Source organism: Microcaecilia unicolor, chromosome 8 (assembly GCF_901765095.1).
Source record: "Microcaecilia unicolor chromosome 8, aMicUni1.1, whole genome shotgun sequence".
NCBI classification, from domain to species: domain Eukaryota; kingdom Metazoa; phylum Chordata; class Amphibia; order Gymnophiona; family Siphonopidae; genus Microcaecilia; species Microcaecilia unicolor.
In genome coordinates this window covers 161,980,811-162,124,989 of record NC_044038.1, presented here as the reverse complement: position 1 = coordinate 162,124,989, position 144,179 = coordinate 161,980,811, and the positions used below count along the sequence as shown (strand labels likewise).

Genomic DNA, 144,179 nt, shown 5'->3' with positions numbered 1-144,179 from the left:
TCGGTGGGGGGGGGGGGGGTGACACACCGGGGGAGCGCAATGGCAACCCTCCCTAAGTGGCGAACAGGCTAGAAATGCCACTAAGTATGCATGAAAGAGCTTTGCATATAATGGAGGCAGCATATGCAAATCAAGTTCATCCGTATTCATTGTGGATATCCTGAAAACCGGATTGGCAAGGGGTACTCTAGGACTGGACTTGGGAAACACTGACATAGATCGCCCAAATTTGGGCACCCAGGGCAGATACATGCGCAAATTAATTAATTAACAAGGCATCTCGACTTAGGAAACACTGATCTATATGTTACTGTTCATGGGAAAAAGTGACTAAAAAGTAGTGGATCCAAAATTTTGAGAATAGCCAATATTTCAAAAGTTACATGTTTGAACTTCTCTAACTTTTGTATTTTTTCACATAAAAGGACAGGGATTGGACCGTTGTATTACAAATTGTTTGCTCTAATAGAATTCATTAAAATCTCTTTTTTTTTTTTTGTATCTGGTGACTTTAGCCACCTTTTCCCAGAGATGAATGCATAGAAACCAGGAGTTAACCCTCCATTGCCTCAGGCATGGACTCAGATTCTGAGCCCTCCAGAGACAGAAAAGTACCTCCTGATCCTGAATCTATACCATGAATAGTCTAATTTCACTATTGGGCTCATTTTCGAAAGAGAAGGACCCCCTTCTTTCAATATAAATTGGAAGATGGACGTCCTTCTCCCAGGGTCGTCCAAATCGGTATAATCAAAAGCCGATTTTGGACGTCCCCAACTGCACTCCGTCGCAGGGCCGGCCAAAGTTCAAGGGGGCGTATTGGAGGCGTAGCGAAGGTGGGACTTGGGCGTGCCTAACGCTAGGACATCCTTGACCCATAATCGAAAAAAAGAAGGACGTAACTGACGAACACTTGGATGTTTTCTCCCGGACCTGTTTTTCTTACGACTAAGGCACAAAAAGGTGCCCGAACTGACCAGATGACCACCGGAGAGAATCGGGGATGCCCTCCCGTTACTCCCCCAGTGGTCACTAACCCCCTTCCACCCTCAAAAAACATCTTTCAAAATATTTCGTGCCAGCCTCAGATGTCATACTAAGACAGCAGAATGAAGGTCCCTGGAGCAGTTTTAGTGGGTGCAGTGCACTTCAGACAGGCGGACCCAGGCCCATCCCCCCCACCTGTTATGTTTGTGGAGGAAACAGTGAACCCTCCAAAACCCACCAGAAACCCACTGTACCCACATGTAGGTGCCCCCCTCACCCATAAGGGCTATGATAGTGGTGTACAGTTGTAGGTAGTGGGTTTGGAGGGGGTTGGGGGGCTCAGCACACAAGGTAAGGGAGCTATATACCTGGGAGCAATTTATGAAGTCCACTGCAGTGCCCCCTAGGGTGCCCGGTTGGTGTCCTGGCATGTCAGGGGGACCAGTGCACTATAAATGCTGGCTCCTCCCACAACCATATGGCTTGCATTTGGTCGTTTCTGAGATGGACGACCTTGGTTTCGAAAATCGCTGAAAATCAGAAACGACCATGTCTAGGGACGTCCATCTTGTTTCGAAAATACGGGTTTCCCCGTCCCTGGATTGGGACATTTTGCAAGGACGTCCAAATCGAAACGTGGACGTCCCTTTCAAAAATGCCCCTCCATATATGTGACTGAATAGATAGGGATGGACTGGAGTGTAAATTTTAAGGGGCTTCGATGTTAGCTTCAGAACAGTGCTGGGCAGACTTCTATGGTCTGTGCCCTGAGAATGGCAAGGACAAATCAAACTTGGGTATAAAGTATCACATACCATGTAAAATGAGTTTATCTTGTTGGGCAGACTGGATGGACCGTACAGGTCTTTATCTGCCGCCATTTACTATGTTACTATGTAAATAAAGCTGGTACTGCTGCTTCCTTGGCACTACAAAGATAGGCTGAGTCAATATGATCTACTTTTTGGGAACTGGCAGGTACTTGTGACCCGGACTGGCCCCCATCAGAGACAGGATGCTGGGCTTGATTTATCTGACTCAGCATAGCTTTTCTTATATTATTAAGAGCATTGCTTGCTGATATATCAAGGTATGTGGCTCAGGGTGATCTTCCCAATTCACTCTACCTTCCACATATTAAGGAAGGGTAGGGTGTTAAAATCTTTAGCTTTTCTCTTCTCCTAGTTACATTGTACACTTTGCTTATTTTCTACATATGCTTTATTTTATAGAACTCATGTCTTTCTACATTCTGCATATGTCAAGCATTTAAATGTCAATGCTGCAGCGCCCTCCTGTGACTGAAAGGACAGATGCAAGCTTTCCATTTCTCAGGATGCAGTTCTTCCCAGCGCTGCTTGCAGTGCTCCTGTTTTGCTAGCCACTCTGTCCAGCACTTGGATCCCCCACACCTCAGGGGCTTCTGCAGCACTTCCCAGGCTAGTGAAATGTGCAGGAGCCTGACCTAGGAGCCAAACCTGGACCCGACACTTGGAAGCATGGCATAAAAACTGCCAGACCATTTTCAACCCCAAGGTAGCTGGAAACAACAAAAAATTCTAAAATGCAGAAAGTGAAATCCATCCCACCGAGGCCTTTTAATTAGATATCTTTCAATGCCGAGTCACAGAGGATAATGGAGCAATGCTGTTGTGCCCAGATGAATTTCCCATGACATCTGATACTGGCTCATCAGCCCTGGTGATGACTGGATTCCAGTCTTGTTCCATAAAGCCTGTTGGAGCAGTACATCGCCCTTTTGTGCTTATACCATTTGCTTCCAATTTTGTGAATGTGGTTATTTCCGTAAGCTCTGTTATGAAAGCAAAATGGCATTCTTTACTCTTCATGTTGCAAACCTAATTATAAATCATTACCACAGTGCTGCCCACAACAAAGTTCTCAGACTCTAAGAACGAATCGTTTGTAATTTTTACATTCCCGCCCCCTCTCTGACTCTCACTCTTATTTTCTCTTTTTAGAAAGGGGGGAAGAAGAACTGTAAGGGGGTCACATTTTATTTAAAGATGTTTTTATTGGCTTTGAAAAGGAAAATGTCAGTTCCAAGGCCTTTCTTTCCCAGAGTAAGATAAACTCCTGTGTGCCATACATCAATGCTTGAATATCTCCCCGACAAGACCCCACATTTATTTTAAAGGCCTTTCCAGGACTGTATCTGATCAGACTGTAATGGAAGGGGTAAAGGAGGAATTTCAGGAGGGATAAATCTCTCTGTACAGGACCCTTCAAAACAGGAATCTAGGACCAGGGTTTGAAAATTGTAAGATTTTTTTTTTTTTAATAGCAACCATCATACTTGAAGTTTGCTCTCAGAGTTCATTTGCAGGCAAAGAACTTCGGGGTCCTTTTACTAAGCTGCGCTGAAAAATGGCCTGCGGTAGTGTAGATGCGTGTTTTGGGAGTGCGCAGAATTATTTTTTAGTGCACCTACAAAAAAATGCCTTTTTTTGCTGAAAACAGATGTGCGGCAAAATGAAAATTGCTATGCATCCATTTTGGATCTGAGAGCTTACCGCAAGACATTGACCTAGCAGTAAGGTCTCACGCGGTAACCGGGCGGTAATGGTCTACGCGCATCAAATGCCACTTGACACGCATAGCTGCCGCGCACCAGAAAATAAAAATATATTTTGCGGACGTGTGCCAAAATTGAAATGACCGCATGGGCCATGTGGTAACCAGGCGGTAACTCCAATTTGACGCACGTTGGACGCACATAGGCGCCTATGCAGCTTAGTAAAAGGACACCTTCATGAGTTCTTTTCTTATAACTTCTAAAGGGAGCAGACCGATCAGCACACTATTCAAGTCGGAGTGATCCAGTTCAGGTCCAATAAGACAGAACAATGCAAACGAATAGAAGGAAAGATCCTATGTGGTCTGCAAATCAAGAAAGGCAGAAATTTAATGGGAACCTGAATTCAGTTGATCTTTTGAGTCACCCAGATTTGGCAATAAAATGGACAATTCCTCAGAAAAGATGGATCATATGCTACAAAATTATAGGAAAGGATATCAATATATTTTTTAAAAACATAGAAAAAAGAAGTCAGAAAAACAATGTACTCCTTAAATTGTGAGCCCGCTAGGGACAGTCCCAGTACCTGAAACAGTAAACCACTTAGGTCTATGTAGTATATAAATATCTAAATGAAATGAAAATGAAAATTTTAGGTGACATCTTTTCATTGGAATAACTTGTATGTGGTCAAAGGCTATGTTTTATATCGGAACAGAAAATATGAGCTTGATATATCCATTAGAATCACAATGGAGATCTAATCTTGGTCGAAACTAGGAATGAAAAGCAGAGTCAGGAATAAACCCCAAACCAGAGGATGTGTGTCCTAATCTAATGGCAGTGTAGATTTGTTTCACAGGATCCAGGGCACCCTGTGGGTATAGGGTCTGTTCTTTTACCTCTAGGGCCATGTGGGAATTGGGAACCATGACCCCTCTTTGCCAAAGGACTGTATTCCAGGGAGTTCAGCAGCTCATTGTACAAGTTCTGGCCACTCTCTTGGAAGGGGTAAAAAGGACAAAACATCTCTTTTTCCTGTGCCTATGACCTGTTTAATCCTTATGGCTCAATATTCAAAAAGGTTTAACTGAGCAGGAGAAGCTTGACTGGGTAGTATCACTGAATACTGGATCTAATTGGTCATTCCTTAACTGGCCAGGGTTAGGAACGATATGGGGCAGACTTTGGACAGAGCTGCAACTTAGCTGGTTAACTCCCGGATGAAAAAGTCACAGAAGCGGAAGAATGTGGTCCACTACATATAAAGGTCCTCGTAAAATGAGTAATGTGACCAGCATAGCTCTTTCAAGAACAACAGAAGGACGAAAAGCCAGATGAAAAGGCTTTATTCTTAAAATACCCGACACAGCACAGTGTTTCGGCCAAGTGCATGCCTCAGGGGTCTTGGTACTGGTTGCCAATGTCTATGGGCTTGTATGTTTAAAACACACGCTGTCTTGAAAAAGATGCTAAATTAAAAGGCAAAGAAGATAAACTGGAAAAATGAGTGATCCCTGCAAACAGGGTTCGCAAATACCCGGATATTCAATGCTGAAAGCTGGATATGCCCCAGCATTGAGGATCAGGGGTTATTTCAGCCCACTGCAGTGAGCAGATTAGAAGCCACAGCTGAATATTGGGCCTTTAGTACCCAAATCCCAGAAGTTAAAATACTCTCCACTACAGCACCTGACACTGCAAGAAAAGACAAAGATAGAATCTCGCTCCCAACTGGGGCTTTTATAGACTTTAACTGAGCTTACCTTTTTTTCTGTTGTTAAACAGAAAAAAAGGTAAAATAAAAGATGTTCATTTTATCCTACTCTGTGATTGGCAGACTCAGATCACAGATTATATATCATGGACAACAGAGTTCTAAAGGATTGTGACATCATTAGGGCAGAATGACATCACTCATAGGACAGAACAATATGAAGTTTAAAAAATGAAAATAAAACAGTTCAGGTACCATTCACAGCTGTTACGTGATTAGAGGATCTTCCTTTGAATGGGAAGAACAGAATGCTGAGGATGCAGTCAATGCATCTTCTTGGTTGCGTGTTAACAATACACATAGGAAAAATCATAGATCTCACAATCTGGAATTAGAAATCCATTTCCACTGGCAGTAACTTGGAGCTTTAGGAGGGGAAGGTAAGCAGAGTCAGTCCCTGGTGTTCCACAGAGCTCATTTCTGCCTGCTATTTTAAGGATTTTTTTTTCTTTTAATATAATAAGTGAAATAGCAGATGTGATTGTCTTATTCCAACATGGGGATGAGGGAGATTATACTGTCTAGGAGCTTGTGTGTCCCCACTGTCTGTCACAATGGTTTAATTAATTTTCAAGTCAAAATATGTTTTAAGTACCCAATTTGGAAGTGCTTTAGCTTTTGTAGAAGCAGTGGCACAGGACAATGAATAAGAAACCCCTTGTAAATTTGAGAAAATATAGAGACAAAATCTCCTTTCCTTGTCACCTTCTTCTCTGCTCCATATGTAACATCCTGCTTCCTCTGTTCTAGATTTTTCCTCCCTTACTAACTTCCTTCCCTTCTCTCTATTCCTCTCATCTCCTCCATTTTGCTATCTTCTGTTCTCTTTGTTCTCCTTCCTTTCTACTCTTTTCCATTTTTTATCTCCCTCCCTTTCCCTCCTTTCTGTTCTCTCTCCTTCTTTACTGATTATGCAATTGACCTACTTGTCTCCCTTAGTTTTTTTTCTCCCCTATTCCTTTTAAGTCTTTCCGCTCTTCTCTTCTCTCCTCTCCTTTGTGCTGTCTTGACTGCCTGTAGTTTCCCCTCTCTCCTCTTCTCTCCTTGCACTTGTCCTCCTTCTTTCTTTACACTCTCTTCTCCTTTCTTGCTTTGCTCTGCTCCCCTTCTCTCTTTTTCTCTGTATTTTGTGTGAGTGAGCAATTGGGAGGCCCCAGGAGGCCGGGAAGACAACCAGATAATTCCTAATTGTGTAGGGTTACCATGTTCACAGAGACAAAACAGAGGACAAAAAAAATGGTTGCAACCTTTGCTAAAGAAATATTTAATCATAGCAAATGTGTAAATGACTTATAGACAGTTAATGAACACACATCAAACAGTGACTGATTTACAGTACAGCAGTAGATAATCTACTTTTCAAAATTTTCCAAATTTGAGTTTGACTGAGTCTGAGCCCAAATGTACTTAACAGAAGAGCAGATATCCCTCAATAACTTTAGATGACGTCTGATATAAATGTGAAAGTCTTTGCATGACATATTCTTAAAGTTGTGCTGCATGAATAAAATTCCTTTGACAGATTCAACCAGCAGGGAAACAGGGATGAGATGAGCAATGCCTTTCTTTCTCTCTCTCTAACACCCCCATGTGTCCAGACTGACTAATAGGCCAGAGATCGTTTTTCTTGTTATATGGGTAGGTGTGTTGTTCATGGGCACATAAAAAAAGAGGACATTTTCCTAAAATTTAAAAAACCCAGATGACCTATCTGAAGAAGTCCAAAAGGAGGACATATGCTCTTAAAAAGAGGATATATGGAGGGGCATTTTCGAAAGGGAACGTCCAAGTTTGAATGAGGACGTCCTCGCAAAACATCCCATCCAGGGCATTTTCAAAACAAGATGGACGTCCATCTTTCATTTCGATAATACTCTCAGGGACGCCTAAATCCTGAAATTTGGTCGTCCTTAGAAATGGTCATCCCTAGACTTGGTCGTTTCTGATTTTCGGCATTAATGGAAACCAAGGACGTCCATCTCAGAAACAACCAAATGCAAGCCATTTGGTCATGGGAGAGCCAGCATTTATAGTGCACTGGTCCCCTTGAAATGCCAGGACACCAACCGGGCACCCTAGGGGACACTGCAATGGACTTCATAAATTGCTCCCAGGTACATAGCTCCCTCACTTTGTGTGCTGAGCCCCCCAAACCCCCCCTAAAACCCACTACCCACAACTGTACACCACTACCTTAAGGGTGAAGGGGGGCACATGCATGTGGGTACAGTGGGTTTCTGGTGGGTTTTGGAGGGCTCACTGTTTCCTCCACAAACATAACAGGTAGGGGGGGAGAGGGGCCTGGGTTCGCCTGCCTAAATTGCACTGCACCCACTAAAACTGCTCCAGGGGCCTGCATACTGCTGTGATGGAGCTGAGCATGACATCTGAGGCTGGCAATCAATATTTTTAAAGATTTTTTTTGAGGCTGGGAGGGGGTTAGTGACCACTGGGGGAGTAAGGGGAGGTCATCCCCGATTCTATCCGGTAGTCATCTGGTCATTTCAGGCACCTTTTTATGCCTTGGTCGTAAGAAAAACACGACCAAGTAAAGTCGTCCAAGTGTTCGTCAGGGATGTCCTTGTTTCTTTTGATTATGGGTCATAGTAACATAGTAGATGACGGCAGAAAAAGACCTGCACGGTCCATCCAGTCTGCCCAACAAGATAAACTCATATGTGCTACTTTTTGTGTATACCTTGATTTGTACCTGTCCTCTTCAGGGCACAGACTGTATAAGTCTGCCCAGCACTATCCCCGCCTCCCAACCACCAGCCCCGCCTCCCACCACCGGCTCTGGCACAGACCGTTTAAGTCTGCCCAGCACTATCCCCGCCTCCCAACCACCAGCCCCACCTCCCACCACCGGCTCTGGCACAGACCGTATAAGTCTGCCCAGCACTATCCCCGCCTCCAAACCACCAGTCCCGCCTCCCACCACCGGCTCTGGCACAGACCGTATAAGTCTGCCCAGCACTATCCCCGCCTCCAAACCACCAGTCCCGCCTCCCATCACCGGCTCTGGCACAGACCGTATAAGTCTGCCCAGCACTATCCCCGCCTCCCAACCACCAGCCCCGCCTCCCACCACCCATCCAATCTCGAGGACGTCCTAGTGTTAGGCACGCCCAAGTCCCACCTTCGCTAGGCCTTCGATACGCCCCTTGAACTTTGGCCATCCCTGCGACGGAAAGCAGTTGGGGACGTCCTCACTCAGATTTCGTTTATACCGATTTGGACGACCCTGTGAGAAGGACGCCCATCTTTCGATTTATGTCGAAAGATGGGCGTCCTTCTCTTTCGAAAATGAGCCCAACGGTAACCCTATAATTGTGCCCATGTTCCTTCTAGATCCTGGGTCTTATTCTGCCAGGCCTCCCATGTAGTCATGGACTTCTTGAACTGCAGGAGCTGTGATAGATGTCTAGACATGATCATGTCTAGAAGTTAAAATAATGTGATTTTTTTAACAGCAATAAAAACTAGCTATTTCCACGTATGTTTTGAAAGTAAAATTCAAGACTCCCAGATGAGATTAACACTATCGAATCTATTCATTGCACAGCTTCCTGGGCTTATTCCACCAGAGGGCAGAATACAGAGCTAATCACATTTCATCTAGTTTCCCAATCGCGGACAGACTTTACTATATGAGCGTGCATGGATACACACAAGAAGCAGACGAATGCACCCACATTTCCAAACTGCAGACCACTGTCACAGTTGCTCTCACATTAAGGTTCACCCACAGCTCTCCCAGTGCACAGGAATCATGGCCCACACAGACCACGACTGTAGAAATCTGACAAATTGGGCTCTTGCTCTTGAACACTCATGCCTCAATAAATTGATCAGTCTGCAAGGTGCAACTAGTCTCTTTCTCATTTTTACTGCTGCAGACTAACATGGCTACCCCCTCTGGAAGCGTACTGATTGTGTTTGCCCCTTAACCCTGACCTATAAAAAGCTCTTACTTTTTCAATAGTGAGTTCCTAGATTTCTCCTCCAATATTGTTCTCTGACCTTTAACCCCTATAACCCTCTATGCCCAGAACCTTCCACCACCCATTCCAGGACCAAACCACACTATTAAAATAAAGTAAAATAATCATTCTTTTTCAGAAAGACAGCGATGACAGTAAGCATGCAATTGCCCTTCTGTGTCCAGATTTCTAAATTGTGTAAGTCTGAGAAAAGAGGTTATTGCTTTTTTTTCCTATACTGCCTGTTTTTATCAAAAATGGAAGTGTTTCAGAAGCCAGGAGATGTTATTTATAGTCTGTAATTATTACTGCTAATGATGAAACCTTTTGGAAAGTTGTTGGTAATCTCACGTACGATTCTCAGGGCAGGCACTCCAAGGTATAAATGAATTAATAACCACTGGACCCAAGAGAAATGATTAAATTAGATTTCTAGATGCAACTCTAACACATTTTCACATTATTCTCATTTTGGTTTTACCATATTTATCAATGTAGACACAAACCCCATAATTCTATATACTTAGGCGCCATTTAGGTACCAAACTTTAGGCGTGCAAACAGAAGTTAGTCATCTAACTGCACTTAGGTGCTATTATATTAATTAGAGCCTGGGGTGTACATCGAGGTAACATAGAGGCATATTTTCAAAGCACTTTTGGAGGCTAAGTTCCATAGGTTTCTATGGAACTTTGGGAGGCTAAGTGCTTTGAAAATGAGCCTGATAGTAAGTGATGGCAGATAAAGACCTGAATGGTTCATCCAGTCTGCCCAACAGTCACATTCATTATCAACAACGAATGTGATATTATAGATTTGATAATGGTCTTTCTTTGGTGTTTCTGGGACACAGACCATGGAAGTCCACCCAGCTCTGTCCTCATGTTCCAACTAATGGAGTTGCCGTCAAAGCCCAGTCCAACCTATCCGAATCCATTTTATGGGACAAAGACTGTAAAAGTCTGCCCGATGCTGGCCTCACATTCCAAATTACTGGAGTTTCCTTTGAAGCTCTCTCCAGCCCATCCTAAAGCAGCTTGCTATATGCGGGACTCAGACCGTACAAGTCAGCCCAGCCCAACACCAGCCTTAGTTGATGCAGCCAGAGTCACCATCTAAGCACCACTTGACATGCAAACACATATGCAACATATGACCTGTCCTGAAATGCTGCAGATATAACTGAAGACCAGAAAGAACAAAGCCCAGGCAGAGTTAGTAATAGGACAGACCATCCTGATCCAAAATCAGTATAAAAATTAGCCACGTGCTGTCATTTGAAACAAAAGGAAGAAGAAAAAGTGATGGTGGGTATTGAGGCAGGAAAAAGAGAGTTAAAGATAATAAGTAGAGAAATGAAATGGATCACCATTTTTTTATATTTATTCCATTTTATTATACTGCCTTTTAGCTCATGACATCAAAGCGATGGACAACCAACTCATCAAAGCAAGAAATAGAACTGTATCACACTGGATAGAAAAGAGATAACAATTACATAAAATTGGATAGGAAAGAGCAGACGCCATTTTTTAAAGTTAGGTGGATGAAACTGATCCATGCCCTTCCTGGTTAGTGAAGGCAGGGGGCTATACTTGCATTAAAGTTGAATCAATCTATAGCATGTATAGACCCTTATTAAAGAAGCAACAACTGAAAGTCACAGCCTTAAACTCTGACAAAACACAGAACAACAAACCTCCGCAAGTCTAAGGAACCACAGCAAACACAGCGAAGGTGACGAACAAAAGCAAAAGGCGCTCTCATGTGCTATAAAAATCTTTATTCTCAATACAATCAGATTCAACACTGGCCGTGTTTTAGCCACTAAGCCTGCATCAGGAGTCTAGAAGACATAACATATACATATCGAACAATTAAAAAAACACATATTAAAGTAACTTCCAAAAAAAGAAGAAAAGAAATGAGTACTATCCCCCAGATTCTATACAGTGCGACTTGTTGCGCTTGCAAATCAAGTTGTATTCTGATTAGCGCACATAACTTAATTATCTTAAGAAGACAATCAGCGCCGATAGTTGCCACTTAAGCAATTATTGACACTAATTGGCATTAATTAGAATTTAAGTGCACAACATTCTAAGCGTATTCTGTAAAGTGATGTGTGTAAATTCTAAGATGCAGATTAGAAAAGGGACATGGCCGTGGGAATGGAATGGGTGGGTAATAGGTGTTTCTAAACACTATGCGTGCTGTTACCGAATACATTTGCTCTGCGTCTAACTCAAGCATAGGTATTCACGCCACGTTTTACTGGCGTAAATGCCCGTGACTAAATTTAATTGCATGGATGGGCACTAGGCGTATTCTATAAACCGCACCTAACTCTAGGTGTGGTTTATAGAATACACCGAGGTGTATTTTTTTCGGTGCTCATTTTTAAGGTGTCATATATGGAATATAGCTCTATATGCATAAAAGCCAAAAGATAGCTAATAATAATTAAAATTGTAAGTAAAACCTATAACATGACTAAAGATGGTGCACAAATCAATAATGTGTTTATTATCAATGTCGCAACAATGGGAATATAAAATGTAAAACAAAAAAAATGGGATAAAGATCCAACAACTGCAAATAACAGAGAATAAAAAAAGGGGATCCTTATAAAATCATACACAACTAGGGCAATATATAGCACTATTCTCAAAAAATGGAGGAAAAAGCCTCAAGAAGCCAAAAAGGGTTTTAAACAGCTATGGGTTTAAAAACCAAAAAGTGCTTTTTGTGCTTCATCATGGGCAAAAAAAAAACCCTCCATAAGAAAACAGTGCTTCTATGCGCTGCTAGTCAAAATAGTTATGAGAAACTTTGAAACACGTTTAGCGCTTTAACTTAACTGGCCAGACTTCAGTGAGAAAGAGGAACAAAGAAACTGGTGGGGGAGGGAGTGGAGATACCCCTCTTCCCCCCTCCCCCCACATCCTGATGTGCCCCTCCCCTTTTCACAATTCGCCTCTGTAGTCACAGGCCAGGGCCTGGATAACTAAGGGTCCGATATTCAGCCGCAGCAATCAGTGTTTTGCTGACAGCAGCAAGAATTATATCTGGAAATTCAATGCCAGGTCATGTCTGGGCTCCAGCATTGAATTTCCAACTTTACAGAGCCAACAAAACTATAGCTGGTTAAGTGCAATATTCAGCAGGAGCAGACTGACCATTCAGGCAGTGCCTGAGAACTCAGAGGCTCTAGGGGGCCCAGAGGATCTGCCCGAATGACCAGCGTGCTGCTGGTGAATCTAGTGGCCTCAGCGGGGGGGGGGGGGGGGGGGGGAGAGAACATGTTCTTTCCTGCCCCTCTTCCACATCGTTTGCTCACCCCCCCTCCACACACACACATCCCTCAAACTAGGTTTCAACCTAATTCAGCCCCTCAAAATGACACACTGATTATGATTTATAACAAATTACTACTCTACCTATAAAAAGTTATTCCGTTACTATGTGTCCTCTGTGTACATCCGTATGCTGCTCTAATCGCCTTGCTTTAGACGCCGTAAAAACAAAAAGGCACCACCAGGAAGCTACAGGTAGGGAGGGTGGGAAATGTCCGGGGGGGGGGGGGGGTCCTTGGTGGGAACTGTCCGGTGGGAACTGTCCGGATGGGAACTCTCCTGATACCCCTGTACCACCCCAGCAGTAACCAGATAGTGCCACAGTGCTTGGAGCTGATATACAGCTGCACTGTCCAGATAACTATCTGACAATCAGTGGGAGAGCCAGCCAAAGTAATTCATCCAGGCAGGAGCCTCTGCTGTCCATGGAAATGATTTTGAGTAGAAAAACAGCCTGCAGAAGGGATACCAGCTGCAGACAGCATAGCTCTGTGGGGCTGATGTGCTACCGCCCCCAGACAATTCCATGATTCGCAGGAGTGGCAACCTCAGAGAAAACAAAACAAGCTGCAGAGGAGTGCTCATGGTTACTTCTTTTTTTTTTTTAACCGTCCTTAATTGCAACTTTAGTTGCTGTCTGCGTTTCACACAAGTCTCACCCCATAAAAAATTACAACATTAAGATAATGGTACTACTTTAGGGTTTTTTGTTTTGGTACATTTCAGAGTCCTAAACATATCTTCCACACGACATTAACTCATGTTATAAAAATATTATGCTTCTAGGAATATCTTTAACGGGTCCCAAGACTATTCTTACATCCACAGTGTCATCGTTTACTGATTTCTATTACTGGCTACTGGGATGCTCTTTCCCATAGTAAATTTACCATAAATACAGGCAGTATAGTGAAATTACCAGAGTTAACAATTCTAGAGCATTATCAGGATATCAGCACAGCTGGTACTGCAAGCTGCTCTGCTGACTGGCAGATACAGGCACTGCCACCGGTAACAGCAACACAGGGGACCAAAAAGGTGAGGCAGGAGGTAAGAGTGTGTCTGGGTGTGTGAGAGAAGGAGGGAAGGAATGAGTGAGAAGGAAGGTCAGAGAGTGAGTATGTGTCAGGGGGAGGGGGAGGCTGTGCGTGAGAGGGAGGGAGAGAAGCTGTTAGGTTAGAAAACTGTATAGGAAAGAGGAACGAGACAGCGTGCATATATGTGAGGGAACGTGCCTGTGTATATCTGAGAAAGGAAGGCTTTATGCCTGTGTGTGAGAAAGAGAGAGGGATGGTAAGCAGTATATGTGTGTATGTGAGATAAAGAGCGATGTAGAACGAGTAGAAGTGAATCGATTTTTTACTCTTTCAAAAAGTACAAAGACTAGGGGACACTCAATGAAGTTACATGGTAATACTTTCAAAACAAATAGGAGGAAATAATTTTTTCACTGAACAAATAGTTAAGCTCTGGAACTCTTTGCCGGAGGATATGGTAACAGCAGTTAGTGTATCTGTGTTTTAAAAAGGTTTGGACAAGTTCCTGGAGGACAAGTCCATAATCTGCAATTGAGACAGACATGAAGAAGCCACTGCTTGACCTGGGATTGGTAGCATTAAATATTGCTACTATTTGGGTTTCTGCCAGGTACTTGTGACCTGGGTTGGCCACTGTTGGAAACAGGATACTGGGCTAGATGGACCATTGGTCTGACCCAGTATGGCTATTCTTATGTACTGACTGGATGCATGTGACAAAGAGAGTCTATGGCTCAGTTTCTATGAGCAGGGCTGGCACTAGGACCCCACGTTAAAGGGGCCCTTCAACCCCATACTGTGCCAGCAATACCAAAAGCTGCTGCATATTGCACTGTGGCCTTGCACGTGGTGGCAACAACTAGGAACAGGGAGCCAGGAGTAGCCTACGGTTGCATTTAAAGTGCTCCAGTTTTGGCCCTATGAACTGTAATACATTCTTTTTTTGTTTTCACTGATACACCAGTGCCAACTGTGCCTGAGAGACACTGTGACTGGGAATGCATGTGTTTGTTGTTTCGAGTGTATGCAAGGGAGAGGGAATGTGTATATTCTTCTATCCACTGGGGAGGCTGGGGCTGTATGAGTCTGAGCCTTTTAAGTGAGGCTGTGGCTTCATATGTATGCAAACTATGCTGTAACTATCAAATGAGAAATATGTCAAAACAAAGAAAGAAAGAAATATGTGTCTGAGGTCATCTGGGGAAGTCTGTGAATCTATGACTAAGGTTTGCACATGTGAGTTTGTGTTGGCATGAAGCAGTGAAAAATTAAAATACTGAACCAGTTCTTTGATGGCTCAATGTCAAGTGCAGTCCACTTTCTTGATGGAGAACCTGGGTTGATTCTGTGTCTGTGGAGCAAGCAGCAAAAATCTATACATGAAGACCTAAAAATGTTTCATGCTTATAACGAAAATACAGTCTTCATCCAGTTTTTATCCTGGATCAAGGGAGAAGGCTATTATCAAGTTGTTTGAGAAGAAATTACAGAACTTTCCAAAACATTTGTCAACTCCAAACTGTCGGCAGATAACAACTCTCTGGCCCTCTTTCACCTCAAGCCTGCCAGAACTTAGCAATGCAAAAAGCACAAACTGAAGGAGGAATGGCTTCCCTTGGAAGCTGAAGAACCTCCATAAATTGTTTCTTCACCACTTCACTAATGGTACTACGGAGATTTGGACAAGTTCACAAGCCATAGATTTAAACATCAAGTATGACTGCTTAACATTTCCAGCTTATGGGTAGCATCCTTGTCTTTATTAGCATAATATGGCAAACCTTAAGTTCAGCCAATTGATTTCTATGACACCAAGCCATTCCTCTTGGCATCCTATACCCTCCTTTTCTGAAGTAAATTGGGTCTGTAGCAAACTAGAAGACTCTACAACTCTATCCCAATGGGCAGACATTAACATCGCAAACAAATAATGGCTTTCCCAACCTCTGATACTGCTACAGTCTGAAGGCCCTTACGATGGCAAATAGTCCCCTCACTTCACTGAGTTGCTGCTCCAATTAAATCCCAAAGCAGGCGCACACCTTCTACCCCTCCCCAACACCTATCCATCTTGTCACAAAGTTCCTGCTGCTGCAGTGGTGCAGTTCTTATTCCCTGCCCCACTCACCCACCACCCTTGGCACAGCATCCCCCTTATCCAATCGAATCCCCCTGCCCCAAACAGCTCCCTCCCATGATCACCCCCCCCCCCCCGAGTAGACCCCCTCCTCCAAGATCAAGCCTACCCCCCAAAGATCTGTGCACTTCTCAAGATCCCCCCCCAATCAAGTTTCCCCAAAATAAATCCCCCCCTCCAAACTCCTCCTCTTATCTCAGACATCCCTGGTCATCTAATAGAATGGAATGGAAGTGGTCACCCTCCGCTCCTGGCCTGTCCAGAGCTCAAAACAGCAGCTATAACCCCTAGTCGCACTCTTGCAGTACTACTGCTATGTTGTTATCTTTCTATATAAGAGAATATTGCTCCTTATATGAATGGGGCAGAAATCATAGATGATGATAATGATGGATTCTTACCGCCTGCTTCTATCCCTACATTTAGGTTCAGAGCGGGATAACTACAAAAAAGGATGCCAGTCCAGAACTACAACAATTAATAATTATAACTGAAACAAAATTACTATACTTTCATAACAAACATTTCGAAAACAAATAATCTAACTTCTACTGGTAGTATATTCTGAAGTTTTGCAATTCGAAATTTAATAGACTTGTCCTGAAAACTTTTCAATTTAACACCTCTAAAGGAGGTAATTTTAACCTGCGTTACGAACAAGTTCATTGATCACTAAAGTCACCCAACAAAGTAATTAATAATGTCAGATCAGTTGGACAGTGACCCTCTAAAATTCTGAAAGCAAGTCAACATATTTTGAAGACTATTTATGCTTTCACCAGGAGCCACTGCAGATCAAAAAACAATGGAGACACATGATCAAATCTGGCTTTACAAAAAATAAGCCTAGCTGCCGTGTTTTGAATCAACTGCAATCTCTGTAATTGCATTTGATTAATTCCAATATACAAGGGAAAAAACCCAAAAAACAATAATCCTCTTCTCATGAATACTACTCCCAACAAACTTAAACCACTTTATAAAGACATTATCAGTTTTTTAATTTTATACTATAAAAATAGGGAGGGAAAGCCTCAACAGACTCCTTCACAGTTGAACTCCTTCTGAGCACAATAGCCGTTAACTCTTAACTCTTAGGAGTGCTTGCTGTCATCATAGGCAGAAAAAACAACACAATTATTTTAATTTCAAAGTCCAAACAAAATATCAAAAATTTATCTCATGAAGATGCACAGACTCCTCCCGCTGTCCACGGCTGACAATGGCCAAAGTTTCGGTAACTTCGTCAGGGTCCATGGTGCATCAACTCACTTCACTCTACGACTGTCTGGTTCAGCTCAACTTTAGGCACTGTCATTTGCACCAACTGAAAATGTACATGCCTAAATTAGGCTTGTATCCCCCTCATTCTATAACAATGCACATAAATGTTAGGAACACCCCCATTCTACCCATGACCCTCCCATTTCCACATCCCCTTTTTGAACTCACACGTAAAATTTAGGTGCAGATCCCACGACTAGGAGTGGTTAGGGTGGTGGACTTTGGTCCTGGGGAACTGAGGAACTGAGTTTGATTCCGACTTCAGGCACAGGCAGCTCCTTGTGACTCTGGGCAAGTCACTTAACCCTCCATTGCCCCATGTAAGCCGCATTGAGCCTGCCATGCGTGGGAAAGCGCGGGGTACAAATGTAACAAAAAAAAAAAAATAACACAAGTATATTTCAATTAAATCTAATTAATGCCAATTAAGCTAACTGGTTATTCAATTAAATTGTATGCACAAAAAGGGTGCATGCCCCAATTTTTAGTGACTTTTATAGAATTCAGCAGTTAGCACCAATTCTATAATGGTGTAGAGACGTGCCTTACCTGTTACAGAATACAAGCACAAAGTGGTTTTGGTATGCCAAAGCTTAGATGCTACCACTTATGCCAGGCCAATTGCTAGAATACCCCGTTTACTAAGCTGTGCTTTATAAACAGGGGGCATTCTAGCAATTGCCTCTAGAATGGCTTTGTAAACAGGGGGGATAAACTGCCACACCTAGGTACCCATGATATGCCCACTTTTGGTTACGTGCTATGCAAGTTTTGCGTACCAATTTTTTAGAATACTGCCAATCCATTACACGCATTTATTTTATTTGGATTTTGCCTACACCTTTCAGTAGCATATGTGCCAATCACTGGCTCTACTCAATGTAATTGCCACTATTCTGTAAACTTTAATGTGCACCTTATAGAATTACCTTTTACAATTCTTGTAACCCTGAGTTGGGGTATATCTTGGCACAGGTAGTAACATAGTAGATGATGTCAGATAAAGACCTGTACGGTCCATCAAAGTCTACCCAACAAGATAAACTCATTACATAAGGTATGATGTGATACTTTATTTTGTTACATTTGTATCCCACATTTTCCCACCTATTTGCAGGCTCAATGTGGCTTACATAGTACCGTTGAGGCGATCGCCAATACTGGTATGAACAAATACAGAGTGAGGTTGTGGTAAAGTAAAGGTCATGTGTGATAGACACATTGGGGAATTATAAGGAGGAACAGTTAAGCTATGTCCAATATTTATTTGTTATATTTGTATCCCACACTTTCCCACCTATTTGCAGGCTCAATGTGGCTTACACAGTATCGGAAAGGCGTTTGCAATTTCTGGTGTGATCAAATACAATGTGATGTTGTGATAAGATGTAATTTAAATGGCAAAGTCACAGTAATATATGAGTTTTGGTTTTGTTATGTTGCAGGGTTAAAGCATTTAAGTTGGATCATTAAGGTATGCCTTTTTGAACAGGTTGGTTTTTAGTAGTTTCCGGAAGTTAAGGTGGTCATGTTGTTTTCACGGCGCTTGGTAATGCATTCCATAGTTGCGTGCTTATATAGGAGAAGCTGGATGAGTAGGTTGATTTGTATTTGAGCCCTTTTTGGGTGGAGGAGATTTAGGTATGTTCGTGATGATCTTGATGTGTTTCTGGTTGGTAGGTCTGTCACTTATCCCGGGGCTTCACTGTAGATGATTTTATGAACCAGGGTGCAGATTTTGAACGCAATATGTTCTTTGATTGGGAGTCAGTGTAGTTTTTCTTGTAGAGGTTTTGCGCTTTTGAATCTCATTTTTCCAAATATGAGCTTGGCTGCTATGTTTTGAGCAGTTTGGAGTTTCTTTATTTGTTCTTTGCATCATGCATAGATTCCAATGCAGTAGTCAAGATGGCTTAGTACCATAGATTGTACCAAGTTGCGAAATATTTCCCTCACTCAGGAAAAAATGTTTCACTCGTTTCAGCTTCCACATTGTAGCTTTTTCTTGGCTCTTTAGTGTGAGGTTTCGGTTGATTGTATACCTGATCTTGATTTGTCCTTGCCATTTTCATGGCATAGACCATAGAAGTCTGCCCAGCACTGGCTTTGCTTCCCAATTACAGGTGTTGTCACCTAATCTCTGCTAAGCTTCTTTGAATCCATTCCTTCTAAACAGGATTCATTTGTGTTTATCCCATGCATTTTTGAATTCCATTACCATTTTCATCTCCACCACCTCCCCATGGGAGGACATTCCAGGTATCTACCACCCTCTCAGTGAAAAAATACTTCTTGACATTATTCCTGAGTCGGCCCCCCATCAACCTCAATTCATGTCCTCTAGTTCTACCACCTTCCCATCTCTGGAAAAGGTTTGTTTGCGGATTAATACCTTTAAAATATTTGAACATCTGTATCATATCATCCCTGTTTCTCCTTTTCTACATGTTCAGGTCATCAAGCCTCTCCTTGTACGTCTTGCTACACAAACCCCCATACCACTTTTGTCGCTTTTCTTTGAACTGCTTCAAGTCTTTTTACATCCTTAGCAAGATATGGCCTTCAAAACTGAACACAATACTCCAAGCATTTGATCAGGTATTGTAGTAGGCCAGAGGGTGAATAATCTACTACTTTAAGGCTGACCAGACCTTTCAAAGATGTTGTTTCTGAGATGGTCCAAATTGATGACAAACATCTAGAAATCACTTAATGCAAGCCCACTGGTGGGCACATCATTAGACAGCTACCTATCCCTGAAGGAGTTAAAGCATCACAGATCTGGCTCCATGGGCTCTGCCTTTGGTCTCTAATGAGATATTTCCCCGCTAGGCAGGAATGTCATTGCCTCTAGCAAGGATGTACTCACTCCTGTTGCATCTGCAGACTCCTCTGTATTTGTCACTAGGTATTCCAGAACTCACTGAATCTAACTGCACAGTCTGCTAGTTCTGACTAGCAATTTACATATCTAAAAAGTCATCTCCCTTTCACCACTCAAGCAAAGAACAGATCAGGACTTCAAAAAGAGGTGCATTGTACTTACCATATCAACAGAAGAATGGAAGTTAAACTAGGCTTTTTTGGTTTGGGAGGATTTTCAAACTAGAACTCATGGATAGTTAAACAGTTCTTTCCTTTGGATCTGAATCAAATGATAGATATCAGACTTTTTTTGCAATAAGATGATGATGTTTGTCAGATACGAGATTCAGCCTGAATACAGACTGTGATGTGGTGTGATATTTAACTGGATGTGCTGTGTAAACATATTTATTATTTTGTTTTACATATTAGTAACTTCAGGCCCGAAATTCAAAAAATGCTGAACTCCTAAATTTATGCTCTTAAATTTGTCCCTATTTTCAGACAAATTTAGGAGCCTAAGGGGCTCATTTTCAAAGCACTTAGACTTACAAAGTTCCATAGATTACTACGGAACTTTGTAAGTCTAAGGGTCCCTTTTACAGAGCAGTGGTAAGTCAAACGCAGGCTTATGGCTCACTCTTCCAGGACTACCGACAGCCCAATGTGGCCGCTGGTGGTAGTCCTGCCCTGAGCACGTGCCATTTCCGGAGGAAAAAGAAAACCCCCGGAAATGGCTTGCATGGCGGTAACCCGGCGGTAATCGGGCATTGTCGCGCGCTGCCCAGTTACCGCCGGGTTGGCATGGGAACCCTTATTGCCACCTCAATGGTAGCGCTAAGAGTTCTCTTACCGAATGGCCATGTGTGCCTGGGGTCTTTTTACCCGGTGGTAAAAAGGGTCCTGGCACACAGGAAAAGGAGCCCCCGTCGCTAGAGTAGGGCCCTATTCCACACAGCTTGGTAAAAGGACCCCTAAGTACTTTGAAAATATACGTTTTCAGCTGAAAATCCATCTTAATTTATGCTTATAAAGTTAGGCCTACCATTCATTTTTCTACATTTATGAGCCTAGTGCTAAAAATCAGTGCTAAGTTTCTAACTTTTTTCCCTGCCCTAAATCTGCCCCTGTTGCCACCCACTTTTATGCTTCTAAATTTAGAAGTTTAATGAAATTTTGAGTGTAGATTTCGGCATTCAGCCTTAGGAAATTTTCAACGAGGCCATTTTAGGAAAATAACTCTCAAAAATGTACTTTTACTAAGGCACACTAACAATTAATGTGAGCTAAATGCCACGCAGCCCATAGGAGTATAATGGGCTGCATGACATTTAGTGTGCAATAATCGTTAATGCGCACTGAATCTGTTAGCGAGCTTTAGTAAATGGACCCCAAAATTAGGAGCAAAAATCCTTTGAATATTGAGCACTTTGCAGTATTGTGAACTCTGTGCAGAGAAATGGGCTCCCCCAGGGAACCATTCTGAAGACTTGATCAGAAATAAAAGGGACTGTTTTAATTATGCTTCCACATTAGAAGCAGACTCACCTATAAAACATCAACCAAACTGGTTTGCAAAAAGGGCTTCCAATTGATACGAACTGGCAGGCAGGCGTACTTATGACGAGGCATTTTGCACAGATGAAGGGCCTTGGAAATGGTTAAAAATATCTGGAAAAGACGAAGGTGCAGTTTTGCAGGTTTTACAGCATTCCTGATTTCTCTGTCTCAGATGCACACTAAATAGTTAAGAAAGAAAATCCCACGGAATCTGCTAAAAAATGGCTTTTAGTGAGCTGCCTCATGTTGCTTCACTGAGCAGCTACTATGGACATAAAACACTATCAAGCAGGAGGTAATATCACTGATTTATTAATTAGGGGCATGAAAGAATGGTATTCACATACCTGAAGAGTGTCTCCATACATGAAAAGATATATTAAAATATGCTGGTGTAGAGAGCTTGGGAATCCCACAGTAGAAATGTCTGCAGAGTATTCCACAAAAGCTGTGATTTCACTTAGATTTTACAGTGACATCACTAGTTGCTAGGGAAGATCCTTACTCTTTTGACCTTTCCAGACTCTAGAAGGTAGGAATGGCCCTTGTGCCCAGTATTTTAATTATAGTGGTGGAAGGAACTGCTCAGGCGTATAAAACCTGTATAGAATTCAAATCTATGCCTTTGGTTCTGTCTCCTGGCCACTGACCACACATGTGAACAGCCCTCCAGTCTAATGCCCTAGCCCATAGAAGCTAGCTTGAGCACCCCCAATATTGAACAAACTCCTTGACTATGTCCAGGGAGATGTAATATCTTTGGATTTAGTACCCCCAATACATTTGGAAAAGTTGGCTCATGTGACCTAGCCAATTAAGTCCAGACAGTTTTATTTATTTATTGCATTTGTATCCCACATTTTCCCACCTTTTTGCAGGCTCAATGTGGCTTACAATACATCATGAATGGTGGAAATATATTAGGAAATAGACATTTAGTGTTACAGAAGAATCTTGGGTAACATAATGATAAAACATGATAGAAATATAACAAGCAGATATTATAAGACACTTCTGAATATATGTGGGGGAGTGGTGTATGTTCACATTTGTTGATCTCTGTGGTATGCCTTATTAAAGAGAGTGATAGAGACACCTGATTACCCTAATCAGGATAGTCTATAAGGAAAAGGTCTAGGAGTAGATACAGTAATCAAACTGGGCACCCAGGCTCTTCCAAATCGCACATAAGCTCCTGGAACAAGGGCCAGTCTTAGTAATTGCGAGGTCCTGTGCAGACCAGTTCAGTGGACCCCCCCCCTGCCTGCGCCCACCCGCGCCCTATGCCCACCCACGCTTGCCACCATTAGCCATAATTTATCAGTTTAAAAGGAGGTTTAGAGATCTCTGAACCCCACCTCACCCCATACCTTGATATGCATCCACCACATTTCAGCAGAGAGCGGCAGATAGTGGCAGCAATTTTCATATCTCATCAGCTGTCGAGCCCAGAGCTTCCTTGGGAGAGGAAATCCACTTAAGAGAAGCATGTTGGGGTTTTCATACAAGTCCATAACAAGTGGTTCAAGGGGACAGAAGGAGAAGCAGATCATGGGTGTGCTTGCTATAGACCAGGTCAGAAGTTTGTGAGTCTACTGAATCCCTGAAGTGACTGCCACTGGTCACTGATGAGTGGATGTGTAAACAGAGAAAGAAGGAAGAAACACTGAAGTATCCCAGGACTTATTGTTGCAGTTGTCCGGGTCTTTCCACATCTGAGTAAGTGGAACCGACGTTACAGCCATCATATGAACAAAACTACAGCATTGTGGCTGAAACGTCGGTTCCACTTACTCAGGTGCAGCAAGACCCGGATAACTGCAGCAATCGTGATGTCAGCATGGATGCCTAACAGAATATAGATCCCAGATTGAATTCTTTATCAGAAGCTCTAGTTAGGACTATGTTTGGAAATCATATATTGTAATGACTTGTTTATGACTATCGCTTTTGAATCAGAGATACAAGAGTTCATCAGCAAAATCTATGTTTATTTTTAAACAGCCAAACCTGATTGGATATTTGCTTTCTTGGGGTGCCTGCAATTGCATCTGGTGTTATGAGTTCCTCAGAGGATGGACCTGGAAGACATCCCCCCCTCATCTGAGCTCCCAGCATGGTCCCAGGCACATGGGATGTGCGATGACTGTCTCTGCTCCTTTCAAATGTTGTGTCCAGAAGACAAAGAACCTCATATTTTGAATTTAGACTGACCTTAACACATTTTGAAATTTCTCTTTGTGCATCTCCAGGTAGAGATCTGAACTATGAAAGGCCCAAGGAATGCACTTAAATTTCTTCAGATTTGGTTATTCAGTATACAAATCTGAACTGAAGCTAGATATGAGTTGCTGTACATTTATAATATCCAACAAATGTAACAAGTAACCAGACAGCTATTGAGTACACAGACATCCAAAATTAAATATTAGGGATGGGAGCAACTGAAGACCAAAAGAAGAAATGAAGACCAAAAGGCCAAAACTGAAAATGTGTGAGGCACAATCCCCTTCTTCACCCTATATCACCTTCCTGAAATCACAGAGAAATAGGCTATTCTCCATACAATATTCATACAAATCGCATTGGCCCATGTCAGCTTTCTTCTGCAGTCTTTCAGGGCTTAATGATAACCACGGCTAAAAGTGGTGCTTGCGGCCTATAAGCCCTCTACCCGTCTTAGCAGTTTTTAAGTTTTGGTTAAGGACTGGAGTAATTTTGCAGAGAAGTGCAGATTATCAATTATAGCAAGGCCTCATCAATCATGAAATTGTTTTTGAAAGATCTTGTTGCCATGTGATTGCCCTTTACTGACTGTTTTTTTTCTTCTTCGTGGATGGCTTCAGGGCTATGTAACTGTAAGTGAGGTCTGTTCCATGGGCTGGAGCCCATTTGGTGACTTAAGTGCTGGCTCTAGTCAGGATGTATTTTTCCACAAATGTATGATTTTTCAGGTTTGCCTACCTTTTTGCCAATCTCTCGGCTCTCTAAGGGACATCGTGTCAGTTTCCCACACTCTTTCATTTGACTGCTGCTGAAAATCCATCTGCTCCAATCCTCTGAAGCCTTTTTGATGGAAAAGACATGCTGACAGCTCGCACCTCTCTGAAGTTGGAACCTTGATGTCCTTCTTCATACTCACATTTTTTTTTCTTTCCAATCACCAGCGCCTCATTCATGTTGGCAGCATTTACATTTCCAAGCCTTTAATAGGAAAACTGCAGAATCAGAGACTTCACAGTAGTTCCCTACCTCGCCTGACCTTTTGCTTCTCAGTATCTTATCAGAAAATACAGCCTCTAGTGCTTACTTGGAGGCTAAAGGAGCCTCAATGCCCCTCTGCTCCAATGTACAGCATGTTGCAATTTACATATCTGATGATAAACGATACAGTGAGATGACAGTGACAGATAGACAGGGTAACGGTTTTACTTAGATCTATTCAATCAGATTGTTTGCTTTCCACAAATATTTGTAATTAAAGGTAATGAGAGGCAGCGCAGCCATTTCGAGGGGAGCCTTTACCGCCACCCACATTAACCCAGCAGTAACTGCCCAATTACCGCCAATAAATATATTTTTGTAGCACTGGATATGACGGTGCAGTGGGGGTGGGAAGTACCGTCAGGCTGCTGCTGTAGCCCAGCGGTACTTCCTTTTCAGCGAGCGGTAAGACCATGTTGGGCTTACTGCCGCTTTGTAAAAGGCGCCCTGTGTCTTTTACAGAAATTTTTGTTTTGTTTGGGTTTTTTCCCCATTTCGGAAGTAATCTCATCAATAATGCACATTCTTCCCAAAAGCGTATGCCATTTATGACACCGGAACCCCCCCCCCCCCCCAAATAAAAAGGAACAAAAAATAACATAGCATAACATAATATACTGCTATAACCAAAAGGTTCTAAGCAGTTCAAAAATCAAAGAAGAAACTGGGACAAACTCCTGCGAATTACAAAATCAGATTAATTTAAAAAAAAAAATCAGAAATCACAATAAAATTCAACCAATAGCATATTTCTAAAAGAGCCAGGTTTTGAGATTTCTTCTAAACAAAGTATAAAAATGAGATTGATTAAAACATACTGAAATTTCTTGCCAGAATTCAGGAGCTTGGTAAGCTAAGCTAACAGCATTTCATGAATTTTCAGTCTTTTACAACCTTTAACAGAAAGGAAACTAAAAGGGGTATTGTTACCGTGTTTCCCCGAAAATAAGACACTGTCTTATATTAATTTTTGCCCCCAAAAATGCGCTAGGTCTTATTTTCAGGGGCTGTCTTATTTTTCGTGGAAACATCGGGGTTGCATCAGGGTTGGCCCGCCCGCCCTCCGTCACTCCCGGAACGAACCTTAAATGCCTCCTTTCACCTTCGCAGCAAGCAGCAGCAGGGCAGGCCATTCCTTCCTTCCGTGTCCAGCCCTCGCCTGACGTAACATACGCGAGGGCGGGGCACGGAAGGAAGGAGAGGTCTGCCCTGCTGCTGCTTGCTGCGAAGGTGAAAGGAGGCGTTTAAGGTTAGTTCCGGGAGCGACGGAGGGTGGGTGGAGGGGGGCCCGGCAATCTCGGGTGGGGGGGGGGGGGGCCCGGGGACGGCCTTGTCCGGCTCTCGGTGGCCCTGCTTTCAAACAAAAATTTGCTAGGTCTTACTTTCAGGGGAGGCCTTATATCTACCAATTCAGGAAAACATCTACTAGGTCTTATTTTCTGGGGATGTCTTACTTTCGGGGAAACAGGGTAGTAATTCTCCTATTCCCAGACAAAGCAGTAAACTGAAAATGATCTAATAAATCCTCAACACAACCCACATCTATGATCTTAAATTTTAAAAAACAAGCAAAGAAATAAAATCCTAGCTTCTGGTGGGAGCTAATGCAATTTTACAAAACAACCTGATTGTTCTAGCCCATTATAAACCATAAAATTGTACTGCTTTGTCACCCTCCTGTCTCCATGCATATCTCCCTTCCCCTCATCCACCCGACTCTTCCTGTCTCTCACCTATCCACCCCCATCCTGTTAGACTGTCACTGAAATGCTTTGATGTTTCACCTATATATACTGTCATCTACCAACATTTGCTTATTTCCGATCTGATGAAGAAGGGCAACCTTCAAAAGCTAATCAAGAAATGTATTAAGTTATGTCCAATAAAAAAGGTATCATCTTATTTTCTTTTCCATGTTTTATTTCTATTGATTACCTTTAAAAGTGGACTAACACGGCTACCATACCTCTCTACTCAAGAACAACATGGGAAATGTCGTTGATGTTACCCAGAGCATTTCAGATGGATGCACATAACTACAGTTGGTTTCTCTAGTCACTTACCCCCGGATTCTATATAGTGTGCTTAGATTTAGGCACCAAAATCAGCGTGGATTCTATTACACTGCGCGTAACTTAATCGGCTTAACAAGCTAGTGAGCTCTGATAACAGCACTTAATAAGCAATAATGAGAACTAATTGGCACTGATTAGAATTTAGGCGCACAACTCGCTACGAATATTCTGTAACGACATGCGCCCAACTTCTAATGCGCAGAAGCAAAAAAGGGGGCGTGGTTGTGGGCGTGGGAACAGGCGTTTCATGGCTGTTCCAAAATTTAGGCACCTAGTTATAGAATATGACCCAATGCGCCTAAATCTACATGCCGAGATTTACATCAGGTTTTCATTGGCATAAATGGATGCATGCATATATCAGCGCTGAACTAACAACTACTCATATTCTATAATCGGCGCCTAAATCTAGGCGCCGATTATAGAATACGCTTAGTTGATACCGATTTCAACATCGATTTTCTAGGCGTCATATATAGAATCTCCTCCTTAGGGGGCTCTTTTACTAAGGTGTTCTAGGAAATAGACTTATTGCGTGGTAATGCAAAGCTTTACCGTGCACTAAGCCCATTTATACCATGGCCTTAAAATAGCTAAGGGATCCCATGTTAGGCCCACATAAACTAGTTACTGAGGGGTAATAGCGCTAACTGGTTTACACTTCCATGCCCATTCGATGCCTATGACATACCCCTGGCCATAAATTATATATTTTTTTACATAAATAGCGATTACATTGTACTAATGGAAAACTAATGCAGACACTTTAATGCGTCTTGCATTAGGCCATTTTTGAACCTCAAATTAATAATTTCACAAGGAAGGTTTTCTTTAATCGTACGCAACCGAGATTGATGCGTTCTTATTTTTTTGAAGATCATTTTGCTTTATTTGTCCATCTGTTAATATTATCTGACCTAGATTACTTTAATTCTATTTGTGTTGGTATTTCGGAAAAACTATTAAGTAAACTTCAGCTGCTACAAAATACACCTGCTAGACTAACTGTTAGACCTGAGTGGTATGATAGGGCTTCCCCTTTTTTAGACAAACTTCATTGGTTTTCAGATTGAGCATGCATAATTCATAAAAATACATGTATTATTTTTAAAACATTATATTGTCAAACATCTGAATATGTGATTGCCTTATTGTATGGACCAATTCCATCTTGTACATTTCACTCTCAAGGTCTGAACTTACTTAACTTTCTATCTATTAAGGGGATTCTTTATAAAGTGCAGTTAAATAGTTCTTGCTTCTTTCAGTCTTCACATCTCTGGAATAACCTTCCCTTGATTATTAAGAAAGAAAGATCTTATGATCAACTTCACAAGTTGCTAAAAACTTTTCTTTAAATTTCTGATTAAACCTGTTTACTGTATTTTATATGCGTTGTCTTATCCCAGTGTTGTATTGGTGTAGTTCTTGCTGTGTACCATTCAAAACCGTTTGAGAATAAGTGGTGTATAAAACTCCAGATTAGATTATTAATGCAGCATTATTTTGGGGAGTTGCTGTGCTTTAAAATCCTGCATTATAGCACATTAACTAATTGTTTTATCTACTCTTGATTGACGATGTTAGGATGTATTATTGTAAGCCACATTGAGTCTGCAAATAGGTGGGAAAATGTGGGCTACAAATGCAACAAATTAATTAATTGAACCCAAAACATAATACAGTTTGGCAGCAGAGTCCTTTAGGCATTTTACTAAACCATGGTAATGTTTCTGGCGAACACTAAAAATAAGTGTGCACTAAAAGCTAGAGACACCCATATATTCCTATGGGCACCTGTAGCATTTAGCGCTAAAAACGCTACTGCAGCTTAGTAAAACACCCCCTTGGATAGGAATTTCGGAGCCCTTTTACAAAGGCGCACCAAAAGGTGTCCAGTGGTAGTGTGGGCGCATGTATTGGATGTGTGCTGGCCCATTTCTCCACTGCTTCTGGAAAAAAGGGTGTTTTTTGGGTCGGAAAATGGGCATGTGGCAAAATCAAAACCAGCGCACTTCTATTTACAGCCTGACCCCTTAATGCCACCCATTGACTTGGCGGTAAGGGCTCACGCTGTAACCATTCCAGCGTGCGCCAACTGCCGATTACCACCGGGAATGCCCCCGTGGTAGAAAATAGAGTTTCCAGCGCACGCCAAACTCGGAATTACTGCCAGGTGCACGTAGTAGCCTGGCAGTAATGCCGATATAAGGCTCTTACGCGCCTTTATAAAAGGGCACCTTATACTCTTACGACCAGAGAACTAAGGCAGAGCTGCCAACTCAGTTTCACCACACCTGTTCCCTTCCCATCTTTCGTCACTCTTCTTAATACTGACCTCATTATGCTCTAATAACCATGTCTATAACTCTCATTTGTGAATCACAAAATCGCTCTACTGTGTTGTGTTGACTCAGCAGGGTGGTAAGTTTTAGTATGACAGTCACTTCCGAGTGCTCCGATCCACCCACTTTCAGGGGAAGTTCGCCTGAAGTACAAAGCCTGATATACAAAGAGTACGAGAAAGAAAAGTACGGGAAAACCTCCTCCCCCTGAGTTCACGCAGCCTTTACGGGAACTAAACTAAAAAAAAAAAACAGGAAGCAGAGTCCTCGCTCTTATCCCCCGCGAACTACACTTCCCAGGGTAGAGCACCCTGGGAGAACGTGCCTTTTTCCACGCACAGCGCCACAACGTGCGTGGCGTGCGTGCCACGGCTCTCCGGCTGAGAGCGATTGAGTTGAGAGACGGGAGAGTTGCTGCCGTGGCTCGGGGAGGCAGAGGCGCGCGCGTCCGCGGCTGCTCTTTCGGGGGTCCCGGAAGTCGGAGAGGAAGTCCGTGGCGGGCCGCCTCCTCTCCACCTTCTCGTCCGATTCCAGAGGCCGTGTTGGGACCAGCCGAGGCCGGTCAGCCCCACCGGGAGCCGCCGACATGCTAAATATGTGGAAAGTGCGGGAGCTGGTGGATAAAGCGTGAGTATGACTTCCTCCGGCTAGGGAAGAACTACTCGTGGGTACCCCCCCCCCCCCCCCCCACATCCTCCCGCTGTCAAGGACCTGTGGACACGTACCCAGCCGCTGACGTCACGGCCCACTCAGCTGCTGAGGACCCGTCATGGCGGCGCCGGACTCAATTTGAAGGAGGCCGCAGGCAGGGGAGGCAGCAGTCTTGGAAGTTTTGGGGGTGAAGGCACCAGATAATAAGGATTCAGGCATTTTTCCCTGGCGATGTCCAGCCTCCCTGTGGTCTGACAAACTCAGTAAAACTCAGGAGGAGATCACTCTTGATAACTTGAGTTGCCTTCTGCAATTCCAAACTTTCAGGTTATGCTAGGTCTTACTCCCTGTGTTTTGGTGTCCATTTTCTTCATAGTTGCATAGCCTGCATTCCTTAACTAAAATATATATATATATATATATATATATATATATAGCAAAACCGTAGGAGTGATGCTTCCTGTGTTTTGGTGTCCACTTTCTGCATAGTCATGTAGCCTGCATTCCTTAACTAAAAAAAGTTATAGCAAAACCATAGGAGTGAACTTTTAAGTCCATTAGGGTGGTAAATTCAACGTAAATGACCCTTTTCAGCCTACAGTGAAGTAGCTTAACCATCTACTACAACACCAACAGTGCTGGCTCCTGTAGGTCAGTACTGCTCTGAGACTCAAAGAAGAGCTTTCTTAGGTTGAAAAAAGTTTTATAATCTTTATTACTACGTATTTAATTTGTTATGGTTTTTCTAAGCATAATCAACTTACAACCATATTTGTTATGTTGTCATGATCATTGCAGATGTCTGGGTTGTGCCATATTCAGGTAAGTGAGACTGACTTTTCAGCCATCCTGTTGTGACTTTCTTCAGGTGCAAAAAGACATGCACCTTCCTCCAGAAAGCTGTCACAGCATGATGGCTGAAATTTAGGTTTCACTTACCAGAGTATAGCAGAAAGCAAACAGTGCAGTGATCATATTTGTATTTTTGTGAGATATGGCAATTGATTTTAGTTTTATGGACTTTTCTCTTGGTATCCTAATGAAAATGACCTTTAGGAATATCAGTTCAGAAAGAAATTGAATGAATATTATTTTGGCGTTTTACTTGTTTTTACAGGTTCACAGTTATTTATACAGGTAAACTGTGAACCACTGCACTGTCGGATCTTCCTGCAGATGAAAGTACATGTGCTGTTTAGCAGTGAGCATTCTTTATCCTTTTGTGACACTTGCATATGGTTTGTGCATGGTGACGAAATGATTTGGAAGTACATATGCCATGTACAGGAGTTTTATGCCTGCTGTCAGCGTGAGATTAATCATGTCAATACTGCTTTTCTCTGTTATTTTGACAGGCATTTCCCCTAGTTTTTATTTAACCTCCTTAGCTTTGGTCCTGTTGAAACTAGCTAGCTAATAGCCTGGTAGCAATTGTGAATACAAAAACTTACCAGTGATTGACTGGTAACAATTTCTTTTTAAAGATCTTCTACTTCTGTTTATTCTGGCTTATAGAACACATGTACTTGAAGTGTTAAGTTGCTTTTCATCATATTTTACAAAAGAAAGAGTAGCTGTAGTGAGCTTGGAGCACTCAAGCAGTTTTCTTTGTTGGGTTTGTCCAAAGCATACAGTGTCAGTTTACATATGCCAGTGCTTCTCGGTCTTTGTGGCCATGACCCCATTTCAATAAGGAAAGACAAGCACACAGTCCCCAGCCCTACCTTGCTATGTGCTGCTGCTCCAGGCCCTAACGCACAGTTGGCTATGATGCTGCTATAATCCCATGCCTCCTGTTGTGCACAAACAGACCTAGTTAGTGCTCTTGCATAGGCCAATTACTTGGGATTTTCCTTCTGTGACAGCCATAACACCAAATGTTCTAAATGAGATTGCAACACACAAGGAAGCACAGGCATATGCAATACATAATGGGGTTCAGTCCTGTGCCTCATATCTTTGGAAGTTATAGAGGTTTGTATATTAAATTATAGTGCTCTAGATATGTTAAGAAATTTTCCTGTGTAATCCTAGTAGAAACGTTTTTAGGTTGTGTAATCTCTGGTTAGTGATATTAGATGGGTGGAGCTACATGTGTGTTGTGATTGACTGAGAGAACACAACTTATTTATCCTCTGAATTATGAGTTCTGCTCATGCAGCCTTGAATTCATTCATATGCTGTGGGTCATGAGGGAACTGAAAAGTTGGTTGGAGTATTTAGATATATAAAATGTTTCTCACCTACTACCTACATCCCCAGATATTTAATTCTTTCCAGCACGCTAATATGGGTCCAAAGGGCAGCATTTTCAAACCAGTTCTCAGGCACAAGACAAAAATGTTTCCTAGAAAAAATACCATAAGAAACTTATTATCCTGGTGTACACATATGTGACATATTACATTAACACTGTAATACAAAAAGTACTCCACTATGAAATTAAATTACATGTATACTTTTATTATTGCCCATTAGTTAATTACTCCAACAGCAAGCTTCCATGCAACTCACTTTCAAACATCATACACACCTTCAACCACTCAGTCAAAGCATAGTAATGTATTATACAACAGTATAAATCTTAGCTCTTAAAATTAAATACAGACTCAATCACTGCTTATACTTGAGTCTAAAACAGTGTCATCTGTTCACATGGAAAAACCGTTGTGTTGAATCTCATCACGCTATATAAGATGACCCCAGTCAGTCACTAGCCATAAGCATTAATGTTAAAATTACATTAACAATCAGAAATTCCAAGGTCACAAAATATTGTTTAATGTTCAAATATTCCTAATGTTTCACAATAAAAGCTGCCAATAAATTTCAAGATTTAAGCCTGCTGGAGTCCTCAAATTGGCGCCGGTGTGCTATGATGCACTTATGCTCTCTGTCAGTGTGGTAATTTTTATCAGCCTGACCTCTGATGCAGGTGCTTGTCGCGGAAACACAGCCTGTGTCAGGTCTAATAAAGGATTCTTGACTGTCTCATTCTTGAAAGTTCTTTGGCGCTTTTTTATGTTCTTATTGTTTATTTATTAATGCATGCATGCATGTATTCTTTTTTTTATTTTTTTTTTATTTGTTTATTTATACTTTCAAAAACTTTACAATACAAGACAAACTTGCTGAGTAAATCAGACAGAACATATTGTAGAATTATCACATTCATCTTAAGAAGATACATTAATGCCTTTTTTATATCACAAAATAAAAGCAAAAACAAGGCATTACTAAGAATAAATGGGGAAAATATAGGTAAATATAACTAAAGGACAGACTTCGCACATATCATTCTTCCTTAATTTCTTACAACTTAAACATTAGTTAGAATGTAGGAAAATCATAACTTCCTAGAGTCAATGAATACTCTTAACTGGTCTGGCTGGAAAAATATGTATTTTAAACCTTGATATTTCACCACACATTTGCTTGGATAATTCAAGAAGAAAGAGGCTCCCAATTCCTGGGTCTCTTTCCTCCTGCTCAAAAAAGATTTCCTAATATCCTGCGTTTGTTTCGTTACATCCTGACATATACGTACTGTTTTACCGTAGAGCAAGTCATTTATTCGGTGAAAATACAATCTTTTTATAGCTTCAACGTCTTGCAAGAAAACAAATTGAACTATTCAAGTCATTCTTTCTGATTGATCCGAAATAGTGGCTTCCAACAGTTCAGATATATTTAAGTTTGTTTGTTCCACTAAACTTGCAGGTTTATCAATTAAGGATCCTGCTTCCAAGGAGGTCTTATTCATTATGTAGTAAATTTTGTTAACTGGAGGTAAAGTTTCTGGGGTATATTTCAAGATTTCAATTAAGTATTTTTTAAAAGCATCTAACCGTGTTACTCCTTTCTCTCTTGGGAAATTCAGAATCCTCAAGTTTAGTCTTCGATTGTAGTTTTCAATTTGATCAATCTTTCTTGTTGTTATAATTTTATCTTTTATCATTTCTGAAGATAAATCTTGTAGTTTTTTTAACATCTTGATTGAGCTTTATGGTTTGAGCAGTAAACTCCTTTTTTATACCAGTCAGAGATTCAGAAAAGGCATTCATTGTACTTACTAAAGAAGATAGCTCTTTCGTAGACTTATCCACATTCACCACTAATTGTTGGAGAACACTCCATATGTTCTCCAACAACACCGACCCAGGAGCAGATTTTAGAAGCTTCCCTTCTACGCTCAGGCCCTTAGGCCTTTGCGACCCGTCTGGTTCCGCTGCTCCAGCCCCTTCGATTAGGGGTTCACCATCATCACCCTCTTCGGATTTGAGGGAACCTCTCTGGATCCAGCGTCCTTCTGGGTGGGGCGGTGGTTTAAGTGCCGGAGGAAAAAGTGTGACATCAAGTCCCAAGTCCTTCAAAGCTCCCCTGCTCTGGGGGACAGCGGGAACACTCACGGCGTCTTGGGAAGAAGTTTGCGAGATAAACTGGTCGATCAAGAGATGTTGCGGGAATGAGGTCGGGGGTGTCGAAGCTTCGCCCCGGACTGTGCCCTTCCTTTGGTGTGCGGCATAGGTGAGAAGAATTCATTTTAAAACGCAGTCGAATCGAGGAGATCAGAGCTCACTCAGCTACGTGCCACCCGCATGCATGTATTCTTGTATCCCACTATTATCCAAAAACAAATTCCAGTTCAAAGTGGCTAACAATTTATATTTTGGTGCACTTATGATAGTGTTGTGCAGTGTGGAGAGGGCATCTGTAATTCGTGTGGTTATTCGTAGAGTTTTTGAAGAATAGGTTTGAAGAGGAAAAGATAGTGGTGTCTTTTGTGTTCAGTTTTAGAGTTTTGGTGATCATATAGTTTTTGAACAGGTAGATTTGAAAGGAAGACGATGATATCTTTGTGATTAGTTGTAGAATTCTTTGACGAGGTAGGTTTTCATTTCTTTTCTGAATTGAAGGAGATTTGTGATGCTTCTTATGGTTTTTGGTATTGCTTTCCACCATTTGGAACCCTGGTAGCTAAATCCTGCTGTGTAGATAGTTTTGTAGATGGTGCTTTTACAGTTGGGTAGATGTAGGAGTAGGTAGTTTCTGTTTATTGGGCTGGCATTTCTTGAGGATCGTTCAATTATGTTAAGCAAATATTTGGGTGCCTTTCCAAATAGTATCTTGAGGATTAGGGTGCTTACTTTAAAAAATAGTCTTGCCTTCACTGGTAGCCAATGTAGTGTTTCAAGCAGTGGGGTTGCTCTTTTGTATTTCGATTTCTTGAAAATCAGTCTTGCTGCTGTTTTTTGGACTGTTTGCAGAGATTTTAGTGTGTTCTCCTTGCACCCTACGTATGCTACATTGCAGTAGTCTAGTTGTGGTAGTATCATTAGTTGGACCAGTATCCTGAAAGATTGTCTAGGGAAATAGTTTCTTATTTTTCTCAGTTTCCATAGTGTTCTGAAGCATTTTGATGTTACTGCTGATATTTGATTGTCCAGCGTTAGGTGTTTGTCGAGAATGATTCCTAGTATTTTAAGCTGTGTTTCAATGTGGTAAGTTTGTTGGTTGATTGTACATTTTTGGGGTTGTGTGGGCTGGATAGTACTAGGAATTTGGTTTTGTCTCTTTTCAGTTTGAGTTGAAAGTTGTTGCCCATTCTTCCATGAAGTCCAATCCTTTTTTTTTCTTATTATTTTGACCTGTATGTTTGTGATATTGTTTTTTAAAGGTATGATGATGGTGACATCATCTGCATATATAAATGGGTCAAAACTAGGGCTGTACATTTAACACAGTTAATGTGCTAAATGCTTAACTAACATTAAAAATTTTAACACAGCATTCCTCTGTCTCCCCATCCCCCAAATCCAGCTTTGCCCCATCTTGTCTCTCTGTCCTGTCACTGGCTTACTCATTTTAGATGGTCTGGAGCTCATGCACCGATCCCTTGCTTCTCTCTTCACCATGGCTATAGTGGCAGCAAGCAAAAGACAGGAGCAGGGACATTCCCCTCTGCATGCTGCTGCTGGCTGTTCTGGAGGGAAAGGGAAAGAGTTGAAAACTAGATAAACATGAAAAGAATGCATAAAAATGGAAGAAAGTTGGAATTTGAAAGATGGCTAGGTAGGGAATGAAGAAGAAAGGAGGAGAGAAAAGATATAGTGAATGGACAGAAAATCTTGGAAACAGAGACAGGGAACAAGACAATTAGAAAAATAAAATCACCAGACCACAAAGGTAAGAATTTTTAGTTTAGTAATTGAAACATGTCAGTTCTGAAAATGTACTTCTTGCTGTCTATATTTTGTACCGAACAGGAGGAAATGCGAGTGGGGATGCTTTACATGATTAATCACATGCTCAAAAATTTTAATTGCGATTAATTGTGTGATTAAAAGTTTTGATCGGTGGGTAGTCCTAGTCGAAACCCATTAATTACAGTTTTTTTCTGAGTGGTGCCATCATTGCATTGAACTGTATTGGTGATCTTGGCGATCCTTGTGGTACCCCGTACTCAGAGATAGATGCATGAGGCTGATGTTTGGTTGGACATCTTTACAATGTAGGATCTGGTCTTTAGGATGTCATTGAACTATTGTACTTTGACCCTGTCTTCTGGTCTTGCATTGCAACAAATTTCATTCTCAATGTTGGTTCTCTTCTGCACCCATATATGCAATACACTCCAGTTTTTTTCAGCAGGGTCTGTACTTTTGTTTCTTCCCACTCCAGTCCATATTTTTGGTTCGCTGCTTTGCCCTTCTGTCAGTTTTTTCCTTTCATTCTCTGCCAGCCACTGTGGCTGTCATTGAGCTGAGCTAAAGGCCTCATGGTGAAATCATGGTTTTCCTTGAGACTGGCAATAGCTCTTGCTGAGCAGGCATCTGTGTTACAAGCCGGCTTTCTTCACTTTGACAGTGTGCATGAATGCAAACTCTAGAAGCTAACACTTACGTTGTTGAATTTTATTTTATTTCATCAATCTTACTTCTCCGGTCCAAAAAAAAAATTGTCCACTGATTCACTTAAATGTGTTGCTGTGTTGGTATTTACTGCCTGACCTTTGTTCTTACCAATGTCAACTGATTTAGTATGAGGAAATCAGCAAAATATACAGAGTTCATGGACTTAAGATGAGGAAGAAGATTGAAATTAGATAAACCTTAACAGGTAGAATCATTTACTTATTTTACAGAGCTCTAAATCTTCTATATAAAAGAAATCATGTGACTGAAAGTACTCTAGCCCAAATTAAATTTACACAGTAAATAAGTGGTTTGCCCAGAATTAGTAAATAGTTTCAGAGGGAAGATAATCTGCTTACTCAGTTTTCACAGTTGTATTGTGCTAATTAAGCCAGTCAACCGCACTGTTCTTTTAATTCAAAAATCCCTGGCCTTATAAGTAATTAGTAGTCAGTATCCCCAAATGGTAATTTGGATTTATTTGCATCTCAGTCTTGCACTTCAGGCTGGTCGACTGCTTCTGAAGTGGCCCTCATAAATTCTGGTGGTAGAAAGGTTTAGATTTGGATTTTAGACTTGAGCTCATATTTGTAAAAGCATGTAATTAAGGTAAGTTACAGTTGGGTATAGCAAGTAATAACTGTGCCAGACAAAATGGTATAAGCTATTATAAAGAACAAAATTACTGAACACTTAGACATGATTTAATGGGACAGAGTCAAGATGAGGGAACAATTTCTCACTAGTTTGCCATACTTTTTGAAGACTTGAATAAATATGAGCCAGTTGAGATAGGGACTTATTTTCAAAGCATTTAGAATAAATTCTCTAGGTCACTATGGGGCTCCTTTTTAAAGCACTTAGATTTAAAAAGTTACATAGTAACCTGTGGAACTTTGTAAGTCTAAGTGCTTTGAAAATATGCCTCAATGTAACTTTGTAAGTCTCTGTGCTTTGAAAATACACCTCATAGTGTATCTGGGTTTTCAGAAAGCTTTTGACAGAGTCCCTCATGAGAGACTCCTGTGGAAATTAAAAAGCCATGGGATAAGAGGCAGTATTTTGTTGTGGACTGAGAGCTGAATAAAGGAGAGAAAACAGAGTAGGGTTAATAGCTAATTTTCTCATTGGATGAAGAATAGTGGATTACCCCAGGACCTTGGAAGACTGGGCAGCCAAATGGCAGAGGAAATTTAATGTGGATGAGAGCAGGTGATGAACAGGGAAAAATAGCCTAAATTATAGCTACATGGTACTGGGTTCCACAATAGGGGTTGCCACCCAGTTAACGGATTTAGGTGTCACTGTGTACAGTATGTTGAAATCTGTTTAGTATTCAGCAGCAACCAAAAATGAAAATGAATGTTAGGAATTATTAGGAAAGGAACGGAGGGGAAAAAAAACTTAAGGATATCATAATGCCTCTCTGTAGTGTAACTACACCCAAAGTGTTATGGTGCAGAGGAATGCAATCAAAATGATAAAGGGGATGGAAGTTTCCAACTTTATTTTTACTTGATATACTGCCTTAAGGAGGTCCGTCAAGGTGGTTTACAAACACAATCAATAATGGAGAGCAGAAATGAACTACAATATGAATAGAAAGTCAAGGGGAGGGAGGCTACTAAGTCCAGAGAAGGAACAGAGGGGGAGGCTATCATTGGGCCCCAGTTATCTCGGTGGCTGTCGGCACATGGCTAGAATCGAAAGCTACAGCAAACAAATGTTCTTTGAGTTGGGCCTTAAAAGTTGATAAAAGGTGTTCAGTATGGAGTAATAGAGGGAGGGTGTTCCAGAATGTAGGGCCTGCTCCGCTGAAAATCCAGTGCGTAGTGAGGGAACCCTGCAGTGCAGATGAAATTTGATGTGCACGAGGAGCGAAGGGGCCGAGAGGGCTGGTAGGAGGCTAAATACTGAAGTAGGTAGGTTGGCCAGACTGGAGAGTTTTACAGACAAGAAGTATTTTGGTAAGGAGGCGAATGGCAGCGTTTTGTACCAACTGTAGGTGCTGAACGTCTTTCTTAGGGAGGCCGTGTAACAGTGCTTTGCAGTAGTCGAGCCCCGAAAGTACCAAAGAGTGGATGAGAACTCGAAGGGCAGAAATGGTAAATAGGTGACGGACATAATTAAGGATTTTTAGTTTGTAGAAGCATGAGTGTATGATTTGTGAGATGTAAGGGCAAAAAGATAAAGCTTCATCTAAGGTAACGCCCAGTACCTTTGCAGGAGACACTAAAGAAAGTGGGTGGCCCGCTATAGCTACGGGATGAACAGGAGGGAATGCACGTTGATGAGCGAAGATGCCTTTATACTTACTGTAATTTAAGATTCGTTTGTGTGTGCAACCAGTAAGCAGTTGGGTCTAATTTATTGTTGAGAGCTTGGATGGAGGAACCGCTAGACAGGTCTATAGGTGCTAGAAAGATATTGAGTAACACAGAGGCTAGGACTGAGCCCTTAGCAATACCATATGGAGAGGGAAAATTGAGGTAGGTGCTGCCATGGTATTAGACTTGATTCAGTCTGTTGACTAAAAATGATTGCAGCCACACCAAGGCGCAGTACCTTGGATACCAATGGTAGAGAGGTGATTGAGAAGAAGGGAATGGTCTATTGTGTCAAATTCCATAGAGGGGTCCAAGGAGACAAGTAGGACCAGTTGGTTATTATAGTGTTTGTAGATGCAAGTAGGAAGCCCTGTCAGGGCTGTTTCAGTGCTCTGCAATTTTCTGAAGCCCGTCTGCCTGGAGTGCAGAATGGAATGGAACACTAAATGGTGTTCAACTGGGGGTAGATAGCTAATTCTGCCAATGTAGAAACAAATAGTAGTTGGGCAATCAATCACTAGTTGGCCACAGGGGATGGGCCAAGATATTTATTTTTCAGTTTTGGTATTATAAGTATTCTTCCAGAGCAATGGTACCTTTCCTAGAGTCAGAGAAGAAGTGAGTAGTAAATGAAGAAAAGTGTAAGATATCGCTGAACCATTTAATGAAAGCAGATGGAATTGGGTCATGGGGAGCTGTGGTAGAATAAAAAGATGTAAGGACCTCTGTTAACTTGGCCGGAGATGGTGGTGTGAAGTCTGAAAGTACAGAGGTATCCACAGGAGGGGTGGTGGAAGTGCTAGAGTCTGGCAAAGGAGGGACAGACTGAATAAGGAAAAGGGGAAGGGCAGATGTGAGCTTATCATGGAAATGGGAAACCAATGCATCAGCTGAAGGGAGAGCTGCTGCAGAGGCTGGAACTGGAGGGGCTGCAGTTAGGGAGTAAAGGTATACTGTAGAGCTTGCAAGAAGTTGAGGCTTTAATGATTTGGTAGCATAATAGGTTTGTTTCTTCTGGGCAATGAGAGCCTTATATTACAGGGCCTTTTCTTTGTAGCGGGTTAAGTCGCTGTCGTGTCGGTTCTTTTGCTAATGGTGTTCTAGTTGACGACGTTGACGGTGATGGTCTTGAAGAGTTCCTTCGAACCAGGGCTCTCTTTTATGGTGTGTAACCTGGAGAGGAGCTGCCCGAGGTTGCAGGAGAGCTAAGATTTCATAGGTGGAACCTAAGACCTTGTTCAAGGACTCTGCTTGGTTGTCAAACAAAAAGGCGGTGAATAAGGGCAGACAAAGAGGAAGTATTCCTGAAAAAGAAGAGGCAGTAAGACGATGAAGTGGGCACATCAACAGGGGGCTGTTCAGAGAGGGAGGGGAAGTTAAAAGTGGAGTGAAGAGATAAAAGCGAATCAATTATTTACTCTTTCAAAAAGTACAAAGTTCTGAGAGAATATTTTTTTATTCAAAGCATAGTTAAGCTCTGGACTTTATTGCTGAAAAGTGTGGTTAAAACAATTAGTGTATCTGGGTTTACCAAAGGTTTGGACAAATTTCTGGAGGAAAAATCCATAAACTGTTATTAAGGTAGACCTGCTTATTCCTGGAGTTCAGTAGCCGGAAATCTTGCTACTTTTTGGGATCCTGCCAGGTACTTGTAACCTGGATTGTCCACGGTTGGAAATAGGATACTGGGCTAGATGGACATTTTGCTGTGTTCTAGTATGACAGTTCTTTTATGTTCGTAAGCATTTTCCTTCCCCCGAGGGCATACCATAAAACTTGTGTCTAAGATGGTGAAGGGTGAAGTAATTTGCTCAGGGTCATAAGGAGTGTCTTTAGGAGAAGCATGATTTGAATGTTTGCTTCTTGCTTCCCTGATTCTCAGGCTGCTTTTCTAACCACTTGGCCACTGTTCTAGTCTCCTTGCCAGTACTGCTGTTATCTTTGTTATTAAAAAAAAAAAAAAAGAAAAACAAACAAACCAGAAGCTTTGTAGGTGATAGTTGAATGACATTTTACAGTTTACCAGGCCTGTAAATGGTAACAGTACCAGGCCTGTAAATGAGAAGGGGAGAGCTGTGTGATAGCTTCTTCATGAGGCAAGTGTGGTGGGGGAAAAAATGAGATTCATTTCATATATACTACCCATCCAGCTAAATAAAACTGCTCTGGGGAGGTTTAGAAAGAGGTTTAAAAAATATCACTATCCACTATCACCCTTTCTTTCTCTCTCTTACTCAGACCATTTTCGAGGCACTCCTCCTCACACACACTCTGACCATCAGTTTCCCTTCCTACATGCCAGATCCTGCCAGATCCTAGCATCTCATAATCTATAAAGTGGTTCTGACCATAAAGTGAATTACCCCTAAAATATTTTTCTGTACACTGAGAGCCTCAATTTATGTAAACGTGTATATGCTTTTACGGACAGATTCTATAATATGTTTGGAATCGCTGACTACCATAGGGGGCAAGTAGGTTGGGCCCGGAGATTGGGCTGCAGCAGACTGCTGGCTTGTTTGGTGGTTTTTGTTTTGATTTTTAATGTCGCCATTCTTGTCAACGCCTGAGCTAGTCTCCATTCAGGGATTGACAAAAAGTGTGACATTTTGCAGTGAGCTGCGCATTACTGCCACATTTTTAATTTGCATGCTGGCAGAAGTTTTTCACATTAAATTGTGTGGTAGAAATGGTGCGCTGAGCCAGTTCTGTGCGTCAACCCCTGGTAGTAAGGGCTGATTGAGAGATGGCTGACTGCCTTGCTGGGTGGTGAGGGCTAACTTGGCTGGGGTGGGGGGGAGGGTAGCTGATGTAAGGGAGGAGATAGCTGGTGAGGAGGAATGGGACATACAGGAGAGAGACCTGATAAGGAGGGGGCTGCTGGCTCTGTATTTCTGCCAGTTGCCTATGGTGACACTAGACAGCCACCTCTCCCTCGACAATCACGCCACATCCACCACAAAGAAAATGTTCACAATGATGTGGATATTGAAACGCGTAAAACCGTATCTACCCCAGAAAACATTCCAGAATTTAGTGCAATCCACGGTACTTACCCATGCTGATTACTGCAACAGTATTTTCTTAGGCTGCAAAGCCTATATCCTAAAAAAACTTCAGACCGCCCAAAATACAGCAGCAAGACTCATCTTTGGCAGATCACATTTTGAGAATGCAACTCCTCTCCATGCAAGACTGCACTGGCTCCCAATCAAAGAACGTATCAATTTCAAAGCCCAGACTTTAATCCACAAGATAATACATGGAGAATCTCCAAACTATATGATAAATCAGGTCGACCTTCCAACAAGAAACTTGTTAGTATCCTCACGAAAGTACCTCAACCTGCACTACCCCAGCTGTAAAGGTCTCAAGTACAAAACTTATTATGGATCCAATTTCTCCTTCCTGGACAGCCATCTATGAAACGCTCTCCCTAGACCTACCCAAGCAATCCATGACCACCTACCATTCAGAAAAGCACTAAAAACCCATCTATTCAAGCAAGCCTACCCAAAAGACCCAGATTAATCTCATGAACCCATCTACCTTACATATACTGAAGAGAAAACGACATTGACCCAGAATCTATCTCCCACCTTACCCTCCTCTCTCTATCAACTGTCTCTACCTACCTACCCATCCATTTACTACCCATCCATCCTTCTATATTATGTTATACTTAATTTCCTACTTTACATAACAAAATTCTGTTACCTATTACTATGTAAGCCACATTGAGCCTGCTTTTAGTGGGAAAGTGCGGGATACAAATATAATAAATAAAGGGCCTGGTGTACAAAGCTTTCTTTTCCCTTAGACATAGAACAGGAAAAATAGCTTATGGTAAATCAGGCCCTAAAGGAACTTCAGTAGATTTCAGAGGAGATAGGGAGGGAGGGAGGGGAGAGCAAGGTCTCAACCTCTGTCTACTAACTTTTTTGCCTGCCTCCCAAATCGAAATAAAACTTTTCAAGGTCTGACATATATGATTTGTTTTTCTTAATTACAATGTTACAGTTTCCTAATATTGAGCTTCCCATTTGTTTAAATGGAATACCTAAGTGATCATCGCTTCTTTATTGTCTGTAATTCTGTTATGGTCTTGATCCCAGTGTTTTTCTGATATAGCAGTGTTTACAGTGGATGTGCCTTGCTTCTACCTTATTATGCCTTTCTTTATACATGTCTTCTGACATCAGCATATCAGATAAGTATAACCGTTTCCTATTCTGTTCCACAGAATCTGTATTTGTTTTGACATTTTTTTCTATGCTTTCTGTGTACCATTGTCCACAATTCTTTACTGTAATTATCCATCTCTCCGTTTTTGGCCCGATGTAATAAAGTGTGTTAGGCTTTGTGCACTACCATGAGCGCTCAGTGTTAAAACAAGTTTTGTGCACGAGCTAACTTCAGAAAGACGTCAGTAGACACTGGTAAAGAGCTCATTTAAATCCCATGGTAATGAAGATCTTGTCCGCATCTCCATTGAATAATTTATATTTTGTCCTTTTTTTTTTTCTCATGGGAGGATGTTCAACCCTTGAATCTTGTCACAAATTTTCGTATTATTGATTGGTGTACTGATAATGGACAAGATGTGAATTAACAACAAAAAACTGGAGTGATAATTTCTATAGACCCAGCTTATATCCCTTCAGAATGTATTTGTGCTTTGAGGAGGTTAGTTAGGGAATTATGATAGATAGAAAATTGACTTTTAAAGTCCAGGTAATGTCTCTTTTAAATTGCACTTAGTTCAAAGACTGTGTTGTCCTTGATCTTAATGATTTCTGACTAGTAGCATAGCGTTTAGCTCTTTTTTCACCCTTATTACTGTAACACAATCTAAGCTGAGCTCCCTGATCAGACATTACAGCCTTTACAATTGGCTCAGAATACGGTTGCCTGGAATATGGGATCATATCATCCTGACTTTATTAGATTTGCACTGGCTTCCTATTAAATTTCAGGTGCAATCCAAGATACTCTTTGATTTTTAATTTTTACACGTTTGGAATTCTTATTGTTATAGTTTCCAAGGAGGTATATAGATCATAATGGGACTTAGTTTACTCAGCAAGATTTTATTGTGCGTTCCTCCTTTGGACCGTGCTAGGTAAAAGGTCACTTGGTCCCATTGGAGGTGTAGCCTAATAGCTAGGTTCAGTGGTCTGAGAACCAGAAAAACTGAGTTCAAGTCCTACTTAACCCTCCATTGCCCCAGGTATCAAATAAGTACCTGTACATAATATGTAAACCGCTTTGATTGTAACCACAGAAAGGTGTATTATCAAATCCCTTCCCCTTCCCATGTATTTTCTTTAGTGTCTGATAATTTGGAATTTTCTTTCACCACCCTTATGAACAGAAAATTTATTTTATTTTTTCCTCTTCGTAAATGTCTTAAGCAGGGTTTAACCAATATAATTTATGCCTGTGTGAGCTTCACGAAAAATGGGGGGGGGGGGGGGGGCCTATAACAGCAATGGCTGCAATTCAGTAGGAGGGCATGGATGGAAAGGTAGGCCTCCGGGGTCATGTGCATTCTGTGGGGTCATAGCCAGAGAAAGTTTGATAAGCACCAGTCTTAAGGCTATTTTAATTTCAGAGGCTTTTGTATAATATGATTTGTTTAGACCCTGTTGGGTACTGATATGTTTTGATATCACTCTATGGGTTTTATTTGTGTTGTCTTTTATATTTTGTTATGTATATTTGATTATAAGTTCCTAGTAGATTGCAATAGGCAGATTTAAAAAATTTTCATTTTATTAAATGTGCAGAGTACACAACCACTAAGTCAGTATTTTCCACTGTGCCCCTTAGGCATCCTTGTCATGTATGCAAAACTTTTTATTTTATTTTTTATATATTTGTTTTTTATATATTTGTGTATGTGGGAAGCTGAGACAAATTTTTAATATTGCAAATATTGGACTCAAGTACTGATGACATAATCTCATAAAAATGTTTTGAATTATACACCCTTCATAACTTTGTAAATTGAAACTGGCATGTTGAAACCTACATCGACACCGTGAAGCTGCAGTATTTCTTTTTTAAATGAATTTGAGTCACAGGAAGGCTGTTGCATACATCTATTACCCTTTCCATAAAGAAATTTTTCTTAGATTTCTCCTGAACCTTTTCCCTGTTGTCTTCATCCTGTGACCCCTTGTTTCAGAGTTTTCTTTTCATTGAAAGAGGCATATCACTACTCATTCATAGCTTGGAAGTAATTAATTCTTACAGGTCTAAATATGTATACTCTGGAGGAAAGATGGGATGGTGGAGAAATGAAAGTCAGACCCCATGTAGTTTTAAGAAGACTGTTGATCATTTTAATAGCCACAATCTGGTCTTAATCAGTCCACTTTTGTATCCTTTTGAAGGTGTGATCTCCAGAACTATATGCAGTACTCCAAATGAGGTTGTACTAGAAATTTATGCAAAGGCACTGTTGCCTCCTTTTTACTGCTGGTCACTCCTTTCTCTATGCACTCAAGCATCCTTCTGGCATTTGTCATCAGTTTACCTATTTGGCCACCTTAAGATCATCAGATAACTACACTACCTGAATGTAACTTACTTTGAACTAAGAGGAAGGGAAATGGGATTTGATATATAAACCGCTTTGATGGTAACCACAGAAAGGCAGTGTTTTATATGTAGGTACTTATTTTGTACCTGAGGCCCTGGAAGGTTAAGTGATTACTACTGAAAAAGTGTAAAGTAAAACAAAGAAATGGGTAAAGGGCATTAGGATTTGACAAACTGCCTTTGTGTGGTTACAGTCAAAGCTGTTTACACTTATTATATGCAGGTACATTCTCTGTCCCTAGTGGGGTTGCAATCTGAGTGTTTGTACCTGGGGCAGTAGAGGGTTAAGTGACTTGCCCAGGGTCATTATAACCCCTAGATCCTGCCCTTAATTTTTGCACACGAGAACTTCACCCTTTAGACTGTACTGTTCCCTTGGTTTTACCTGCCAAATTTATGGCCCTGCATTCTTCAGCATTTCATTATAGCTACCAAACTCAAGCTTTGTTAGATTCCTCCTCTTGTTCACATCTTCCAGGGCGAGTACTTTATTGAAGATTTTGGAATCCTTTGCAAAAAGGCCAACCTTTCCTGATGGCCCTTCCACAATATCTTTTATGAAAATGTTGAAATAAAAAAAAAAGACACCATTGGTAACACCCCTTTCCTTGGCATGAACTCTGTTTACCACTACCCTTTGTCACCTCTCATTCAACCAGTTTCTAACCCAGTCAGTTACTTTATGGCCCACACTAAGGGTGTATAGTTTATTTATAAGTTGCTTATGTGGAATCCCATTGAAGGCCTTTGCTAAAATCCAAGTACTGGTCTCTCCTAATTCAGCCCTGTGGCAACCTATGAGATCAGTTGATCCATCTGACAAGATCTGCCTCTGGTAAAAAAAAAAAAAAATCATGGTGCCTCAGATCCTGTAAACCACTGGATTCCCTAACTTCATTATCCTTCATTTAAAAAAATGGTTCCATTAATTTGTTCACTGCAGAGATCAAATTAAGCAGCCTATGGTTCCCAATCTCCTCCTTACTGTCACTTAAACAAAATGGTACCAATCTACCCATCTCCAGTTCTCTGGAATCATTCCTGGCTCTAAAAAAAGTTTTGAAAAGAGTAGAAAGCAGAGCTGCCAGAATTTCCTCCGTACCCTCAGCTATATCCCATCTGGCCCTATATCTTGTCTACCTTTAGCTAGCTCCTCATAAACACAGTTTTTGGAAGTTTGCTTGAAATCTACCTCAGTTTTCTATTACTATTTGTGTCCATTTTCTGCAGTCCTGCTCTCTCAGTGAGCACTGAACACAAGTATTTAAGCAGTTCTGTATTTTCCTTATCAGCCTGTGCATATTTTTAGCTTTCACATCCAAGTCTCACGGTGCCTTATTTGCACTCCCCCCTGTCACTAATACATTAAAAAAAAAGTCTGTTTTACCATTGTAACTATTTTTTTTTTTAAATCTTTCATTGGCATCTTTGCTCACTGGACTACTTTCCCAGCGTCTCTTAGCTTTTCCTTTCCAGATATTGTTGGTCTTCTCCTTATGTAATATTTTCTGGTTTATGAACACAAATCTCTTTCCATTATCTTTTCAGCTATTTCTTTAAAGACAGTGACCTCTTTTTTTTCTCTTTCATTTACTTTCCTAACAAATGCTTTGTTGTCCTTATGATATCTCCTTTCAATTTTGCCCATTGCTGTTCTACAGCCTTTAAATTTTTCTATCCAGCTAATGACTGCTGAGATCCACATTTTAGCAGTCATTAGCTGGAAAGAGAAAAACAAACATCATTTGGAGTACCTCAAGTAAAGTTAGTTTTCTCTTCTAGACCCTTGCCTTTTGAATAAACCCTTACATCCTGGGCTCTAATACTGATCTATGTACCCTCTGGCAATCAGTTGATCCAGTATAATCACCCATTGCAACCTCAGACATGTTGTTCATAAATATTTGGTTCAGTGTCATATCCTTCTATGTGGGAGCCATACCAGTTGTCAGAGCAATTCTCTCTGCAGAGAATTCAGGATCCCTCTTCTAGACCAGGGGTTCTCAACCCAGTCCTTGGGACACACTTAGCTTTTAAAGATACCTAGAAATAACATTTTCCCTTTCACAGCAATTCCATTACATTTCCATCTATTTCTACTGCCTCTGAACGAGGTTTATACATCACACCACACCACTATAAAGAGAAATTTCCCTTTCTTGTTCCTAGATTACCCATACTGAATCTTGCCTTACCTTATAAGCCCTAGAGGCTTATTTTCAAAGCACTTAGCCTCCCAAAGTTCCATAGAAACATATGGAACTTAGCCTCCCAAAGTGCTTTGAAAATATGCCTCCTAGAGTTCTGTTATATTGATGTTGTGTTTTCTATGTAATGGTACTGCTCCTACTTCTCCTCCTCCTCCTCCTCCTCTTCCTCTTGAATATTTTCTATAACTATATCCTAGCCATAATTCTCTGTGAATCACTATTAAATCAAGTCATCCTCTAGATCCTACACCATGTACATTTGTATATATAACTTTCCAGATGGTCCGGTCCTCTCTCCTCCCCATTTTAGAGAGTCTATCAGCATGAGCTATACTGTTTATGTGCATTATTTGCTGCAGGGCCCATTGGATAAAATGTGCTAATACTGTCTGATTGTTACTAAATGACCTCATTAGTATTTTGTAGACTATTCTCAGAGCACAAGTAAGTGATAGGGTAATTCCAAGAATGTAAAATCTACAAAGGTCAGAACTCTAAAATGTATGAATTATTATTATTATTAACATTTGTATAGCACTACCAGACGCGCACAGCACTGAACACCTGACACAGAGAGACAGTCCCTGCTCGATAGAGCTTACAATCTAAAAATACAGACAGACAAGACAATTAAGGGCGAGGAAAGTACTGTGTACTTTTGATGAAAAATCTATAAAATTCACCTCCATTCTAAGTAGCAAATAATTGTAGACTGCAAGATGTGGAAGCATTCAGATGTTGGGATTATTATAACAGGAGGTGAATTTGTAGAACTAAAATGTCATTTGGTTAGCAAATGTATCCAGATGGAATTTTTACTCAGTACATTATGTTAAGTGTAAATATTCTTCATGACTTGCTGTGTCCTGTATGTGTGTTGGGCACACCTAGATGGAATTAAAACTCAGTATGTGCATAGGTGACTGTAAAATTGCCTTTGGTATTAAATTACAATCTTGGATTTAATATTGGTCTCTAGAATTTAAAATTGTGGTTCATTAGCACATTTTGAAGGAGTAAATTTGTTTTAAAATTGTTTTCAGTGGTAATGTTGATTCTTTTCTTGATGCTAGTCTTTACCTGATTAAATCTGGGTCTCTTCATAGTAATACGTTGTACAGTCTTAATACTACTACTGCTACTAATCATTTCTGTAGTGCTACTAGATGTATGCAGCACTGTACTCTTTATATGCAGGTGCTTTCTGTTTCCCTAGAGGGCCCACAATCTGTTTTTGTACCTGGGGCAATGGAAGGTTAAGTGACTTGCCCAGAGTCACAGATAGCTGCAGTGGGAATTGAACCGTTTCACTGATCTACAAACTACTCTACACTTTCCACATGAATATTTAAGTTTTATTTTTTTCCTAAGGTTGAGATCAAGACTTTTTGATTTCAGAAGTCATTGCCCCCCTTGACTGTGAACCCCTTTTGTAGCAATAACAGCCTTGAGTCATGAGATGGTGCATCCTGTGCCCATTTTTCATACCAGAATAGACGATGTTCTTTCAAGCTGATGCCTCTGCCTACAGTCTTTATATCTTGCCTCAGATTTAACGGAGGGATACGAGACCTATTAACCGCCTTTTCCTCTGATATAATTATAGCATACAATTAACTGTAATACCAATACATCAATGATTGAGACCAACAACTTTCTTTGGGTAAAAACAGGCCGCAGCTTTATTTATTGGTGACATATAGAACCCGAGCTAATAGGAATAGATACCATTATTTATTCAGAAGCAACATTCGACTATCTGCCATTTCCTTGTCATCAAGCAGATGAAGCCATTACCTATGGGTTGTGTCCATCAACCAGCAGGGGGAGATAGAGAGCACTCAACTTTTCACAGTGCCTCATGGCCAGCCAGCTCCACTGCCTCTTCAGTATTTTCTATCTCCCCAAGCAGGGTGGCTGCAGCTTCTTCGAGCTCCATCAAAAATCTGCCTGGGGGTGGCTCCTGGCTTGCCAGTTGTTAGCCGGGGTGTTAGAGGCTATAGCAGCTTCACTTTGAAGGCACATAGGTTAGCCCTTTCCCTGCCTTACCCATACCCCCGTGGATGTGGACATATTAGCTTGCTTTTCCCTGTCCTTTCCCACTCAGTGGATGCAGGCACATTGGTTCGCCTTTCCCTGCCTTTCCCATTCATCTGAGCCTCCGGAGTTCTTATTACCTCTGCTTTCCTCACAGCGTTAAAAAAAAAAAAAATGGAACAGAGGTTTTCCTTTGATTCTTTTATGGGACCGGAGCTGTGATACTCGGTCCGGTGAGGTAAGAGTGTTTTCTAACTCCTCTGGGGTGGGATTTTCCACTGTGATGAGCTGCCAGCGCTTATTTCAGATGCCCTACAAGTCCTTTCTGTTGAAGAGCCTGACAGTGGCACGGCCTCCTCTGTGAATCCTAGGGTGGCTAGTACCAAAAAGCCTGCTCGAGCCATTCCTTTGAATGACTCCATCCAAGAGCTTATTTCCGCTCAGTGGGCTGACCCCGAGGGACCTTTGAAAGTTTCCAGGGCTATGGGGCAATTATACCCTCTGTGTGAGGAGCATTTGGCTCGCTTTGCAATGCCTAAAGTAGATGCCCTAGTCACAGCGGTGACAAAGAGAACTACCCTCCCTGTGGAAGGAGGAGTTGCCCTGAAGGATATACAAGACCGTAGGCTGGAAGCAGCACTTAAACGGTCCTTTGAAATTGCAGGTCTTACTGTTCGGGCGTCTGCATGCAGTTGTTATGCTGCTAGAGCCTACCTGGCGTGGTTGCAACAGGCAGTGGAACAGCCCGGAGATGGAGCGGAGCCCTTCTCGGATGTGGCTCCGCGGCTGGAGTCGGCCTTGTCCTTTTTGGCTGATGCCCTTTATGATATTGTCAGAGCTTCGGCTAAACAAATGGCAGTAGCAGTGGCGGCTCACCGTCTTATTTGGCTTCGACATTGGGCAGCGGACATGGCCTCTAAGCAAAGGTCGGTGAAGTTGCCCAAGGCATTCTCCTATTTGGTGAGGAGTTGGGGGGAAAAAAATTGTTAAAGGCCTGGGAGATCCTAAACCCCAGCGCTTGCCCAAAGATAGGCCGAGGCCTTCCTTCAAGGGCCAGGCGGTCCACTCCTCTTATAGACCTCGCTTCCGTGAAGCTAGAAGGTACCGCCCGGGGCGTTCTGCAGGGTTCACTTCTCGTGCCCGTTTTTCAGCAGAGGAACTCCTTTCGCTCGGACAAGCGTTCCGCAGCCACCGGCTCTAGGCCTGGAGTTCAGGGGCGACCCTCTCAATGATGGTGCGCCGGCCCCCTCCTCGCTTCCTGTCATCGGAGGACGTCTTTCCCTCTTTGCCGAGGAGTGGGCCAATATTTCCTCAGATCAGTGGGTTCTGGACCTGATCAGAGATGGCTACAGAATAGAATTCAACGCCCCAGTAAGAGACGTGTTTGTGGAGTCCCGATGCGGTTCTGCCGCCAAACGGGCGGTGGTAGAGGAGACTTTGCAAGGTCTGATTCAGTTAGGGGCCGTGTCCCCGGTACCTCCCGCCGAACACGGCTACGGCCGATACTCCATGTACTTTGTGGTGCCACGAAAAGGTGGGTCTTTTCGCCCTATTCTGGACTTAAAAGAATTAAACAAGTCCCTGAGAGTGCGGCATTTCCACATGGAAATCCTGTGCTCCGTCATTGCTGCGGTACAGCCAGGAGAGTTTCTCACGTCTCTAGACCTGAAAGAAGCTTACTTGCACATACCAATTTGGCCCCCGCACCAGAACTTTCTGAGATTTGCGGTGTTGGGAAAACATTTCCAGTTTCGGGCCTTGCCTTTTGGCCTCACCAGAGCTCCCCGAACCTTTTCGAAGGTAATGGTGGTAGTAGCTGCTTTGCTCAGGCGAGAAGGTATCAGGGTTCACCCGTACCTAGACGACTGGCTCATCAGAGCAGACTCTGTAACAGAGTCTACAGCCAGAGTGGTCTCAGTACTTCAATCTCTAGGCTGGGTCGTCAATATGGCCAACAGTCACCTGACCCCCTCGCAATCTCTAGAATATTTGGGGGCCAGGTTCGATACAGACTCTGGCTTTGTATACCTACCCAAGCTAAGGCGGTGTAAGCTTCAGAATCAGGTCCGTCTGCTCCTGAGGATGCCCGGCCCACGAGCTTTGGACATTGTCCAGCTGCTGGGATCGATGACAGCCACATTGGAAGTGTGGTGCCCTGGGCGAGAGCGCACCTGAGACCTCTACAGTATTTCCTACTTCAAAGATGGTCTCCAGTTTCTCAAGATTATCAATGCAGACTTTCTTGGCTCCCTGCGGCCCGACTCAGCATGGAGTGGTGGCTCTCAGACAGCATGCTGCGGCGAGGAATGCCGCTGGCGCTCCCCGATTGGTGTCTAGTAGTGACAGATGCCAGCCTGAAGGGCTGGGGCGCACATTGCAAGGGGAAGCATGCCCAGGGTCTATGGACACCCGAGGAGTCTGAGTGGTCCATCAACCGCCTGGAGTTGCAAGCGGTGTTTCAGGTGCTTCTGGCCTTTCAAGTGACCCTGGAAGGATTGGCTGTCAGAGTGATGTCGGACAACACGACAGCAGTGGCCTACATAAATCGACAAGGCGGCACTCAGTGCAGAGCACTGGCTGCGCAGGCCGAACAGATTTGCCACTGGGCCGAGCTGCATCTTCAGTTTGTGTCGGCAGCTCACATTGCAGGTCAGAGCAACGTGCAAGCCGATTATCTAAGCAGGCATCAGATCGATCCAGCAGAATGGGAACTAGCAGACGAAATATTCCTGCAGATATGTGTCAAATGGGGCAAGCCCGTGATGGATCTTATGGCGACAAGTTCAAATGCCAAAGTCCCGTGCTTCTTCAGCAGACGGAGAGATCCTCGCTCGGCAGGGTTGGATGCCTTGACTCAGCCCTGGCCTCCGGGCCTACTATATGTGTTCCCTCCATGGCCCTTGATAGGGCGCGTGCTCCTGCGGATTCGGCTGCACCCAGGAGAAGTGATCCTCATCGCCCCGGATTGGCCCAGGAGGCCTTGGTATGCGGACCTCCGACAGATGCTAGTGGAGGCGCCCCTTCCTTTACCTCTGGTACCGAACCTGTTGCCACAGAGCCCGGTAGCCATGGAGGACAGCTGCCGCTTTGGTCTTTTGGCATGGCGATTGAGAGGGTGCAATTGAGGGACAAAGGCTATTCAAACACAGTCATTTCCACTCTCCTGCAGGCCCGCAAGTGTTCCACTTCCGTGGCTTATGCCAGGATTTGGCGCCAGTTTGAGTCTTGGTGTGCTTCAAAAGCGATCACACCCATGCGGGCTCCTGTCTCGCTGATTCTGGACTTTTAGCAGGATGGTGTACAAATAGGCTTGGCCTATAATTCCCTGCGGGTGCAAGTGGCAGCGTTGGTCTCCCTTCGTGGTAAGGTTGAAGGCGTGTCTTTAGCTGCTCATCCGGATGTGGCACGGTTTCTTAGTGGGGTGCTTCGGCTCCGGCCTTCCGTGCGAGCACCCTGTCCAGCTTGGAACCTGGGGCTAGTTTTGAAGGCCCTGCAGGCTTCTCCTTTTGAGCCGCTTCGGCGAGCATCGGAGAAAGATTTGACACTAAAAGCCATTTTTCTTGTGGCCATTACTTCGGCGAGACGGGTGTCAGAGCTCCAGGCGCTGTCCTGTAGAGACCCATTTCTGCAATTCTCAGAGTCCGGGGTCACGGTTCGGACCATGCCTTCCTTCATGCCTAAGGTGGTTTCAGCGTTTCACCTAAACCAGCCAATTTTCTTGCCCTCCTTTGATAAGGAGGAGTTTCCAGATTCTTTTGGGCAGTTGCACCTGTTGGATGTGCGCAGGACTCTGCTGCAATATCTGCGAGTTACTATCTCTTTCAGGATCTATGATCATCTGTTAGTTTTGCTATCAGGTCCTCGCAGAGGGTCTCCAGCATCTAAAGCCACTATTGCCCGCTGTCTCAAAGAAACTATCTTTTCAGCTTTTCTGCTTGCCGGCCGGTCTCCGCCTGTAGCCTTTAAGGCGCATTCTACCAGAGCGATTTCTTCCTCTTGGGCTGAAACTGGAGCACTCTCTCGTCAAGAGATATGCAGTGCAGCAACATGGGCTTCTAAGCTCTCTTTTGCCCAACAATACAGGCTGGATGTGGCTGCTAGGAGGGATGCGTATTTTGGAGCACAAGTGCTAGCGCGTGGTGTGACCTGTTCCCACCCTATATAGGGATTGCTTTGTTACATCCCATACATAATGGCTTCATCTGCTTGATGACAAGGAAGGGAAAATTAGGTTCTTACCTTGGTAATTTTCTTTCCTTTAGTCATAGCAGATGAAGCCATGAGCCCTCCCTGTATGATTGTCTGTATGCTGTGAATCTGTTTCAGGTTCTGTTCTTGTTTCCTGAAGTTCCTTCCTTGGGAGAAAGTTGGAAAACAGTCTTCAGGATTCATGTTCACTTATAGGAGGATGAGTCCATTCCCTCCAGTTTATGTTTTGGGAGGATGAGTTTATTCCCTCCAGGAGGTTGCGTGTATCCCCTCCAGTTATACAATAAGGAGGACGAGTTTATTCCCTCCAGGAGGATGTGTTCATTCCCTCCCTTTGAGTTCATGCCCTTGTTAAGGGGCCATCGTTCGCTGTGAGGAAAGTTCATGTTATTCCCATTGCGGTTTGCCATACTGCTTTGGAAGCTTCAAATACTGAAGAGGCAGTGGAGCTGGCTGGCCATGAGGCACTGTGAAAAGTTGAGTGCTCTCTATCTCCCCCTGCTGGTTGATGGACACAACCCATACGTAATAGCTTCATCTGCTATGACTAAAGGAAAGAAAATTACCAAGGTAAGAACCTAATTTTTCCTTAACAGCAAGGAGTCATAGCCAAAGCATTAAAAACCCCAATCCTTAACCACCATATCAGCAAGGCTTAACCCTCAAGACGTGGACCTCCACATCTGTATTGAGTTGGGGCCCAATGTACACCGCCGGGTGAACCTTGAAGCCCCTGCCTTAAGCGCAATGTCTTAACCCGCCGTGCCAGCAAAGTTAAACATCAAGACATGGACCTCCACATCTGTAATTGCGCTGTGGCCCAATGAACCTCTGGGTGAACATTAAGGCCCCCATGTCCAGAAGAACCTCCTTCTGCATAGACTGTAGCTCGGGTACCCCCCCCCCCCAAGCTGCGACTAAGCAAAGCAACGCGCATCTTGCGGTCCCCTCAAAAGCAAAAGGGGTGGGATGGGCGAGAGATCAAACTGCCTCCAGGAAGCAGGAAGGATTCTGGTCCCCAGAGGAGCCAGTCTTAAGTTAGTGCTGCAAAGCCCCACCCTCCCCTAACAAGATTAGATCCCATTGGCAGGTGCTTCTTGCCATGAAGATTTTAGATATGTCTGGCCAATCAGGATTAACCATGTCCCCGCACACTGAACACGGGTCGAGTTAAGGTTAACATTTCATTTCTGGCCCTGGAAGATCTGGCCTGAGCACAGAGCACCGGAAAGGCGGGTTGGCTCGTCCCCTCATTAAGGGCGGGCTCCGGACAAGCCATTCGCCCTACTTACTTCTATTGGATTCAGGCCTGGGTTTTGACCGGGCCATTTGAGGACGTTCAAGTTCTTCTTTCTGACCCGCTTGCTGTGTGCTTAGGATCATTTTCCTGCTGATAGGTGAATTGTCTCCCTATTCTGTGGTAAAATGGAACACGGTTTCCTTCAAGGTTTGCCTATCCCCATAACTTAATGGTTCCAAACAACCATGCTTTATTGTAAAGATGATGTTAGTTGGGTGATGTGCTGTGGTTTTTGTACCACATATTGGTACTGAAACCAAAACTTTTGCCTTTTGATCTTGGCTGAGCACAAAACCTTTTTCTATATGCCTGCAGTATCCCCTAAATGTTTGTTTGTAAATGCAGGGTGGCGCATTATACAGTTTTCTTCAGCAATGGCCTCCTTGCAACCGTGTTTGTGGAGTGATCTTGAAATTGGTTGAGACTGAGGAAACTGCTGGCTGTATAACAGACACTTCTGTAGTTCTTTAAAGTAATCTTAGGCCTCCCAGTGACCTTCCTCGTCAGTTTCCTTCTCCTGCAGCTACTGACTTTTGAGGGGTGGGCTGGACAAGACTGGTGTTAGTCTTTTCCCACTTTACAATACTGGACCTGACAGTGCCTGAAGGGACATATACATAAACATACTGAAGTTTTCTTCCCCCAGTCTGCACCTTTTAAATAACTTCATTCCAAAGTTCTTTCAACAGTTACGACTAAGAGTGTGAAGCCATATGCAGTGAACCCTCTTTGGTTTCGTATTCTTAATTTCTTTTTTAATATTTCTCGTCTCTCATATTCTCTCATATTAAAGGTATACAGTACATTTTGTAGATCAAAATAATTTTTTTTTAAGGTTTAGATTGCTGCCTAAGAGTATGTGGAAGAAATCTTTTGGGCATGGGTGACTTACCTAAAATATTTAATAAACTAAAGTAGGCTCATTTTGTGTTGAGGGAGACTGGTATGATAACATAGTTGATAAAAACGGTTAAGAAAGTAAGGTGGGGAAATGAGGGTTTTTGAGAGAAGATCTGCAAAAGCAGTGTATCTTATGTGAACATCTCAGGGGAAATGAGAGACTGCTGAAGCTCATATTAATACAGTAAAATTCAATTCACTGAGGCATATTGTATTAATATTTTAACATGCTGCAGAGCAAGGCTTTTAGGGTACATAAGTTCTGTAACAGTACACACGTGCATGGTGCTGCTTGTTTTCTCTTTTAAATTACAAGCGAGAAAAATAACTAGTTTCCTAGTCGCATCTTTTCCTTAGGATCTTTTAGATGTTGGACAGGTTATTTCCTTGTGTTGTAATTTATCTGTAGTTCGGCAAGAATAATAGTTTCCTTTTCTCCCACATTCCTATGGAAGTCCAGATTTTGAGATCTGACTTTTACCGTCTCCACTGCAGCTGGGATATATATGGCTCTCACTTTAAACTGCATATCATTACAACGTTCTGCGTGGTTCAAGTTATGAGTCTGAGCTCAGCAGCAGAGGAGGAAAACGCAGCTTAGTGCATTACTGATGTCCTCCTACATCAGACCCAATAGGCACAGGGCAAGATAAATGATAAAGGAAGGGGGTGTCAAGGAGGAAGAAGATGATCAGACAGAGGCAGATATGTGGAGAGAGAGGGATTGGATGGATGACTTGGTACTTTAAAGGATTTTTTTTCTTTTTTTAGTCCCTCATGTTTTTATGTAGGGTTTAAATGCTCCCCTCTTTCCCCTTCTTTATATTATGAATATTTGTAACCTAGTTTCCCTACTGTTTTTGCCCTGTCTTTTTTTTTTTTTTTTTGGGGGGGGGGGTCCCTTTTTTATTTGCTACATGTAATATGTGTTGACTTCACAGTATATTAAATAAATTTGAGCTGATCTGGAGAGGTACAAGGCAGAATTTAGAAGGAGGGCTGGAGATGACCAGGGGATAGGGAGCAGGTTGTACAAGATCAGATCCAGGGAAGGACAAGTTCCCCCAACCAGGTCTTGAATTCTGTTATTCCCTGTCCCTCATCCTGGCCAATCTCAGACTTTTCCTCCCTCTGTTTTTCCTGTCTCCATTCCTGACCCCCTGATGCCTTTATGTAAGGATGTTGTTTCCTATGGGTGGAACTAATAGTAGTACTGTCTCTACTGTGTGATTTGTGTTTTGTTTGTAATAATTAAGAGTGGTATTGCATTTTTATGCTTGAGTTTTAATGGATACTTCTGTTTGCAATCTTTGCTTATTTAATGTAAACTGCTTAAGTTTAGGCAGTATAAAAGTTTTGAAACAAATAAATACTTATCCTGCCTTCCACAAAGCCACTATATTTTTATAGTGCAAAATATATATTATTTCACTTGAGATTTCACATTTCCCAGAAAGCCACAAACATGGATTTAGTGAAGGGAAATCTTGCCTCACCCATCTACTACATTTCTTTGAAGAAGTGAACAAACCTGAATAAAGGTGAGCCAGTTGATATTATGTATCTGGATTTTCAAAAGGCATTTGACAAAGTTCCTCATGAAAGACTCCAGAGGAAATTGGAGAGTCATGGGGATAGGAGGTAGTGTTCTATTGTGGATTAAAAACTGTTTAAAACGGAGAAAACAGAGAGTGGGGTTAAATAGTCAGTTTTCTCAATTGAGAAGGGTAGATAATGGGTTCCCCAGGGGGTCTGTGCTGGAACCGCTGCTTTTTAACATATTTATAAATGATCTAGAGATGGGAGTAACTACTGAGGAAATTAAATTTTCTGATGAGGCAGTTGTTCAAAGTTGTTAATTGCAAGAGGATTGTGAAAAATTACAAGAGGACCTTATAAGACTGGGCATCCAAATGGCAGATGATATTTAATGCGAGCAGTTGCAAAGTGATGCATGTGGGAAAGAGGAACCTGAACTATAGCTATGTGATGCAAGGTTCCACATTAGGAGTCACCAACCAGAAAAGGAATCTAGGTGTCATCGTTGATGATACGTTGAAACCCTCTGCTCAGTGCACGCCGGTGGCTAAGAAAGCAAATAGAATGTTAGGTATTATTAGGAAAGGAATGGAAAACAAAAATGAGAATGTTTATAATGCCTTTGTATCGCTCCATGGTGCGGCCGCACCTTGAATAATGTGTGCAATTCTGGTCACCGCATCTCAAAAAAGAAATAGTTGAATTAGAAAAGGTATATTGATAAAGGGACTGGGACGACTTCCCTGTGAGGAAAGGCTGAAGCGGCTAGGGCTCTTCAGCTTGGCGAAAAGATGGCTGAGGGCAGATATGATAGAGGTCTAATGGGTAGATGTGAATCGCTTGTTTACTGTTTCCAAAAATACTAGGACTAGTGGGCACACAATGAAGTTACAAAGTAGTAAATTTATATCAAATCAGAGAAAATATTTCTTCACTCAACGTGTAATTAAAATCCAGAATTTGTTGTCAGAGAGTGTGGTAAAAGCAGTTAGCTTTTCAGTGTTTAAAAAAAAGGTTTGGCTAGGTTCCTAAAAGAAAAGTCCATAAGCCTTTGGACTTAGGGAAAATCCCCTGCTTATTTCTAGGATAAGCAGCATAAAATGTATTGTACTGTTTTGGGATCTTGCCAGGTACTTGTATCCTGGATTGGCCACTGTTGGAAACAAGATTCTGGGCTTGATGGACCTTCGGTCTGGCCCAGTATGGCAACACTTTTGTACTTATAAGAAGACTAGGTAAATATAAGTCAAGTTTTCAGACTCGCAAATAAATAGTAATGAATTAATTTGCATGTACTGGCTGAAGTTGCATATTTTTATACTGAAAATTAGACCATTTTATAGCGCTGAAGGGCCTGAATTTTACAAGTTTAAAACATGATGGCACGTTTACTAAGACTTTACAGAATTTGTACTTAAGGGCTGGTTTTGTCCCACAGTTACGAAAATGAGCACCACCTGATATGTAAATAGGTTTTTTTTGTTTTAAATTTAACCTACTTTTCTAAACAGTGAAGATGTAAGTGACAGGGTAGGTGATTCTTGTTTAGAATCACCTATTCAAAATTCCTTTTACAGAAGACTAATTTTGAAGGTTACTGTATAGTATTTGAACCTTTCATGTTGCTGTTTCCTTTATTATTTTTCCATTGCATCATAGACTTAGAAATCAGAGACAGGAACCTCAATGCAAGTGAAACACCTTGCTTTGTTTAGCTTTTACATTTACTTGATCCACTAGTGAAACCAGTTTTGTGTATTGTGCTACTGGGGGGAAAGATCACATTGCACAATCTTTGTAAAAATGGGTAGGGTTTTGAATACTTAGTTTCACCTGTGATTTCCTGTGTAACATCTACAACTTTAAGAAATCTTGTTAAGAAGAAATCCTCTGCTAGAAGGGAGATTGTTGCCTGAGAATCACATATACGCTTCTGGTAGAAAGTTCAGTATAGTAAAATGTGTTTTTACTACTGCCAACCATCCTATTACTTAGGAATGGAAGACAAAAAAAGAATAATATAAAGCCCCATATCATTCCACTCTGTGCAGTTCTGGTCGTTACCTCTCAAAAGTGATACAACAGAATTAGAAAAGGTACAGAGAAAGGCGACTGTAATGATTAATGGGATTGAGCTCCTCTCCTGTGAGGAAAGGTTGAAAAGGTTAGGGCTGTTCAGTCTAGAGAAGAGACAGCTGATTGAGGATATGATGTCTACAGAATCCCGAGTGGAGTAGAATGGGTAAACGTGAATCGATACTCATGAGGTTACAGGTTTAGGCTCTGGAACACATTGCGTGGGATGTGGTAAAAGCAGTTAGCATATCTAGGTTTAAAAAAGGTTTGGAGAAGTTTCTGGAGAAAATTTCCATAATGATAAGCAAAGGGAAAACCACTACTTATCCCTAGGGTTGGTAGCATTGAATCTTGCTACTCTTTGGGATTCTGCCAAGTACCTGTGCCCTGGATTAGTCATTGTTGGAAGCAGGATACTAAGCTAGGTGGACCTTCAGTCTGACCCAGTATGGCAGTTTCTTATGTTCATATAAGGGTTCAAAAGCAACAAAAGGTTCTGCATCAGATATCCCTTGTGAGAGTGTAAAAGTAGTGTTAATAGAGAAATATTGCCCCAGGTAGAGAAACTTAGATTATGAGCCAACAAGGGACAGAGAGGTACCTGTGTATAATAAATGTAAACTGTTTTGATTGTACCATGGAATTACAGTCTTATCATATCTATATCCCTTTAACTAAAATTGTTGCCTTCCTGGGCTGCTAATTTTCATAGAAGCATATAGAAACAAATATGGCAAAGGCCATGTTGCCTATCAAGTCTGTCCATCAATGCCATTGGTTATCCCTTCCTCTCCCTTAGAGGTCCTTTCTGCTTGTCCCAAAGTTGCTTGAATTCAAATAGTCTTCATCTCCAGTAGGAAGCCGTTCTATCAATTCACCACCCTTTCCATGAAGAAGTATTTCCTGAAGTGACTCCTGAGTCTGTCCCCTTTCACCTTCATATGGACACTCTAATGTGCATTATAACTAAAACAAACAAACACCCCATTGTGCACCAGCAAATATGAATCACTGACTGTCAAAAGTATATAAATCATTATCAACTGGAATTATTGGCCAGTTATAAGTAATGTGCACTGCATCCACAAAATGCCAAATAGCCAGTAGAAACATATAAAGGCAAACTTTCCTTTCCTACCATACTCTGTACCCTTTAAAGGTACATCTCCGCCCCCCCCCCCCCCCCCCCCTTCCTGGAGAGAAGAGAATCGCTGGGTATGGATGGCCGGAGGGGGGCAGGGGAGAGAAGAGATCGCTAGGTATGGATGGCTGGAGGGGGGCAGGGGAAAGAAGAGAATCGCTGGGTATGGATGGCTGGAGGGGGGCAGGGAAGAGAAGAGAATCGCTGGGTATGGATGGCTGGAGGGGGACAGGGAAGAGAACAGAATTGCTAGGTATGGATGGCTGGAGGGGAGCAGGGGAGAGAAGAGAATTGCTGGGTATGGATGGATAGAGGGAGGCAGGGGAGAGAAGAGAATTGCTGGATATGGTTGGAGGGATGACAGGGGAGAGGAGAGTTGCTGGACGTGGGTGGATGGAGGGGAGGGCAGAGGAGAGGAGAGTTGCTGGACATGGGTGGATGGAGGGGAGGGATAGGAGAGTTGCCAGACGTGGGTGGATGGAGGGGAGGGCAGGGGAGAGGAGGGTTGCTGGACATCGATGGATGTAGGGGAGGGCAGAGGAGAGGAAGGTTGCTGGACATGGATGGAGGAGAGGGAAGGGAGAGAGAAGAAATGCTGGACATAGATGGAGGGGAGGGAAGAGTGAGGAAGGAGATGAGATGAGGGAAAAGGAAGAGAGGAGAAAAACTGCACATGGATGAAGAAAATAGGCAGAAGCTGGATCCACTGGACAGTCAAGTCTGCGGAGGACCCAGCTTTTACTTACGGATATAGGGCAAGAAATGAAGAAGAAAGACGGAAAGTAAAGAAATAAATGTAAAGGAAGCCCTGGAAACGGAGTTGAAAGGACAGATAACAGCAGAATCGGATACTGGGCCAGCATGATCATAAAAACAAAGTCACCAGACAACAAAGGTAGAAAAAATCATTTTATTTTCATTATAGTGTTTGGAATATGTCCACTTTGAGAATCAGGTGCTCAACATTAAAAGTTTATATTTACTTATTTATGGAATTTTATCGCACATTAAACATGAATTAGATTGGAACCTGGGATCATTAAATTTTTTTTTCCTGGAGAGAGTAATGCATGACCCCCGCCCCCCCCCCCCCCCCAAGGCTCTCTCCTTGGCTATAGCCAGCTCTGCAATTTTGAGGGGAGGCGCAGAGGTGGATGGGGGGGGGGGGGGGGGCGCAGGGGTGGACCGGAGAGAGAGCCTGTTGTTAAACATTTACCAGCACACCACTGTCTAGTGCCCACCCATCCAACCTGTTGGCCCACCAAAAAATTGCCTTCTGGCTACACCACTGGTTCCACTAGCTCTGAGCTCTGGAAAGCTCCAGTGAATGTTATCACCCAATAATGTGCCTGATTCAATCCTTCTTGTCAAAGGAGAGCAGCTTAAGCATGCAGCCTTGTCAGCTAGTTGAGTCAAGCTTAGGGCCTCTTGAGTTTTGAACAGAACTTGTATAATATCAGATTTGTGTCCATTATTCTTTCTCCTAAGGAGTGACCTGTTCGCAAAGAAATTACTTATTTCTCAATGTCAGATTTATTTCTTAATCTCTTTTGAGGGTAAGGGTAATAATGCATTTGTTATTTTTGCCTTTTTGTGGTACAACCAAAGTGATTTACGTATTATACACAGGTACTTTTAGTTACTTTTCCTTAGGTGTTCATGGTATTTTAATGATAGCTTACTGTTCAGAGTGAGTAACATTTTTTTCCACTGTGACTAAACAATGCAGGTTAGTTTAGGTATGTATTAGACATGGAGTGAAACTGCTTACTTATTGTTTTGACACGTGTATTTTGTATACAGACTTCACTGCACTATGTATTAAGGAAAACCTGCATTAAACTGATATAAATGTCCTTTACAAGTGGGCAAATAATTTCCCAAACAGAACAGGCTTCAAGCTAGAATGGAGCTTAGAGCTGTAACAATGTGGAGCAGAATAGAGTGTATAAATACAGTACGCAGCTGCACAGGGACAGGCAGGAAGTGCCTCTCTTCTGTTCCACTGCTTCTGCCTTCTCTTCTGGCCTGTTGAATTAGTACACTCATGCTGGGAGTTCATAATCTCTTCCTTCTACTTTCCCCTTTAACTTCCCTTTCTGTACTCTAACCTGCAGCACTTAATGTTCTGTTCTTTTTCACAGGCAGCAGCATAGCATTCAAAGTACCTAGTCCTTAACCACCTCCTTTTTTTCCCTCTGTATGAGAGGTCAAGACCAGTGGCGTAGCCAGACCTGACATTTTGGGTGGGCCCAGAGGTAATATGGGTGGGCACCATGTATATAAGTATGGGTAGTGTTTCTCAGGATACTAGAAAATAGTGCCTTAGAATGCACTTGATGATGGATTTCTAATTAGTCTGCCCAACAGCTGCCCTGCATCAACATAAATCACATACATACCTAATTGAAAAAAACAATATTTTTAAATATAGTTACATTATGCCATATCTTAAACTTGCCCAAACATAAGTCTACCATACTAACCTATGGTACTTTGTGTGTCTAAGTGCTCTGAAAATGAGCCACTAAGTTGCAAATATTAACACCAAATCTGAACACAAATACCAATAACAGTACCTTTTAAAATAGCAGCAGTGAATATACACAACAGCAATATACATCCCATTGGAAAAGGCAGACAACTCAGAGATCTCCACACAAACCACATGCCAGCCGAATCTCTCACCTGCTTGGTCACATGCAGAACACAGACCAACCGACATAAATTACAGAATAAAGGATGAAAAATTAGAAATTGTCCTGTAGCTTGGCATCAGCCCTTCCATCCCCCTAGGCCGGCATCAGCCCTTCCCTTCCATATCCATATAGTCTGGGATCAGCCCTACCCTCCACCCATCTATCACTGTAGCCTGGTATCATCCCTTCCCTACCTTGCCCCCCCCCCCATACATCCTTGTAGCCTGGCATCAGCTCTTCCCTACCTTTCCCCATCATCCATCCCATAGCTAGGCATCTACCTTACCCCCACCCCTCCCTTTAGCCTAGTGTCAGCCCTGTCCTATCCTCCTACCGATCTCCCCATAGTCTGGCATCTCCCTTGCCCTTCCGAATCTCTCCCCACCCAGAAGCCCACCAGCATTACACTGTAACTATTTAAAAAAACATTTGTGTTACCTGGGCAGGTGGGCTTGAGTTTCCCAAATTAGTTGCACAGTGTGCAGTCTGTGTATATGGTGGTAGACTATGCTCAGTGTGTTGGCTCCTGTACCTGTGTGTGGTGGCTGTGGGCTGCAGGAAAGTGCTGAGGCCTGGGGAGGGAGGGGACTGAAAGGAATTCATTTCTATTCTCCCTTTCCCAGGGGTGTCTCTGGCCCACCTTTGGTGGTCACACATGCAAAGCCCTACTTTCACAACTAAAGTGAGTTCAATTTTTTTTTTTAAGTAAGCAGAGGGTGTAATTATGAGTATTTACCCCTAAGTGAAATCTCCAGAAGTTAAACTAAAACACCAAAAAGGTTCAGTGACCAAAGACTGGACTGTGCCCCAAACAAAAAAGTGAAAGTGATATGTATAAAATATAATTGTACCCAATTTATGGTTTAATGATGTAAACAGGACAGTGAAACATTTTGCTGCTTTAAAAAAAAGTGATGCATGATCTTTCCTTACCTCAAAACACCTTGTACATAGTTTACACTGAATCTGTGTATAAAGTAAAAAAAGCTAAAAATACAAGGTGGGAAATTTAAAGGAACAACGTGAATGATGTCATTTGAATATTGATGCAAAGGGATAATGAAAACAGAGTGTTTGCAAACCAATTATCTTAATATAAAAGAAAAAAAACCTAAATTTATGGCCACCTTAATAAAAGAAGACATACCAACATGAACACCATCTAATTAAAAAGAATATACCAACAAGCACTCCAAATAAAAACTTAAGCAAACAAGTTAGGTGCATTGTGTCCTAATGAAAAAGAGTATAAGCAATGACAAGCATTCCATAAATAAAAACTTAAAATTAAGCAAACTAAATGCATCATGCGTATGGATTTTATGTGCGGATGTATACACAATATATACATTAAAATCATTATAAAGTGCTTCGTGCTATAATAGATGATTAAAAAATGGATAAATCAAAATGTTTTAAAAACCTATGCAGTGAGCATGTAATACATAATAAATACAATAGGATCAATACAAACTTGGAAACAATAAGAAGTGTGTCTTGCCTATATCACAAAATAAAACAGTTTAAAAAGTAAAATCAAGAAGCAAACCTTGCGCAGAAACAGCTTATTCTAGCTCTGCTTAGCATCGCATTTTATTAATGAAGCCAAGTCTCTTGACCAGACAGAATTGGTTATTTTGCTGACCAGGATATTTCTTGGAAATTTGGTAGCCCAACAGTTCTCAACTTCTCTGTTCCTGTAACAGAATAGGGCCCAACTTCTCCAGCTGAGCTAATTACTGAGCTGAATTCAGCAGGCCGAAGTCCGGGATCAGGTCTTAAGGTGCTGGGACTCAGCACTGCACTAAAACAATTAAGGCAGAACCACAGATAAGATAATTGTCCACAGAGCAGCTGAGACTGAAAAGTAAAGGCACTCCTGACTTCCCGACTGAGCACTGCACTAAAACAATTAAGGCAGAAGGAGGAATGGAGCTGCTGTGTTTGCAGCCAGACAGCTGCCTGAATGCACGTGGCTGAGACGCAGCTAAACTAAAAGGCTGTGTGCACTGCAGGCTAACCGGTGCCTAGAAGACCAGCTATGATTGGAGGATCAGGACAAACTGGGCGGGCCTGAGCTGAGATTGGGTGGGCCTGGGCCCATCCAGGCCCACCCGTAGCTACGCCCCTGGGTCAAGAAACAAATTCTTCCTTGCTATCTACTGCTCCGTTTTGTTTCCTTCACCTCTTCCATCGTAGGCTTCCTTCTATATCCCCTATCTTTTCTGACACCCTTTATTTCCCAAGCTTTCATCTCCCATCCCTCGTCTCCTCTCTTTTATGCTTCTTACCATCAATTCCTGGATCCACTGCTATACGAGTCCTATGATGCATTACTTGTGGGATACTTACAGCTTTATTTTCGAAAGTGATGGGGCCCAGATTTCGACCCAAATCGGGAGATAGGTGCCCATCTCGCAAAGGCGCCCAAATCGGTATAATCGAAAGCCAATTTTGAGCATCTTCAACTGCACTCCGTCGCGGGAATGAACAAAGTTGATGGGGGCGTGTTGGAGGTGTGGTGAAGGCGGGACTGGGGTGTGTTTATCGGCCAAGGAGAGATGGGCGCCTTCGACTGATAATCGAAAAAAGAAAAGCGTTTTTAGCGCGAATTTAGGTCACCTTTTTTGGACCCTTTATTTTTTTCACGAACAAGTCCCAAAAAAGTGCCCTAAATGACCAGATGACCACCGGAGGGAATCGAGGATGACCACCCCTGACTCCCCCAGTGGTCACTAACCCCCTCCCACCAAAAAAAACCCAACTTTAACAACTTTGTTTTCCAACCTGTATGCCAGCTTCAAATGCCATACCCAGCTCCATCACAGCAGTATGCAGGTCCCTGGAGCAGTTGTTAGTGGGTGCAGTGGACTTCAGGCAGGTGGACCCAGGCCCATCCCCCCCTACCTATTACACTTGTGGTGGTAAATGGGAGCCCTCCAAACCGCCCCCAAAACCCACTGTACCCACATGTAGGTGCTCCCCTTCAGCCATAAGGGCTATGGTAATGGTGTAGAGTTGTGGACAGTGGGGTTTTGGGGGGGATTTGAGGGGCTCAGTACCCAAAGGAAGGGTGCTATGGACTTGGGAGGTATTTGACTCTTTTTTTTTTTTTTTTTTTTTTTTAATTTTTACAAGTGCCCCCTAGGGTGCCCGGTTGGTGTCCTGGCATGTGAGGGGGACCAGTGCACTACAAATCCTGGCCCCTCCCATGATCAAATGCCTTGTATTTGTTCGTTTTTGAGCTGGGCGCCTTCGGCTTCCATTATCGCTGAAAAACGAAACCGCCCAGCTCAAATCCGCACAGTTCCGATGCATTTGCCCGGCACCAACCGTATTATCGAAAAAAAAGATGGGCGGTCGTTTTTTTCCAAAATACGGTCTGTCCCGCCCCTTCAGGTACCCGTTCTCGGACATAGACGCCCATGGAGATGGGCGTTCGCGTTCGATTATGCCCCTCTTAGTGATCTTGCCAGCCTTGTTTCTTCTGCCATTGGTTCTGCTGTAGCTAGCAGGATGTAAGAGTTCAGTCGATTCCCATGCTTCCTGCTCTTTGGCTAGCGGATTCTGGGACCACAGGCTGATCTTCCTTCCTGCAGGCAGGATCTGAGGAACCATGCTAACTTCTCCTATTTGTTCTTGCCAGCCACAGCATATTGGCTCTCTTTTGTGTGTGGTTGCTAAATATGTGAGGTGTTTGCAGCAAAAATAAAGGAACATAAGATCCAGTAGGGTCATATTTGCGCCATCCTAAAAAAGATTCCATTCTAACGTTGATAGCTGTGTTTGTGTAATCGAAATCTTGCAGGATTAAATTCTAGAAGGGAGGGAAAACCTTTTTTAAAACTCCACATCCCCTTCTATGAGAACTTCAGAGACGAGAAATGTATCAAAAACAAAACGTAAACCACTAATATGGAACAATAACTTAGTCTTTAATACATGCAGTAAGATTTATAGAACTCTGAATTATTCAGAAATAAAAGAAGTTATCCAGCTCACATCTTTTAAATTTATAGTCATTTTTATAGTGTACATGCATAGTTCTTTGGATCTGTCAGTTTCCTCCTGCGTTTTTCTGTTTCCAGGTCAGTTAAAACAAGGACTGGGATCCTAGTGCCATGAGCTTTTGTTCACAGCCATTTAGGGATCTTTATCCTATTTTCTATCCCTTCCACAAATAAATGTAGTCTAGTAATTGTACTAAATTATCCTTGGCCAAGAAACCATACACCAGGGCTCCCTCCTGAACCTTACAATTATGGGCCCTGAATCTGTGTGCTAGGTGTCATCCTAAGGACTTTGAATCCTCCAGCAAGGTCAGTGCTACCTCTATGGTATCCCCAGCCCCAGCTACTCTGGAGAGCAGAAGACCCAGCTTGAGGATTGAATTGAGATATTCTAAGCATAGCACAATTGTTCTGTTCGGTAAGTAATAGCTACTCCTCTGCCTTAAAACCTGTGCAAGCAGACTCAGATACAGGCCTCTCTTTTTTTTTTTTTTTTCCCCCCCTCTACTTTTTGGCATTGCTTTTGCATGAGATTTAAGTCTGCAGATCATAGTTTAGTTATCACAGAACTTCTTTGAACTCCTAGTTCAGTTCGCTAACCACAGTGGTTCTCAGATGCTGTAGACCAGTCTAATTTTCAGGATATCCACAGGAAATATGAATAAAAATAAAATCTTTCTTGTCACTTGCAGCAGATGTATCCAGGAACTAGTGGGTTAGGTCCGCCTACCAGCAGGTGGCGATAGAGATAAACTAAAGGCAGTGATGCCAGACGGCCAGCTCCTTCCTCAGTTAGTATGTCTCTATCTCAGCAGGTGGTGGACGGCTTTTTCTCCAGCTCCTGGGCCCAAGGCCTCTAATGGTGCTCCTGGGCCGGTGGCCAGTTTGAGCCGGGGGTGGTGGACTGGTGGTGTCCCCTTTGGCAGCATACGCAGTTGCTGGATCCCTGCTGCACCTCAAATTCCCTCTGAACAGGCTTTTGCTGTTCCTTTCCTTCCCTGTTTGTTTCTGCCTCCTCACTAAAAAAAAAAAAAAAGAGAACCATAGAATTTATTTAAAAGAGAAACACAGAAGCACAGGGAAGTGTGTTTTTGCTGAGAGCAGGTTTATGTTACTGCTGTCCGAGTCCTGTTTTCTGTTGCCTGCTTGTCTGAACCTGCCTCAAAGTGGAGTCGGAGAGTTTTCTTTTTTCTTCGGCTCAGCTGTCAGTTCCCGCGCTTTCCCAATCCGGGGTAAGTCCTGCTGGGTTCCTGTTCGGGGACAGGCGATGGCAGCGGAGGCGGTAAAACGCTGTTCCCGATGCAGGAAATGGCATTCAGCGGCGGGCCTTTGCAGCGTGGGGTGCGCTGATTTGGCGGGACTCAACGGAGCGGTGCGCCGCCCCCTCCCCCCCCCCCCCCCCGAGAGCGTGCTTTCCCGCCTGGAGATTCTCGCTCCATTTTGCGATCGGTCGCGGAGCCAGCTCCGGTAGCGGTTTTGGACAAAGCTTCTCCTCCACTGGTAGGGGAGTCAAGCACTGTGGGTGGTGGTGCAGATGCCATGGCTGCGACTTCCTCCGTTGCGGGTGAGGGATCAGGCGACCCTCAGGGGGAGAAATGCTGGCTTCGGCCTAACCCCTGGTAAGCCTTTTCCTCAGCTGAGAGGTGCCCAGCTCTACCACCGGCTGCCTTTCAGGTGCTGTGGAGGACTTGCAGCTCATCTGCATATCATTTACAGCCTTCTCCGGGGTGACTCCCTGGTCCACTCCGATCCACTCAGGGCCTCCGCTCTAGGGGCATTTTTCTCTTTATATCTACTTTTCTCTCAGTTACTACTTATGGCTCCAGTACACTTTTTCTTCTTGGCATTGTCCCTTCCTAATTTGTTTCTCCATCTTAAACCACTGTACACTGCAGGAACACATTGTCCACCATCTGTATTCATCATCTCACCATCTCCTTTTTCCTCTTCCTTTTTCTCAGCTCTCAACCTTAAACATTTCCTTCCTTCTATTCATCCATCTCCTTTCTATCTGAGTACATCTCGCCTTCGTCGTTGTCATCGTAATTCTCCTACTCTTCTCCGTTCTCTCTTACTCCTTCTCCTGCTCTCCGCTGGGGACATTAATCCCAATCCTGGTCCTCCACATCAGCTCTCGTCCTATCCATGCAAACACCTGTCCTCGTCCTATCCATGCAAACGATTCCGGGATGTCTCCAATCTCATCTCTATTCCCCTCCTCCCCCCTCTTCCCTTCCCTTCTCGTGTGCCCTGTGGAATGCCTGCTCGGTCTGCAACAAACTTCCCTTCACCCATGATATCTTCATCTCCCGTTCCTTTCAACTGCTCGCCCTAACTGAAACCTGGCTCACCCCCGACGACTCTGCCTCAGTCGCAGCCCTATGCCATGGAGGTTATCTTTTCTCCCACACTCCCCGCCCAATTGGCCGTGGAGGAGGCGTCGGGTTTCTACTTTCGCCCTCCTGTAGTTTTCAACCCCTCCTCCTACCGCAGTCTCACTGCTTCTCATCCTTTGAAGTTCACTCCATCCGTCTATTCTACCCGCTGCCACTCAGAGTTGCAGTCATTTACCGCCCCCCTGATAAGTCCCCCTCTTCCTTCCTTACTGACTTCGATGCCTGGCTCTCTGTTTTTCTTGAACCCTCATCTCCGTCCCTTATTCTTGGAGACTTTAACATACACGCTGACAACCCATCCGACTCTTATGCTTCTCAGTTCCTCACTCTGACATCCTCCTTCAACCTCCAGCTGAGCTCCACCACCCCTACTCACCAAACTGGCCATTGTCTTGACCTCGTCCTCTCCTCTACCTGCTCACCCTCCAATTTCTGCGCCTCTGCTCTTCCTCTCTCAGATCATCACCTGATCACCTTCACACTTCTCACCCTCCCCCTCAGTCCCACCCAACACTAACCATTACTTTCAGGAATCTCCAGGCTGTCGACCCTCCCACCTTATCCTCTAGTATCTCTAATCTCCTCCCGTCCATCATGTCCTCCGAGTCTGTCGACAAGGCTGTCTCTACTTTCAATGCCACTCTCTCCTCTGCTGTGGACACCCTTGCACCATCCATCTCCCGTCCCACAAGGCATACTAATCCCCAGCCCTGGCTGACCCCTTGCATCCGATACCTTCGCTCCTGCGCCCGATCTGCTGAACGCCTCTGGAGGAAATCTCGCACCCATAGCGACTTCATTCATTACAAATTCATGCTATCCTCCTTCCATTCCTCCCTATTCCTTGCCAAACAGGACTATTACACCCAGTTGACTAATTCGGCTCCAACCCTCGTCGTCTCTTCACCACCCTTAACTCCCTCCTCAAAGTGCCCTCCGCTCCCACCCACCCCCCCTCACTCCTCAATCACTGGCTGACTACTTCCACGAAAAGGTGCAGAAGATCAACCTCGAATTCACTACCAAGCCACCTCTTCCTCTTCAACCTTTAACCCACTCCCTCAACCAACCAACCCAGGCCGCCTCCTCCTCTTTTCCTGATATCACCGAGGAGGAAACCGCCCACCTTCTTTCCTCCTCGAAATGCACCACCTGTTCCTCTGATCCCATCCCCACTAACTTACTAAACACCATCTCTCCTACTGTCACCCCCCCCCCCAATCTGTCATATTCTCAACCTCTCTCCACTGCAACTGTCCCTGACTCCTTCAAGCATGCTGTAGTCACACCACTCCTCAAAAAACCATCACTAGACCCTACCTGCCCTTCCAACTGCCGCCCCATCTCCCTCCTACCCTTCCTCTCCAAGATACTTGAACGCGCCGTTCACAGCCGCTGCCTTGATTTTCTCTCTTCTCATGCCATCCTCGATCCGCTTCAATCCGGTTTTCGCCCTCTACACTCGACAGAAACAGCACTCACTAAAGTTTGTAATGACCTGTTCCTTGCCAAATCTAAAGGTCACTACTCCATCCTCCTCCTCGACCTATCCGCTGCTTTTGACACTGTCAATCATAATTTACTTCTTGCTACATGATCCTCATTTGGGTTCCAGGGCTCTGTCTTCTCCTGGTTCTCCTTTTATCTCTCCCACCGTACCTTCAGAGTACATTCTCATGGATCTTCCTCCACCCCCATCCCGCTCTCTGTTGGAGTTCCTCAGGGATCTGTCCTTAGACCCCTTCTTTTTTCAATCTACACCCCTGGGCTCGCTGATCTCATCTCATGGTTTCCAATATCATCTTTATGCTGACGACACCCAGCTTTATCTCTCCACACCAGACATCACTGCGGAAACCCAGGCCAAAGTATCGGCCTGCTTATCCGACATTGCTGCCTGGATGTCCAACCGCCACCTGAAACTGAACATGGCCAAGACCGAGCTCATTGTCTTTCCACCCAAACCCACTTCTCCTCTCCCTCCACTCTCTATTTCAGGCGATAACAACCTCATCCTCCCCGTCTCATCTGCCCACAACCTCTGAGTCATCTTCGACTCCTCCCTCTCCTTCTCTGCCCATATCCAGCAGACAGCCAAGACCTGTCGCTTCTTCCTCTATAACATCAGCAAAATTCGCCCTTTCCTTTCTGAGCACACCACCCGAACTCTCATCCACTCTCTCATTACCTCTCGCCTTGACTACTGCAACCTACTCCTCACTGGCCTCCCACTTAACCATCTATCCCCCCTTCAATCCATTCAGAACTCTGCTGCGCGTCTTATCTTCCGCCTAGACCGATATGCTTGTATCACCCCTCTCCTCAAGTCACTTCACTGGCTTCCTATCAGGTACCTCATACAGTTCAAGCTTCTCCTACTAGCTTACAAATGCACTCAATCTGCAGCCCCTCACTACCTCTCTACCCTCATCTCCCCTTCCTGAGCCCCTACGTCTTGCCCCATCCTTGGCCACCTTTAAATCTAGACTGAAAGCCCACCTCTTTAACATTGTTTTTGACTCGTAACCACTCGCCTCCACCTACCCTTCTCTCCTCCTTCCTGTACACATTAATTGATTTGATTTGCTTACTTTATTTTTTGTCCATTAAATTGTAAGCTCTTTGAGCAGGGACTGTCTTTCTTCTATGTTTGTGCAGTGCTGCGTACGCCTTGTAACGCTATAAAAATGCTAAATAGTAGTAGTAGTACGCTCCTACCCGTAACCTCCGCTCACAGGACAAATCCCTCCTCTCAGTACCCTTCTCCACCACCACCAACTCCAGACTCCGCTCTTTCTGCCTCGCACACCCTATGTTTGTAATAAACTCCCTGAGCCCATACGCCAAGCCCCCTCCCTACCCATCTTCAAATCCTTGCTCAAAGCCCACCTCTTCAATGTCGCTTTCGGCACCTCACCATTGTACCTCTATCCAGGAAATCTAGACTGCCTCAATCTTGATTGACTGCACTTTTTGTCCTTTAGGTTGTAAGCTCTGAGCAGGGACTGTCCTTCTTTGTTAATTGTACAGCGCTGCGCAACCCTGGTAGTGCTTTAGAAATGTTAAATAGTATTAGTAGTAGTAGTTTTCGCCAGAGCTTATTTTGCTACTCCATCAGGCGTTTTGTTGAAAAGGGCCTTGCCCCCCTCAAGCGGCTGCGACAGCTTCAGCCTTTGATTCTCTCAGGGGGTCTGGGGGTAACCAAGAGTTTTTGGGTTTTTCCCCCAGAGGATTTCTCCTCCCTTAAAAAGCTTAAGCTTTCTTTGGGGTCCTGCATACGGTCGCCTGCAGCTTCCTCTGTGGTGGCTCTCTCGGAGCAGATGGGGTAGAGGACGTGGAGGACGGAGTCCTCACTGACCAACCAAAGGACTCTTCCGCCGTGAGGATTTTCCATAAGGAGGAGTTGTCCTCCTTTATCTCTCAGGCGCTGGAAGCCCTGAATATAGAGGACCCTGAGGTTGCGGCTTCTCAGGCGGTCAACCCCAAGATGGCTAGTACCAGATGACCTTCTAAGGCCTTTCCGGTACATGAAGCTATTGAAGAGTTGATTTCGGCCCAGTGGGCAGATCCAGATGGGGGGCTGAAAGTAGCCAGGCTGTATCCGGTTTCAGCGGACCGTTTGCTCTACCTAGGGTGGATACCCTGGTGACGGGGGTTACTAAGAAGACTACACTTCCAGCGGAAGGTGGTGTGGCACTTAAGGATATGTAAGACAGACTGCTAGAGGCCTCTTTAAAACGTGCCTTTGAGGTAGCCGCTTTGACACTTCAAGCTTCTGTTTGTAGTTCTTATGCGACTAGAGCTTGTCTCAGTTGGCTACATTCTGTCATGGATTCGATTTCAGAGTCTGATATGCCGGGACCTCCTCAGATGTTGCTGATGGATATTGGGCTGGCGTACTTAGCAGATGCCTTGTATGATTTGGTCCGTGCTTCGGCCAAACTCATGGCCTTGACCGTTTTGTCTCAGCGTCTTCTGTGGCTCCATCATTGGGCCACAGATATGGCCTCTAAGCAACGGCTCATTAAATTGCCTTTCCGAGGGAAATTGCTTTTTGGGGAAGACCTAGAAAAGATTGTTAAAGATTGGGGGGATTCCAAATCTCAGCATCTTCAGGAGGATAGACCCAAATCTACTTCCAGGCAGGGAGCCTCGAGGTCACGTTTCAGAGAGACGCGACAGTATCGCCTTTCAGCGTCCTCGTTTTGGGCAGCGTTCTTTCGCAATGAGAAGCATCCGGCTGGACCCCCTCTTTCTTCAGGGGGCTCCTCGGGCCTCTCAATGATGGGGCGCAGGTCCACTCAGGAGTGTCGGCTTCCCACCCTACTTAAGGAATGCTTTGGTACATCCCACTAGTTCCTGGATTCATCTGCTGCAAATGATAAGGATGGTAAAATTACCTGATAATTTTTCTTTCCTTTAATGCAGCAGATGAATCCAGGATCCCTCCCTAGTTCACCTGACGGTTTTTTCATTTTCCGCGTAGTGTCTATTTTTTTCTTCCGGGTTCTCTTTTGCAGAGTTCAGACAGATATGGGAACACGGAAAGGATTCCGATTTCTGGATCAAGTTGCAGTTATTTCGAAGTTCTTATTTGGTTCTCTGTTTTTCATAGTGAGGAATGGTTTCTGGTTGTTATTGGTTTCATATTTTTGACCTTAGCAAATGCTTACGAATGACATATTAACAGAGGGAGGAGCTGGCCATCTGGCATCTCTGCCTGTAGTTTGTTTATCTCTATCTCCACTTGCTGGTAGGCGGACTTAACCCACTAGTTCCTGGATTCATCTGCTGCGTTAAAGGAAAGAAAATTATCAGGTAAGACATAATTTTATCATCCCTCATGGGGGTTACTTGGAGTATCCTGAAAGACCAGTTTTCAGCATTCAAGGGCTGGAGTTAATATACTCCTACTGCAGATTATTTAATAAAAATTTGATATACTCGCCAGTGAACAATAAGTAAAATCCAAAGCAATAAGAAAAGAACTCCTTTAAATGACAAGAAAGAATATTCACACTCGAGCAGTCATACAATAATTAACAAACTCTGATTTGTAACTGTAAACTGCAGGTCCAGATCAAGGGGCAACAAATTATAATCAAGAAAAAGCGTTTTAAGAAAAAAGTTTTTAAGGCTAATTTTACAATTATTTAATACAAGCTCCAAAGAAATATATAATGTTAGGCTAGTCAGTGTAGTGTATTTGGGTTTTCGGATGACATATGACTTCATCCCTTATGAGAAACTCCTCAGGAAATTGTCATGGACTCCTGCTGTTTGTTGGGAACTGGTTAAGACAGGAAACAGAGTAGGACTAAATGATCAGTTTTCCAAGTGAAGATTCCTTGCTATGAGGTTGATAGTTAAAATAATTTTGTATTTGCTTTAGGTATACAGCTGAAAATTACAAAATCTTTTAATTTTAATGAAAACTTTCAAACAAGCTGGGTCCAGGTTTCTCCCCTTCTTTCTACTTTGAGCTTCACAGGCCTTCCTTTGCTTCTACCATGTGTCCTTCCCTTGCCCTGTTCATTATTTCTTTCCCGCATCCAGTCATCTTTGAAACAGATGTGGTCTTTGCAAATGCATCTTATCTTTCCTCTCTGGCATCAAAACATTTCCAATTCTTTGTGTCCGCCCACTATCTAAAGCATGAGTTGAATGTGATAGGGCTTGTTTTGAAAGTGCATGTGTATCAAGTGATTTCAAAGAAAATGCCAGATTTGTATTCTAGAATCTTTGCAGTCCTTTTTAGAGTTCTGAGCTGGGAGGGAGGTGGGTAGCATTGTGTGTGTTGGGATGAACAGGCTGTTTTTTAAAGGTATGTAAGGGTATTGTATTAAATAGCCATATAAGTTGTAAGGAGGACAGGAAATAGCTTCCTAGTTCCTTCCTCCCTAAGCCATAACTCAGTTTTGGACATTAGGATGTTTGTGTTGGCTTCATTTTTCTTAGCGCAAGGCAAATTGCACATCTGCCACATAAATTATGAAACTGTTAACATGAAAGTTGGATATCCAGGTCAGCCTGTTCGTAGTTGATCAAGTAGATGGTACAAATGGGTAAAAGTTTAACAAAATTTCAGCTGATATCTAATATTTATGCACTTGCTGGCCTGATATAGTTTAAAACTATATCCATTCATTTGTACTTTCATATGGTCAAGAGGCACTTAACATGGGGTGAGTATTCTTGGATGACCTATGATACAAAGAACACAGCATTTTTAACATACAAATATTCAACAGTCATCACTTCCAACTCCAGAGGTAGGCTGCCAAGAATTCAATCCATATTTAAAAATCTAGGCTCTGTGGTGTTTTTTTTGTTTTGTTTTGTTTTGTTTTCAGAACTGAGTCAGTCGAACTTGTACAAAAGATACATCAAATATACGAACAGTTTAGGCAAGTGGGTTGGAATGAAGGGTGCTCGATTTGTGCCCAGGAAATTTCACCCAAAGACAACTAAGGACATTACAGTAGTCCCTATCCAAATGGTGCGTGGAATACATTTTTCATATATCACCAATCTAGATGACACTATCAACTGATTGATACCCTGATGAATGAGGTGTGAAGAAACACCACACCAAAGTCAGAAGAAAAGAGAAGGCAGAAAATGTTTCCCTTATTTATGTAAAACTTTTTATTAACTGCTTTTCCTATCCCAAAAGATTCGCTCAGTGAATCTGACTTTTTTTTTTTTCTTTTTAAACAAGTGTTATCATTTCTTCATCTTTTTCTTTGAGGCTTCATACAGCTTTGATAACCTTGTTATGGCTGATTGCAGAGATTCCTAAGGAACCTTTTGGGCCCTTTTCTACCTTGCATCAGCATAAAATAAACCATTGTAGAGAAAATATTTGAGGTTTATTAACATTATTTTAAATGAGTTCTCTGTGCATTGAGAGAATATTGTGCCAGCCTGAAATATGACTTCCCTTACCACTCGTTTTTTGTTTTTTTTTTTGGTACCTAATCATATATGCTGCTGGATTCAGTTAGAGAAAGAAACATAAAAGGATAGAGTGATTTAGACAAATGAACATGTAATATGGTGCAATCATTTAACAACACATAACTTTAAAAGAACAATACCATATTGGAAATAATTAACAGTAAGCACTCAACACGTCTAACGTGCTGCTGCCTTATAGGTGCCCCCTGTAGCTTTATTTTGAGAGGGGGCAGGTAGCATATAATCTGCATGCACAGTTTCCACATAGCTTTAATTATTCCCATGGGATGTGTAGTTTACTCCTGGGGGTATTCTGCACGACGACGCAGCATAGAATTCCCCCCCCCCCCCACAGAACGTGCAGGATTCTGTAAATATTGTGCAGAATTCTGCTCAGTGCTGGCATTGGTTCTCTAACCCCCCCACCCTCCCTCACAGAGATCACACACAGCAGGAGGAGAAGGAAGTGACCAGCTGCACATTGGGTCACTTAGACTAGACTGTTCATGTGAACTGTGGGGTGTCTCACGGTTCACATAAGCAGGTGAGTCTAAGCTCGGAGAGGAGGAGGAAGTGACCCAGTATGCAGTGGTTCACTTCCTCCATCTCCTGCTGCTTGATCTCTGTGGGGGAGGGGGTCAACAAGGTCCAGGAGTATAATATGGGGGGGGGGAGGTCAGAGAAATGTGAATGTGCCATCGGAAAGGGTGGGTGAGGCTGGAGCTTGAAGAGGGAAATAGGAAGACATTTTAGGCCTTAGAATGGGAAATTTCTGTGCAAAAATGCTACAAATAAACCGTGCAGAATTTTCAAACATTTTGCGCAGAATTCCCCCTTGAGTAATAGATTATAATTTTTGTGCTTTTGTGTAGTTATTTTCACACAGATTCTTTTTTCTGGTTAAAAACTATCCTAGAATTAAGACAGATTCCAGACTTAGGGCCTCTTTTATCAAACCATGCTAGCAGTTCCCAGTGCAGCAATGCTGACATAGTCCATTCACTTTGAACGGGCTTTGTCGGCATTGCCACACGGGAACCACTATCGCGCCTTGATAAGAGGCCCTTTATACCTTCTTTAGGCCAGATGGACTGAGGCCAGACATAAAATTAAGAAAACAAATACCCTTTCCACATGTCAGCCTCTGGTTTATGTGAGCACGATGAAGCTAGCACTCAGCCTACCTCCTCCTACCTGCGTCCCCATCTCTTGTGTGGCCTGTTCTTAATCTTGTGTCATGGGCTGGCCACTATAGTAAAAGTAAACCCCAAAAAGCTTCTAATTCCAGCTTTGAGTGTTCCTATTGTAAAATATAGAAGGGAAACAGAAGGTGCCTTGTTTAATGATGTCCATTGAGCGATTAAATGCATAATTTCATTCCTAGGGCTCCCATATATACATGATACCTTAAGACTTTTTGAAATATACATTTTTATATGTTTGTCTGTATAGGTTGACCCATTCCTTTGCGCCCCCTGCAGCACAGTGGAAGCCTTCCCCAGTACTCCTGAGACTTGAGGCATGGTTCTAGTTAGTTCTGCCCTTTCCAGCTAATGGCATTTTTTCCTATAAGCTTTTTAAAGAATAAATTCTAGCTTTCCAAGTCTAATTTCTATTGTAGGGTTAGCTCTTACCTCGCTACCACTGCTATTGCCCCTCTTCTCAAGTACATTCCATTGGAATTGAGTGAGTACTGTAGTAATTGTTTTCTCCTCATTCATGGCATCTTAATGGGTTTTTGTGATTTTTTTTTTTTTTTTACAAGAGTGCCTGTCACAGATGCCAATTTTTACCTGTTTGTCTTTTGACCACTTTCTACGGCTGATATAAGGCCCCTTTTACTAAATGGCGGTAAGATTTTTCTTTTTGGGGGGGGGGGGGGGGGTATTTTTTGCACTTACTGTGCCTGAGCTGCAAACAGTAAGGTACAGTAAGTGCAAAGCCCTGCATTTAGCATCCTGCATCCACCTTTCCTTTAGCACACAGGTCAAACACTGCATGGGCACCAAGTTAAAATGCACCTGCAAATAGTGCACGTAGATTGTAATGTTAAAAAAAGTGTAGGGGGGGGGGGGTAATTGCCTCTTAAATAAATGGATGCTTCCTAATGGTAGTACTGCAAGACCACTGCTAGGGGCTGTCAGATGGAGGTAAGAACAGAGGAGCCAATCCCAACCTGTTTGACTAGACTATCAGCAAACCCTAGCTGAGTCCTAGGTGGAGGGGTGGGTCTGCCCCTGCTTGATGGGGTTTGGTCTGTTGAGGTTCTGGGGTCTGTCAGTTGGTGGGGGGGGGGGGGTAAGGATTGTGGCAGAGGAGGAGGAATTGGAAGACAGTGTATGATACGCCAGTAAGTGGGAACTACCACTGTCACAACATCAGCTTTTTTTTTTTTTTTGACAGGTTCACATTGGCTGTACTACTAGACTGCAAGTAGTACAAGTTCACTAGCACCTCTTGAGGAGGTGATAAGTGCAGCCATGCTAATGGCAGCTGGCACATGGTACCAACCCAGTTTTTAGACACATTGTGCCATAGAAGTGTGAAGAGAGTGGGTTCCTAGGGCTAGTAGGATTCTTCCCCAAGATATCATTAGGGGGTACCACGCAGGAGTTCCTTTTTAGCTTCTGAAGTTCCATGAGCTCATGCTAGGAAAACTGAACAGGAGTCTGATGTGGTATTAAGTCAAGTCTGATTAGATGCCATACGAATGATTATGCAGCATAGCAGGTAAATGAAAACAATTCACAGTATCGAAAACACAGTCACAATCACACTTTCACACCAGAACACAGCAAGAATTTATTGGAAATGTTTGGCAACTCCAAAAGAAAACCTCCTTTCCTGACCTTTGAATGATTTGCACATTTTATCTTCCAGTTGTATAAATTGAACATCGAGGTTGCTTATTTTGTCTTTCATCAATGTTAAAATCACAAAAGAAAAAAAAACAACAACCTAAAACCATGTGCCTCTTCTGGATTGCATACCAACATTAATTGCTAGAACCCCCTGCAGCATGCATCCACTAATAAAAGAAGACTGGAAAAGATTTTTATAATAACTGTTTTTTAACAAAACTCATTTCTGCAGTGTGTTCATGCTGTCATATGTTTACACAGTAGACATATCAATTTTTCTTCTAGCCAAGTTCTTTTCTCTGGTCTTCAACCATGTCTGTGTGTTTGAGGCACAGAACGTTTAGTAGTTAATGACACTGTCACGCACTGGAAGATTGAGGTTCAGGTGAAAATACAACAACAACAACACAAAAAAAGAAAAAGACGCCCAAGGAACAAAGACACCCTAAGTAGAATAAAAAGTGATTTGGTGGCAAAAAAAAAATAGCATTTGCCACAAAATTCCATGAGTTATTTTTTTTCTTTGACATATTACATTTAAAGCAATTATTTTAGAAGCCCTATTTGCAATTTCATATACTTGTAGAAAATTTAACTTTAGAAAGCCAGGATATATATATGTGTACATTATATGGTATGTAGCCCCGCCCAGCGCATCCCAGGATGCAATGGGCGGGGCTGGGCGCCGCCATTTTGAAGCGGCGTCGAAAGGAAGAGGAGGGAGGCATGCAGGCTGCGTCCCTCCTCCAACAAAGGTAGGGGGGCCGGGAGGGAGGGAGGAGGGTGGGGTTACGTGTCACCACGGACCACCAGGGATTTGTGGAGAACGCCGGGGGGGGGGGAGGAGTTGGGGTGGGCTGGAGGTCCGGTGGACCTCTAGGCCCCCTCCCCCCCCCCCCCGTCGATGGATCACAACGATTTCTGGGGGTTTGGGGGGCTGGAGACCCACCGATCCTCCAGCCCCCCCCCCCCCCATCGCAGATGGGAGGGTAGGGTAGCGTTTCTCTAAAGCCGGCAACCAAGTCCTCTGGGGGTTCGTGGGGGGGGGAGGGGGCTGGAGAACCACCGGATCTCCAGCCCTCCGTGAACATGGGGGGGGGGGGTCGTCGGGGGGACCGGAGGTCCACCGGACCTCCAGCCCCCCCCCCCCCCCATCGCTGGGTGGGAGGGTGGGAGTCGGTTTGGCCGGCGGCGGCCTCTTTGTTGGGGGATCGGCAGGCCACTTTGACAGTTTTGGGCTTTTGACAGCCCAGACCTGTCAAAGAAGTGCGGGAGGATTGTGCTGAGCGCATGCTCGGGCGCAATTCTCCCGCACTTCAACATGATAATATGGCCCAGTAAATGTATTGATTATCCAGCTGTTTTCATGATGTAGTATTGACTTATTCTGTTACAGGTCTCATATCCAGCGTATTGCGCTCTGCAGCTGCTATAGATCTTTTATGCACGCTTAAGTTTTATGAAATCAACACCTTGTAGGAGTTGTCAGCTTTAAATGGCCAAGTTAATTCAAAATTAAGGAGCATTTTCTGCTAAGAACGTGCTATGGAACAGTAGGATGAAAGATCTCATCTCATGCATTTGCTTGTGTTGGAGAAGTGGTCTAACCGTGCAGCCCCGGCAAGATTCTCTGGACAGCACCCAGTATAAACTAATCAGAGAGCTCCCCCTGGCCTCGGGAAGTGTCCACTGATATTAAATTTATATCAATCACAGGAAGTTCTTGGCAATCAAAGCCATCATTTTTTCCCTTCACATCTGGACATAAATTATGTTTTTGCTGCAGAGGTCATAGGAATCATGGGTAGGGCATGGAACAAGGGCCATAGAAAACATGGGAAAGGAAGAATGAAACCAGAGTCCCACCTTTTTAGAAATGGTTATTTTTAAGAAACTTGGAGCCCAGCCAACCTACACAGTTTCTGGGGGTTTTTTTGTTCAAGTTTACATTTGTAACTGAGTTAAATGCCGCTTAACGTTATTTGTTTTATTTTGAAACTGTTTATGCCATCAGACCTCATCTTGACATTTCTGATGCACTGGATTTGCTTGCTTCTCCTTGCCGAGAATGCTGTTTGCCGCAGGCTGGCTCCGAGGTTCTCACATTTATGCCCTCTACTTCCATGAGATCATTCTCCCAAATCTTGTGACTTTTTTTTCCCCTTTCTTTCTAATAGATTTGTAAGTCTTGTAAGCAGAATACTTATTTTCATGCTATTTAATGCCTTTACTAGTTAAAGAAAAATCAGTGGTAAACATCAGATTGTAAGTTCCTCCATGATGACACTGTTCTATTTTCTGAGCTAACTGAGCTGCGTATAAGTACAGTACCAAAAATTAAAGAACTAATTTAGGTGAGGAAAATCAAACTGTTTTCTGCTTAGCTGTTGTCCTTTACTAATGACAGTAAATATTCCAGTCAGTTGCTGTTTCCTGCACATTGGTTTTCTCAGGTCAACTGGGCAATATCTGGCTTTACCAGAGCTGCGCTCTGACCATTAAACTGGGTAAGAGTACCATGGCAGCCAGTACACTGCATATATATATATACATATATAGGATATGTTGTGCATGGGTATGCTCAATATCACAAAGTTCTTGTTCACAAGCTTATGATGTCAAAATTATCTGGGGAGGATTGAGAAAAATAATGCCATGGTTTTGTGCCAAACATCTGGGAGTATTTTTTGTGTGTTCCTTACATATAATTTATTGATTTCTAGAAACACTGAGCAGGCCTCTCACGGGTATTAGCTTCTCTAGCATGTTGGACCTCTACTCTGCTCTTCGGTCCCTGCGCCCTTGGCATTTGCAGACGAGCAACGGTATAACAATAAGACTCTTCTTACACTGAGAAACGTGGCTCATTTTAATAGAGTGAGATTTAGTACTTCCTAGTGTAAATTGTGGAAAATGCTGTGTTTATTTTTTTATTCCCCTCCTTTCAATCCTCCCAAGAGGAACTTGGATTAGAAAAGTAAACAGAACCTTTTGTCATTTGACCCTTACTTATATCAAGTAATTCAGTGTGCTTCCGAGGATATTATATAATACTAAATATTCCGTGTGGGTACAGGAAACATAGAGAGAATTAATGGGGAGTATCTCGTGCTCAGGCAGCAGCAAGTTGATGGGCTTTGCATAGTTAACATTTGGCAAGTTTTTATTTGGTAAGGCATTAATGATTGCTGCGTCAAGCTCCCAGCAATGTCAGAACAAATGTTTGTATCAAATAGCAGCATGGCATGGATGGTGTGCGCATCGGTCTGTACCCTACTGTACATATGTTCTTTCAATATGGTTTTGGGCCTGTGTAGGTACGTCCTGCATAGAGAATTCCCATATCTAAGATGGCTTGCTTGCTTGCTTGCTTCATTTCTGCATAAGTTGTCCGTAGGGGAGGTTTTATTTGATATGGCAGGAGGTGGAAAAATAGAAAACTTAAACACCAGCCAACATTTTTAAGAGCTAGAAGGAAAGCCTTCTAGTTCCTTAGACAACAGATGTTCATAAGTTTTATATTTTGTTGCTTTTTTTGCTTTGCGTTTTGCTCTTAACGCTCCATCCTCTTTCCCTCCCGCCTTCTGCTTCTCCCTGTCCTACATTTCTCCTCTCTAGTCCCACCCTTTGATGTGCAGTAGGGAGGTGTGAGCTGGCAGTAGATTGGGGCCAATTGAAGCTGGTGACTTCACTTGGCCCAGATGCTGGATTTTCTCATTCCTAGTCATTTGCACATTTAGTCATTTATTTTAAACTTTGGTTTTGGTGAACTTTGAAAGAGGATGGCAAAAGAGTTCCAGAGCTTAACTATATTTCCTCCTATTAGTTTTAAAAATATTTCCATGTAACTTCATTGTGTCCCCTAGTCTTCATACTTTTTGAAAGAGTGAAAAATCGATTCACTTCTACTCGATCTGCACCACTCAGAATTTTGTAGGCCTCATCATATGTCCTGTCAGCCATCTCTTTTTTCCAAGCTGAAGAGCCCTAACCTCTTTAGCCTTTCCTCATATGAGAGGAGTTCTGTCCCCTTTATTATTTTGGTCTCTCTTCTTTCAACCTTTTCTAATTCTATTATCTTTTTTGAGATACGGCAACCTGAACTGAATGCAATACTCAAGGTGAGATCACACCATGGAATGATACAGAGGCGTTATAGTATTCTCGGACTTGTTTACCATCCCTTTCCTAATAATTCCAACCATCCTGTTTGCTTTCTTGGCTGCCGCTGCACACTGGGCAGAAGATTTCAACGTATTGTCTACAATGACACCTAGATCTTTTTCTTGAGCGCAATGTGCATCAATTTGCATTTGTCCACATTAAATTTCATCTGCCATTTGGATGACCAGTTCTTCCAATTTTCTATGGTCTACCTGCAATTTTTCACAGGCTGCATGTATTTTACAACCTTGAATAGTTTTTTGTCATCTGCAAATTTAATCTCCTCACTCGTCGTTCCAATTTCCAGATCATTTATAAATATGTTAAATAGCACCAATCTGAGTACAGATGCCAGCGGTACTCCACTGTTCACCATCTTCCATTGAGACAAATGTCCATTTAACCCTACTCTCTGTTTTCTGTCCAGTAACCAATTCCTATTCCACATCAGAACTTTGCCTCCTATCCCATGACTCTTTGATTTTCTCAGCAGTTTTTCATGAGGAACTTAGTCTAAAGCTTTTAGAACATTTAGATACACTACATCAACCGGCTCACCTTTATCCACATATTTATTCATGCCTTCAAAGAAATGAAGCAAATTGGTGAGGAAAGACTTTCCTTGGCTGAAACCATGCTGATTCTGTCCCAGTAAACCTGTTTATTTATGTGTTCCATAGTATTATTCTTTATAATAGTTTGCACAATTTTACCCGGCACTGACGTCATGCATACTAGTCTAATTTCTCGGATCACCCCTGGAACTCGTATTTTAATCGGCATCTCATTGGCCACCCTCCAATTTTCAGGAACTGTGGATTACTTTAACGACAGGTTACAGATTTCTGACAGCAATTTCATGTTTGAGCCCTTTCAGTACCTTTGGATGCATGCCATCCGGTCCAGGTGATTTACTACTCTTTAATTTGTGGATTTGTCACTTAAACTATGCTCATTAAGCTTGATAATACAATACTTTTAATGTAATTTTAGCTGTTAAAGATCTGCAAAATATTTTTGACCTTCACAGTAATATAACTGGAACTCCCTGAAAATATGATTTGTTTTTCTAGTGTTTACAAGCATACATAAAACAACAACAAAAAAACTTTTTCACAAGCCATCTTGGTGGCTTTAGAATCAGTGCTGCTCTTCAGAGGACTGGTTTTATTCCCAGAGATCTTCCAATCCCTGTGTCAGTCAGGACTGGGGATGTTGTAGAGGCAACATTCAGAGCCTCAGGATGAGTGGAAGGTGTTGCCATCATTCAGAGGTGGCACCTCTTGGCTAGATTTAGGGTCTAGGTTTGCAGTGTTCCAGGAAGAGCCTTACTGACTGTTTGTGCAGTGACTGGGCTGGCTGAGTCAGAGGGGGATATAAAATAGAGGAAATTCCCTAGGTAGTTGCAAATGAAGGCTCATAGGTCAAGATCCTAGCCTGGCTCTGAGCTGGAGGCCCAAAAGGAGCAGGAGGAAGTCACCCTTGGCCGTGCTGTGCCCTCCTCTTTTGACTAAAAAAGCTAAACCTGCTTACATATGGATTCCTTTCTCCAGGCCTACTCTGGTTTCCTTATGTCATCCTCTAAATTTTCAGTCTAAGTAGCTTGTGTTTCTCTGTCCCTAGTGAGGCTCTGTTCTGCCTTGTATTAGCTGATATATGCTGCAGTGGGTTGTAGGAATTAATGTTGGTGCATAATATATCCCAGGCCCTCCAAATCTTTCTAGTTTCATGTTTGACCCCTTTTGCAACTGCATTCCATTTTTTGCCGGAGTCTGCAGCATTTTAACACCTGACTGCATCTGATTTGGCTATGTGTTGGTGGAATGGGGGAGGTATCCTATATCATGTAGAGCAGAGCTGTCAAGGTTTTTGGGAGAGTATGAGATCTCCATTTGGAAGGGTAAAATAGTTGAATTTCTGCTAATATCTTTAGAAGTTTGGGTAAAAAATTGGGCAGCGTGAAAGCTGACAGACTCAATCCAGTTATATGGCTACATAATAGTCTCTAGCCATCCTGTTTCACATTTAATTTGACCAAAAGCTGTTTTTACTGGCACATTGCCTGTTCTAATGTATCCCCATGTCTTCTATCTGTATTCTGGTAGCTAATGGAATAGTAAAACCTTCTTAAATATACTTAAATGCATCAGATCATGTCCTAAGGAGTAGCTGGTGCACTAAAGATGGTCGTCTTTTTACTCTGTCGAGGTGTCTCATTAAGGTGTCCAATTGTGTTGTCATGAAGTTTTTATGTGCTCTCTCAGTTTTGATGCTAACCTTGTGTGTTCATGTCTTTCTGTTTCTTCTTTCCAGCACCAATGTGGTGATGAATTATTCAGAAATCGAATCTAAGGTTCGGGAGGCAACGAATGATGATCCATGGGGACCTTCAGGGCAGGTCATGGGAGAAATTGCCAAGTAAGTGATAATTTGTCTTGGCATAGCATATATGAAGAGGCTGCAGTTTTGTCTGGAAATGCAAGGTTAGTTTCTTACCTGGTCAACTCTTTTTGGTTTAATAAACATAGTAATAGAGAAACAGCAATATCTAAAGATGCCATCTTTTTGTCAATGCTGGGCATATTTCAGACCTGTTTTGTTTTAACTCCCAAATACTGTTTTTGAAGTATACAAGCCACAAACAAAACAGAACTGTTAGGCTCTTCTTCGTATCAGCTTGTTGGCATGTACACCCTACAGCTTATTGATAAAATGATGTTATCATTAGAATTAAAATAAAGTTAAACACAAAGATTCCTTTTGCAACTTATATTTCATTTGTTTACAGGTACAGACAACACGATTCAGAAGTGCTAATATTTCAGGTTTAAAATAAATGTTGATAGGCATCTTTACCTGCTTTTGCCAATAGTTTTGAAAGACGGGGGTTTTAACTCAGTTGGACCTAAGGTTTTCTTCTTCTTTTTTTTCTGGGATTATGGAGATATGCATTACTGTGGTGCACATAAGTTTTCAAGTGTGCACTTTGGTGGTCAAAAAAGTAATATTGCATTTTTACAGGATGAGATGCACAGTTTTAGGGTTTTACTTGATTAGGTTTGGAAGGTTTTAACAACTGTAGGTTTTATAATTCATGATGATAATTTTATAAGTTTCTATGTTAGATATTTTTTTTGAGTGTTATGTCTTAATGATTACTTATTTGTTCTTCACCGTGGCCACTTTGATGTTGGTGATAATAAATTTCCAAATAAGCTAAGCTGTGACAGCTGGCCCTTTTTTCCACAGACCATTCTGCAGGGTCTTTGCCAATACCTTAAGCAGGTTCAAAACTCGCAACTCCCATAGGAGATCATCTGCTTCTGTCTGTTGCTCTTTTCCTGGTCTCTCACCCTGTCACATTAGTCAAGAGTCAAAGAGGCTTTCTTCATGGCTGTACCCAGTGGTGTTATTGGGGTGTTGCATAACCTCCCCTCCCCCACCCATTCAAGATTCATTCTTTTTTTTTGTTGTTGTTGTTAGTTTTGAAGATAGCATTCACTAATAATCACAAATGCGCAATCATGGTATATATTTTATTTATTCAGTAGGATTTATTTACCGCCGTTTTGAAGGAATTCACTCAAGGCGGTATACAGTAAGATATATGATCGTCCTTTTCAGGGCTTACAAAATCAGCAGCTTAAGTCTTTTCACTTGAACTAAATTTCTGTAGTTATTCTGAAATTTTCTAAAATAGATGATTCTCCAGGGATTTCAACATTTGCTTCCAAAATATTCTTATCTAAAGGAGCAGCTCCTGTTGTCCAGCTGGTAGAAGATCCTATATCTGTATGATCCCTCATGTCCCATCCCTCGTTGAGCCACCAGTTCTGGTTTAAAAGTGAAGGACCTCTCACAGCCTTTATAAAATAGGAATCTGCCTGACCCTTTAGGGAAATTAATGGCCCTGACAAGGGTCACCACATGGCACGTGTAATATTGAACTACTTTGCAAGAAATCTGTGCAAGTTCAGGTATATAGAATATTTTAACACACATCAAAAGGTTCTTGCTTTACTAAAAGGAAGACTGTTAAGTGTTTGCCTTTTTGTTTTTTTTTTGATTGTGAATAAAACCAAGTCTGCCATCTAGTGCCTGAAGTTAGCTAGGCAAAAAACTGATTGCAAAGGAAATGCTAGTTATTACACATTTATGCATCTACAAAAAGATCAGATGATCTACTAGAATTGGTGGGGGGGGGAATATTATACATACATACATGCATACATAGAAAAAAATTTGAGGTGAAAAAGATATGCACATAAAGGAATTCTTATTACCGCCTTAAAATGTTAATTATTGCATATCAAAGAACACCATCAAAATGTATCAAATTTAATAAGCGAATTATCTTCAGAGGCTAAATGTGAAAAAGAATTGGGGAAAAATGTAGCAAAAGAAAATTTGAAAAAGCATCAATGATACACCCCCATTTTGTTCCTTTTTAGGGCTACGTTTATGTACGAGCAGTTTCCAGAACTGATGAACATGCTTTGGACCCGAATGCTGAAAGATAATAAAAAGAACTGGCGGAGAGTTTACAAGGTGCAAATTGCAAAGGAATTTCACCTCCTGGCCTTTCCCTTACCTCCTTACTCTTTGTATGGCCTGTAGCACTGCATGTAGTTGTACAAACGAAAGCAAGCCTGTTTGCTTGTTGCTCATGTGGTCCAAATATTTTGCCATTCCCATAGCAAGATGCACCAGCAGTAGACTTCATCTGTTTGTAACTGAATTGTTGTGTCCTGTAACTGTACCTGGTTAAAGTATCTCATAATACTTGATCAGGTATTTGTTTTAAAAGTGTTGAAAACTTAAGGTTAGAAATGAGACTTGTAGCAAGCATGAAAAAAATCGATGGGAGTAAAGTATTAACGTTGTTTTCAACATTAATCCTAGGCAATTAGTTGCCCACTCTTTGTTTTATGTAAATGTTCAGAATTGTACAATATGGTATTGCATATCAATTCAGTAATGAGGCTACATCTAGAAGTGACCTCTGGTAAGGAAAGGGGATGGGACTTGATATACCGCCTTTCTGTGGTTACAATCAATTAGGGATCACTTGCGGTATATCAAGTGCTGCAAATAAAGAAGTGATTTACATATTATATACTTATTTTGTACCTGGTGTAATGGAGGGTTACGGACTTCCCTAGAGTTACAAGGAGCTGCAGTGGGAATTGAACCCACTTCACCAGGATCAACACCCGCTTCACTAAGCTCTAGTCTACTTCAAGCAGTTGGTTATAAGAACACATTAGAGACCATCTGAACTATGGTCTTTTGGCAGGATGTTCTTGTAGCAGGGATTATTATAAATGATATGGAAATTAACGCAGAAATTGGTAAAAAGGTTCTTGTTTCTGGAATGCACCATATTAGTTCAGTGTTCTCCCCAGGACCTTTTGAATGGGTGTACCACCCGGCTAATTTTACTCACCACCTTAACTTAACAGAAAATTTTACAATACTACGCAGTACTCATCCGTTCAACCCAGCTTCTTATTCATGCCACCCAACTGGCCAAGATTTCTGGTGAGAGGACTGTTAATGTGGGTTACTCATCCTGAAGCAGAGACTGCTGATCTCATAGCTGTGCAATAAAGCAGGTTGGAATTTTCATTAACGTTTCCCAAGATGAACCTTTGGTTAGTTTCAAACCAACCATTCCCCTTGTATGCTTTTCCATCTTCCTTTTTCAAATGTCTTTAAAAACTAGCTTGTAAATGTAATAATGTTTAGGAATAAATGTTTTCTTCTTGGTGTACATAAAGCCTATCAAGAAGAGGCTAACATCCAAAATCTGTTTTTATTTTTTTAACAGTTATAAACCATTAATAACATTTCTTTGGCTCATACAGTAAAAAAAATATATATTGTATTTCGGAGTTAGGGTGGAGGGAAGGCTTCATATTGGAGACAGGTTTTGGTTTTTTTTTAACTTGGCACTTTTCCAAGAACAAACTTGGAAGTGGAATTTGAACCTGTTTACAATTTAGTTCGCACATTCAGTAACCTTTTTTGGGGGGGTTTCTTTCATTTTTTTGCTTTATCACTTAAGGCCTCAGCAGTTCCTTCTCTTAAGTGGTTCATTTACTTCAGAAAGCATACTTTTTTTTTTTTTTTTTTTTAACAGTAGGGCTGCATTTCGATTAACATTGTGCAATTAAAGGTATCAGACCAGTTGTTTTCTTTCAGAGCTTTCTATGAGATTCGTCAGCCCCACTGGTTATGTCCAGTTGTTCTTGTGCAATCACTCTTGCAGTGTGCTTCAAAGACCATAAGAACATAAGCATTGCCATACTGGGATGAGATCAAAAGTCCATCAAGCCCAGTGTCCTGTTTCCAACAGTGGTCAATCCAGGTCACAAGTACCTGGCAAGATCCCAAAACAGTAAAACAGATTGTATGCTGCTTATCCTAGAAATAAGCATACTTTAAAGGGCAATTTACTTTAAAGGGCAATTCTATGATCTAGGCATCTGCGTGTACACACTGTTTGCACATATAAATGTCTAGAATACTAGCATTTACGCACATAAGTGTACACAATACTGCAAATTGCCTGCCTGGCATCTAAGCGCTATTCTGCAACTTATGTAGTGTGTATATGCAAGGGGGTGTGTGTACATGGGCACAGCATGGACAAGACTCCCAGTTATACTGTAAGTTACATACCTCCTTGCTGTATTTAGGTGCCCACAGTTAGGTCTGTGGCACTGGTGGAACATAAGATTAGCCATACTGGGTCAGTCTGATGGTCCATCTAGCCCAGTATCCTGCTTCCAACAGTGGCCAATCCAGTTCACAAGTACCTGACAGAAACCCAAATAGTAGCAAGATTCCATTCTACCGATGCCAGGGCAAGCAATGGCTTTCCCATATCTATCTCAATAGCAGACAATGGACTTTTCCTCCAGGAACTTGTCCAAATCTTTCTTAAACTTAGATACATTAACCGCTGATACCACATCCTCTGGCAATGAGTTCCAGAGCTTAACTATTCATTGAGTGAAAAAAATATTTCCTCCTGTTTGTTTTAAAAGTATTACTGTGTAATTTCATTGAGTGTTCCCTAGTCTTTGTACTTTTGGAAAGAACTGTGAGCATGTAAATGTTAGGCTTGCCAATACCGTTTTACACTAGTATTACATGATGGAATCTGGTTGCCCAGGTGGTGTTATAGAATAGGCTTCTACTGAGCATCCTTAGGGTTCCTAAATAGAGGCACCCAGTTAGAGTTTATTCCTTTAGTGTTTTTTGCTTCCCCTCAAATTTCTAGCCAGTTTTTCAGATTTTCTAAATCTTTTTTTACCGTCCCTGCATGGAGACCATCTTAACTGCCATCAAATTCTGTGTCAGCACCCCTGTTTCTTTTTCTGTCTGTTGGCTGTTTCTTAATTCTGTGCAGCCATTCTCTGTTTTGATTTTGCGTTATTAATATTTTCAGTAATAGCAGAAGGCACAACCACTTCAAGAAGTGTCTGTACTTCCGTCAGTCTTTCACACAACATTCTTATAAGTATCTGGATGAAGAGGATAATGCCAACTGGAGCTTCTTCACAAGGCCAGTTCTGCAAGAGGCGGTTTTAGGCTCATTTTGCTGTTGAAAAATAACCCAGTTCCACTGAAATGGTGTTGAGGCAGTTGAGTGCTGTCTCAAATAATTTAGCACCAAAACCTATTGTGAAGCCCAAAGAGCACATCAACTTTTGCTCTCCCAACCTATGCCAACCAGAGGGTTCTATACACTTGATCACATCACTGAGAAGATTCAGCATCTAGGAGTTGTGAAAGGGCAAAAACCATTAGCACAGCAAATGTTCATATGGCTCTGAAATCAGGGAAATACTAGAGCATATAGCATCAGGCTCCTGAAGTATCCATATGAGTAGTTGCAGTTTTATTTATTGATCTAGCTTAAGGCTGTTGACTACTCTTAGAAGCACCCAGAGGAAGGGCATTACAACTTCTGGGCCCCATTAACTGTTGGAGGAAGAACTCAGAGGCCTTTCAGAGATAGTCACATAATACTAGAAGAGCATTCAGAAGCGTATATTCAGCTCAACTTCTGTTGGTACATCAACCATTCTTTTACTGGCAGCACGTGCCAAGATTCAATCTTAGCACAGGGGGCATTGAATCATATTTGGACAGCTTTGAAACTTCAGCTGTTTTTTTTTTTTTTTTAAATACTTGGTGACCCCACCTTAAGAGTCTTCCTTTAGTGCTGAAAGGTCGTCGACGCGGGATTCAATGCAGTTTTGACAGTTCTTGACAATCTCTAATAGGAGTGATTCCAAAGTTTCTTGAGAAGTATCTTTCAGATCAGCAGAGGTTGGCTGAAAAAAAAAAAAAGGATTGTTATGAAGTTCCCCCACCTGAGTTCCCCTCCTTTTCCAGTGTTTTTAAAATAGCTGTTAATGTCATTACTATCCAGTTCCAGCTTGTAGGAGAGCTCAAGATACTTCAATTTGGCTGTCTCAAGAACCTCGATGCCCCAAAAGATTATGGCAGTAGTTGTCCATTCTGTTATGGAAATCCCATATTCTGTACCTGAAGAAGTAAGAAGACAGACAGAAAGTACTGCCAAGACCCCCCCCCCCCCCCCCCCCCCCCACCACCAGTTATGAGCACATGATTAGATTGTTTTAAGAGAAGGCTGTTATTCAGTCCTATATGGAATCTTACCATTCAATTGTTGAACACCATTTTTTTCACATTTGAGAATGATTTATTAATTTTTCAATAATGTAAAATAATCAGATAATATGTAACCAGACATCATTAAAATATTGTATCTCCAAAATGTCTCCTTCAGGAATGTTTTCATCTTTTTGTCAGCTGAAAAAATGGCACTTCTACTGACCTACAAGAAGCAGCAAAAAATAAATAAATTTAACAAAGTGACTCAAAACACCAAGGACTCCAACTGGTAGTTCATTCAGAGCTTTGGAACCCCACCCACTATCCAGTGTGATCTTTGGGGGTCATCACCATAACTGGCTCTTAGCTCTGACCCAGTTTCACATTGTCTAACCTAGAATCCCCACCACCACCACAACCATCCATTTTTAAGCAGGCACATAATTTCACTGAGTGCCCCCCCCCCCCCCCCCCCCCCCAAGAGACCCAAGCTGTAAAGTTTATTTCTGGCACAAGGCAAAGAAAATGCGAAACATCTTATCTGCTTTACCTATGATATGTTTCAGTGAAACTAGACTCTCATGGCTGCATGCATCAGTCAGTTGCAGACATGCAGAAGTGACCTGCTAATATGTCTTTTACCAGAGGGAATCCTTTGGAGAAAAGATCAGAAGCCATTGATTTTCGTAGAGTACTACCACAATATACCTCAATCCTTCTCAGCTACAACCTCTGAGCCAACTTCCTCCTTCAAAGAGTACTGGAGTCATAAATCTGAGAAGTATTTTCATCAACCGAAGAAACAGTTCCAGGAACCAGCTTACTGCTGTTGCCAGCAGGGCTAAAGACCTTTTCAGTACAAAGACAGAAGTTTTAAAGCCCCTGGCTGATGTGCAGCCCAAAATTGGGGCAGGTTTTGATTGACTCCAGAGGGTATAGCATTTGTCTTACTATATCCCAGAATCACTTCCTGTAGGATGGGACTGAGACTCTGTACAGACCATTGGCCCCTCATAACCTCAAACAGTTGATTGCCCTAATCTCATAGAGCTACAAACACAGTCTATTGGTTTTGCCACCAAATTGTCCCCCAGGGAGAACTTTACCACCCAGCAAATTTTAGGACCTACTGGAATCAGAAATCTCATCCATTGAAGACCAGAGTTCTTAAACTTGAGCCATCACAGGAAGGGAGGGGAGGGGATTTTATTTCAGGTGTTTTCTAATACACAAAAGGATGGGGGTGAGAAGTACTGTCCCATACTAGATTTAATGGCTTTGAACAAGGTTTTCATGGCAAAGAAGTTCAAGATGCTTACCCTTAGCACTATACTACCCCTGTTAAACAAAGAGGGCTGGCTGTGTTCTACAGATTTGAAACAAAGCATGCACATAGAGGTACTTCATGTGCGTTATCGGGGGGGGGGGGGGGGGGGGAGACACACATTACAGTAACTGCCATTTAGCTAGCATGAGCACCAAACGTTTTTACAAAATGACTAGCAGTAATGACTGGATATCTGTGCAAATTGGGTTAGGGCTAAATTTACTAATAGGTTCATATACATTAATTTCCACAAGTTATTTGTAAATAGAACCCAGTGACAAAAATGGGCTTTGCTGAGTTGGCACCGCTGCTTTTTAACATATTTATAAATGATCTAGAGATGGGAGTAACTAGTGAGGTAATTAAATTTGTTGACGGCGCAAAGTTATTCAAAGTTGTTAAATTGCAAGAGGATTGTGAAAAATTACAAGAGGACCTTACGAGACTGGGCGTCTAAATGGCAAATGACATTTATTTATTTATTTTATTGCATTTGTATCCCACATTTTCCCACCTATTTGCGGGCTCAGTGTGGCTTACAATACATTGTGAATGATGGAAATACAATGTGTTACAGTACGATTATGGGTTACATCGTGAGGAGTTATGGGAAGACAAAGTCAAGACATTGTTTAGGCATGGAAACAATGGAATGTTACAATGGGGAAAAGATAGGGCGATAGAACAATAGCAAGAGAGCATAGGGTATAACATTTTTATCTGTGGGTGGAGTTTTAAGTGTGGTGAAAATACGGGGTAAGAGAATTCAGAAGAGAGTGTATTGGTGCATTATTATTAGTGTGTATGGACGTCATGTGTTTTGATCCTTGCAATAAATTTTCTCAGAGATAAGTCTTCAATTGTTTAATGTGCGCAGGTGCAATGTGATGCATGTGGGAAAGAGGAACCTGAATTATAGCTGCATAATAGAGGGTTCCACATTAGGAGTCACCGACCAAGAAAGGGATCTAGGTGTCATTAATGATACGTTGAAACCCTCTGCTCAGTGTTCTGCGGCAGCTAAGAAAGCAAATAGAATGTTAGGTATTATTAGGAAAGGAATGGAAAACAAAAATGAGGACGTTATAATGCCTTTGTATCTGTCCATGGTGCGACCGCATCTCGAATATTGTGTTCAATTGTGATCTTCGCTTCTCAAAAAACATATAGTGGAATTTGAAAAGGTGCAGAGAAGGGCGAGGAAAATGATAAAAGGGATGGGACGACTTCCCTATGAGGAAAGGCTGAAGCGGCCAGGGCTCTTCAGCTTGGAGAAAAGGTGGCTGAGGGGAGATATGATAGAGGTCTATATAATAACTAGTAAAAAAGGCCCGTTTCTGACAAATGAAACTGGCACTAGCAAGGTTTTCCTCGGAGGGTGTATGTTTGAGAGAGTATGTATGAGATTGATTGTGTGAGAGAGAGGGAATGAGAATCAGAGTGTGTGCCAGGGGCCCATCACTCCCTGCTAGTTGCAGGGTCCCCCTCCCTCCCAGTTCCAGGGTCATCCCAGTCCCAGGGTGCGTCCGAGTTTCAGGGTCCCCCCACCCTCCGTCCCTCAGAGTTTCAGAGTCCCCACTGTCCCAGTTCCAGGGCCACCTTCCCTCCCAGTTGAAACAGCTGTAGACTTGTTCTGATGGAGCAACAATTTCAAAACGACAATGTGGAGAAGCTGCTAGGTTTGTTTGGTTTACAGTGTATGGCAATGACAGCAGCGTGGGTGAGTAAAGGCAAGCTCCTAAGACTCTGGGAGGAGTTAATTGTTTTAGTTGCAAGGAGCTGTGCACTCCAGCTGACCTTGTTATTCACCCAGGGCAGAGTTAATTGCTTGACTTGCAAGGAGCTCTCTGCTTGTTTTAGGACTCTCTTTTCCTTTGTGTACTTGCTAAACCGGATATCTATGCCACCTCAAGTTTCCGGCTGGAGGCTTCAATTAGAACGTTGGAGGTGCCTTTTATATATAGAGATGTGTAGTGGAACAGGTAGACATGAATCGTTTTGTTCTTTTAAAAAATACTAGGACTAGGGGGCATGTGATGAAGCTACAAAGTAGTAAATTTAAAACGAATCAGAAAATTTTTCTTCACTCAACATGTAATTGCTGGAATTCGTTGCCCGAGAATGTGATAAAGGTGGTTAGCTTAGCGGGGTTTAAAAAAGGTTTAGACGGCTTCCTAAAGGAAAAGTCCATAGACCATTATTTCTGGAAGAAGCAGCATAAAATGTATTGAACTTTTTGGGGATTTTGCCAGGTGTTTGTGACCTGGATTGGCCAATGTGGAAACAGGATGCTGGGCTTGATGGACCTTTGGTCTGTCCCAGTGTGGCAATACTTATGTATTAATGCACGTTAAAATGTTAACACAATTTTAATAAAAGTAGCCTAATTGTAAGCCCTCTGGGAGCTACCAGTTGCAACAGAAATATAGCTTGCATTGTGCTTGTGTTTGGAAAGATGAGTAATTAAATCCAAATTATCCTAAGTCCAGTTTCGGCTCAACACCTCGATTGTCATGGGACTCTGCTGGAAACGGCTCTAGCCATGGCATTCTTCGCTGTCAGCATGATTACACGGCACAAGATCTTTAAATAGAAAAATAGTTTCCCCATCCTTTAATCATGTTTAACTCTTATTTGTGTTAATTCACATGTAATTTAAAAGATCTTATGACACTGGACGGACAATGTCCAAAGATGCTTAAAAAAAATTAACTTGTGACTGATTGTCTTGTCATTTTAATACTGTTGCTCTAAACAAGTCACAGATCCCCTTTAATTAATTTGGTGAATTTTTAGATTGTCTTTTGTGCAACATTTAAAAGTAAGAAAAAAAAAGGAAGCTGAGAGATCTTTTGTTCATGTAATTATTAGATGACTTGTTTACATTACTGCCTTGTAAATACACTTTTTTTTTTTTTTTTTTTTTTTTAAGTCTTTGCTGCTCTTAGCTTACCTCATAAGGAATGGATCGGAGCGCGTGGTTACAAGCGCCAGAGAACACATTTATGATTTGCGATCCCTGGAAAATTACCACTTTGTAGGTGAGCATTAGAAAAATTGTATAAGTAAATCAAACCCGTTCGTCAGAGTTGTCAGTCACCTGAACCATCTTCAAAAGCTTCCATAGTCTCTAATTAGAATGTGACTGTTTCTGGTTGTGTGTAGAGGGCATAATCCAAGACGAGGGGCCCTAGAGTATTAATTAGTGAAGACAAGAGCTTGCAGAGAGGACTGGCTAATAACAACAGAACCAGCACAACATGAGTGTTCGGGTTTATATTAAAATATGCACTAGAGACTGGTCCCCCGTGGTGTCCATAAAGGAATAACTTTAATTATATGGGAAGAAAAGGTTAGAGTTCCAAAACACACAAATCTGTTTGAAGCCTGCTTTTTTTTCTCTTCTCCACCAAATAATATTTACAGTGAAAAGAGGGGGAGGGGTCGGTGCGTGTTTTGAATGTGAAAGAAGCAGGAGCGAGAAGACAGCAGCACATTTTGGTTTTTAGCTGCCTGATCTTGCCTGAAAGCCCTTAATAAAAATAAAATTAAATGGAGGGAGCCAGTATTATAGTGAGACAGTCCTATTAATTAGTGTTTCCAAAAACAGCACCTGTAAAATCGAGAAATGGGACAAGTACTTCTTAAAAATGTGTTAATTTGGGTAAAGTATTTTTTAAGTGGAAAAAATTAGTTGTTTTAACAAGGGGGGAAACACATGAAGAATAATCAGATGCAGTCATTTTTCTTTGTTTTGCTTCTTTTCCTGGTCCTTTCAGCAGAACACTTGAGTCTTTTGTAATAAAGAAAAATATATCCTTAGGAAGATGTTTCTGGATTTTTTGGAAAGTGGAACTGTGTTTTGTTTTTGTTTTGTTTTTTTCTGTTTTAGGCATGGAAATTGTTTAAGCTCAGTGAATTATATGCAGTTTACTTTGACCCATTGTAACGCTTTAAGTCTTCCTGTTTATTTTCCCCCATCCTCCTGCAAAGATGAGAGCGGCAAAGACCAAGGGGTGAACATACGACAAAAGGTGAAAGAAATGGTGGAATTTGCCCAGGATGACGACAGACTTCGGGAAGAAAGGAAAAAAGCAAAGAAGAACAAAGACAAATATGTTGGAGTGTCGTCAGACAGTGTTGGGGGGTTCCGATACAGTGAGTACTGTGCTGTGTTAGGCGAGACGATGGTGAGAGCACTTGACACCTGCAGGTTTGACTTTGTTGCATGGATGCACTGCAAGGAGAAAATACAGTACAGCACAAATACTTGGTTGCATTATAAAAGTCATTGAGCTTGTTTCTTCAGAGCCACTGTGGGAGTAATTCTGTATGGGTCACCTAAAGTGTGTGCTCTAAGCACAAATTCTATATTAGCAATTAAGGGCTAGGTTTACTAAGCGGCGCTGTGGGTGCGTTAGCACTTTTAACATGCGTAAATGGTGTACGCGCATTAAACGCTAACGTGCCCATAGAAATGTATAGGCACGTTAGTGTTTAATGCGCCTTAAATTTACAGGTGCATTAAAAACGCTAACGCACCTTAGTGAACATACCCCGAAGTGCGTAATTGCTATTAAAGAATACTAGCATAAGTCCCAAGGAGGTTTTATGGCAGAAGATGGCTTGATGTCAAAACGTTGAAGCCGTCTCCCCTTCTCAGCTGCCATGTTCTGTGACCCCAAACATTCACAGATGCTATTGAAAACAACAGCAAACTTGTGAGGTTTATGATTGCCTATGTGTGTGTGTGTGTGTGTGTGTGTGTTTTTTTTTTTGACAGGTTTTTTATTTATTTGATTATCAATAGAAATCAAACAAAATAAAACATGGAAAAGAAAATAAAATGATACCTTTTTTATTGGACATAACTTAATACATTTCTTGATTAGCTTTTGAAGGTTGCCCTTCTTCGTCAGATCGGAAATAAGCAAATGTGCTAGCGGACAGTGTATATAAGTGAAAACATTCAAGCATTACTATGACAGTCTGACAGGGTGGGAGGATGGGGTGGGTAGGAGGTATGCATGGGGACATCAAAGCATATCACTGATATTCTAACAGGATGGGTGTGGATAGGTGAGGGGTGGGGTGATCAACAGAGACATACAGCTTTATGGTTTATAATGGGCTAGGAACCCCAGATCCTTGTTAAGTCCTTAAGACAAGATTCAATTTACATAGACATCACATGAACAATTCTGGTGCCAGTAGGGCTCCCACGCCTGTTGGTCAGCATTTTACAGGACCAGGACACTGTACCAGTGACTTCACAGTGAGAATCCTGAAAGGTAACTTTAAAACCATACAAGAACGTAAGACCTTTGAAGTCAGAATGATTGAATATTTTAACACCCAACAGAAAGGACTTAACAAGGACCTGGGGTTCCTAGCCCATTATAAACCATAAAGCTGTATTTCTCTGTTGATCACCCCACCCCTCACCTATCCACACCCATCCTGTTAGAATATCAATGATATGCTTTGATGTCCCCATGCATACCTCCGACCCACCCCCATCCTCCCACCCTGTCAGACTGTCATAGTAACGCTTGAATGTTTTCACTTATATACACTGTCAGCACATTTGCTTATTTCCGATCTGACGAAGAAGGGCAACCTTCGAAAGCTAATCAAGAAATGTATTAAGTTATGTCCAATAAAAAAGGTATCATCATATTTTCTTTTCCATGTTTTATTTTGTTTGATTTCTATTGATAACCTTAAGAGTGGACTAACACGGCTACCACACTCCTTTATTTATTTGAAAGCTTCCCTTCTGTAACCCAATGTTTTTTTTTTGTTTTGTTTTTTTAACCTCTGGGTGGGTCCTGGGACGTGAGCCATGGTCTTGCTGCAGGTGCCTGTGCTCCTGAACAGCAGACTTGTTTTTGATGGTTTAAAAAAAAAAAAAAAAGCTTGGGTTACATATGGGAAGCTTTTGAATGAATTAATGAATGAATAAATAAATAAAACGCACATAGGCAGTCATAAACCTCACAAGTTTGCTATTGTATACAATAGCATCTGTGAATATTTGGGGTCACACAGTATGGCAGCAAGCTCTGTCCACTGGCTTCAGCCCCCAGAATGGACCAGATAGGCTCATGCCATCTCCTGTCATAAAACCTCCTTGGTAAATCTGCATGTAACTTTAAGCACAAGCACTCTAACTCTATGATAGGTGTAAATGCTGACAAAATGCCTATTGTCAATTATGCATGTAACAGTATTCTAAAAGCATGTAAGGGCACACCCCTGCCTCGCTCATGCCCCTCCTGCATCCACACCCTTCTCACAGTTATGCACTGGCTATCTGGTGCCAATTAGCTCCAGTAGTTACTGATTATTGCTTATTAGTGCCAATTTGCACCTGATTAGGCAATTAGCTTGCGCACACAACTACTATTCTATAACCTACGCAACCAAATGCACGCCGAAGGCACACAAATTTCCATGCGACATAGAGTGAAGGGGGTATGTGATCAACCAGAATTTTGACCACGTGGGGGGGGGGGGGGGGGGCTCAACCTTGGGTCACTAGTGGCTGGAGGACTAAATAACTGAAATAAATGTAATTTCCCTAATTTTTGCTAAGAACTTGTTTACAAACCCATGTGGTGCTTTTCAGACTTCTTTCTGATAGGATCCACCAAAGTCAATGGTTAGAGGTATATGAAGGAAAAACCAGAAGGTAGCTCTAAGATTTACAGGAGTGTAAATCCTTTTTGGTCCTGTCTGTTTGTCCTGATTTAGATTGTAAGCTCTTTTGAGCAGGGACTGTCTTCTTCGTGTTCAATTGTAAAGCGCTGCGTACGCCTGGTAGCGCTATAGAAGTGATTTATAGTAGTAGTAGCAGTGGTTTTTCAATCTTAAGCATTTCAACATAGTTGATTTTTGGTTATGAATTCTACTCTTATGCCATCTTCCAACCATACTGAAACTTTGTGTTGGCTACAGTTAACTAGACATGGAATATCTTGCTAATAATAATGCTTTATTAAGCATTGAAGCACCTTTTAAGAATGAAATCTTGTCTTGTGTACTGAAATAGAAGTAGATTTGTCCCACTGCATAAAATGAGACTTATAAAGCAATTTACGCACACTTTATTTTTAAAGTCTTGCCATCCTTTTGTATTGATATAAAAAGTTACTTTTATAATGACAAACAAATATGGCAATTAGGGAAAACTCTACAAACAAGAGCAACCTACAGCTGTCCTGTATATTTAGTATAGCATAGTAAGTAATGGCAGAGATCAATTGTACCATCCAGTCTGCCTCATTTTTTTTCATCATTTCTAGAATACCCATTCCTCATCCAAAGAGTATTCTCTTTGATAACTTTGCTGCTCAGCAGCTATTTGAAAATGTACCCCAGATTCACTGTTCTTTTCATTTTCTTTATTTTCTATTTTGCATCCTCCCTTCCTTGGTGATATTATTGGGGCATTGACAAAATTACTGGTATCTTCAGTTAGTTGTATTTCTCTAGTGCCATAAAAAACCTTCTGCCTGTGAGCTGTCTTTTTTTAATATTTCCATAACCTCCCACATGCAATAGAATGTGGCCTGGGAAGAGCACATGCCACAGGAACCAAAAATAGCACAAGCTGCTGTTCTATGGCAATATTTGTGTGAAAAAAAGAAATACAAACACATTTTTTAAGTGGCCTATTTTCTTGGAAATGTTGTGTTGATTGCTCTGGTTTCAGTGACATATCTGAGGCAAACGTAGACCTCTGCCTTCATTTAACTTCCACCCAGTTATTTGCTGTAGCATTGTCTGTAATGATTGACTCATTTTTGCTAATCGTGCCTCGTACATCCCAGTGCTGTGTGTTTTCACTGTTGAAATCATGTAAATGATCTTGGCAGGCAGTTGCAGCCACAGAGCATAGGAAAGTGTCTCCTTGCAGTGTATTCCCTGTGGGCTTCTGCTGTGCTGTTAATGCTGATTCGTTCTTCTCTCCAGTCTGCTTGCAAAACACACATGGGTCACTGCATCTGCAGCTTTTCAGCAGTTGTCTGCTTCCTTCCTCTCCAGGGCTGGCTCTTCATATTCTGCTGCTGCTTTGTGCAAGAACTACTGATGCCAAGGTTTCAGTGATCAGGGTCCTACCTCTTTTTATATTGCTTTTCCCTGCATTAGGACTAGCCCACTTGCTCATACATCCTTTTCTTTGGTGAGATCTTTTGAATTAACTCCTCACCAAATAAAATGGACACTTCTTGCATTGCTCCCAGTTAGAGCATCTGACACTATACCTGGCTAGTATAATATAGAAAGCAATCAAATGGGTGGGATAAAAAGGAACCGCTTGACCTCTACACCTTGTTGATTGCATTTTCTTTTTTAGCTTGTTAGCTTTACCAGTGTTAGGTCCAAGTCCTTAATTTGTTGATTGAGCTATCCATTTGATACATATGGCAACTAGTCTGTTTTGCTAATGGACAAAGTTGCATAGAAATCTATTGGCACTTATTAGAAGCCGAACCCCGAGACGAGGCAGGAAGAACTGGTCTCTCTTCAGTAATACTTGTATAGAGGGTTCTGCAGAATATGCAAAGCCAGTACTATTCTTATTAGTTTAATGTTAAATACATGATGTTCACTTGTGGGGGGAGGGGGTTTAAATCACTTGTTAATTTTCTTATTCTGTTTTCATTTCAGTTTTGCTTTCTTGCTTGGAGACCTTTTAATTTCTAATATATGCCTTAAAATGTTCTTCCATATATTCTTTGCTGCTACATCTCCACTCTTGTCTGGACCCAGTGAGCAACCACTTGGTATGCACCTTCCCAGACTTCTGTTGAGGACAAAGTGCCTCTCTGACAGCCAGGTTTTGAGAGGAATCCTGCAGCTGAGTCCTTGTTGGCTTCTCTCTGACCAGTACTAAAAGATTTATTTCTCACCAGAAATTTAGCTGGTAGAAACTAGTTGTGTTACTGCTCTTGTATTGCTTCCTTTGTGTCTGCACAGCAAACAGACACAGAGCATGGACATAGGGAATGTGCATCGTTAAGCCTTAATTGTGCACTGGTCTGGGCCCTGATAGTAAAAATTCAGCATACCCTGGGCATTTGCCATTTACTGTAAAACAATTTCTGGTGACAGGAAGGGGGTTGTTATGAAACCCTGTTCCCCTCGCCTCTACCCTACCACAATTCTGTTTAGTCACACTTACTGCTTTTCATTTTACTTTGGTTTTAATTCATGATGTAGGTGAAAGATACGATACCGAGCCCAAATCCAAGTGGGATGAAGAATGGGACAAAAACAAGACCAGCTTCCCATTCAGTGATAAGCTAGGTGAGCTGAGTGACAAGATTGGGAGCACAATTGATGATACCATCAACAAGTTCCGCAGGAAAGACCGGGAGGACTCTCCAGAACGATGCAGGTATATTTATAACTGCAGAAGCGCGGACTCGCCATTTCTACCTGTTCCTCAATACTTGAAGTAGTACAGTATATCCAGTCCTGTGGCTGTACTACAGTTTCCTGTGTAATTGTAATTTTAGTAACATTTTCTCATTCTGCAATGTTGTCCTTTTAATGTATTTTCAGCTTTTTCATTGGTTTAAATAAAAGATCATTTTCAATATTTTTTTGATTTCCCCCACAGCCTGCTTTGATTCATTCTGTAGCGTGCTCTATCATTGCATCCATTGGCCTGCTGTCCATGCACAGTGTTGCACTTCTGGGTCTATTCAAAGCCCAGGGTTTTTCAAACTTGAACACTGACAGAGTTTAAACATCAGTAAATTCTGCTCAAAGGATAGCACAACATTCAAGTATTAAAACTTGTGATGTCAAAAGTAGTAGGTCCATTTTAAAAGTGCATACTAGAAAGGGACACCCACAGTGTTGCACAGACACCACCTGGCCTTTGAGATTTATAAATGTCATGGTCATAACTTTTGGACTATGATCACCTGTTAAGTTTGAAATCTAATTTCTTGCACTTTCCAAACCATAGGAAAGAATGTACATCCACATTTTTAGTAGCTGCCCTAAATATCTCTGTCATTGTCCACATGACTCCCATTAATGACCCTTCCATCTCTCCATGTGGTCCTGTTGTCCTAAATTATAGACTTCTAGAATTGCAGTTACAATAAATGTCAAGAACCTTCAGATGTTTCAAAGATATCCCTTCTAGAGGAAACAGGACTGAGAAGGGAAGAATAATTGAAGGATTTCTTTTCTGTTGCTTTAAAGAAGTCTTGCTTATTGCTGCTGCTGCTGCTTTACAAGGTAGGAAACGTAATGATGAATGGATATTGAGGGAAAACGAAAGTGACAACTTTGCTGTATTTGCTTCCTTCTCATTTCTACCTCAGTGACAGTGATGAAGACAAGAGACCTCGAAAAGGTAAATCACCCAAAGGTGAATTTAAAGATGAGGAGGAAACTGTGACGACAAAACACATCCACATTACACAGGCTACGGAGACCACCACCACCAGAATGAAGCGCACAGGAAACCCATCAAAGACCATTGACCTGGGAGCAGCAGCACATTACACAGGGGACAATGCCAGCCCTAAGCAAAACTCCACAGCTCACACGCAGCATGCTGCAGCCAAGGTATATTGAGCTGTGATAACCTCTATAGTACACTGATCACATTTGAATGTCAATCACAAAATATTCATAATGGAAATAAATGATCCATCCCTCTGTCTTTCCCATTCCCCTACTCTCCATCCCACTCCTTACCTCCTAGCACCAATTACTTAAAAAAAAAAAAAAAAAAACTTCCCCCTAAACAAAGATTAGAAATTGGACAAACAAACCATGACTTTACAGAAATAATGTCACATAATGTGTAAATATATGGGAAATTATCCAATTCTCCCCATACACTGATCCCACTTAAGTAAATTATTTTTCCAGTGCAGCCCAGCACCAAATTGTTTGAAATGCCTAGTCTAGAGTAGTAAAGTGGGGAGATGGTAGGGGGTGTTGTCTGAACTTCAGTAAGACAACTCAGTAAATAAAAAGTGAAGAAAACACAACACTCCCTTAGTTGGCAGAGGAAAAAGATCTCATCATACTGTGGCAATATGAACACACCGTGCTTTTCCAGGTTTCTTTATAGCACATAATTAAAAAGTAATCACAGATCAAAAAACCTCCTGAAAATTTTTTTTTTTAAATTTGCACAATAAGTTTTGTATTTTTTTTGGTTTTAACTTTGCTCAATGATCAAAATGTTGTCCAATACTGTCCCAAAATCATATATTAAAGAAAACAAAGGACTTATCTGAATGATGAGACGTTCTTGTAAATTAGGTTCAACCCCAGCTTTAAAGCTCAAATCAGTTCGATCCTGACAGACCCATTTTGCAGTAGCTTCATCAGGAAACCCACTGGTGGTGGCTATAATGCTGCTGGAAAATGGTCGCTCCCCCGCAAGTCATGAGCAAAACGAACTTCAGTAAGGCCATTTGACACTTTTGCATTCTATTTTTATGCACAGGAGTTAAATATGAATTTCAAGGTGTACAAGGGGCTTCAAGATTTATGTAGTTTTGCTACTGTGCTATTGAAGGAGCCCAGATTATATTGATTACTCCCCGTGGAAGACAGGTTTAAGAAAGTTATCCTTGAAGGGCAGCAGGAAAGAAAGTCATTAACTGGGAGAGAAAGAGTTAAGCAACAGAAACCAAAATAATAGTAAATGAAGTCCACTTGGGTGAAGAAACAGTGATGGAATTATAACAATTGACGTGCAATAGCCATTTATCAATTATGAGGGTAAGAGCTGGCAGCTAATGAGAGGAATAATCTGTGACCTAAAGTTTGGCAGCTGGTGTAATGAAATATTTGAAAAGACTAACGGTATGCTTTGGTACATGAGTCAGAGTATCCCCAGTAGAAAAAGGGAAGTAATATTTTCCTGGCACAGAGATTGAGACCCCACCTTTGAATATTGTATTCGGTTCTGGAGACCACACCTTTGTGAGGAGTTTTGAGAGGGTGAAAATAGTCCAGAAAAGAGCTACCAAAAAGATGTAGAGCCTATAACACTAGCACTACAGAGAGAGACTTAAGGAACTCAAAATATACTGTCTGGAGACTCTAGACATACCAGCCCCTGTCTCGGCAGAGATCCCTTGAACCCATAGAATGTCCGCTTGCTGTTCTATGCCCCCAAGTCTATCCTCATTCTTCAGTGCAGGTACAGTCTCTACAGAAAATACTGCTGTTTGGGCGATAGGGGTAGTCTCCATGATGGTCACCGCTTACCAAGTGTCCTCCAACAAGAGTTTCTTTGGGATTGTAACAGGCCTTGCCACCTTGTTCAAGGGGGCAACATTAGTTGGCAGTTAACACTGATCTCCCTTGGGCTGCCAACAGGAACTGAGCTATTTGGCAGCAGATCACCACAGATCTGCACTCTCATTCACTGGCATTTCTCCCAAACATCTCTTTTCTTTGGCAAGAGATGCTGACTCCGACTCAGGCCCAGCATTTTGCACCACTGCAAATTTTGGAAATATAGTGCGAGCGTTGCAGAGGGAGTGACATACCACACCAGGAGGGAGATTGTCATGTGACACACATGCCAGGAGGTCTGACTAGCAGATTATAGTATCAGAACGAGAGAATTCAGGCAGGATTGTGACAGATGCAGAGTAAAAGGAGGAGATAATCTGAAATAAGTAGGCAGGGGCACAGAATGGACTACAAATTTAAACACAGAATGAAAATAAAGTGCTGTCCTCCAACCGTGGTCTGTCTCCGTGACTTGCAAGTGTCAAATTTTATTGCTGCTGGCAAAGCAAACCATAAATTAAATCTTAAAATTAGTGTTCAAATGAAATACAAGATCCTGTTAACTTAGGGGCCCTATACTAAAGTGTGTTAAGCACTTAGGCCCAGATGCACTAAAAGTTTTTCATCGTTAAATGAGCCCTTAAGAGAGAATTTCCTATCCTTTCCATGCACTAAAGCCTATTTTCCGACGACAGTAGCAGCTAACGAAAACTGAATGCAGATGAGCAATTCTTCTACAAATCCCATTGAAATGACATGCACTAACCTTTTCCGATTCGTTTAACGCAGGAAAACACCGTGAAATCTGTACCTCTCGTTAGGGCTGTCTGTCTGCTAGAAGTTTACAATATCCATTAAAAAAAAATAACTGGGAGGGGGGGGCGAAAACGCGTCAGGGGCGTCCTTTATTGACGCCCCAGGGCGCCGCTGCTCCCCTCTCCCTCAGCACCAAAAAAGAAAAAAAAAAAGATCGGGAGGGGGCAAGGGCGCTCGTCATGAGCGTCCTGTATGGACCCCTTGCCCCCCCCCCCCCCCCCCCGCACGAAAAATCTCCAATTTTAGCAGCCCCGGGCCGGCCCTCCTCCCTTCCTGTGTATTCTCCCACACTAGCTCCGCCTCCTGACATGCTCCGGTCCCGTGCCCCGCCCCCGCCGCCCCCCCCCCCCCTTTGGTCATGGCTGTCGCTCCCCCCTCCAACGACCCCCCCCCCCCCCCCCCCCCTTTGCCTTACCGGGCCGTGCAGCACCTGTCACCTCTGCTGCACGGGCAAGAACAGCTGATCGGTGATTCAGAAGGCCTCAGATGTCCCTTCTTTCTTCCTGGGCCCGCCCTCCTCTGACGTAGGTAAACTACGTAGTTTACCTACGTCAGAGGAGGGCGGGCCCAGGAAGAAAGAAGGGACATCTGAGGAGGCCTTCTGAATTGCCGATCAGCTGTTCTTGCCCGTGCAGCAGAGGTGAGAGGCGCTGCACGGCCCGGTAAGGCAAAGGGGGGGGGGGGGTCGGAGGGGGGGAGCAGCAGCCACGACCAAGGGGGGGGCGGCGGGGGTGGGGCACAGGCCTGGAGCATGGCAGGAGGCGGAGCTAGTGTGGGAGAATACACAGGAAGGGAGGAGGGCCGGCCCGGGGCTGCTAAAATTGGAGATTTTTCGTGCGGGGGGGGGGGAGGAAGCTGGGAGCAGCGGGGGGGGGGGGGCAAGGCGTCCATACAGGACGCTCATGACAAGCGCCTTTGCCCCCTCCCGAAACACACGTGTTTGTGGGTTTTTTTTTTTTTGTTTGTTTTGACAGCTGGGCCTTTGTGGCATGCGCAGAGCAGCCAGCATAACGCTTGGCTGCTCTGCGCATGCTTTAGGCGCTGGTTAACGACGGGTTTAACGATGCTGTGATACATCCTACTTTGCAATACCGCTCCGAACATTTCTGGAGTGTTTTTGTAGTGCATTCCTCGTTTTTTTTTTTTTTTAATCGTTAAGCACTTTTACGTTTCTTATTTTTTAACGTTTGGTTGATGCATCTGGCCCTCAATGCTCAGTTATTGTCACTGTGTTAATGGGTTTTGTAGTAGTTTGCCTGTTACTGTGAGTTAACTGTGTGTTACTTAATTTTTTAGGATTTTTCTGTCAGGGTGCGAGGTATGGGCAGAGAGTGGCCAAGGAAGCATTTCCCAGCTAGTGCATTACTAATGCAGAGTTAATGCAGGAGCACTTAACACCTTCTAAAAAGGAGGAAGAAAGTGGCCCCACATGAACTCTCAGCTGTACAGTGTACTAAGGGGAACATTAAGGCACAACCTGCAATTTAAAAAAAAATTACTGAGAACGCCCCTTCGTGGTACAGCGTTAGTTGTGGGCTTGTCGCATGTTAAAATCCTGCGTTAAAATGTGTTAAGCCCCAAATATAACTTACTTTAGTAAAAGACATTCTTAAGTGTATTTTGATTTAATTTATATTCAGCTGTATTTAAATCTACTGTTCACAATTCATGTATTGACTGGATTTCAAGATATCTACTCTGCACATTTCTCGGATATATTGATATTCACAAACCCTTTTGTGTATCTAGATTATCATGTATATAGTACTGTCATAGCACTATATGGATACTCAATCAGACACAGCTGTGAACGTCCAGGACTTGGAGTTTGGGTACTTTGCTTCCTTAGCTATTGCTTTTTACATCCTAAAGATTAACTTCATAGCCATTTAATAAGGGCATCAACCATTTCGGAGTGTGCAGTAAGATTTTAGGGGTCCTTTTACAAAGGCGCGCTATAAAATGGCTTGCGGTAGTGTAGGTGTGAGTTTTGGGTGTGCACCGATCCTTTTTTTTAGCGCGCCTGTCAAAAAGGCCTTTTTTTTTTTGCCGAAAATGGATGTGCTGCAAACTGAAAATTGCCGCGTTTCCATTTTGGGTCTGAGACCTTACCGCCAGCCATTGACCTAGCGGTAAAGACTCACGCAGTAACCGGGGGGGGGGGGGGGGGGGGGGGTAATGACCTACATGTGCCAAATGCCACTTGATGCGCGTCTGTAAAATTAAAAAAAATATATATATACTTTTCAGACGCGCGTAGTGGATGCGTGCCAAAAATTACCGCAAGAGCCATGCAGTAGTCAGGCAGTAACTCCATTTTGACGCGTGTTGGGCGCATAGACACTTACACGTCTTAGTAAAAGGACCCCTTAGTGTATTTCCCAGCTATTGAAGTGTGCTTCAAAACTCATCCTTTAATGTGCACTCTTATGTGACTCTGGTGTTAAAACCTTCCAAGGCAGAATCCTAATGATGCTCAAAATTTGAAACCAATTTCTAACTTATGTTTACCTGCAAAGGTTTTAGAGAGAGTGGTACTTAAGCAGTTGCTTGCCTTTTTGGAAAACACTAACGTTTTTCACCCCAGACAAGCAGGGTTTAGGAGAACACATAGTATGAAAACAATAGCTAGTTGTTTTGTGAGACTCTTTAAATTTTAGATCTGGGATATCTTTGCATTTACAATTTCATTAGACTTCGCCTCAGCATTTTATCTTGTTGATCATGATTCTTTATTACAAAGATTACAGTCTACTGGGATTTCATCAATAGAATTACATTGGTTTGCTTCATTTTTAAAGCATAGAACTTTTTCTTTGTTGAAGGGTCAATCATGTTCTAAATCATTTCAGTTGGATGTAATATATGCAGGAATGTCTAGTGCTAATATTAGATGTCTCCAGAGATTGCAGAATATGATGCTTCCTCAGCAATCCTCCAGACCATTCAAGACGCTTGGGTTATGCACTCCTACCAGCAGAGGGAGACTGAGAACACTAAAACTTCTTATACAAGTAGCCAGGGTTGCCAGATGGGCGGTTTTCCCGGCCAGTTGGGTGGTTTTCCACAACCCGCTGCAGGAAACTTTTGCCCGCGGCGGTTTGCAGTTTTTTGGGCTCGTTTTCTTTTTTTCGGTGCGGGTTTTGGGCAATTTTTCGGGGGGGGGGGGGGGGGCTAATGGAGACAGAGGCGGGGTTTGTGACGTTTTGGGCGGGGTTTGTTGACGTATTGGGCGGGGCGATGACGGCGGGGGTGGGGGTGATGACGGAAGGGGCGGGGTGATGACATCGGGGGTGGGGTGTGTGCTGGTTTTGTGTGGGAATTTTTTTTTTTTATATGGCAACCCTGCAAGTAGCCTGTGCAGACCTTCTACTAACCAGTATTTTCTCAGTCTCAGCAAAGGGTAGGTGTGTGCAGCCTGTGCAGTGTACTCAGTCTGGTAGGCCCGTTTGGGGTTTCTAGGTTGGGTTGTAAATGTTAGAGAACCCACACTTGGATCTCTATTACAGGGTGTAAGTCCTAAGGGGCTTCTTATTCCCTGTGGGGTGTCACACCCCATGTGCTCTTCCTCTGGAGGACTGCTTGACCTCGGCTACAGACCTCGTTCTGTACCATTGAGGCATTTAGGCATCAGCAATGAGGTTTAAAAAAAAAATAATAAATAAATAAACGTTTTTAAAAGGCGGCTATTTTGGCCATTCTTGTGGCAGTCCAGAGATAAAACGTCTTCAAGGGCGTTCTTGCCTTAGGCGGTTTTGCCTATTAGTCTATCAGAGCACAAAGCAACTGTTTGTTTTTATTGTATTCGTGGCCATTTTGTCTAAGCTGGTGAGGTGTCGATTTTGCGCAAAGCGCAGCATTGAAGTGAAAGGTGGCCAATGTAAATTTTGTGGGGAGCCTACGTTGTCAGCGCTATTGCCCCCCGTGCTTTCCCCTGAGTCAGCGAATGTGTTGGGTGGTGATTTGACCGCACATTCCAGACCGGCAGCGGTGGGGCCGGTTTTGGCGGGAAACACGGCCATTTTGACTGCGCGTCCCGGGTTGGCCTCGACGGAGCCATTTTTGGCGGGAAGCGCGGCTCTTTTGACCGCACATTCCGTACCGGCGCCGGGGGACCCGTGTGTGGCGGGAAGCGTGCCTAGTTTAGCCGCAGATCACGCGATGGACCTGCCGCCTCGGGAGCGAGGGGGGTCCCTTGCGGAGACTGCGGGTAGTGTTGTTGGGGCTTCAGCAGCGTTGGGGGGGGGGTCTGGCATCCCCCCTGAGTTAGTTTGGTCTCTGTATAATGCCTGGAGAGCTGGCCCATCACAAGCTGTTTGTTCCCCGGAGGCTGCTAGCTCAGTGGGAGTTAAGCGCCCACGGGTGGATATTTCGGAGCCTATGGAGATAGACTTTCTCTGCCTGGGTCGGACGTTTGGAGTGACCCAGGAGAGGAGGATCTCTTAGATGTGTCTGAGGATCAGGATGGGCTAAGGCCTGGGGAAGATTCTTCAGTGGTTCGCATTTTTCATAAGGAGGAGTTGTTAGAGCTCATTGATCAGATGATCTCTACTTTGAAGTTTGCTCCGGCGGCCACTCCCTCTGCGGAGGGACCCCAGAGTGGCTGTTCATCAGCCCAGCTGCTCTCTGCCTGCTTGGTTAAGGGGATTGGGAGAGCCTCCCGTTCCTTTCCCATGAATTCAGACATTAGGGTCGTGGTTTTTCAGGAATGGTCTGTGCCGGAGGCTGCTTGTAAGGTGTCTAGGGCTATGGCGTGGCTGTATCCCTTGCCTCCGGAAGATTTGGCCCTGCTGAAACCACCTACTGTGGATGCGGTGGTTACGGCGGTTACTAAGGCTACGGCCATTCCGGTGGATAGCGGTACAGCCTTACGAGATCCTCAGGATAGGAAGATAGAGTCCTTTCTGAAGCGCAGCTTTGATTTGTCGGCTTTGGTCTTGCAAGCCTCTGTGTGTGGGGGCTTGGTAGCCAGAGCTTGTTTCCATTGGACGGAGAAGCTCTTGGATGAGCCTGCGTTAGATAGGACCTGGCCAAATTGGAGATGGGGTCTTCATTTTTGGCAGACACCCTTTATGATTTGCTATGGGCTTCGGCTAAGAATATGGCTCTGGCGGTGACTGCTCGCAGGGTTCTTTGGCTTAGGGGCTGGGTGGCAGATGCGGCCTCTAAAGCAAAGTTGTGTTCTCTACCTTTCAAAGGTTCTATGTTGTTTGGAGAGGACTTGGATAAACTGATGAGTGGTCTTGGGGATACCAAGGTCTCACGGTTGCCGGAGTTACGGTGTAAGGCAGCTAGTCGAGGTGGTTCGGCTAGAGGTCAGTTTAAGGACGCGAGGCGGTACAGGCCGGGCAGATTTGTGTCCCCTTCAAAAAGCCGTTTTTTTTCCAGCGGGCGCAGTCCTTTCGAGTGGGTCATCGAGGAGGTTGGGACTCCTCCAGAGGTGCCGGAAATGGTAATAAGTCCTCTTTATGAAGGTGTGCGGGTCCAGCCTCTGGTGAAGGTCGGGACGCAACTTTGTCTGTTTTATCAGGGGTGGACCCAAATTACTTCAGATCAGTGGGTGCTGGAGGTCGTTTGCGATGGTTATGCGCTCAAGTTTGAGCACCCGCTGCCGGATCTGTTTCTTCCCTCTCCTTGTCACTCTCGAGTCAAGTTAAAGGCTATTCAAGAGACTCTGGGTCGCTTAATCCAGTTGGGAGCTGTGGTACCCGTTCCTCGGCACCAGCTGGGAATGGGTTGTTGTTCCATTTACTTTGTGGTGCCGAAGAAGGAGGACCAGTTTCGACCCATTTTAGATCTCAAGAGGGTCAATGGGGTGCTCAAGGTGCCATCCTTCCGCATAGAGACTCTGCACTCGGTCAGAGTGGCTGTTCATCAGCCCAGCTGCTCTCTGCCTGCTTGCCTGCTCGCTCCAGACCGGCGGCTCCAGCTTCCCCCCCTGCCTGTTCCGGTTCATCTGCTCCAGCCTGCTTGTTCCAGTCCTGATGCCCCAGCGTGTTCCAGTCTGCTTGTTCCAGTCCAGATGCCCCAGCGTGTTCCAGTCCGCCTGATCCCAGCGTGTTCCAGTCCAGATGCCCCAGCATGTTCCAGTCTGCCTGATCCCAGCGTGTTCCGGTCCGCCGATCCAGCTTCCCCCCTGCTCGTTCCAGTCCATCTGCGCCAGCCTGCTTGTTCCGGTCCAACTGCTCTAGTGTGTTCCAATCTGCCTGATCCGCCTGCTCTAAGCTCGTTCCAGTCTGCATGATCCAGCTTCCCCTTGCTTGTTCCAATCCATCTGCTCCAGCCTGCTGTTCCAGTCCACATGCTCTAGTGTGTTCCAGTCCGCCTGATCCGACTGCTCCAAGCTCGTCCCAGTCCACCGATCCATCCTCCCATGCTTGCTCCAGTGTTCCAGTCCACCTGTTCCAGCTCCTCCCTGTTTGCTCCATTCCATCTGCTCCGGCCTACTTGCTCCGGTACACCTGCCCAGCCTGCCTGCTCCATTACATCTGCTCCAGGGTGCTCCAGTCCACCTGATCCGCTGCAAGCCTCTCATCCATTGACTTACCTGCCTGCCTGCTGCTACCTTGTCAACCATTGACTTACCTGCTCGCCTGCGAGCCTCTCATCCATTGTCTTACCTGCCTGCCTGCTGCTAGCTTGTCAACTACTCACTTACCAGTCCATCAATTCCAAACCCCAATCCAGCTCTCCAGCTCTCCAATCTCTATCTATTTACTTAACACCTTAGTCACCACACAGTCACCTGCTACACCTCAGTCACTATGTATGGCTCCTATCCACATTCTCTTCCTTGCCCTGTCCCTTCCTAATCTCTTCTCCTCCCCACCCCCACTGTCCACCATTGGAACTCTTTGCCCTCCCGCCTGGCCCGCTACGGCAATACCCTTCTCACCCCCATCCCTCACCACCTCCCCCTCCTCCATCCTAGCTCTCAACCTTCGACACTTCCTTCCTGCTATTAACCCATCCCCATTCCTCCTAAGTGCACCCCGTCTTCGTCGCCTGTCCTCCCCCCCCTCCTCCGCTCTCTCTTGCTCCTCCTCCTGCTATCCGCGGGAGACATTAACCCTAATCCAAGCCCCCCCTCATCTGTCCCCGTCCTATCCACGCGGACGATCCCGCGACGTCTCCAATCTCGTCTCTATTCCCCTAATCCCCCCTTCTTCCCTCCCCTTCTCTTGCGCCTTGTGGAATGCCCACTCAGTCTGCAACAAACTGCCCTTCACCCACGATCTCTTCATCTCCCACTCCCTTCAACTGCTCGCCCTAACCGAAACCTGGATCTCCCCGGATGACTCTACCTCAGCCGCAGCCCTTTGCCATGGTGGTTACCTCTTCTCTCACACTCCCCGCCCAGTTGGCCGCGGTGGAGGTGTTGGGTTACTACTCTCGCCCTCCTGTAGTTTCCAACCTCTTCTCCTACCGCAGTCTCACTGTTTCTCATCCTTTGAAGCCCACTCCATCCGGCTATTCTACCCGCTACCACTCAGAGTGGCAGTCATCTACCGCCCCCCTGATAAATCCTTCTCTTCCTTCCTTACCGACTTCGATGCTTGGCTCTCTGTTTTTCTTGAACCCTCATCTCCGTCTCTCATTCTCGGAGACTTCAATATACATGCTGATAACAAATCCGACCCTCACGCTTCTAAGTTCCTCACCCTAACATCCTCCTTCAACCTCCAGCTGTGCTCTACCACCCCTACTCACCGTGACGGTCATTGTCTTGACCTCGTCCTCTCCTCATCCGGCTCACCCTCCAATTTCCAAGTTTCAGCTCTTCCTCTCTCCGACCACCACCTGATCACATTCACACTTCTCCACCCCCCCCCCCCGCCACGCCCAACCTTAACCACCACATCCAGGAATCTCCAGGCCATTGACCCCCTCACCTTATCCGCTAGTATCTCTAATCTCCTCCCATCCATCATGTTCTCCGAGACTGTCGACAAAGCGGTCTCCGCTTACAATACCGCTCTCTCCTCTGCTCTTGACACCCTCGCACCTTCCACCACCCGTCCCACAAAGTGTACTAATCCCCAGCCTTGGCTGACCCCTTGCATCTGCTACCTTCGCTCCTGCGCACGATCTGCTGAACGCCTCTGGAGGAAATCTCGTACTCATCCAGACTTCCTTCACTATAAATTCATGCTATCCTCCTTCCACTCCTCCCTATTCCTTGCAAAACAGGACTATTACACCCAATTGACCAATTCTCTCAGCTCCAACCCCCGTCGTCTCTTCGCCACCCTTAACTCTCTCCTCAAGGTGCCCCCTGCTCCCACTCCCCCCTCACTCTCTCCTCAATCACTGGCTGATTACTTCCACGACAAAGTGCAAAAGATCAACCTTGAGTTCACTACCAAGCCATCACCCCCCACCCCCCCTCTTCACCCATTAACCCTCTCCCTCAACCAAGCAACCCAGGCCTCCTTCTCCTTTCCAGAGATCACCGAGGATGAAACCTCCGCCTTCTTTCCTCCTCGAAATGCACCACCTGTTCCTCTGATCCCATCCCCACCAACCTACTTAACACCATCGCCCATACTGTCAACCCCTCCATCTGTCGCATTCTTAATCTCTCTCTCTCCACTGCAACTGTCCCTGATACCTTCAAGCACGCCCTAGTCACACCTCTCCTCAAAAAACCATCACTTGACCCTACCTGCCCCTCCAACTATCGCCCCATCTCTCTCCTACCCTTCCTCTCCAAAATACTTGAACGCGCTGTTCATAGCCGCTGTCTTGATTTTCTCTCCTCTCATGCCATCCTCGACCCACTCCAATCCGACTTCCGCCCTCTCCACTCGACAGAAACAGCACTCTCTAAAATCTGCAATGACCTGCTCCTGGCCAAATCTAGAGGCCACTACTCCATCCTCATCCTCCTCGATCTCTCTGCCGCTCTTGACACTGTCAATCACAATCTACTTCTCGCCACCCTGGCCTCATTTGGGTTCCAGGGCTCTGTCCTCTCCTGGTTCTCCTCCTATCTCTCCCACCGCACATTCAGGGTGCACTCTTATGGATCTTCCTCCACTCCCATCCCGCTATCTGTTGGTGTTCCCCAGGGATCTGTCCTCGGACCCTTTGTCTTCTCTATCTACACCTCTTCCCTAGGCTCACTGATCTCATCTCATGGCTTCCAGTATCATCTCTACGCTGATGACACCCAGCTCTATCTCTCCACACCAGACATCACCTCAGAGACCCAAGCCAAGGTATCGGCCTGCCTATCCGACATTGCTGCCTGGATGTCCAACCGCCACCTGAAGCTGAACATGTCCAAGACCGAGCTCCTCGTCTTTCCACCTAAGCCCACTTCTCCTCTTCCCCCACTCTCTATCTCAGTTGATGGCACCCTTATCCTCCCCGTCTCATCTGCCCGCAACCTCGGGGTCATCTTCGACTCCTCCCTCTCCTTCTCTGCGCATATCCAGCAGACTGCCAAAACCTGTCGCTTCTTCCTTTTCAACATCAACAAAATTCACACTTTCCTCACTGAGCACACCACCCGAACTCTCGTCCACGCTCTCATTACCTCTCGCCTCGACTACTGCAACTTGCTCCTCACTGGCCTCCCACTCAGCCATCTATCCCCCCTTCAATCCATTCAGAACTCTGCCGCACGTCTTATATTCCGCCAGAACTGATATACTCATATCACCCCTCTCCTCAAGTCACTTCACTGGCTTCCGATCAGATACCGCATCCAATTCAAGCTTCTCCTCCTTACTTACAAGTGCACCCGGTCTGCTGCTCCTCAATACCTTTCTACCCTCATCTCCCCCTACGTTCCTGCCCGCAACCTCCGCTCACACGACAAATCCCTCCTCTCAGTACCCTTCTCCACCATTGCCAACTCCAGGCTCCGTTCATTTTGCCTTGCCTCACCCTATGCCTGGAACAATCTTCCTGAATCCCTACGCCAAGCCCCCTCCCTACCCATCTTCAAATCCTTGCTTAAAGCTCACCTCTTCAATGCTGCATTCGGAACCTAACCTTTCGAACATATAGGTTGCCCCAATCTGTCTGACCTTTCAGATTAACTGTACATTTGTCTTTTAGATTGTAAGCTCTTCGAGCAGGGACTGTCCTTCCATGTTAAATTGTACAGCGCTGCATAACTCTAGTAGCGCTTTAGAAATGTTAAGTAGTAGTAGAATTTCTCACGTCACTGGATCTCACAGAAGCGTATCTGCACGTGCCGATTCGAGAGGCCCATCAGCATTTCCTTCGTTTTGCTGTTTTAGGGAGGCACTTTCAGTTCTTTGCTCTGCCTTTTGGTCTGGCAACGGCTTCACGCACCTTCTTCAAGATAATGGTGGTGGTAGCAGCGGCTTTGCGGAGGCAGGGAATTCTGGTGCATCTGTATCTGGACGACTGGTTGATCCGGGCAAAGTCTCGGGCTCACAGTGTGGCGGCGACGGCTCAGGTGGTCGTGTTTCTGGAATCGCTCGGATGGGTAGTGAATGTAGTCAAAAGTCAGTTGATCCCATCGCAGAGCCTGGAGTACTTGGGAGTGCAGTTCGACACGGCAGTGGGTCGTGTTTTTCTGCCGGATTCTCGGACGCCTCTCTTCAGCAGCAGGTCCGGCTGTTAATGTCCATTCAGAGTCCGACGGTTCGAATGTACCTTCGGGTTCTGGGCCTCATGGCAGCGACAATAGAGGTAGTACCATGGACCAGGGCACATATGCGTCAGCTTCAGGCGGCTCTGTTGTCCCGGTGGTCTCAGGTACACAGTTTGGAGTTGCGGTTGCCATTGAGGGGGGGCTCCTCGGTGCAGTCTCCAGTGGTGGCTGTGCTCGGCCCATCTGAAAAAGGGCATGCCGTTGGAACCTCCTCAGTGGGTGATTCTGGTAACAGATGCCAGTCTGCTGGGCTGGGGAGCTACTAGTACTACTACTACTTAGCATTTCTATAGCGCTGCCAGGTGTCTCGGTCGGGCCGCGCAGGGGTGGTGGTCGACGGAGGAAGCTCAGTGGTCTATCAACCAGTTGGAGATGAGGGCGATTCAGCTAGCTCTGTTGGCGTTTCGTTCAAGTGTGGTCGGAAAGATGGTATGAGTCATGTCCAACAACGCGACAGCGGTAGCGTATGTCAACCGGCAGGGTGGTACAAAGAGTCCGCGGTTGGCAGTAGAGACGGCTCTGCTTATGAGTTGGGCGGAAAGGCATCTAGTGCAGATTTCAGCGGTGCACGTGGCCTGGGTGGACAACGTGAACGCGGATTTTCTAAGCAGACACATGTTGGACCCCGGAGAATGGTCTTTGCACCGGTTGGTGTTCGACCAGATAGTTCTAAAGTGGGGAATGCCAGTAGTAGATCTCATGGCGTCGGCACAGAATTGGGCGGAAAGGCATCTAGTGCAGATTTCAGCGGTGCACGTGGCCGGGGTGGACAACGTGAACGCGGATTTTCTAAGCAGACACATGTTGGACCCCGGAGAATGGTCTTTGCACCGGTTGGTGTTCGACCAGATAGTTCTAAAGTGGGGAATGCCAGTAGTAGATCTCATGGCGTCGGCACAGAATGTTCAGGTTCCTCGGTATTTCAGTCAGCGTCGGGATCCGCTAGCGGAAATGATCGATGCGTTGGTCCTTCCGTGGCCTCAGCGGGTATTGCTGTACGTGTTTCACCCGTGGCCCTTGATAGGTCGAGTCCTACAGAGGGTAGAATGTCATGCGGGTCCGGTGTTGTTGGTGGCTCCGAATTGGCCGCGTCGGCCATGGTTCGGGGATCTGATTTGCTTGTTAGAAGGCGAGCCTCTGCGGCTGGGGGGCTCGGTACTGTTGTGTCAGGGTCCAATTGTCATACCGGATCCGGCTCGGTTCTCTCTTACGGTGTGGCCCTTGAGAGGGAACGGTTGAGAAGAAAAGGGTTTTCCCCTCAGGTGATTCAGACGATGCTGCAGTCTCGCAAACGTTCAACATCTTTGGCCTATGTGCATGTGTGGCGCGTATTTGACGATTGGTGTGGGGACCGGGCATGTGTCCCTTCGACAGCTTCTGTGTCGTGCATTTTAGATTTTTTGCTGGATGGTTTTGAGAAGGGCCTTTCATTGTCATCTTTGAAAGTGCAGCTGGCTGCTTTGGCGTGTTTTCGGGGTAAGGTGCAGGGCAGGTCGGTTGTGTCTTCCCCGGATGTGGTCCGTTTTTTGAGGGGGGTGAAGTTGCTTCGTCCTCCTCAGCGGCTGGTAGTTCCTCCGTGGGATCTTAATATCGTTCTTGAATCTTTGGCAGGTTCTCCTTTTGAGCCCTTGGAGTCTTGTTCGATAAAAGACCTTACTATGAAGGTGGTCTTTTTGGTAACTATATTGTCGGCTCGCCGGATTTCGGAACTTCAGGCTCTTTCATGTAGGCCTCCGTTTCTGTGGTTTTCTAAGGAAAAGGTTTCGTTGCGTCCAGTGCCTTCATTTTTGCCTAAGGTGGTATCCTCCTTTCATATCAATCAGGTGATTTCGTTGCCGGTCTTGGGGGACCAGATGGGGGATGCTTGTTAGCGTCGTTTGGCAAAATTGGATATGCGCAAAGTGTTGAAGGTTACTTGCGCAGGTTGGAGGAATTCAGGTCTTCGGACAGGTTATTTGTCCTTCATGGGGGGGGCCCAAGAAGGGAGCGGCTGCATCTAAGGCATCTATAGCTCGGTGGTTGAAGGATGCCATCTCTTCGGCTTACATATTGCATGGCCGTACGGTGCCGGTGGGGCTCAAGGCGCATTCCACTAGGGGGATGGCGGCTTCTTGGGCAGAGAGTAGTTTTGTTCCACCGGTGGACATTTGTAGAGCGGCAGTGTGGTCCTCCCTGCATTCTTTTGTCAAACATTACAGAGTGGATGTACAGGCAGGGGAGGATGCCAGTTTTGGAGCTGCAGTCCTGTCCTCAGGGCTTCGCAGGTCCCACCCTCGGATGTGTTTACTGCTTTGGTATGTCCAAAGCGTCTTGAACGGTCTGGAGGATTGCTGAGGAAGGTGAAATTAGGCCTTACCTGCTAATTTTCTTTCTTCTAGATCCTCCAGACCGTTCAAGAGCCCACCCAGTGTATCGGACAGTTCAGTATGATAATTTCTTTAGACTTGTTGCTGATATTTCTAGTAGCTCCTGTGATTTGGGTCCTGGAATTTTACTAAGGGCAGTTTGTGGTACCGTTTGTGCCCATCTGCAGTTGAATTCCCCCGTCTTAAGGGGAGGAGATCTGAGTGTGGATTCAGTGGTTTTGTTTAGGTGGAGGTGTTTTGTTCATCTGCTTTGTTACTGTTTTACTGGTTAGTAGAAGGTCTGCACAGGCTACTTGTATAAGAAGTTTTAGTGTTCTCAGTCTCCCTCTGCTGGTAGGAGTGCATAACCCAAGCGTCTTGAACGGTCTGGAGGATCTAGAGGAAAGAAAATTAGCAGGTAAGGCCTAATTTCACCTTAAACTTGTGGGCAACAGTGGAAATTCTGATCATGTAATGCCTCTTTATCTGAAATATCACTGGCTACCAATTAGGTATAGAATTAAAATTTAAAATATTAGCCTTAACTCATAAGGCATATTATACTTTACAGCCTGGGTATTTGCATTCATTAGCAATCTCATATACACCTTTGTGAGCCCCCTTATTGTAGAATCAGCTTCCACTTAAAGTCTGTGTGAAATGAATATAGGTCTTTCCTATCATATTATGGTGTTCCTTTTATTTACCTAAGCATGTATTTTTTTTTTGTTGTTTTCGATAGTATTATATACTCCAGCAGTATATTTAAATAAATATGAACATATTGTGATGGTACCTGCTTAGAGAGTGGTTTCTCTTTTTCATTGTTGGAACTGTAATGACAATAAAGTAACAAAAGAGCCACGTTTTGACTCACTGAATGGAATATACAGGGTAAGATTTGCTAAGTTAACTATATTTGTAACTAATGAATTTTGTGGGTTTCTCTTCAGGCCACTACAGGATCAGGTGGCAAGTCATCAAGTGACCTTGTGGATATTTTGTTTGAAAACTCCGGCCAGTCACCCACCACAGGTAGACACAATTCAGTTTCATCCCATCTATGCATGTTTCTTGTTGTGGCAATCAGTAGTTCCCTCTCTCATGCATTAGAATATTATTTTATTCTTTTTTTTTTTAGGGGGGGGGGCATCTTCTGTAATGTTAGCTTCCCATTCCTGGCCAAAGACTGGAAAAGAGATCTACATATAGCACTCTGGAGAAAGTAGGGATCACTCCAGTGTTTACCCTAAGCACACGCACATGGCATAAAAACATCTACTTATAAGTAGATGTTATAATGCAGTATAGAAAACCAAACCATTTGCATGTGCCTGATCTTACCAGTGACTACTTATCTTAAAGTGGCACTTTGCCATGTTGTCTGTTTGGGCCATTCTTAAATTTTAATAATGATTGTGTTGCTAGTTGTATTTACATAACCCCAAATCTTTCCATTGAAAAGACTTCTGGATCTTTCTGGATCTTCCTTTTTGAGTTGCAGTTTAGTGCTTCAAAGTTAGAAACTTTATAGTGACCAAAGCCCATTGATAAAACCATCCAACCTGAAATGTTGCTTTCGTGGCCTTAAGCACCAAAAAAAGCTACTTCAGTCAGAATGGCTGAATTCAAAAGTAGAAACGGTCACACCAAGATTTCAAAATATGTATTGAACTTGTGAAATTTTCACATGTGATGACAGTGGAGTTGTTTGCCTACATTGTCTGGATTCTAAAGTTCATGGAAACCTTAACGTATCACTTGACCACTTCCTTATGCAGAGGATTTGCTTAGTATGATGCTTGAAGATCCATCTGAACAGCAAAGACTTTGGGCATGCTGATGTGGAAAATTAATAGATCAGAACAGAGTTTATAGTAAATGCAAAAAAAATCACAAGGAGCTGACCTTGCTGACCCTGTTCATTTATTAAGTAATTATAAAACAAACAATGGAATTACTTAGAAGTAGATCATTTGAACATGCTGATGTGTGTTAAGTTATCAGCTTGTTAGAGGTCTAACAGATCGGAACAGAGTTTGCAGTAAATGAGTCAATGCAAAGAATCGCAGGGCAAAACTTTAAGATGAGTTAATTTAGTTTACCCTGCTCCTACTTCATGATCATTTAAGTAAGTACAGGTAATAAATAAAGATAGTGATTCTTGTTTTGAATGTGTAGTGGTCACTAAAGCAATTACTGAACACTTTTGAAATCCCAGTATTTGCATTATACTAGCTAAGGTCTACTTGACTTGTTAATACACACATAAATTTGAACTTGCCTTATAAAACGTTGCACAAAAGAAAACTTTGGAGCACAAAAGAGAGGCTTTTCAGGTCCACAGTAGACAGCAAGAAGTAGAAAACAGAGTAGACCAAGAGTCCAGAGAATTCTTTATTGGAAAAAGACCTGACATGGCCACATTTTGTCACAATGGCTGCATCAGGGGTTTGACATAACACTAATAAATTAAACATACAACCCAAAGTAAATAAAAATGTATCAAAATGCAAATCATAATTAGTATAAACAAATATGAATATCTTGCATGCAAACAAAAACTTTAAAACTTGCATCTTAAAATGTGCTCATCATAAATATGTGCTCATAATCCTATATAATAAAAAGCACCTCCAGCGTTCTGAAACTGACTCTGTGGCACTTAAACCTTGAAGCATTTGTGCTCTCCATCTCATGAATTGACATCAGTACTTCCTGGTACGTCACCAGAGACATTGACCAACCACATGAAAGCAGCACGAGGCACACCAACGAACTGATGCACACTGCTACAGACCTTCCTCTCCTGTCTGACTTCAGACACCCACCCTCTCCTCTCCGACTTTGGACCTCCCCCTCCTCCCCGACCGACTCCCTCCCGAATCGCCATGCCACTAAACAAAAAACAAAGCCGGCACTTACCAGCTGATCCCCCCTGCAGCACAGCACTGACAGCCGGAGCCAAGGGAAACGCTCTGGCTCTGAAAACAGCAGCAGTCAGTCAGACAGGAACTAACTCCCTAACTCTCCACAAATTCTTTGTTTAAAATAAATTTTATGGTTCACAGATTTTATTTTATTTTTTTTCAAAGTGAGGAGAGAATGAGAGAGTCAAGCAGAGAGCACAGAATCCTGTCAGATGAGAGTACAGTATGAGGCAGGGACCTTGCAGTAAGGTATGCCCCCAAATGTGACTGGGGGGGGGGGGGGGGAAGGCCGACCCTGGAACTGGGAGGGAGTGGGAAGGACGACCCTGGGAGGGAGGGGGGGAGGGATGGCCCTGGAACTGGGAGGGAGGTGGGGGCCCTGGCACACACTCTCATTCTCACAGACACACTCGCACCCAGTCTCACTCACTCTCTGTCACACATTCACACATTCACTCTCTCACACATACACACTCCGAGGAAAACCTTGCTAGCGCCCGTTTCATTTGTGTCAGAAACGGGCCTTTTTTCCTAGTCAATACATAAAAGTATGTAGTCATAAGAATACATAAACACTTTAAACCTTACACCACGAATGTGTACAGAATCAGTATATAAGAACCAAGTGGTCATATAAATCCAGTCATTAAAATATGTGGTTTTAGTTTTGTTTTTTTTTAATGGTAAAACCAGTGACTTGAACCAAAAAATATAGCAACATATACATTTGAATTAGGTGAAGAGATAAAACGTAAATAAATGTGAAAGCATTCCACCATAGTGGGTACATCTTTATGTTCATAGTGAAGCATAATATAAGTAATAGATTGAGATAAGCAATGTCTGAGTCTCATAGTGATTGCATACAAAACCATACATATAATTAATCCATAAGGACACATAAGTAACCAGGGGTGAAAACTGTTCTTCCCCTAGCTGACAAATGTATATCCAAGACTACCTAAAAAAAAGGGGGGGAGGGGAGGGAATAAACAAAATCAAAATCACAGAAACCGTTCAGTTGACGTTCAGGATACTGAATTTCCTTAGCCTATAGGAAAGGAGTAACGTAAACCAAAGATAATGGTGAACTGAAGAAGCTTATAGCCAAGAGATCAGCCAAGACCAACTTCCAACGAAATGAAGTCACTTTATTCTACACTCCTTGGACTGAATAATGATTGATATGTAGAATAAAGTGACTTCCTTTCATTGGAAGTTCGGATGATCTCTTGGACTAAGAAACATGAGTTTGACTATAATCTTTTCCAGTTCACTGTTTTCTTTGGTTTACCTTACTCCTTTTCTGTCTACTTATTTTTGTGAGGAACCAATTCATTTTTGAGTCTCCCCTGGTCTATTCACATTATCAGGTTAGTTATTGAGACTATTTCCAGCAGCTTTCTCCTTTCTTTTATACATAGATGCTTGTAGAGCAGAATGCTTTGAACTGTATTTCTTGTAAATAGATTTTTTCCCAGGTAACTGTGTTATATATAGTGTTGCTCGGTGGCAATCACTGCTTTTTACTGTAAAACAAGATCACTTTTGGGCTGGTCTAATTGAAGTTGCTGTACAGAGCCATGAGAAGGGTTCCCAATTAGAGTCCCGGCTCAGGCATTTCAACCCCCTCTTTCCACCCCCCCCCCCCCCCCCCCCCTCCCCGAGTTGACTGGGGATGCTGCTGAGATAGTATTCACAGCCCCAGTAGTAGGAAGTGCTGGAAAGTCCCTGTAATCCTTAATGACCAGACCTGGTGACTGGATTTAGAAGATATTGTGGTCACAAAACAGTTTCAATGAGGGAGGGGAAAAATGAGATGAGTGTTTAATTGTTGAATTAAATTTTTTACGTTTATTAAGCGACTGTGTATGCTTGTGGTTCAAAATCTGTTATAGCTTCCTAAATTAGAAGCAAAGTCGCTTTTATCAGAGAGACAAATGCATTTATAGAAAACACATTTTCTTTTTGTCCCTCCATACTTGCTTTTGTCCATTTATTACCAAGGACATAGTTCCAGTTTAATTAACCCAGTTGAGTGTAGCAGATGGGGCAGAATGTCTTGCAGCAATATGACAATTTAGGAGCGGTACCAGATGTTGGAAGTTGTCCCTGGTGGTGTTTGAGTGCTTCACAGATGTTTCAGTCCCACCTGGTTGCTTCCTGAGTACTGTGTGCTAAGCAGCTGCAATGTAACATATATAACATCCGCAGAACACTAAAAGTGCAGTAATTGCACCACTGCTCGTGTCTGTGGATGGGTCTGTGCTGAGGTGAAATCGATGAAGACAAGAATGTGGTTTATGAATTGCAGGTAGCGCAGATGTGTATAACAAAACTGATGTATGCAAAAAGAAAAAAAAAGATGACAACTGTACCAGAAAATAAATACATCCAATTCAATGGAGCAAGACATTGCTGCCTTTAAGTCATATAGAAAGTGCTACACCTGCTGTAGGGTCATAAAAAATAGTCTCTTTAAAAGACCTTTAAATAGGCTTGGTTGCTGCAAATACCAGGGCTGCCGAGAAACTGAGCCAGGCTTGGGGCAAGGCCACCCCCCCACCCCCTCAGTCGCTACTGCTGTCGCCTCCCTCTTCTGCTCCCAGGCCGCCGGCACCACAAGCTCCACCTGCCTACACTCAGCTCACTTGACAGCCTCCTTCTGTCCGCCACCGGGCCCCCTGCATTTAAAAAAAAAAAAAAAAAATCTCTAAATCAGCAGCACCTCGCGTCTGTGTGAAAAGGGCAGATTGCCTCGGGCCTTCCCTCACTGTGTCCCGCCCTCGTCTAATGTAACTTCCTATTTCCGCAAGGGTGGGGCACAGACTGAGAGAAGGCCCAAGGCGATCTGCTGCTTTCACACAGATGTGAGGCGCTGCGCTGCCGATTTAGAGATTTTTTTTTTTTTAATTTAAATGCAAGTGGCCCGGAGGCAGGCAGAAGGGGGCTGTCGAGGGAACTGAGGATAGGCAGGTGGAGACCTGGGGACTGTGGGCTGGTGGCCTTGGGAGCAGGAGAGGAAGAGAGACCCTGATGCCGCCCCCCCCCCCCCCCCCCCCCCCCCCCCCCCCGGCGTCCCTGGCAAATACCTCCCTCTCATAGCACAAAACACTTGTATGAAGCGGGTCCAGACTATCAGCAGACAAAGTCTTTTTGTACCCAGACTCTGCTAAACTAGTGATGAAACAAGGAAACCAACATTGCAGCTTGTTCAAAATTCTTTGTGAAGATTATGACGACTCTTTTGAGAGTTCAGACCGGCCTTAATCTGCAACCATAAGGATTATAGCTGTTCATATTTAAAACTAGCTTAGTAGTACTTTTAGTAACATTTGCTGTTTGCCAACAAGTTGGCATGCCAAGGCTTGTTTTTGTGGGCCAGCAGTGAACCCAGTTCTTGCAACAATGACGCTTGGTGAGATGGTAGAGCATTAAATTAGCCCATGCCGTGTCATACATAAAGAACAGCTGAATGATGCAAGTAAATAGGACTTAGGATTTTGAACTCCTTTGCCTGTGTTTACAAAGGCGCGCTATCGGCACATTAGCGTTTTTAACGTGTGTTAAACGCTAAACCGCCTATATGAATGCATTGACATGTTAGCATTTAACGCGCCGTTACTTTAAAGGCACACTAAAAACACTAACGCGCCTTAGTAAACATACCCCCTTATTTCCTAGATGTGCTTGTAAGGGGAGGTACTGTTGAGAGCACTGTGTGCTAATGATTTGTAGGCCAGAAAAGGAGATGGAGAGAAAAGCACTGACACTAGAAGGCAGGATTTCCTGTTGCAAATCTCTTTGTACTGGCATTCTAGATACTGCTGTTGTATACAGTGATGATGAGATTATGTGGTGTTATGCAGAATAAGTCATAATTCATCTGGTTTTAATGACTCTACCCCACAGTATTTGATCATGGAAAGGTTGTGACTTGAGGGCATGCCTTGCCTGATATAAGGTCTGCGTCTTGTGTATCTGTTAACACTGACATAATGCCATGCGTTTTGAATTTGTGTTCAGCTGAGAATTTAGTCTCCTGGATTGGCAAGAATATAAATGTTTGTTAAATAGGGAATGGTGCATTTGAGGAAACAAAATGACATCTCCAGGTTCATAGATCTGCTGCGATTGTCAGAACACAGAAGAGGATAGGCGGTCACTCAAGTATGCTATAATTGTGTTTCTTTAATTCTAGGTCCTTCACCTGACCCATTTGGAGGCTTTGCTGACTTCACCTCTGCAGCAGCATCAGCAAGTTTGCCAGCAGCCCAAGGTATCCTGATATTTCTTCAGCCTAAGTAATAGAGGAGAGTGTTGCTTTGGCCCTTTGATGCCAAAGGGTAATGGCAAGGCAGTTCTCGTCTGCTACCAGTTTTAGTGCTTGCTGTTTCATTTGTCTTGTTCCAGAGCGTTGCTGTGCTTCCAGCAAGTGTATCGATTGTATGCATAGAGAAATACATTTACCCAAGCAAACAGGGCTGTGGAGTCGGTACACCAAACCTTCCACTCCAACTGCTCTGTTTTTCTACTGTCTGACTCTTAATATGTATAGTAAATTTAAGAGAAATTTGATTAATTACTGAAGCATAGGATATTTATGTACAAAATTAGGACTAATAGACCACAAAATATATTTATTTGAAGTTTGAATAAAGAACCGGAACAAAAATATATATCTTTTTGTTCAGGTTCTTTATTCAAACTTCAAATAAATATATTTATTTATATATATAAGTATAAAATGATAAACTTTACATATATTAGATTTTTATTTTGAAGCTGGTACATTTTACTGACTCCTATGCCACCCAAAATTGCTTCTGACTCCACAGCCCTGCAAGCAAATAGCTTGGTCGAAAATTGTGCCTCCCCTCCGACTTGGTTAAAAGGACGTAGTATGTGTAGTTTGAGCTGGATATGGCATGGATAATGCCATGAATTTTTGTAGATATGAGGACTACAGATGGCATGACAAGCAATGTCTTCTCCCTAGGCAGTTCTATTAGGGGTAAAAATAACAACAAAGGCAGTAAACTTTGTATGTTGATGATGAATTACTCCTCCTGCTGTCTTGCAAGGAGCAGTGAAATATTCATCAGACTGTGTTGTCCAGATGGGAATTCTTGCTTGCAAATGGTAACCAGGATGGACATAGATCTGCTTTCAGTTGTTCTACTTCACTGAGCCACACATGCTGTGGTCCCTAACTTTCAGAAAGTCAATTTTACTTTTCTCTTTGTATAAATCCCTCCCCCCTCCATGAGCAGCAGTGAGTGGGAATGGAGAATTCGGAGACTGGAGTGCCTTTGGTCAAGTATCTCCAGGGCCTGTGGCGCCCACTTCAGACCTCTTCAGTGGAGCCTCACAACCAGTTCCAGACCTGTTTTCTACTTCCCCACAACCAGCCATGGGTCATTCACCAGTTGCCACAAATTCTGCTGTGTTCTTTGACATGATGGCACCTTCTCATGCCACCTTGACTTCCTCTCAGAGCATGAACATCTCTTTGATGAGCTCAAACAACATGGGCATCACACTCCCTATGTCAAGATCCCAGGTAGGGAGACCTTTTATCCTGTTTGGTCATCATGTATATCACTTTTTTGGCCATATGGCCCGTCAAAAGACATATCCTTATGTATGAAAGCAGTATATCATTTGCTGTTTGCATTAATCCTTCAAATACAGATGATATATAGGTTAACAGTTAAACTTATTAATGGCTAATATTTTGTAAAATACTTATAAACTGTTTTGTAAATGGCTCTTTTCATGAGGTTAATGGTTGTAATACTTTGCATATTTGGATTAATGGTTTGAGCTCTTATGCAGCAATGTTAATTGTTTAAATGTTTAACATGTTGCTATTCTGTTCTTTGGGGATCTTCATTTTTTAAGAAAGAAATCTTTGATTGTATTATAGCTCTTTCTCCCTAGGGAAGCAATAATTTGTATTGTACAACTGACTATGTCCTTTGTGGAGGTTGTTCTTCAGTCAACTGTACTACTCGCTGATGGTATTTTAAAGAGTGTGGAGTTACACTATAAGGTTTGCTGCTTTTTCTGTTCTTAGATGAACAGGCTAGGAATGCTTAATCTGGGAATGGTGGTTTCTCCCTGGCTGGCAGGAGTGATTCCCAGTAAAATAGTTCTCTCTATTTTTAATTGCTGAGATAATTTATCAGGCTACTACCTTGTGAACAGCATGGTTTCTAGTTAGCCAAGTAACAGAATTCAGAGAAGCAGCACTGCAAAAAGCTTAAAAGTATATCTCAACCTTGGAAGGCATCTGCCTCTAATATCTATAAACTTGTGGCTCTCAGGATTCTAGTCCTACAGGCGTGAGTGAAACTTCCTCTGCCTATATTTTTTTTTTTTTTCAATATTTATTTATTAAGGTTTTTAAACAATTACATATTGACAACCTCTTTATAACAGTCATGTATCATATACAGAATGTTTGAACTTCAAAAACAAGTAGCGGTATATCCCTGGTCCTCCCCCCCTTGTCCCGTCCCCTAAACCCCCCTCCCCCCATGTTACCAGTGGAATATCATCATATGAGGACTGTGTTATAGCAGTCACAGTCTTGGTATAATCAGTTTAGGTGCATCCAAGTCTATCCCATTTTGTGATCGCCAGACTCGATATTGTTCCCACTGTAAGTTAAATTTTGTTACATGTCCCAATCGTATAGCTGTCATTTTGGACATTTGGTAGAGGTAGTCCATCTTGTGTATCACCTTTATCACTGGTGGAGCCAGCTGGCTTTTCCATGCTGATGCCAGTGTGATTTTTCCCGCTACCATCCAAATTGTTGTGAGCCTGTGCACCGCCAGCCGTACTCCCGGGGGTCTGATGTGTAGCAGACAAATCTCCGGTTTAGTAGGGTATCTTACCCCGGTCACTATAGCAAATATGTCCAATAGTTCTATCCAGTATGCTTGAATCTTAGGACAGGACCACCAGATGTGTAGCATATCTCCCACCATTGAGCAATTTCTCCAACACTGTGCAGACCCCTGTCCATACATTTTTACCAGTCTCTGTGGCGTGTAGTACCACTGATATAGTATCTTATAACTATTTTCAATCATTGAGCTAGATATGGAAACCCGCAACAAGTGATTCAATGCTTTTTCCCACTGTGTGTAGTCTATGGTAATCTGCAAGTTTCGTTCCCATCGTTGTATGTAATATAGTATGGGTCCCTTGTCATTAAGCAGTGTGGCATATATGCGAGAGATACACCCCCTGTGACTTCCCACTCTCATTGCTCTTTCTAGGGTCGTTTCTTCTATGAGTAATTCTGTTTTGGCTCTCTTATTTATATAGTCTCTAATGCGAGTGTAATGGAACAGATGTGAGGGTGGTAGCCCATAATCTTCCTGTAGTTCTACGAATAAGAATACCTGACCCTCATCCCATAGCTGGCCCAGTGTGTTCAAACCTCTCTTCTCCCATTGTCTGTATATTAAATTATCCATTCCCAGTGGACACCCTGGGGCCGTTTTTATTGCCATTTGGTGGAAACAACAGCGATTAGGAAGATACTTCCCCCTTATGGCCAACCAGGTCTGCAATGGATATTGCACCGCTGGGGGGGCTCTCTTAATATATGCCCGTAATTGGCCCTTTGGTATCCACAGTAAAGAGCCCAGATTGTTTAGTCCCATCCATTGTTGCTCTATCTGGAACCATGCTTTTGTACTGCCAGCACTCCATCCCGCCAGCACCCGCAGCTGTGCCGCCTGATGGTATAGCATGAAATTTGGCACTCCCATACCTCCCAATTTCTTGGGCTGATATAGTACAGCTGCCTTCACTCTGGGCGGTTTATGTTGCCAAATATATGCGAAAACCTTCCGTTTGAGTTGTCTAAAGAACCCCCTCGGCATTGGTAGGGGCAGTGCAAGAAATAAATATAGCAATTTGGGTAGGATCATCATTTTTATCGCTGCCACTCGCCCCAGCCAAGATAGTTCTAGGCCCTCCCATCTGTCTAGATCTTCAAATAGTTCCCTAATCTTCTTTGGAAAATTGGCTTGATATAGATCTGTCAATTTGGGTGTTAAGTGTACTCCTAAATATTTAAGTGATCTCGTGACCCATTTAATCGGGAATTGTTGTCGTATTGAAGCTTCCTCTCTCAATGTTAATCCCAGCCCTAAGGCTTCTGATTTGTCCATATTCACTCGAAACCCAGAGCATTTGCCATATTGGTGTAGTTCCTGCATTATCTGGGGCATGGAGTCGCTCGGGTCCACTAGGGTTAGTAGAATATCGTCGGCGAACAACATGATTTTATGTGTCGTATCCCCCACCGTGATGCCATGTATATATGGGTCCTGTCGGATATGTTGGGCTAGTGGCTCCATTGTCAAAGCGAACAATAGTGGTGATAAGGCACAGCCCTGGCGTGTCCCGCGTTCTAATGTTATCGGGTCTGAACTTTTCCCGTTGATCCTCAAGGCAGCCATTGGCCTGGTGTAAATCAGTTGAAGCCATGTTATAAAACGACCTGTAAATCCCATATGTTTTAAAACCTTAAACATGAAACCCCAGCTAACCCGATCAAACGCCTTTTCGGCATCCAGCGAGAGAAGTAACATAGGTTGTCGGGTATTTCGTGCCTCGTGGATCAAGTGGAGTGCCCTCCTAATGTTATCAGTTGCTTGTCTGCCTGTGATAAATCCCGCCTGATCCTCCCGTACCAGCTTCGGCATTAGCTTTTGTAATCTCTTGGCTAGTATTTTGGTGAAGATTTTATAGTCAGTACCTAGAAGGGAGATTGGGCGGTAAGAACCGCAAAATTGTGGATCTTTCCCTGGTTTGTGGAGGACCACTAGATCCGCCAATCTCCAAGAGTGAGATAGTTCCCCCTGGAGTTCCAACTCGTTAAATGCCCGAACTAGCAGGGGGATCAGCAGTTTGCTATATCGTTTGTAGAATTTGTTTGTGAACCCGTCTGGCCCCGGTGCTTTCCCATTAGGTAGATCTTTAATTGCCCATGTCACTTCGTCATGTGTAATGGGGGCTGAGAGCATCTCCTCCTCTAGTGGTGTTAATTGTGTAAGCTTGGCTTGCGCTAGGTATCTCTCGGATTCCTGCGGATCCGAGTTTTCCTCGGCTTGATAGAGTGTTGTGTAGAAATTAGTGAAGGCTGTCCGAATATCTTCTCGTGTGGTGCATATTTTCCCCGCTTTGTCATGAATGGCCGTGATATGAGTGTTGGAAGACCATTTTTTCAACTTAAATGCCATTAGCCGAGAGGACTTGTTCCCATATTCATAGTATGCCTGCCTCACCCGTTGGAGTTGTTCTGCTATCTCTGCCATCTGGATTTCCCTGAGTTCCATCCTCAATGCATGTATGCGGTGTTGTATTTTCTCCTTATCTCTCTGGCGGGTTTCTTGTGCACTGAGGGCTGTCAGCTCTGTGTGTATTTGTTGGGTCCTTACTCGTGCTTGGCGTGCAAGATGTATCTGTAGAGCTATTATTCTTCCCCTTATCACTGCCTTGCAGCCCTCCCATAATATTCCTGATGTCACCTCTCCATTATCATTAAGAGTGATGTAATCTTTAATGGCCATTTCTAGGCTGGCAGCGACGGCCGAATCTGCTAGTAATTTGTCATTGAATCGCCACTGCGGCGCCTCCGGGCTTGAAACCCTCAGCTTCACCTCTAGCACTATTGGTGTGTGGTCCGACCATGTTCTCGGGTGTATCTGAATATCTATGATATCAGTCATTAGGGTTGGTGGGCCCATCCAGAAATCTATGCGAGAGTATGAGTTGTGAACTGCCGAATAGAATGTGTATCCTCTCGTTTGGGGGTTTCTATGTCGCCAGATGTCCACTAGATGCCATTGCCTCATGAATTTGTGGAGCTGGGACCGAGCAGAGTGCGAGTAGCTAACCCCTTGTGTGGTGTTATCTAGAGTTGGGTGTAGCGTCAGGTTGAAGTCCCCACCTATTAATAGGGTACCTATTATGTGCTGGGGGAGGAGCGCTGACAGTTCCAGATAGAATGCACCCTGCTGATCATTAGGTGCATATATGTTTAGGAGCGTGAGTGTTTCCCCCTCCACTTGTACTATCATTAACAGATATCTACCCTTTTTGTCCCTGATCACTCTATGGACCCGCCATGAATATTTTTGGGATAACATGATCATGACCCCATTCTTTTTCTTTTCTAGTAGGTTGGATGCACAAAATACCTGTTGCTGTCTTGTATTTTGACAGAACCGCTCAGCTGACTGTAACAAATGGGTCTCTTGAATGAATGTTATGTCTGCTTTTAGGCGTTGTACTTCTTTAAACATGAGTTGGCGTTTACCTGGGGAATTAAGGCCCTTTACATTTAGGGTCATACATTTAACCACACTCATCTAATTTGTGAGAGTGTCCCCCTTAACTTTGATCCCTGCATTGTCTTCCAGATTATCCCCTCTTGATATGTTTTTTTTTTTTCCCTCCCCTTCATGTGGTGTTTAAATATTGTCAGTTTTTTCCCACCAGTAACCCCCTTACCCTCCCTCCCTTCTTGAAGACATCCTCGTGTCATAAACATAAGGGTGTCTAGAAGGATAATGACCCACCCCTCTAATTATCAACTTTGAATACCTGGGCCCCACAACATTAACTTATACATTGCTAATTGCATATCCTAGCTATATCTCCTTTCCGCACTAAGTAGTGCATTCTTAACAACAGCAACTCAACACAGTTCAATTACATAGTCACCAAGTTGCGGCTTGCATCTGGGTTCCGATGCCAAGGGTATAGGCTTTGTTTATTTCTTTACTCTGGCGTCCATTTTTGTTAATTGCTTGTCTGATTGTTGGCGTTGTAGTCTGCCTTTTCCCGCGACGACTCTCTGCCAACGTGGTTTATCACCGGTCGTGGGTAGATGTTTCTTTGATGCAGTAGTTTCTCCTTGTGGTCCTTCTTCTGGGAATATTTCCGCCACATCCTCTATATTTCGTACTTGGTATTGTTTCCCTTCTTTGTAGAATCGTAGCACGAACGGGTGGCCCCATCGATATTTGATGCCCTTGTCAGTCAGAAATTTAGTGAAAGGTTTGAGCTCTGCTCTTCTTTTCAATGTGGCTGCGGCTAGGTCCTGGTAGCATTCTATATGGTAGGTGTCCCATTGGAATCCAGGTGTTGATCGTGAGGCTCTCATAATTTGTTCCTTTAGTTTAAAGTCATTAAAGCAGGCGATTATATCTTTTGGACGATTATTTATGGTGTTTCCTAGGGCTCTATGTGCCCGTACAAGTTGGATTGTTGCTGGTTCTTTAGATATCTGAACTTCTTTCAGTAGGGCGCTTGCAATGCTCTGTACTGTTGTTTCACAATCATTGTACAATGGCGTATCTGGAAGGCCGCGGAACCTCACATTGCAGCGTCGACTCCGGTTCTCGAGGTCTTCTACTTTGTCCCATATTTGCATTGTTTCCAGTTTAGCCTCCCTCATCTGGGAATCTATTGCCTGTATTAATTCTGTTTGTTCGTCGATGCGATCTTCTGTCTCTGCGACTCTGATGCCCAGCGCGCCTATTTCCCCTCGGAGCTCTGCTCCCAGTGCCACGAGGTCTGCTCGCACTGCGGCGATAATTTCAGTTTTTATTTCTTGTAGCCACCCGCGGATCTCGTGCATATGAGTTTCTTCTGGGTTGTGTCCCTCTCCCGTTATAAAAAGTGGCGGGGAGAGCAGCGGGGGACTACCTTCTCGAGAGCTGATCGGTGCTTGCTCGGGGGATGGCGCGCTCATGTTCGCCGCTGGGCCCGTGTACGCGAAAGCTTGTAAGTCGATCGGGTTCGTTTTTGATTTTGACATGGATCGCTTACCCTTGGCTTCCGGTGCTGTTTCCATGCAATTGCTTATTATTTTTATGCGCTCGTGTCTCCGTGGGTGTCCTGATAGCGTGAGGCTGATCGGAGCTCGTGGCTCAGGCAGCCATTTCAAGGGATGACGTCACTTCCCCCCCCGAAACTTCCTCTGCCTAAAGTAGATAAAATGCAGACCCTGCTGCCATGAAGGAGATGTGATTTCAGTTCCCTTCAGGCTGGATGTATTAGACACCATTCCAACTTCTAGGAGTGCCTTTACTTTAACATACATGGGATGTCTATTGTCTAGCTCCACAGCACACTCAGGTCATGCATAAAATGTCATCATGAGGATTGTCACTGTCGTAATAGGGCTGGACAAAAGTAAAAAAAACAGCTCTAAATGGAGATGCCTAGGCAGGGACAGGGTCCGATAGAGTTGGAAACCCAAGGAGCAGGGGTAAGTTGACCTGGTAAGGCCCAAAAAAATAATAAAGCTGGTGAGGAAGTTGGGTAATGTAAAGTACTTTGGACAAAAGTGCTGTGTAAATACAGTAATGAGGAAAAAGTCAATTGCAAATAAAATTGGGGAGCCAAATGAAGAGAATGCAGAAATATAAAATACTTCTGGAAATGCAGGGTAAATGCATGAATAACAAATAGTAGTTTAATCAAAAAGTCAAAGCATATCAGAAGAGGTGAGAAATAAGCCACATCTCAGAAACAGCTGGTTTTGTTTTAACTGGATTTTTCTCCTATTTTTTTTTGTTTTTTGTTTTTGTTTTTTAAATTTCTTATAGCCTTTGCAAAGTATTAACACAGCCTTACAGAAGCCTCACCCTCTTCCTACTCAGGGAACAGATCTGATCCCAAAGCAGATTGGCAAGACACTGCCATCAACCTGGTCAGACCCTAGCGTGAACATCAGTTTGGATAATCTAGTTCCAGGCATGCAACCATCTAAACCTCAACAGCCATCTCTTAACACCATGATCCAACAGCAGAGTAAGTCAGCATGCCACATTTTTTCATACCTTCTTTTTCTGTGTGGTTTCCTGTTCAGCATCTGTTTTGCAATTTAATAAACCATTCTTTCTCCAAATCACCCTGCCATAAAATGCAAGGCTGCCCTTCATCCTGTCTGTTGTCCACTGAAGTGAACATGAGGCACACTTTTAGTATTTGCTGTATAGCAAGGTCAAGCAAGCGAATGACGTTGAACACTGCTAAATGTAGATGAAACTTTAACATCTATGCTTTGGTCTTCCCCAGATTACATTTTTGACTTATCCATGTTACAACTTCTGCTATATTGCTCCAAACAAATTTACGGAGCATTATTCCCACACCACCATTGATCACAAACATTCAACTGATTTATTGCTGTCATTAGAACATAGTATACTGCTATACTTTATTTTTTTAAATGAATATCCAATGCTATACTACAGTCTAGGTGGATTCCATCAAAACATACACAAAAACATCCTATAAAACCATGGCATAACTGTCCAATAACAAATCAAAAATTAAAATTAGCATAAAATATCAACAAAATACTATAGTATAGTACACATGCCAATTTATTATAGTAGTACTGCAAATGCCTATTGAAACGTGCTTTCAGATGCGTCATAAAAGGAAGCAACGGTCACAATTCTGCTGGTAAAGAATTCCATAGGGCTGGTCCACCAGTGAAGAATGTTTCCCCCCTGCCCCTTATGTAGCTTATGAAGTTAACATGTCTGTGGAAGAGTGTGCTTACATTTTACAGTATTTCCCTCTGTTAGCTCTAGACCATGTGCTTTATGCATTTTAAGCTGTCCTGCCCCCTGCTTCTCCAGAAATGAGCCAATGTGTGTCTTTGCCAGTGCATCCTACTCTTGACCTGCAACACCTGCTCTGCTAATCCTGGGCTATCGTATAATGCTGTCTTCAGTTACTACAGTTTCCATGATTTTATGTTTGTGAACAGATTTTCCCCATAGGCTGTCCTGGTCCGTTTGGAGATTAGCAGTTGCCTTGGTGCCATTATTCTGTAATAAATTAAGCTCTATCTTTTATTTCTGTTCTTGTAGGTCTGCAGCAGCCCTTGGGTATGATGGCTCAGAATTTTGCTAGCATGAATCTGAATACAGCCCCTAATATGATGCCCATTCGACCACAAACCAACCCCATGATGCCGGGGACAATGCAGGTGGGAATGGGCATGCCGAGCATGGTGTCCGGTACCATGGGCATGACATCCACACCAGTAATAAGCCAAGGAATGATGGGAATGAACATGAATATCGGGATGCCAGCTGGTGGTATGGGCTTGACAGGTACCATGGGCATAGGAATGCCCAATCTAGGCATGGCCTCTGGGATGGCTCCTGGAACAGTGCAACCCAAGCAAGATGCCTTTGCAAATTTTGCCAACTTCAGCAAGTAGAAATGGTAATGGATTGGTCAGTCAGATGAAGGATTTTAGCTGCACAAGTTGTTTGGGGGGGGGGGGGGAGAGGGTGGAAATCACTGCTGAGATCTGTACCCCCTTTTTCTTATTGATAAATTAATTAAAGGAACTTGCATTAAGAACCAAAAGGCTCTTTTGTAAGAATGGAACTTCTAGCTGTGGAGAAAGGTGAGACTACCAGGGGCTCTTTTAATACATATCAAGTGGGAATTTCCATGTATCCGCACACTCATGGTTTTGCGGCAAGAGCATTAAATCCTTTAAAGATTGACGACCAAATTTTAAGTGGGGAATCTTATGGGGAGACTGAACTGGATTTGAAATTTGAATCTAATTTTGTAACTGGATTTTTGTTTTGTTCTCTTTGAAAATCATATTTTGTTCTTTCCCCAATTCGTGTTCAATCACGACTGGACGCATTCCTTTTCCTGCGTTGTATCGTTCTGGGCTCAGCGCAACAATCACTCCAATCTAATGATTAGTTTTTTATAAGAATATATATTTTTTTCCAAAGTAGCATATTGATGAAATTCTAGCTAATTCTGGGATTTAGAAAATCTCTTATCTGCGATGTATATACTTTTGCTACTTTTCCTGTAATAATGTTTTTCTTTTTTAAGTGATTTGTGGGCTTTTCTCTCTCTTTATTTACCATTGTAAGTAATATTCAGTGCAGAACAGAGATAATTGTTTGGTGCAACAAAATTCAATTGGGTTTTAATGGAAAAAGGAAATGCAGGTCTGCCATTACAAGTGGTAATAATGTGTGTCACTTGAAATCTTGGGCCACATTTCTCAAATGATGCCTCCCACTTTGTGCCTAAAGGAAAAACTCTTGATAAAGCAGACTCTTATTTTTTGAAGCTGGTATTTGTGTTGCTGTCTTGGAGCTCCAATGGGAGTTGCCATTTTGTCAGAAGAGTTACACGCAGCCTCACGTATGCTGGCATGCCATTATCCACCTGAAGTAATTCAGGAGAGGGCTGGGTGTATAATTCATTCAAGCATTCTTTGAGGTTGGGATTCTCTCTCTCTCTCTCGAATGCTGCATATGTCAACTACACAGATCCCACCCATCCCCCCCCCCCCCCCCCCCCCCCCCCAATAAAAAAAAAAAAATTCTATAAATGACACCTAATGTTAGGTGCTCAATTGCACACCAAGAAGTCTGTTACGCATGTAATAATTAGTTGGCACTTTATTGGCGATAAGCACCAATACTTGGCCTTAACAATAACTAATTGGCACTAATTAGTAAAGCGCATAACTGACTTGCGCCCCGATTCTGTAAACTGAGCACCTAACTTCATTCAAGTGTGGCTGCAAAGGGGGCGTGGTCATGGGAGGGGCATGAGCAAGTCAGGGGTGTTCCCAGGATTTACACACGATGTTACAGAGCAACGTCATTTCTGCGCCTACGTTGGGCACCAGCATTACTCCAGGTTTTAGCAGGCATAAGTGCTGTGCCTAAAATTAGGCACAAGATGGTCGCTAAGCTAGTATTCTGCAAAGGACATTCTGCGCAGCATTATTTTAGCACAGATTTGCCCAGCGCCTAACTTTGGGTGCCATTTACTGAATTTTCCCCATGATGGTAATTAATCAGTGACTGCATTTATCAACATGACTGCCCCAGTGAGGATTATAGAGCAGTTATTTAAGAGAGTTTTTTGTGTTTGCCATTTTTTAAAATTCTTTGCATCAACTCCACAGTTGTATACCAGATAAAAATTTAATACTGGAGCTACCACTTGGCCAGCACAAGATCTTTTCTCTTAATGCTGGGTTTTTTTGGGTTTTGTTTGTTGTTTTTTTTTTAGGAATACCAGAGTTGTCACTTATCCAAAGGGTTGTTTATAAATGGAGAGGACATGCCTTAAACCCCCATGGGAAATACATTGAGCTAAATGATTGGTTTATTTTTCATGACAAATTACAACAGAAAAAATGGCCATTCTTAAACAAAAAAATTGTATTTGGCAATTCTGTGATTTTACTATATTTATAGTACTGGTATCCTTCTGTGCCACTTGCTTATAAAACATGGCAGGGGTCAGCAGTCACTTTCTCCTCCAACAACAAACGTCTTGAAGGAAGGTACACACATGGCTCCAGTGACCTGTCATTTCTGCTATTGAAGGAATATCCAGAGAGCTTTCTAAAAAAGGCTTCTGAGCATTGACAGGCAAGGACACGCTTGACACAGAACTAGCTGTTAAAGCCAGATCAGTTTTGTCTGTCCTCTGAAGAGGCGCTTCTTTTCAGATGTTATTTTGTGCTCTGTCACTGTCTTCCACTGAGTTTTCTCATTTGGGGGTTTTTCTTTTTTGATGTCCATAAGTAGACATTTTGGGATTTTTTTTATTTTTTTAATGTTGGTTTATTTTGTTTGGCTGCCAGCATCTTAGCCATCTTGCATTAACCTCAGCAGGCACTCTTTCATTTAAGTGTACGAGCTAAGCTGCCCATTTGTTTTCTTTGTCATCTTCCTGAAAATAATATTTCTTTAGTGTTTGTTTTTTGTGTGTGTGTTTTTTTTTAATTACAGTATTTTTTTTTCCAGATGTCCACAAAGCAAGGCCAGGGATTTCCGGAGATAACCGTGGAGGCATATTTTCAAAGCACTTAGCCTTCCAAAGTTCCATAGAAACCTATGGAACTTTGGAAGGCTAAGTGCTTTGAAAATATGCCTCCATGCTATAAAATGATGTCCATGATGGATTCTCACCGGTTGAGCTTGAACTGTAGTAGATGCTCAGGGACTGTTCTTGAGCAAGCCTTTATCCAATTGTGACACCTCCAAAAATGGTTCTCCCTCCAAAGAGATTAGTAGGTTTGTTGTAACTCTCAAGACATTTTCTGAACCTTGGATTGCCAGGATTAGATGCTGCAACTGAAGGTTCATTGATTAACTCTTTCATTGTCCAAGACTCGCTCTGGATATTGTGTGTGTAGCTATCCCCACCAGTCATGATGTAGAGAATGTAACTAGCGTGAGATGGTGCCCTTCTGCTCTCCATTTTCATAATTCAGACAGGTTTATACTCAGAACAGAGCTAGGTCTCCTTTGGGTTCACCTGCTTCTGGACTACTTTCTTCCCCTGTATCGGCTCCTCCAATTAAGAAACAAGAATCGGAAAGGTCAGATTGCTCTGAATTCTATTGTTACAGATCTTGGAGTTATGAAGAGTATTCTGATCCAAACCCTTCTTCAAATCCATCTTATGAGAATATTCCACTTGCCTTCTTAGTTGAAAGATATCTAATGCTATCCATTTTGAGGAGCTCCAAGCCCCACCTAGGTTTGTTTGTTTGTTTGTTTAAATATCTGGTTGCTCCTTAGCAGGGGCGTATCTGAACTTCAATGATAGGGGGGGCCAGAGCCGAGGAGAGGGGGCACATTTTAGCCCCCCCCCCCCCCCCCCCCCCCGCTGAAGACGACGACGCCACCACTCCCCCCCGCCCGACTACTTTAAACCCCCTCCCGCCGTCGCGCCTCACCTCCCTTTGCTGGCGGGGGCTGGCCCGCCAGCCGAAGTCTCCGTCCTTCCTTCCGTCACTCTGCCGTCATGCCTCACTTCCCTTTGCTGGCGGGGGACCCCAACCCCCGCCAGCCGAAGTCTCCGTCCTTCCTTCCTTCCTTCGTTTGGGTTTGGTGGTTTCTGACGTCCTGCACGCTGCACGTTGTGCGTGCGTGCGTGCAGGACGTCAGAAACCACCAATCTCAAACAAAGGAAGGAAGGAAGGACGGAGACTTCGGCTGGCGGGGGTTGGGGTCCCCCGCCAGCAAAGGGAGGTGAGGTGCAACAGCGGAGTGACAGCAGGAGGAAGGGGGTTGAGAGCGTCATTGGTAAGGGGGTCCAGGGGCAAATCTGCGGGGGCCAGGCCCATGTGGCCCCATAGCAGATACGCCCCTGCTCCTTAGAACACATGACAGTATCTGTTGATCCTCTTCTGTAAAGGCAAAATGATGACAAATGTATCTGGTCACTTGTAGCAGTAAGAAAGTAGACATAAAGTATCATGTCCAGCATAGATCAGAGCTAACTTAGCTTTTAGTGTTCATGTAGCCAGGCCAGTAGTCTTAAGATTTTACTGTCTTGGAATGAGGTTTCACTAGAATGTTGTGCTCATTTCTCATATAGCAGACCACCAGTTGTTCGACCAACTGCCGATGTTTACCCTGTTACCTAAAGTGCAGACCATTTCTTTGTACCTCTTCGTTGCCTTTCCAACAGGTTTTTCCTCCCCCTCAAGCTACTTTTTCAGAGCTTTTGACACCAACAGACTCTGCATTCCCAGAGGAAAAAACATCAGACTGCATGTCTCATTGTTACTGACTTACTAGACTGACCTTAAAAGGGCATGTTGGAGCCCATACAGTTTACCAGTGGTGATAGTTACCAGTCATCAGCCTTCTCTGTGAGTTGCAAGGCTGCTACATGAAGTTGTTTGTACGTTCAGCCGCATTATTTTCTTGAAACTGCCTCTCTTCAGCATTTGAAATTTGGTCTTTTGCTATTATAAACTCCTTTCTTAGGATAAAACCCTAGAAGGTGTCCTCTTCTGTTGGTGTCAACTGTTTTCTGTTCCATGATTGGAATTTCATTTCCACCAAAAAACAAAAACATAGTATTTCACAAAGCAGATGTGTTATGACAAATCCAAATCCAGTGCTCCTATTATGTCTTTTTTTTTAATTTAAAAAATCATCATTGCACAGGTTATTCGTACATATTTGCCTCCATCAAGACCCCTTGTCATCAAAGGACATGAAATGGCCTTTCTTGTAAGGCTGTATTCTCTGTTCACCGCTCAGTGGAGTCGTACCACCCACCATCTTCCACCTTTTCAAAGTTGTTTTTGTCGTCTTCTCTCTTGAGTGGCAGTTGGGCAGATCCTTTCCTGTAAATGCTCAGAAGCATTTTTTTTTTTTTTTTTGTCCTCTCCTGGAAAGCTCTTGATGATGGCTGCAAGACAGGTAATATGATCCATATGTGTAACTCCATTAAACTTCTGTCTTTAGAGAACAAATTTTACAGGTAAGTAATTTTACTTCCCCAACACCGTTTCAGAATTATGTAGGTAAGATTCATTATTTTTTTTAATGTAATATGTGGATTTAAAAAAAAACCATCCAATGACAATGTATTTTAAATTTTATACAAAGTTTACTTTTTTCTGTGTAAATATGACAGTATCGGCTGTGAAATCCAACGTGAAGTTTAAGATATATGGGTATGTATAAATATTATTAAACGAAATGTGTAGATACCAGGAAAAGAACATTTTATTGATTTTTAAGACGAATAAAGGAAAATAAAAGAGCTAATTATCCCCATGCTTGGATTTCCAGCTGTAATTCTGATGTTAATTTTATGTTTACCAATCATGATACTTGGAATGGAAATGGAAAATGTTAATAAACACTATGCCGTATAGGTCTTAGGTGATCTGCTTTGCTTCATAAATTTGATTTTTTTTTTAAGTAATACTATTGATAAAGCATTTGTTTTCATTTGTATTTCATACTGTCCTGTTCTACATAACATTAAAATATTCATTCCTGTTAACTCTGATCTCGCTGCTTTCCCCAACTAAATTTCTAACTAGAGCATCTTGGGGCGGGAAGAGGAAGAGAAAAGGGAAACTAATTTGAAATAAGTCATTTTATACATAATCTACTATTGTGTAATGGTTTCTTGTATCCACTGGGTCCTCTTAGAATCCACCATTAAGCATTAAAAGGGAGCAGGGAAAAATACTTTAACCCTGTGTAGCCTCACTAATGCTCCATCTACCACAGTTGTAACTGGGCAGAAATTCATGAGTTTCAGTGTACATGGCAACCTGAAAAGTGATTCATTCACTGATTAAGAGACAAGAGCCTGTGTAATTAGTACATTGGATTGTAATCTTTAAACGGTTCACTGTGACAAAAGCTGCTATTTTTTGGAATGAAAATGTTACAGCAAACTGTACTTTGGACAGGACGAAGGAGTTAACACATTTGACAACCATAAATCTGGTAAAATGCCATGCAGTTCCTTCTTTAATACATCACATTTGGAAAGGTGTCATAGTCCAGAGTGTCTTTCAAGAGTACAACTTTTTTTCTTCTGAGAAAATAAAATTGGCAGGAGAAATAGCCTTATGAAGATGTCTGCTCTGCTTGCTTTAAAGCTAGCTGGCCTGAATAACATGGTCCAATCAAAATACAGATATCGATGTTGTATGTTATTAATGTCGGAGGAAAAGCCTCAAATGCTGGGACACTCCTTTGTTAATATGTTAATCAACTTTAGGGAGGCCCAAATAGCTCTTAAATTTGAATATGAAAAGAGACTTATCTTTCCAGCCACCCAGTCGTCTGCTGAATCTCTAACCACTAACCATGGCCCAACTTTGGCCAAGGTTTCGACTCCTGCATCAGGGTCCGCAGTATTCACAAACTGGTATCTGTAAAAGAGCAGGATCAATTACATCGCATAATCTTTTAAACGTAACCACCCTTCTTAAGCCCTTAAGCAGCCTCTTTCAGTGCTGGATGTCAAAGGCTTTTTAAGCACACACCATTCTGTGTTTCCTGTAAGATGAATGAGTATAGATCCAGCACTGAAAGTTTGGTTGATGAACAAAGTGATAACTCTACAAGCTTCAGAGTGATATTT

The 144,179-nt window shown here is 43.1% G+C and overlaps 1 protein-coding gene and 1 long non-coding RNA gene across 3 annotated transcripts; one reads left to right on the top strand and one right to left on the bottom strand.

The window, feature by feature from the left end:
- Nucleotides 1-23,495: 23,495 nt before the first annotated feature.
- LOC115475660 lies at nt 23,496-29,486 on the bottom strand. Its single transcript, XR_003943079.1, has 2 exons — nt 29,203-29,486; nt 23,496-24,729 (listed from the first exon to the last, which is right to left on the bottom strand). It is a non-coding gene; the product is annotated as an uncharacterized LOC115475660 (long non-coding RNA).
- Nucleotides 29,487-29,615: 129 nt separating this feature from the next.
- CLINT1 (clathrin interactor 1) lies at nt 29,616-138,598 on the top strand. Of its 2 annotated transcripts, none has more exons than XM_030211571.1 (12): nt 29,616-29,836; nt 86,523-86,627; nt 88,661-88,757; nt 97,121-97,229; nt 98,182-98,346; nt 103,417-103,594; nt 104,538-104,784; nt 121,227-121,308; nt 127,405-127,482; nt 128,477-128,766; nt 135,905-136,055; nt 137,129-138,598. In XM_030211571.1, the coding sequence occupies exons 1-12, from the start codon at nt 29,796-29,798 to the stop codon at nt 137,482-137,484; spliced, it is 1,899 nt and encodes a 632-aa protein (XP_030067431.1). In that variant the 5' UTR covers nt 29,616-29,795; the 3' UTR covers nt 137,485-138,598. The 2 variants fall into 2 exon arrangements, with proteins under 2 accessions (XP_030067431.1, XP_030067430.1); XM_030211570.1 differs by having other exon boundaries at nt 135,851-136,055.
- The last annotated feature ends 5,581 nt before the right edge of the window (nt 138,599-144,179 follow it).

Bases quoted from the DNA above. Each gene is read 5' to 3' on its own strand.
- CLINT1 (XM_030211570.1), top strand. From the start codon at position 29,796: ATGCTAAATATGTGGAAAGTGCGGGAGCTGGTGGATAAAGC. The intron at 104,785-121,226 runs GTATATTGAGCT...GTTTCTCTTCAG, and splicing joins CGCAGCATGCTGCAGCCAAG to GCCACTACAGGATCAGGTGG. The intron at 136,056-137,128 runs GTAAGTCAGCAT...CTGTTCTTGTAG, and splicing joins CACCATGATCCAACAGCAGA to GTCTGCAGCAGCCCTTGGGT.